At 46.9% G+C, this 132,729-nt stretch overlaps 1 protein-coding gene and 1 long non-coding RNA gene across 3 annotated transcripts; one reads left to right on the top strand and one right to left on the bottom strand.

The window, feature by feature from the left end:
- The first annotated feature begins 13,720 nt into the window (after positions 1-13,720).
- LOC149352220 (uncharacterized) lies at positions 13,721-60,120 on the top strand. Its single transcript, XR_016290712.1, has 2 exons — positions 13,721-13,804; positions 59,963-60,120. It is a non-coding gene; the product is annotated as an uncharacterized LOC149352220 (long non-coding RNA).
- On the bottom strand, positions 17,215-120,928 carry LOC149352219 (uncharacterized). 2 transcript variants are annotated; one of them, XM_089581389.1, is made up of 49 exons: positions 120,827-120,928; positions 120,658-120,711; positions 118,038-118,082; positions 116,725-116,778; positions 116,599-116,643; positions 115,328-115,381; positions 114,425-114,469; positions 111,574-111,627; positions 110,791-110,835; positions 105,301-105,354; positions 74,881-74,925; positions 74,535-74,642; positions 73,479-73,532; positions 70,263-70,316; positions 68,775-68,828; positions 67,346-67,390; positions 66,532-66,585; positions 64,578-64,676; positions 62,542-62,595; positions 62,393-62,446; positions 61,623-61,676; positions 60,706-60,759; positions 59,934-60,023; positions 58,922-58,975; positions 57,391-57,444; positions 55,184-55,237; positions 54,680-54,733; positions 53,741-53,794; positions 52,027-52,080; positions 51,330-51,383; positions 49,682-49,789; positions 46,858-46,965; positions 46,221-46,328; positions 41,198-41,305; positions 36,284-36,337; positions 36,051-36,104; positions 35,933-35,986; positions 35,647-35,754; positions 35,495-35,548; positions 34,345-34,398; positions 33,742-33,795; positions 32,588-32,695; positions 28,629-28,682; positions 27,375-27,410; positions 27,241-27,276; positions 27,130-27,147; positions 22,493-22,971; positions 20,684-20,975; positions 17,215-17,373 (listed from the first exon to the last, which is right to left on the bottom strand). In XM_089581389.1, the coding sequence occupies exons 1-49, from the start codon at positions 120,905-120,907 to the stop codon at positions 17,236-17,238; spliced, it is 3,753 nt and encodes a 1,250-aa protein (XP_089437515.1). In that variant the 5' UTR covers positions 120,908-120,928; the 3' UTR covers positions 17,215-17,235. The 2 variants fall into 2 exon arrangements, with proteins under 2 accessions (XP_089437515.1, XP_089437516.1); XM_089581390.1 differs by having other exon boundaries at positions 120,819-120,868.
- Between the last annotated feature and the right edge of the window lie 11,801 nt (positions 120,929-132,729).

Below are 132,729 nucleotides of genomic sequence, written 5' to 3'. Positions count from 1 at the left end.
CCATACTTTTACCTCAAAAAACCTATTTCTGATAGTTACTTAGTCTTCCCTGAAACACCTGGTATACCTGCTGATGCATTTCGATGGCAGCTATTCAGAAACTTTTTTTCATTGCAGCAAAAGGGGGCTCTTCTCTCATGCCTTTGTTTCTTTTTTTAGAGTTATTCATAAGTATAGAGCGCTGATTTTCTAAGAGCCCAAGAAACAGCCTTGTTGAACTTCATTCCTATTCGGGTTGCAGAAAAATGCGCGAAACTTTTGTTCGAAACAGCCAACACGACCGACTTCCTCTAAGGTCTATGATAGCATTCCTCCCTAAACGATTACTCGAAAAACGCAATTTTGAAATTAGCTCCGAACATGACCACAAAAACGCTATGAAACAGCTAATACCACTTCTTTCAAAAATATTTTTCCCATTTTCCTCTCACAGCCAAGGTTATCAATGACCGGGGATGACACATGAGAAAGACGAGGATTTCGTTCATGCTGCACCACTAGATAACAGGCGTGCGAACTTCCTCATGCCCTCTTCCGCTCATTTCTTGCTCTAAATGCTGATGGACAATTGACGCCTCTTATTTGATTTATTCAGGACTTTCAGAGACGAGCGATAGGCTTAACTGTGCCACAGACCCACAGACGTAAACATGCTTCTCCATGGGGGTCGGGGGGAAAGGGTGGGGGGGGGGGGGGTGGGGGCTGCAGTGCTTATGGTAGCACCTGTTCACGCCTTCCTGGTAGCAGAGAACAATGGGAAACAAATTTTGTGCCCCCTCACCTATGCACTTTACCACTCGCCCCCCCCCCCCCCCCACCCCCCCCCACCCCCCCCCCCCCCCCCGTCCTTCGCACGTATATGCGCATAGACACTTTACACTTCGTGTATGCAGTACGGGGAGTGCAATAGACCATAAAGAAAACCACGCCATCGCGAGGAGACGGATGCCGCCAGTGTTCTCGCTTCGTTGCGCGTATGCTTCAGACCGAAGCTGGGACGCTCTGCGCCCTTGTTATGGCCGACTTGTCGTTGCGAGCGGATGTGACCGAAGCGTATGCGGGCACGTCGAGGTCGAATACCTTGGCATCGCAGTCGTTTTTCACGCTACACGTTTTGGAGCCACCCGAGAAAGCTCACGTGTGCGTATAGAGCGTAGTATGCATACGGATTTGCTGAACTCCGACGGTGCGAGCGATTTTCTCGGTGTACGACGAGCCTCGTCACATGCGCACAACCTCCTTCACCAATGACAACAGACGACGAATGGACGTAAACACGGTCGTTGTTTTCCAGTTCGACCCAACTACGTCATCTTAAGAGACCGACTACGTTGTCGTACATGTCTCTATATTTTGCGCTGCCCCATATTAGTTATTAATGCAGGTAATTGCATATTGCTGTTGCCGATTGCAAGCCCTATATGAGCTGACTTTTTTACATGTTAGCTTTCTTATTATTTCGTGGTCTTTCTATGCGCGTGCGTGCGTGCGTGCGTGCGTGCGTGCGACTTGTCTTCGTCCGGGCGCGGTTGGGCGGGTGGCTAGTGCTTAAGTGTGCACGACGAAACGCCGTAAAATGCATTAAATACAGAGGAGCCGCGTAAGTGACCGCCTCACGACCGCAACAGCAGGGGTTTCGGCAGTGACATAATACAGTAAAAAGCAAAGAAAACAGCGGGAAAAAAGAGTTCCGTCTGGAAATACCCAGTAAACGCAGTCACCTCTATATGTTCATTTTTATGGCACTTTTGAAAGGCGAGGTCATTTCACAAGCGCCGAAACGAAGGGAAATACCATAGTTGCGTGTAAGAATGGAATTATGATCTATACGTTGCCTGGCGACGCGATTATCTTTTTTCAGCCTGACAACAGAATTGCCTTATTTAGACTAAATGATGCAAGCGATACTTATTGTCCTTCCAGGATTTGCCCACAAACACGCCAGCCCACATGCCGTTCTTTTTTTTATCCAGTTTTGGTACAGCCGCCGGTGCTGCGCGCAATTGATCAAACGCACACTTAGCTCATTGGGGTTTCCCAGTTGTAAAAAAAAAGGAACATATATGCAAAGATTTATTGGTCCATTTCTTTTGCCGTAAAGGTAAAGGCATGGCTAGCATTTCATACCTCAATGCGATGCTTGCGAGCACGAGAGAAACCGGCTGTAAACGTGGCGACAAAAGGCAAGCCCCGGGCAAGCTCTGACAGACGTAAAAGCCACACATTTTGCAGTGTTTGCATTCAACGATAGCCTGGGTCAGCGCGCTATCCTATTTACCGATCTTTCTTTCTTCCTGTAGACTATTCCAACCTGCCATAACTTCTCTCTTTTTTTTCATGTCCGTCAGTCAGAGGATACACTTGTTCTATGGCGCTATAGTTGGTGGGGAAGGTACAAAACATTCCTGCCATGAATAATTCAAAAAGAGTGGAAAAAAACAGCTTACCTGTGGTAAAGAAAGGAGGCAGAATCCAATGTAAGTGTGAATGAGCATGGCTAACTTTCAAGAATAAAAAATAAATGAAAAATAAGTCAGGTAGGTATGTTCCCATCACCGACGTGATATAGCGTCTCCAGTGCCTACAAAACCAAACCAAACCAACCAAGCCTACAAAGTAAGAATTATACAAAAAGAAAAAAAGCTTCATCCCACCTTGCTTCACTTACTGTGAAGTACCTAGAAAGTTCTGGCGCAGGAGGTACTTTTGCGCAACGGGTACGCAGATTAACGTTGAGCTAGGTCAGCGTGGTAACCAGCTAGGCCAAAGCTAGAACTTGAAGCCTTTCATAAACATAGTGAAAAAAGAAAAAAATGAATGCTTAATTCATTGGCGCAGACTTTTTGTCGCGTTTCTACAAATTTTTATGAATGACAGATTCGTCACATTATGTTTTGCAAGGTTTCAAATGCTACTTTTGTTTCGACTGCAATCGAAAATGGTGTGGCTTTTGCTAAAAAATATTCTGACCATATGTTTTAAAGCTGTGTTATTTTTCGTCTCCATGACTAGTAATGCCCGTGCTAAATTGTAGTGTTCTCCAACCAAACCCTGTTCAATGGGCTTATTTTAGACAGATGAATAATTGCGCGGGAAAGCACGCTTGAACTTAGTGTCGCAGGCGGATCATACGATGCTCTGGGCATGTTTTGCGAGCTCTACGCACTTTCTGGTAGTGCGTGTACCACGACAGAAATCTTTTTTACAAGCCGACTGATGATCTCGTGCTCTTGACGCATCACAGTGGTTTAGTTTATCTGTGACACAAATAGCTTTTAGAGCCTGTCAGTTGAGATTCCCTCTGGTGGATCTCGTAGAGGGAAATTGGATTGATGATGATTGTCGAAGGATGCTTGACGTCTTGCAGATTCGAATTGCTCAATCACATTGCAAGAGGACGCTTCTAGAGAGGTTAACTTTTTATAACAATTAAAAGCACAAAGGAAAATACAAGGAAGGAGAAAACATATTTACACTTGGCTTGCTCGTAGTTCTACGTGACGAAACCAGCCCTCTGTCCTGCCGAAACAGCTGGTTTTAAACCCTATGTCCCCGCCCTCGGTGGGGAGAATAACCAATAAGTTAACTGCGCAAACATCCACCCAATAGATCATTGGGGAAAGGAAAACATCACCAATCAACAATTCGGAAAGGATAACACAACCAATCAATGATTGGGGAAAGAAGGTTACTCATCGCAACACCGTACACATATGTACACTTTCTACCAACACGATTTCGGATAATTACGCTTTCCTGCTGCGAGCTTCGCGGACACTCACTTTCCCAACGTCCGGTTGACCCAAGTTCAAGGAAAGTCACTTCAACCCATCTGTTCCGCGTCGTCGCTCCTCATGCCTGCAGCTAGCGTGTCAATATCCTGTTGACCACGCTTCAAGCTGTCAACGCACACCGCTGCAGACATGGGACAAAAGCCACGCACTGTGACGTGGGTCCGCCTCGCCGCAAGCACGGGCACACAGGATGCGACCTAATTAATCTGTCCCTGAAGGGAGTTTGACCTTTCCCGCAATCCTCCGCTATCCGGCGCCCCCCGTATCCCGCTGGGTTGACTCACCCCCTTTCTCTGCAGTTGTGCGGAAGGCCCAAGAGAAAGAACGTAATTGGCATTCCACTAACGCGAACCGGATGCGGCAAAACAAAGTACAGCACCGCGAACTTCACTCTGTCCAAGAAATTCCCTTTTTTTGCACTTACTAACAATGGAAAATAGCAGTTCTTCTTAAATGAGCCGCTTTATTATTTTCCACCCAATGTTTTTGAGGAAAAAGGACAAGATGTGTACTTTCGAAAAGATTTGAGGAGTTTTTTCTCACTCTTTTTAGTCGGTATAGCTCCAAATTTACTCCGCAATTTTATTTCAGCCTTTTGCACTGCTTCCATAAAATAGCAGCGGTACAGCTCCCGTACTTTCTTTTTTCACTGCGGCCTTTAAAAAACTGATGTTTACGGCATAGTCGCTGTTGCCTAAGGCTAGCTACTTTTACGCACTTTGTTTGCCGCTATGCGTGTCTCCACATAATTTCAGGCACTGTTATAAGTGGGACGACTTCCTACAAAACCTCGCTTTTTTGTTTCTTTTTTTAATGGTAATTTACATCTTATTCATCTATAGTGTTGCTGTAGTAAACTCTAAGTTTAAGGAGCTAAGGTCGCGAAGAGACACATGGCCCGAGGGACGCGATAGTGGAGCGCTCCAGATTAATTTAGACCACCATCTAGTGTTCTTTACCGTGCGATGAGATCGCACATCACACGTGCGCTTTTGTATTTGGCCTGCATATAAATACGGCCGCTGCGGCCGGGATCTCACCTGCGACCTTGAGATCAGCTGCTGAAGACCAAAGCCACTGAGCCACCACGGAAGTTTAGAGTACTATTGTATCTCTACATGTCATGCTTTTCTCCGAAATTGTCCTTGCGTCACAAAAACGTGATGTATGTGCATTAGAGCTGTCTGAGGCTTTCGCGCCCTCCATGAATTACCGGTTCTCATACAAAGTCCGAAGACATGTGCTAGATCCTGGAGAGCTGGAATGTGTGCCCGCGATCCTAGACTGTTCTCATTAGTCAATATTGTCGAACAGCTGCACGCAGTTAGAGCTTCTAAAGTTACAACTGCGAAGAGCAAGAAGGCTAGAGTTGAGAGAGCTTCAAGTTTTTGTTTCAGTTATTGCTTCCTATAGCCATTTCTTCTGAGAGCCTCTTAATTTCAAATACATCAGTCCCAACTATTCTTTCTTGTAGCCTTTTAAGCAATAGCGCCTTTGTCAGAGGCTGTAAGCAGCCTCGTTAGGAAATTAGGCAAAAACATTATCCAGGAGTATTCCGGGCGATAATGGGTTTTTACGCCTGCTTATAGTTTTTGGGTACCTTCCCTTGGATGCTATCTTCGTTTTTTACTTTTTCGTGGCTACTTCCTCGGTTGTCTCCACCCCTTGCATTGATAGCAGAGAAAGATTACAAGGCAGCTTACAGCCACGTTATCTGCATCGTGAAAGCTATATCCGCACCGGATATTTGCATGGTCTCGCGTGAGGAGAGTAATCACCGGAAAGGGTGCAGCAGGTTTTGAATACACAGTTTGGACGTAGGACAGCTATCAGGAGCGGAAATGTGTGTTTATAGCAGATCAGCAGGGTTTCCTACAGATAAAAGCGTTCTCCTGAACTCAGAATATTAGCAGAAAGAAGCGCACAAGTGCAATGAATCAGGCTGTTTGCTTGGGAATGGAAAGCAGCGGATTCATGGTTAATGCGCTTACCCGCTAGCGGGACAAAGCAGAAATATTTTTTTTCCTCGTGTTCGTATACCGCTAACTTTTGGCCATAACTGTACATAGTACGCAATATGTAATGTTTAATGTTCCGGGTATAGCTGTTCGGGACGCGGTAGAAGTAGCTTGCCAGCGAAAAATGTTTTCCTGGTTCAGTTCGTGCACTTCGACGTGTATGTTTGCTAGTCGATTCAGCATATCTCCCCCAAGTGTGAACTTAAAACAATAGCGGAAGTGCACCTGCGTTAAAGCAAGAGAAAGCGAAAGTTCGTTTTCTGAGCAGTCTCTGAGCCAACCTGGTCGAAAATTTGTCGAGTTTTGAAGAAAAGCGTTTGCCTTTAAAATCGTTTAACAAATGCTTATTAATGATGTAAGTTTCTACAAATGCAGTTTGAAAACTTTGCACATTTTTACAACTCGGTAACTCCGTAACAGAAGAAGATATTAAACACCTACACCACCTGTCACGTGATTGCCGAAGCTAAGAATTTCGGTGCAAATGACACCCTAAATTTGGCTCCAATTGTATCACCACATTATAAATAAGACGATTGCATGATTTCTGTAACCGATGTAGCAATTCCATGCCCCGTGTAATTTAAGATTCCCGTGTTCAATAAAAGCGCTTCAACATTTATAGCTTTCTTTTTCTGATATTTGTAAGTATTAGGAAGCGACATAGTTGTAAAAATGTTTCTGCAACAATTAAATATTTTTCGCATAAAACTGGAGTATAATTCAAAATGCGGCTTCGATCAATTAATATACTCTGCCTCATAATTTCTGGCCCATAGGTGGAAGATACACAGGTAGTGCTTGAGCCGCAGGTATCAGGATCGAATTCTGGCCGCGGCGCCGGCATTTCGATGGCGGCGCCGTTGGAACGCTAAAGGCGCCTGCGTAGCTCCAGGTGGTTCTAACAATTTCGGTGTCCTCCACTATACGGCGTCCATTATGACCCACGTGCTGCTTCGGGACGTTAAACGCCGCATACCACCACCATAGCTGCCTCCAGAAACTCCGAAGCCGAATCAAGCATTCGGCACGTGAGAACGGTTCGTAACAGGCCCGCACCCGTCATTTTGTCAGTCGTAACACAACGGCAATTCAAGCCCCGTTGTAACGCGTAAACAGTGTAGCAGATTTTGGGCCCTTGCTTTGCTAGCGCCAGCTGTATCTTCAACATTAGTGCCAGCTAATTGTGAGAAACGCATAGATTTCTTTAAATGCAGAAACCCTTTTTGTCTACAGCGGTCGAGCGGTTGAAAAATCGGAATGTTTCAGCGCTCTCCACCAATTTGAATTGCAGACCAGCAGCTTGGTTCCTTGTTGGCGGTAACTTGCAGCAACGAACGAGCCTTAGTGAGTTTCCTTCAGCGGGCAGTGTGTGTTAGCTGCTGTGATCTCCGTGACTCAACACTGTCATTCGAAATACAGGCGCTGTTCCGATGAAAAAAATATTGCGTAAATTCGCTTGGCTACTATGTTATTACGGTGCTGTGTACAACACTGCCTGAACGAGATAAAAAGCAACTAAAAAGTCCATACCTTCTTTGCATTTGTCAACTTGAAAAAATTTAATTTAAACCTGATTTAATAGCTGCCCAGACTCTCTCGAATTTCCGTCCGTGAACATGTCAGCAAAAAATTTCCCCCCTATTGCGCGCTACGTCTACACCCGATTGTAGGAATGCATGCCTACTGCGGGGAGTTTAGTTGCCATGTAAATACACCGAGCATTGTCAGTAGACAAGCTTTAATGAGCCCATTTCATTGCTCTTATTTATTTACCCATTTCGCTGACCAAGCGATAAACATAAATTTCCAGCGAAAGCTCGCGTCTATGAATAAAGCTTTCTCCGCCGCCGGGTATCCGGGCATCGTGAAGGTCTGGTTGCCCGCCGCGCTGGAGACAGATGTTTTTCGTTTCGCCTTTCTGGGCCGCTGCTTGCGAAGGCGATCATGCGTTTCTCGTTTCTGAGCTCTGCTTTTCTACCATGCTTTTCCATCAACAATCTGAGCTCTCCTTTTCCATCAACTGACCGCACGTCTGTGCGGTCAGTTTAGCTTGATTGTACACAGTGGCGTAGACAGAAATATTTTTCAGGGGATGACATACACCGCCACTAAAAACAATAGAAACAAAGAAAGAAAGCCTGCAACCAAATGACATCTTAGTCATTTTTCTGGTTTCGTTCACTGTAATATCTGCATAAAGATATGAGTGCACGCAGGACGCCGACGACTTCATTCGTAAAGAACATTTATTTTCTCACAGAAAACATCCCGCACAAAAAACCGCGGCTATTTAGAATCTTTTCACATAATATGCAAGGACCCAAAAGCTTCTGCTCTACAACAAAGTCAGCAACTGCGACAGAACGGCATTTGTCAAAACTTCTACGCCATGCATGTTTACCTGCGCGCGGTCGCAGAGGCGCTTTAGAAAAAAAAAACGCTTTTTATCTTTGCGGTAGTTTATGATCATTTGAGGACTATGCAAAGGTTGCAAAAGCAGGCTGACGAGAAAAGGTATATTTAATTGGGTGAACTGTGCCTACAATTAAAAGGGGTGTCATACTACGCCGTGCGATGGCGAAGAGGAGTGACACTTTTCTGCAATAACTTACGCTTCCTATTACAGAGCCGCGACAACGTACGTCAGTCTTTTCTAGAATAAAGTGACACTCTTCTTATTTTCGTTTCTTTACATTTTAGTACATTGATGTGGTGTGTAGATAGCTTGGGAGAAAAAAAAGGTCGAAAGGAGGGGGATGCAGTGCTCAGAAAATTACCAGGGGTGTTCTGACACCGAAGCACCCCTCCTGGCTACTCCCCTGATTGTACAGCAAGGCGGGCGTTATGTGCCTCATATGGATCAACAAATAAACGATTAATTAACTAAAAGTAAGGAATAAACTTGTTATTCCTATATTACGGGCAAGGTTATATAGCGAAATTAACGGCCGTCAACATCGAAGGACAGCTGTGTTTTTAAATTTTCTTAATCGCGATGTGGTTCGAAATACTAAACGTCGAAAATACGCATTTGAAAGCTCATTCGGTTGGCTGCTCTCGCAATGCATATTTATAAAATTGCGTCTCTCGCACTTCTCATGCATCATATACAGGCACATTTACTCTATTTGGTGACGAAGAAGTTAACTTGATTTTGGTGACGGTCCCACGCGCAGCGGCGCCATTTTATAATTTGGTGTTGCGGGAAAGCCAACTCAACAAGCTTTAAAATGAGTTTTTTTGACGCTCGAATATCTGAACCACACTGCCCATTAATAATATTTAAAAACAGGGCAGAGTAATATTTTACGAAACGTTCTGTATTTTATGATCCTTATCGTGTTCGCGAGTTTTGTAGATAGGGCGAGGTTAAAGCAGTACATTAGTGCCGGACGTGCCTAATCACTATAACTTACGATGTACCGTGCGGACTCGATGTATAGACAGCAAGGCTCAATTTTTCCTGAAAAAAAAAATTGTTCGCTAGATTGTCCGCGCCCGCAGGAGAAACGTGTGCAACGAGCGCATAAAAATGCACGTGCACGCACAGTGGAAAAGCGCTTATTCCGAAAAGCGCAAAATTCCAGCTTTTAAACATGTGCAGCCCGCGGAATGTATACTGACAACTACTTTAAATGGGAGTCATTTAGTTAGCCATGCATGTTAAAAAACTTTCATCGCAAAGTAGTAGAACAGAGGAACGAAAGAGAGGCGCATGGAAGTGTTTGCTTCGTCTCCTCCCTTCATTTGCGTTTTATGGTCTCAAGCGGTTAGTGGATGACATGGCTGGCATTTAAAGATGCCTCATCCTCTATGAAGAGCACCTCTGGGTTTCTTAAGCAAGCGACAAAATCTCTTCGAAAGACACCACAGGGCCGGGAGCTGCGGGATCCTTCAAGAGCACGCTTGCGTGGCACCTCTAACACCGCTACGTTCTCCATGACGACGATGCCGTCGCGCCACCTATAGGCGCTGAAAAGTGCGAAAAGCGATAAAACACCGCAAATGTTAAGATTGCTTCAGGATTTGGGCAACAGCTATGCTTAACGAATACGGCTTGTTTAGTCGAAACGAAAAATACATAAGAAAGCATGGGGTGCTCAAAAAAGTTGCCGCTGCTCACTTAAAAAAAAAAAAAGAAACTTTTTATGCTCGCGTAAATTGAAGGGTACATAAAGATAAATTTGTAAGCTTTACAATTTAGCACTTCACTTTTCAGCTGAAATGGCGCTGCAACAGGCTAACTTAATCCAGATGCAGCCGTTCTAAAACCCTCGCGAGTAAACACCGCAAGTCCGCCGTACGCAGCGCGAACAGGGGACCCCCAGCTTGGGTCAGCTATTCAAAAACTCTTTATTCATGAAGTGACTGTGCCGATGTGTTCTTTATGCAGCAGCTTTTATATAATCACGCGATATGCATTCGTATCCATCGTCCTCGCTTGCCTCCGTTAACGAGATGACATGCACTTCCGTCAGCCGCGTCTTCTGGCGGTATAATGTTCCTCGCTCAAGCAGCCATAAAAGCAGTAAGGCGCAAGCAAACAGAAGCAGGGACTTGCAGTCACTCCCCTTCCAGTGCGCTCTGGTGCGCGCACACACACACATACACACACACATGCGCGTGTGCACTGGCGCAATCTCACGAAAAAGGCTTCGCGGAAAAGCTCGAGCTCATTTTTGTCTGTTCGACACAAACGCAACGCGACCACGCGCAACGGACTCGTGACGCGCGTACGTGAGACGCCCTCGTGAAAGCGTTGTCCCAAGAACTTGCCGGTTTCCTGGGATTCGTTGCCAGGCGTTTTGTCCCACCAGCCAAGCGCTGCGAGAGATCCCTCGTCCCTGCGGTTCTTCCATTTGCAATGACCCTGAGGCTCCCGAAAACACTTCTTGCCGTTCTTACGACCTCCGTAGTCCGACGTGCCCGTGACAGCGTCATTGTACACCACGTGGAAAATTTTCAGCGACTCGCTAAATTGACGCACTGCCTCGGCGTACTAGCGAAAACGATCCTCGCTATTAAACCCTCGCGCGCGCAATAGGCGCGTGCTTCTATGGGTCATTTTCCCTGCTTTGGCGCTTTTGAAACGTTTCAAACTTTTTCGCAAATCGAGAACGACAGTCTCAAGTTTTCACGCCACACATATCCCCTAACTGTATAATGTCCTTGATAAAATGTCTAATAAAGCCACGGATCTAATCAGGTGCCCTAAGTGACTATCACCTTGAAAATTGCCCACGTGCCTCCAGATATTAAAGCGTACGCTCAAAACGACTGTTGTAAAGCGCTCCGTCGTTAATCAGTAGGAGAGGTTTCCACGTGCCCAGTAGTGCTCGAATAGGCTAGAGGTACACCGTGTATGTGACAGTCTCCGTTTTATCCTCCGCTTCTTTTGATCTCACGCTGAAAGCGTATACAGCGGCTAGTCAACTTCGGTTGATTCCCCAAGGCACACACATTCGACACGCGTTTCGCTATTTCGAAACCATAAAGACTCTTCAAAGGACGGCAAGGCAAGAGCCTTCATGCGTGGGTGATGCGAAAGCAACCTCCACTTGATAACCGCTCGTTTTCCCGTTTTCCTGCTGCGTGGACAAAATGCTTTACGTCTCCAAACACTGGCAGCTCTTCATGAAGGACAGAGGATTGGCTGAGAAGGATGAGAAATCAGCTTGCGTAGGCATATAAAGTAAAATAACGGTTAGGAAAGACGATGTGGTGTGATTTATAATTGGAGAGACATGGGAGAGGCCTTTGTCCTGGAGGAGGCGTAGTCAGGATGATGATGATGATGATATTTGCTGGTAAGATGACTACCATCCCACTACAAAGGGGCAGCTTCAAGGCATTCATCCATAGTAATTGTTGCTGCTGCGGACGAGGGCCAAATTTTGATAATTTCTTCTCAACAATGAATTATTGGAATACGTTTGGAATTTTTCTTTCAGTGTGGTTCTGCACTACGAACAACACCTTACTAATTACGTGCGACTGCCACTTGAAATTCCAGAGTAGCAAACTTCTTTTTTTAACCTAATGTTTACAGAATTAATGTAGGTTACAAAAACTGTCTCACAGTTTGCTTGCCCACAGCGCTCTTCTTTTGTTTTTGACAATGCTCACACGTGCATTGAAGTTTGGAAATGACGCGGAACAGTCTCTGAACTTAAAAGCAATTAAGCCCTCCTGCTTCGCTAAGCCGATTCAAAGGCCTATTTCAGCACAGTTCGCATGAGACTCCGTTCACGTTACGCCTTGCTTCCCACCGCGGGCTGTTCTTGGTTTTAAAGGTCTCCAACACCTTTCGCGCACGCTGGCCCTGTAAGTAAGCTGTATTCGTCGTCGTGGCTTACACTGTTGGGGTTGCATTGCATGAAAAGTGCAGAGTATACGTAGAGCTAAAAGGAACGTCAAAATTAACTTAAACTCAACTCAATTTTAACTTAGGAACAAAGTGTTTTGAGGAACAAAACATGTTGAGATGATCATGTGTTTAGAGCATGCTTCAAGGAAGACGATAAAATATATGATTATCGCTCATACCTAGATCGCAGAATGAGTGCTAATAAAGCGTTCCCTTTCATATCGCTTGTGCCTGTACATTTTGCCGCCTTCACTGCTATTTCTTTCTCTACACAAATAACGGTGCGCTATATCAAGATTTCTTGTGGGAAGGCACTGGCAGCGCAGGGATGTTGCTGGGTACGTAGCACGAGATAATAGAAGGAGGCAACGTTATGAGCAAAATCAAAAGCGTACTGTAGCAAGGCGTCTCAGGGAAGCTCAAATTTGCGTTGAACATTGCAAAAGTTCTTTTTTCACTATACGTCGGTTGTGTGGCTTATGGTACCCGACGTAAATGCAACCAAGCGTGAAACTTTCGCAACGTTCAAGTGCTGAGACTTGACCACTGGATGTAGTGGCTGCAGTCTCACGGGAATTTAACACGAGAGAGTGTCGCAAGGCTGCGCTGCTTGGCGAAAGATCACAGCCAACTTTTCTTATGCGCAGTTTGCCCAGCTGTATTTTTGCCATTTGTACATTTCTAGTTTTATTCCGGGCCTGTCAGGATTTTATTTCTGTTCAAAAACTTTGTCATTACGAAACATCAATTTTAACCCGTCTTGTGCACGTAACAGGGCTCGTCGAGTAGGGTATAATGGAGCGTAGAAACAAAATTTTCAAGACATCTCCAGGCAGCGACAACTGGGCGCCATGATCCACACCCTGAGATTACTTACTCCCACGCCCAGTTGAATAACGCGGCCACAGGTGTCGCCTTCTAGAGCTCACATGACTCACGTTGACATTTGGCAGCCAGTGAGAGCGGGGAGTTTTCGGTCACAACACGCCACGCAGGCACCGACATAACACCGGAGTGCGCTTTGCACGCAACTGTCGCATTTAAAATAAAATGAAATGCAGACACTAATCGCCTTATTCTGCGCATGAGATGGAAATGCAATAGTTTATTCCTTCCCTTCCTTTGATCAGTTGTTTCGCACGTTTCCTTTTGGAATTCTTCATAACACTGCGTAACTTTTTTTCATCACCTGCTCTGCAACGTTGTTTTAAATCGTATATCGGCGGTAGCGACGATGCGCGCGTAATGTCGTTCGAGTGAACGGACAGCATTTAGCTTTCAGTTCTAGGCATCACGCGCAAACTATCGCTTCTGAAAATCGCTGCCATCGAAAAGGAAGCCGTGAGAGCGTGTTCACCAGAGTGGTATAAAGTGCACTAATGCTCCGATGATGCAACTCTGCAATTATTGCTTTCAGGAAATAATTGTCCGCACCCACGCCAGGCTATTTTTACCTCCACCAATTTGCTGCCTTTTCTGAAGCAACTGCGCATTTAGCATGCTGCATTCGCAAGACGCCGCCCCACGGCAAAAGTGGTTTGAGGGACACGCAATAGAAACGACTGCGGCATAAGTAAAGGCTTTCACTGGCCGCTCACGTAGACTGGCCGAGACACCTACAGGTAAGTAACCGCTCACTTGTTCGTCTTTGCCTGCTCGCGCCCGCATATCTGTGCGCGTTCATGACAACCTTCGCGAAGGCAGCTGACAAGTCGTGCCGCTTTTCCTCTTAAAGTTGGTTCCCGCGCATAATGTAAGCGCCTCATTATGGCTCCGTCGGTACTTCTCTAAATGTGCACCCCCGGATAGTGTTCACAGAGGCTCCTCATTACCATTTCTAGTTTCGTGCTATTAAAGAAACGAGATTCAAGGGCATCACATGTAATGTTTGCAGATGGTTTGCGTTTCGTCCATTTCTCAGGCCGATGTTTTAAGTGTAGCCAAGTTTAGTTATTGTTCGCTCTGGGTTGCGCCCCGCTGCTCATGGCATCAAGACCACTTCATTATTTGCTATTAAAATCGCACGGATAAATTGTTTTAGCGCAAGAACCAAATTATGCAGAACATGCATATATAACCACTCTGCTTACTGAAAAATAAATTATGTCACATATGAGCGCAAATTAAACGGATAATTAAACGCCTTTTAATTCAGTGGTGATGCCCCACGACGCCGAGAAGGCTAAACTATATTATTGTTTAAATTTCACCAAAACCGCTTCCAAAGGCGTCAAATTATGACGCTCATAAAAGTGTTCATCAGTGGCGCTTTCATCGGCATCATAAAGCATCTAGCCGCTTCAAAGTGACGATGAGAGTGTTGTTAAGTGGCAAGTGCCAAAATTGGTTAGTTATATTCTGGCCTCAGGGAAATCTTTTCACACGAACATGAGAAGGAGGAAAAAACCGCTATATTCACGTAGATGTTTCATCTTTCCGTGAAGCGTACGGAATAGTTTGTCTGGGAAACCAACAGGAGACATACGAACATGTTTTAAGCGTCGCTACTGAAATCACAACTACAAGCGTCTGTTTTCTTCTTTTATTTTGATTTTGCGCGAGCAGTGGGCACTCGTGAACATTTAGTCGTGGGCCCTGATGAGGATCATTCTATTTTTACATCATGCTTGAAAGTTCAACCCTAAGAACACAAACAAAAGTCCAGAAGAGTGGTAAAAGATTGCATATTCGAACTGCTAATGCACACAGTCCAGCAAAAGAATAACCAGAGTGTGAAAAAGCATGCTAATCACCCGACTCTAGCCATAAGCCAGCGGCAACTGTCAGCTTAAATATAAGCCCCACATTAAGAACTCTCCTCGTTGTGCTGAGGGTAAGCAGCATGTCGCGCATGCAAATCGTGCAAATTTAATTCCATGATTTGTAGTGTGTGTCGGTAAAGACAGAAAGAAACAACAACTTTTCGCCGATTACACAGTAATTATTTTCCTCTATAATGCGAAGCTTCGCGCAGTAAGCAAGATCAGCCGGTGTATGCAGCGATCAGCGTTTATTGCTCGCCGAGAGGGATGGAGTAGCCGTTTATATTAATTATAATTTGAACGCAAATAAGTAACAACGACCAATACGCGTTAATTGATGCGCTGTAACCGATTTACATTAAATTTATTTAAACTTGTCCGAGCGGGTAGAAATGCAAGAAGAATGATAACTGAACTTCGTAAAGTGTGACGTAATAAACCGCTTCTGTCATTTCAGCTTCGTTTGAAAACTTTCAGGGCATTTACAAAAATAAAAAAAAATTACACGCTTATGACCACACCGATTTTGAGAGAAGGCAATGATGATAATTTTTTATTTTTTTGCTGTATATGGTCGATTTCTTAACCAACGTGACACTACTCTGCAATCAGTATCTTTCCTGTCAGAAGACAGAAAAGGAAATTTGGATAAACTAGTATACAGTGAGGCACTGGTACAGGAAAACTGCCCTCGAATAATGTTCTAATATTTTCCTGTGACCCTTAGTGTCCATTGTTTCCACGATTTTTCTAAGCACTTGGGAAGTGTCAAATATAAAGAAAATTATGAAACTGACGGCGCAGAGGTACTATCGGGGACAAAAGTGGTATATATTCCACGCGGCGGGAGCTGGAGCAACGGAAGACTGCGTTGCAATGCCATCTACAGTCGGCATCTAGGATCGAGACAGCCAATGCGTAACCTTTATTATCAGCAGGCATGTCGCTTGGCTCGATTCAATGTTCCATGCTTTTGCTCGCCAAAATGCCGCAGCTTTCCGTTGCTCCGGCTCCCGCCGCGTGGAGTACACCATTTTTGTCCCCGATAGTACACAAGAGCTGAAATGCAGGCTTACGCATATTGTTTACACTATAATGGGTGTTAATAAGAGCTAAAAGGTGCTTTCTCGCCAGTTAAAATGCCAGTGCATCCACATGTTTTTTTTTATTTTTACCGCTACCGTAAAACGTTCTTGCACTGTCTTCCACCTTTGTGACGGCGGTAGCAGCACAGGTCTGAAATTAACTTAGAATGGGCTTCTTAAGTCACTAAGCCTCGTTCCAAGGCTGCAGCGCCTGTGATTGCGTTCCCCAAATTTGAGCACATTTTACAATCCAAGGTCTCAGGAGGATGTAAACACAGCAGTGTCCAAAAAAGAAAAGTTATAAATTTATTAGATTAGTACATAAAAAAAACGTGGAGCCGCTGTAGCACAATAGGCCTTGCAGAATGTTTGTACACCTTAGGAATGCACTGTGCATTTCTAATCCATTGATATGTTTGGACGTGATCACGGCATATTATGGTCGCGCTGAAACACCGAATATTTCTTTCGTCGTCAAAATAAAAATTGGCGCCAAGATACACGTCATGGCTCCGCCAAAATCTTTATTGTGTGTGTTTCGCTCGAAGAGCCGGAATCGCAAGCAATAAGTTGTTGAAAGGACAGTGCCGCCTCCCTAAATGGCGCTGGAATTGAGAGAATACTAATTTGTACAAGAAAAAAAAAGAACTTCTTTCTTGAGCTAGTAATATGAATGCAGTTAAGAGGCTTTGATTTAACTGCATGAAGTGAACACGAGACTTCAGAAAATTACCAAACATATCAACCATATTTCAAGAACTACGCAGGTTACCCTCAAATGAGGGATTAATTTTACTGAGACGCGCGCAACCTTTAGGACGTAGTCAAAAGTGCCTTTTCTAAAACTGTTTAGACGTGTACCTACCTGCTTTTCAGGTTTCTAAAGGTTGAAAAGTACGCCGACCACATCCGGGCGTTTTTCTTGTCTTGAGGAATTAAAGAAATACAGCGTCTTGCTATACTTCGAGAATTTAGAAGCAGAGAACGCGCATAATCAACAAGTGCATGTAAAAAACACAATAAGAATTCTATCCCCTTGAACATCTTGCTGCTGATAACACCAGCAAGCACTAGTCCGGAGTCATGTTCTTCAGCATGGTTTCTAATGATATATATTTATTTTCACGAGCATATGTCCTGTGCATATTAAGACCTAATTTATTTACGGAACACGTTAACAAAAGAAAAAAATAAACGAGGCTTTATTCATTGAAAACAAACAGGTCCAATCTCGAAACCAAAGGACTGGTGTTCGCCGCCGTAGTCGAATGGCTGGAAGTCTACTATTGGCAGTGTGGCTGTCTGCTTGGTCTTGAACACGAACACGGTCTTGCCGTCGCGAAACTGAAACAAATACAGCCAAAGCAAAGCAAAAGCAGGTATAAACCGAGGTGGGCAGAGCTGTTGCCGCATGAACCATCGCCGCCAACGTCTGAATTTCCACCAACTCGAAATATATTCCCCAGGCGGTAGCGCATTTCTCAACTCTAACATGTGACCTCAGACTGGACGCGCACATCACAAATGTCACTCTGCTACCTCGCAAAAACTTTTTTCCTATGACAATGCCTGCGGCCATATTTCTGCGTAACTCGTTAGAACTATTCGATTACTTGTAATCAATTACAATTTCTTGTAAATTCGTAAATAACCGATTACGTTTTCAAACGGTAACATTCCGGATAATTCCATTGCTTTTTTTCTGTGACTGATTACTGATAATCAGTTACTTTTTTTTATATAATGCTAGTAACCAATGGCGCAGCTTTGGGAACCTCAACCTGACAGTAAACTCCTGTGCTAGTGTGGATGTTTCCTTCGTGACAGAGCGAGAACAAACCGGCCGCGGAGAAGCGTCGGGCGCTATCATATCCCGACCACAACCGGGTCGCCGCCGTCTTTTACGGCAGTTCTCGCCTTGAGAAGCATCGCTTGAACGCTATGTAGCCACTCCTCGTCCTGTCACGTGGCACCACGTCTTATCTCCCACTACACCTAACTCGGCGGCTTCCATATAGAGAGCGGAAGCGGGTATATACCTCGAGACGGTGCGTAAAGCAAGGATTCTGTTGAAACCAGCACTACTGCTCGAATGGTTTGTATTATCAGAAGGAAAAGTATGCAGACCACTCGGGCTTCTATCGTCGAAAAAATAACAGTCCAGCAAAGACGAGTACGAAAAGACACAGACATGGTGCTGTGTATGACTTTTTGTTCTTGCCTTTCTTGCACTTTTTTTTCATTATTTACAGCTTACTAAATTAAAGTTTGACACTCGGTGCCTTTAAGGTTCCGTTGTAGAAGCATCTAGCAATGCAACAAAGAAATCAGGAGCACGGAAATGGCCGTCTGCCAAACAAGCATATGCATCTACCGACAGAGCGAACTTGCCCGGCGATGTCAAGTTGCAAGGACGACAAATTTTAAACTGCTTCCTCAGTGCACACTTTTCTTGTCGCTGGTATCCATAGATATGCAGAACCAGTGTCAATGGTAGTAATTTGAGAATGCTTTTAAAACTAATAATGCACAGGGTACTCACGGTCGTGCCGCCGTTCGACGGAGAGAGGTAACATTATTAGATTTTGCCGCTGAGTGTGGGTTGGCCTAAGACGCCTTTCCCAAGCATTTCGCCCCAGAATGGCCGAGCACCATGGCACGGAAAAGCTTGTACCCATTAGAAATCCTGTGGGTACCCGGCGGCACTGGTGATCAAACCCAGCTTCCTGAGTGCACAGCTTGGAAATGTAGCTTGCGCCTTCAAATACCGCCACTGTGAGCGACCACTGTGCGAGCTTCGTGCCTCATCCATGTTTCAGTTATTGGCTGTCTGTCTCCATCTGTATACAGGGTGTTTCACCTAAGACTTTTCACCATTTTTAAAAAAGGCTTTTGGAGTTAGAAGAGCGCTTTTTTCTGGCATGAAATTGTCAGAATAAAGCTAAAGAGTATTAACTGGCAAGCTGGTTAACTAATAATAAACAGTCAATTTTTTAACTGTTAATGCTAGGCTACTTAATTATTGGGAGGCCTGTAGCCCGCAGTAAGTAATGTCCATGTCAGTTTTTAGAATTTCGAAAACCCTGTTACCCTCGGCTCTGTGGCCCAACAAATTGGGGCTACATCGTGCCAAAATACAATGCATTTCGAGAAGCTTGCAGGCGAAGCCACCTCTCCAGTGCGCGTAACTCGTCGAAATAGGCAACATTTGCTGGGCCTCAGCACCGAGGTCAACCGCGTTTTTGAAATTCTAAAAAATGATATGGGTATCACTTGCAATGAGCTACACGCCGCTAAATAATTAAAGAACCTAGTAGTAATAGCTGAAAAGTTAACTTTTCAATAGTAGTTAACCAGCTTGCTAGCTAGCGCGCATTTGCTGTGTTCTGATGTACTACACCGCTGACAATGCTATGCCGCAAAATCCGCTGTTCTAACTCAACAAGTCTATTTTTAAAACTTATGAAGTTTAAGGTGAAGCACTCTGTATATCCTATTAAGCCGCTGGTTGGGCCCGACAACCAGAGGAAACTCGTGGAAAAAGTTCGCATTACTTTAAGGGCCTTCGGCTTGTAGAGTGGAACTAAGTAGCAAAAAATCGCGTTCCACGCGAATATTTTAAGAATATTGCTAACTTCTTCACTAGTTCAGAGCGTGCGACTTTATGCGACTTTCCGCACAGCTAGCAGAGCAATGGCCATCATCATGATGGACATGGTATATCTCCAGGATGACAGCACGCACCCCAGGTGTAGGGGGAACTCGCAACGTTACTCGTGTGGCTATATAATATAGACTCATCGAATCTATGAATTCGGGTGCAATGAGGCATCGTTCCTTGAATTTTCTCACTGATCACTAATAAGTAGCTCTAAAGAGTTCGTCTTCGTCATTTCTATCACTGCTTACTGCGACAAGAAAGCCTTGTTTTCGATCTCGTCTTGGTTATTCCCTAAGTGCCGTGTAGTCAAAACAGAGACGTCAAGCCGTCCTTGTAGCGGACGTAGCACAAGTCCTCAAAGTGTATGTGTCTCAATTCTTATATTCCGCGTCTTCCCATTCACCGGAGAAGGCTGTTCTGCCGGACATTCGAAATTCATGTCATTTACAAACTCCGCTGCGCATTATGGGAGCCGTAATGGCAGGAACTCCGCCTAACAACCCGGAAGAGATTGCATCGTACAAAGTATAGCTTGCATGCACCTTTGTAACGTAGCCCAAGATAGCGCTTCGCCTTGATGTTTCAGACGTATCATACGGCATTTTCGAAAGTGCGTTTGGGGCCTTTCTGGACGGTGCTAACTCATAACAGTGCATCTATATCTATCAGTGCGGGTCCCCACTATAGTAAGCAGGCATACACCGAACTCTATCGATGCAAGCAGACAGAGTACAAGTTGAAAATTAGAGACTCTGCAGTACCTAATACCTTTAAAATGTCCAGAAAAGAAAATAAGAACCTTCCTCATGCCTTTCGCTGACTTCTTTCGGAGCCCGACCAAACGCTCACCGAAAGCCCCAGCCACCGCTGATGTTCACGCGTACTTACTGCCGCGTTTCGTTCAGCTTCGTAGCATGTTCGGAATAAAATAGCACCCTGATGAGGCATGCAAAGAAGCAGCATCTTATTAAAGTCCGCGGCAAGCGTTCCCACCTGGCAATCGTCCACGGGTACCGTGGGACTGTCCTTCTCGAAGCTCATCTGCGCCTCGTTGCGGCCCCGGAAGCGTAGTGCACGTGCGTGGTCTTTGGTCCGCTGGCTGTACCAGGCGTTCACGTTGTTGCACACGAAGGTAAAGTTCTGGTACGCGCTGGTGCTGAGGAGACCGAGGAAGCGCAGTTGCACGTCTCCCACGGTTCGGTAGCGCAGCCTGAAGCCGCCTTTCAGGTTGCTGAACCACGAGGACGAGTTCCTGGCAGCGGGGCCAGAGGCAGGCTTCTCCCACCTGTGCGCCATGATTACATGAAGGAGGCATTTTAAAGGAAAACTGCAGCACTCTTTACATGATTTCGCAATATTGAAGGATTCAAATCTATGTGGGCTGTAAGTAAAGCATGCGAAGTGTTTTTGCACTAGCATTTAAAATAGTGACGTAATCAACTATTGATTTTGCGCTTCTCTTCAATGCAACGGAGGAGTGCAGGGAAATTCAGTGTGACGTCACGGAAGGTATCAGTTCAAATTACCGCTGTCATCAGCCACACGCTGCCCTGGCTCGTTAGACGCTGAAAAACAACTATAGGCAGGGTTTGCCTTCAATGACGTTGTTTTTTTTTCGTCAAAGCAGGCGTTTGTGCGTTGGAAATATACCGATACCTTCGATGACGTCATCATGCGCCCCCCACTTTGCGTTGTGCGCTGTGGAAAAGCTTGAAGAGCGTCCGGATTTTAATATGCGATTACTTCACTATTTCAAGTGCTAGCTCAAAAAGACTTCGCATGCTTTACTTGCAAGTTTCACACATCCGATCCTCTTAAGCTCGTTGTTTCTAAAACCTATGCACTTTCTCTTTAAGTATCCGCGCTGCCCCTAGGGGCACTCATAAGTTGTCGCGTGCAAAGTTAGTCGCTGAAGTATTGTCGTCTATTTCACAAACTTTCAGCATTTAGCTGCAAACACTCAGGCTTCGGATCCCTCTACACATACAGGGGGATTTTTTTTAACTTTTGGAGATTTTTTTTATTTTAAAAACTGTGAGAGATACATCGGTGCGGCCTGTTGAGCTGGATTATACAGAAGGCCAACATTGTGTATCTGATATGGATCAATATTTACACGAATAATTAACTTAAGTTAACTAGCAATTTTGGGGGGGTTTCGGGGGCCACAATTTTATTACGAAACTGATGCCCGTCAGCATCGAAGGTGAGCCCTGTTTTTAAATCTTCTTAATCAGCAATGCGGTTCGAAATACACATTTCAAAGTCTGCTCAATTGGCATTCGCGCATTTCCTAATTATAAAATGGCGTGAAGTTTTCTTTTACGTTATCAAATATACCGAATACGCCTGTGTTTGATGCATAGGAAGTGCGAGAGAAGCAATTTTATAAATATGCGATGAGAAAAAGCCAACTCAACGAGTTTCTAAATGACTGCCTTTTCTGCTTCTTGCTTTTTCCTGACATAGTTTTCTTCGGACTTTCTTGGTTACCGCTACCAAACAAAAGTGCCCATGATGTCACCATTGCATCTATGTGAACTTAGTGTGCGTATGAAGGCCATCTTGAAAAACCACAACATTCGATCCGGTATCTGATGCATATTCGTCAACCTCACACATCTAAACAACTTCGCAGCACATATAATGCAGCAGAAGGAAAGTAAACAAACTGTCCATCATTCTGAAAACAAAAAGGGCCTCAGAGGAGAAGGCGAAACAAGAATTAAACTTATTTAACTAATCCAAGAAAGACGAGAATTATGAGCTCCACTGGCCAACAATTTTCTCCGGCGGACCCACCTGGACAAGCGGGCCGAGACCGTGTCTCCGTCGGCGAACACGCAGGTCTCTCCGCCGGCGCGCATGCCGCAGTAGACGCGCACTGCGTCGTCTGGCACACCCAAGTTGGGGTCCACCCAGTACCACCCATCAGGGGAGTCCGGATGCGCAAGCCGCAGGTCGCGGCATGATCGAGACGGGTTGGGCCGGGAGCCTACAGGGCGCCGGACTTGCTCTATCTCGCGCCGCAAGATGTACACGTTAGCGAAGATGTGCGTCAACGTTCGATTGATTTTTTCGTACGCCGCTTCGTCCACTGGCTCCGCGGTGGCCGTAGAGTTCTTGTCATCGTCGTCGTTGCCGTCGTCGCCGGTGATGACCGCGTAGTCTTCTTCCGTGCTGGTGTTGTCTAGTTTTTCGAGGCTACGTTTGAACCTGTTGTGCCGGTCCCTCTGGAACAGCATCTCTGGTGGAATCTGAGGCCCTTCGCCCGGCGGACCCTGGGAATCACGCATGCAAAGCGAGTTACGAAGGAATTACGGTACCTGCTTTGACTACCCTGCTCTTTGCACTGAGGTTCGTACAGAGGTCCTGTCTAGGGCTCTTTGTACGTTCTTCCAAACTTCTCCCTATGCTTGAAGACTAGTTTGATTCGATAGGATTTGCATCGTGCATGCTACAACGTGCGTGAAGAAAGAGGCATACTTATTACACACTCACCGTATTCACTGGCCCGCAGCGCTCATTTCTGAACTATTCGTGATGATGGGCTTAGGTTTGAACAACCCTGAGACCAGGTCGATTATCTTCAGCTCTGAAAAAACGCAGTTCCTGGGCACATATTCCCGCAGTGTTGCATGCTCCACCGGGGCGTTTGTGCGGTGTTGTGGTCTCCCCGCTCTACCAGAAAGCGTGCTCATTTCAAGGTAATATGTATTGGTGAACTTCATGAAGTTTAGTTTCAGAATTATATTTTATGGTTTGTCGACACAGGCGTCAGCAGTATGCGGCTGCATCCTTAATTTCATCGTACAGGTGACAATATGCGTCTCATCAGAGTGGAATAATCATCAAGATAAGATATAAAGCGGATACCGCCTGAAGCGATGTTCCTGGCGAAGCGACATACGATGGCCATGGCCGTCGCCTACCGTGACCGCTGGTACACCCACTCGAAGTGACCAAACTTGGCGATAGCGCGGCGCACTATCAGTGTTGCTCTGTTGCCGCCTCCACACCGTTCAGTCATCTCATGTCATCAGGGTAGTATCACTGTGCTAGTACGCCATTTTCAAGGCTAAACAGTACAATACACTGATGAGAATTCTTCTGGTAACACATTGCATTTCTAAGAGACATGGCGCTGTGGGGCCAAACTACATTCTGCGGTGCTGAGACTTGCAAGAAGTGACGTTTCCCTCCCATACTTTTCAATAATAATTAACAATACATACGGCACAACAGGGTTGCTTCTCCTATTTCTACCAATCATTCACTGAACTATTTCGATGCATGGCTGAAACGTATCGAGCGTCAGCAGCTCCTTCGCTGAAGCCATGCTAGGAAAACAAACTTTGCTCTCAAAATAGAGCTATATTTGAAGTTACGTACTCTCAAAGCCTTCTGCTATTGGCTAGTCTCGCGAGCTACTTCCGGGCGATGAGCGAAATTTCCTGCAAACCCAGAAACTGAGCAATGCGGTGAGCGACAGTGGCTCTGCGGCCCTCAGCACATCGCGCATGGCGTGTTGCCGCGAATAATTGCAACACACGGTAGTGCTTTAAAGCTCTCCCGATTTTATTCCGGTTCCCACACTGCGCAACGTTTCTTGAAGAGAAAGCGCGGTAAACGCTCAGCTTAACACACATACAAAGTTCAAGCTAGACAGTCAAACCACGCTATAACGAAACGGTTTATAACGAAGTAATGGATATAACAAAGGAATACCTGTCCCCTTTGAAACTCCTATAGAATACCATGTACTTAATACCTAGTTTTTAAGAAGCAGAACTTCCTACGACATGATATAATGCATAAAAAATAAACAGTACTGGCAATTTCTCGCTGAGTATATCGATTTGTAACGATGCGCCACAGATAATTCCGTAGCCATTCAATGCAGAAAATCGAAATGGCCGCGCATAACCGGTTCGTTCAAATGCCGCACACACATGCGCAAAAGATTTCGCGCCTTAAGCAGGGATCGCGTGAGTGTTACTCCGGTCTGTCTGTCGGCTTCGGCACGAGATACCCGCGCACCCATTTTTACCGAAACTAGAGTCCGCGGCCCGCTGAACAGTGTCCCTTGACGCGGTACGCATTGCATGCTGCGCCTCGACAGAGTCGCCAAGGTCATTAGCGTTCCCTCGCTCTCCAACCTACTCGATGTGCATGGCTGGCTGGGAGCGCGCTGTTCATCTGAGGTGCCGTGTGCAGATTAGTTTCGGTGTTCGCGGCCTGACGGTATCGACACGCCACTTGTTTCACAAGGTCAAGATTAGTGACAGTGGCGGAAAACAAAACGTCTAAGATGATTTCCGTTTACCAGAAAGCAGGCACAGTCAAAGCGGTTGCATCGGGTATGAAGAGCCAGGCAGCGAAAGGCTTTGACGTCGCTGCGCGCAAGATGTCTGCAATCTTCGGCAAAAAAGAAGCAATCACTAGCGCCGTCGCCCACAGTGTGAAAGGAGAGGGAAAGAAGCTAAGAGACACATGTCTTCGAAGTAATTAAGGCAGCTTTTGTGACGTTATTAAATGGTTTTGCGGTAACTTCCGTCTAGCCTACTCATCCTCCACTATACATGTCTGCCATGCAGTGAAGTATTATAGCCAGCGTGCTCACGCGTCATGCAGAGAAGAAAACCAAATTGGGCACTAGCTACGGAATCGTCGCCGCGCCCTCTTTCACCAGGGTCCGTATCGGCTTCAGAACCGAGAAAGTTGGGCTAAATATTCTGGATGAGTTTCATCCCGTCCTCTATGACAATATTCGTCGAAGACTCATTTGCTAGGCGCCGCGGAAAATAAAGAAAAACGCGCCTGCGATGTCGAGGGTGACAGGTTTGATTGGTGTACCAAAATTCAGCCGCGTCGGGAGCGTTTCATGGGAGTGTTGAAGTTTTCCTTAACACAGATCGGCGGCAGAATAAACGCCACATGTGTTGTCCTCGATCTAAACGGTCCCAGAATGCCCGCTGTCATGTCGCAGCTGCGGCCAATGTAACCTACGGCTGTAACGAAGTAGAGGCCATAACGAAATGATCTCTGATCCGCTTTGACTCATAACGAGGTTCCGCTGTATACTAAAAAAGTGGGCGTCTCCCCTGAAAAAGGCTGACATCATTAATAAAGGTGTCAGCGATTATTGCCCTTACACAAGATGTTTTCATTTCCACCGCCGTGGCTCAGTGGTTTTGCCGTTCTAGTGCTGAGCCTACGATCGCGGAATATAATCCCGGCCCCTGCGGCCGTAATTTGGCGGAGGGTATATGCAAAAGTATTATTGCGTAGTATATGAAGTTTAACGCCTCAAACTTGCACATGGGCTCTGCAGGGACGCCGAAGTGGAGGGCCCAGGATTAATTTCGGCCACCTGGGTTTGTTTAACGCACACTCGTCGCACAGCACACGGGCACTGTTGCATTTTGGCTCCATCGAAATGCGTCCGCCGCGGCCGGGATTCCATCCCGCGACTTCGGGCACAGCAGCCGAACACCATAGCCACTGAGCCACCGTGGCGGGTCGAAATGCAAAAAATACTGGTTACCTTTGCGATTTCATGTCTGGCTAAAAGCTTCGGGATGTTAAAGGAATACTGAGTAGGTGCTTTCCTTGGCCGCTTTCAGCTACTGTAACTCTCTAACCTTTCAAAGAGCAAAAGTGATTAGTTATGAAAAACCGCTTTCATTACGGCCGTCTACAAACCACATCGTGATGTTTGTCCCGTTATACCGCAAATGCAACCAGAATACATCTGCCCTGTGCACGCTTCCACTTTCACGTCATGTCAGAAGCTTCAGGCGCCAACAGTTTCCAACGCGAAGACACCAGCTTCAAAAAGTGCTGCCTTTCGACTAACAGTTTAATTTTGTTATAATATGGCTTGCATTTTGTAATGATATGGCCTAATATTTGAGCAAGCTTTAGGAGTCTAGACTTAATAGCCACTTAGGAATCTTTAGTGCGTTAACTTCGGTGAGTTGGCCAAATGAAATTGGTCCTGCAATGGGCAAAACAGTTTGCAGTGCTATTGCGTGTTTTTTTGCGCTTGTATGTGTCTGCTATGAACCAACTAGCCCAAAGGTCTGTGCTCCTATTGCGCTTCTTTGACTGCACTGTTCGCTGTCATATGCGTACTACGACGTTACGTTAGTAAAATCTCTAAGAAACTATTTGCGTCAGTGTTCTCCCATCCGAGATACGTTTTTGTCAGGGGATATAATACCAGTGTGCCTAAATAATACATTTTGCCTTTCGAGCATTGTCAGCATCATGTTAAAGTTTTGAGCGAACTCCATCATTGGTGGAAATGACCATCCAGACATGAAGAAAAAAAAAGTAGAGGAAAGCAAAAAAAATGTAATTCATTTTTGCCACGAGTCAGATATGACATCACGCATAGCTAACATGCAAATAGAGATTTCAAAAACAATACTCACAGGAGGACCTGCGGGTCCCTGTAACAGATAAAAAGGCACAAAGTTCAAATTACCAGTTATGGTCAGAGAAAAGATGCGGTATTTCTCGCTAAAGATATTTTACGTGCTTACCGGAGGTCCAGTTTCACCTTTCATTCCGGCTGGTCCCTGCATCAAAAAAAGAGAAAGAGAGAGAAGGCGATAATTTAATAATTTTGTGCCGCAGTGCTAGGAATGGCCTTCTGTAGAAAACGGAATTTATTTACCTGAACACCTTTAGGTCCCGGAATTCCTTCAGGTCCCTGCAGTCACATGCCCCAAGAAATAAATATATAATTCCTGCTCGAAAAACTAACGGTATTTGCACACGAAAAAAAAATAAGCCCCAACGAAAATCTGCGTTTGAGTAACGGAAATTCACCGCGACAAATTAACTCAGATATGCATACGTATACTGCACAAATTTGTTCAAAGAAATAATTTTTTTTTGCTTTTATTATTTGTCGTGTCGTTCGAAAACAGAATGACGCTCGCTACAACTCCCTAGAAACAATGTCTATTTAAGCTTCTTTCCGCAGTCTCATGAAATGTTGCGCGATTTCAAACGGAGCCACAGATGAAGTCATCATGCTTTGTTCTTTTTTTTTTTTACTTGGATCCGTAGCGAGTAATTCTATACCGAGCTCGCGAATACTTCCACCTCTTACGGCCACAATATCTGAAAAAAAAAACGTACATCGTCCTGCTCCTTCGATTTTTTTTTAATGAACCAACATAACTGGTGACTTAAAAAGGAGGTGAAAGTACACAACGAAGCTGTGTGAACATGAGCATTCGTCGACTGCGCCAACCAAACACCTCTCCCCTGAAGTATGGCACTTCGCTTTGGAAGCGATGATATAGCCTGCAGAAAGCATGCAGCGGGCAATGCTGTCTTGATTCCAAATTTACCAGCAAAAACGAGGAAGCGCGAAACCCTTTATATGGCTTCATGGCTTCATATTGTACAGTCAAGATTTCACAAGGAAATTTTCGCACCTATATTTTTGAGAAGAAATGAGCTTTCTCTTTTGATGATACGTTTGCGCAAGTCAGCAAGTTTAACAGCCACATCGTGGTTTGTTAAGTCGGGCTCTTTCTGCCAGAATGTTTATGAACTCTGATATTTCTATTAATTTCTGTTGTATAAACCATATTTGCAATTGCGATGATCTACCGTAAAGTTCAGCTGTTGTAGTTGCATTTATTTTAAGAAAACTGTGTCTGACATGCAGTGAATTCAAACAATCTAAAAACGTTTCAACAACAGCTCATACTGACAGCGAAAGCTATTCAACAGGACAACCCATAGTACTAGGCAGACGCTTAGGTATGTTGGTTAGACATTATCGGTGCAGCGCATATGAGAAGGACGAGATGAGGCACAAACACAACGCTGATCAGCGTTGTGTCTGCGTCTCATCTCGTCCTCGTCGTATGCGCTGCACCGATAACCACAGTACTATCTTCTCGATACATACCGGCTCTCCCTGTGGTCCATCCGAGCCTTTGGGTCCTTCCATCCCGATAGGACCCTGTAAAAGCAAGTTGGATTGAACTGAAACCTTTCCGCGCCTACCCACGATGACAGTCCCACTTTCAACCATGGTAGCAGCAAAAAAAAAAAGAATAAGTGTTCCTACTCATTCAAAGTGAGGGCACGTCTGCGAGCAATGTATAATGTACATATCATTTATCAAAAATAAATGTACTTTTGGAAACGTACTACTAAAGAAAGAAAGAGTTCTGCTTAAATGGTGAATGCGAAAAATTCTCAATCATGACTCGAAAATCGCCCAAAAGCACAATCTGGCCGGTCCTGTGAGTGCCCTGTTTGTCGACGTTAAAGCTGCTTTAAATGCTCCCCGATTTCTCCGAGTACCCGGCGCGAAGAAGCGGCAGTGAAATATCTGCACCATACAACCCCGTCCCGTCACTCGCTCCCTAGCGCACCTAGATCTCGTGAGCGAAGCCGGCGCGTTCCCAAGAGCACCCTCTCCGCGCTCACAAGTCCCTGTGGCCCGAGTCTACCGGGACAATATGGTCTTTCGGAGAACTCCAGTTATTGGTTGCGGCATACTATGACGCGAACGCCGCACCTGTTCGCCCCGGAGTAAGTGCCGCACACAGCTTCCGCTAAAAATATAGAGAATAAGATTTTTCATTCATTTTGTTACCCTAAGTGCCCATTATAACAATATACGGGGGGCATGCATCATCAAAAACTCGTCAAAGCATTGTATCGTGTCATCACAAGCTAAGAAAACCAGTTTATCAAAAAACAAATGAAAAAGTATTAGCTTTTTTTAAAAACACTGAAGAAAAAATACGGTGAGTGCGGTATACACAAGCAGTATACAGCGGTGCGCGCCCAGTTGGGTGACGATAAACACAAAAAAATAAGTGAAGTATTTAGAGCACAAATAGAAAGAAAGTAAAGATAAAAATAACGAGAGAGAGATAGAAATAAAGTGAGAGAGAAAATTCTTTCATTCAAGTCCGTAATCCTGCCTAAACCACGTTCTCGTAGTAGCGTGACTACAGTGTCTCCAATTTTTTCTTTTCTCGAGATGCAAACAATGTCTTTATTAAGGTCGCTCTATTCATTTATCCCCAGGTAAAGGAATGAAGACCGTAATAAATTCGCTCGTGCAAATGCAGGCTCCACTTCATGACCATGGTCGAGCACAAGAAAAATGAGTGGCAGGTTTAATTTTATCAGCAGTGTAGTCAGAATGGTTGTAGTAAAGTTCGTGAAAAAACAGACGATGAGCTTCGCCCTAGTTTCCGACAGCTCGAGATTTAAGGGACGCTTAATCATTGATATCCTGGAATAGGAGGAATAGTTACGTGAAATAAAACGAGCAGCTTTGTTTTAAAGAGATTGTAGTGTGTACATATTAGAGATGATGGATGAGGGCTCCCGATAAGCGAGGCATATTCGGGTTTCAGGCGTATAAACAAGGAGTTTTGTTTCCTTGCTACCAAGACGCAATGACCGTCGCATAAAACTCAGAATTTTGTGAGTATTGGCTAGTACGTAATCAATGTGCGCTTTCCAAGGAAGGTTAAGGGTGAAGGACGCACGAAGGCACTTATTACTGTTTGAGCTCTCACCAGGATAACTGATAAGATAGTAGTACGACTCTTGGTTACACGTTGTAAAACACACCGGCTTTGTTTGTTTTTTTAATGTTTGCAGTCATATGCCGGTCATAACACCGATTAGGTCATTTTCGATTTGCGAACTGTCACTAAAGTTAGTTATAGGACGATAAATGGCACAGTCGTCGCCAGACAATCTTAGGGAAGAGGTAATATTAAGGGAGGCATTGTTAATAAATGCACCGAAGCTAGCTCCTGATTATAAAAGCAGATATTCTGTGCTTCGTTTCTACCACTCCAAGGGGTGTGATTTTAAAGGGCCACTGACCAGGGTCCGGACATTTTTGAAAAACAAGCCCACTGCATAGATGAGGCATCAAAGATAACCTCTGCAAAATACTAGAGCCATGCGCGCCCCGAAAAGCTGCGAAAATTCAAATCAAAGCCCGTTCGTTCTTTCCTTCCTTCAAAAACGGGCCCGGCCCACTACTCTGCACCCCGCTGACGTCAAGGGGGGCTACTTTCGCTAAAGGCACTCCATTGGTGCATCGTTCTGACTGACGGGAGAAGGTTGGGCGTAGCCTTGGCGTCGCGTCGTCTGCACAACGCTTTCCGCAGCGCCTTCTGTTCTGGCTCATGCCTACAAACCCGCATGAAGGAACACAAAAAAACAAAAAAACTGCGGAGGGAGCGTGCGGCGACAGCCTTGAACCCTAGCCATAAAAAGTAAAAAAACAGTAAAACTGAGCCCCCCCCCCCCCCCCCCCCCCCCCGCCGTGATCCCGTCACGAGACGCTCTGCGTGCGCGCTCCCTTCTCAGTTTCTTTTCTTCTACGCGAGCCCCCCAAAACAAGGTTTTAATTAGTAGTGCAGCCGAGCCTTTCCCTCGCTCGCCCACTTTACCGCTCCGCACACATACCGCTTATCTTTCGTGCATCTTGCGTACGCCTTGACTCCAATGAATGACTTATGCTTTGGAGCGGAGAAAAGACACAAACACACAGAACACAAACACGCATGGAGAAAAGCAAACGGGCGGTTGCCGGGTCCGCGCTTCGCCGTGTGTTTCGAACACAACCGACTTCCGCCCCTCCGCTCGTGAAACGGTGGGGAGGCCTAAAAGAAAATGAAAAGGTGGCTCGTTAACTGGGAATGACAAACAGATGTATGAAAGGATGCGCTCGCTAACAAGTCTAGGTGGTCGAGCCGATCGCGCCTCTCGATCGTTCAGTGTGCGGAGAAAATGCAAAAACCAAGAAAAGAATTCTATTGAAGGCGGGGCCATGACGTCGCCCTGTGACGCACTCCACAGACACCACGCCTCCGGCTTACACCGGAGAAGGAAGGGGTGATTTTGCCTTGCCGAGCCTACTCGACGAGGAGCGGGAGAGAAAAATTTCGAGGAGGGAATGGAAGGAGAGGAGGCTCGCTCAAAGTGAGGTAGAGAGTGTCTGCTGGCCGCGGGTGGGCAGGGGGCCTTTAAGAAGCGGAAAATTTTCTTCAGACGTGCGTGGGCCCCCTTCATACTACCCGCCCTCTTCATTTGACTGCATATGACTGCTCGCTTTCATGTTTTCGCAGACGTTGTCACAGGAGGGAATCTTCACTACCTGAAAAGCTGCTGGCATACGCATTCCGGCTTGATTACATGTGCCCACTCCCATGCGTCACTTAAGACGGCAAACACCGGAGAAAAGAATAACTGGAATAAAATACAGCAAATATTGAAATGTTAAGTTCAAAACTGCGTTAGTGCAGTAAAATCTAAATATATATACTCAAAAAAGCAAAAAAAAATTGGCTGTGGCTTAGCTCTGGTTAAACCTGAAGGATTGCGAAAGCAGCATCTGCGCGTAGCCATATATTGTTGCGTGAGCTACATTGCCCACAGTCTCGCCGTTTTGCGTGCTCTTGCACGACCATACTGCGCATGCGCGAGGAGCAAGTGACGTCACTACGCATGTGCAAATGGCGAGCGCGGCGGCGGCACCTCAGAGTCACTCGCCCAGCGACGGCGGCGGCGCGCCAGTTGTGCGCCGTGTGACGTCACTGCTCCTCGCGCATGCGCAGTATGGCCTTTCCTCGGCTCCGCGAAATGGCTCGGTGACTAGCGTAGTGTTGCTTTCGCAACAAAACATCAAAGAAGTTAGGCGGATTCATTAATCTCAAACAAATGGGTTCGATAACTTTATGGTTCTTCCCTTGTGCTAGGCCAGCGAAAGAGCGTGAACTCAGAAATAAATAAATAAATAAAGGAACAAAAAAAAGAAAGGAAAAGAAAGCAAGTGAAAGGGAAGAAAAGAAATGATAATGCAAGTAAGAACTAAGGCAGAACCTGCGCTCCTGGAGGTCCAGGAGGTCCGGTGTCACCACGCTGTCCTTTTTCTCCTTTTTCGCCGGTGTCTCCCTTGGCGCCTGTCCTACCCAACAGGCCGCTGTGACCCTGAGCATTACAGCTGTAGGTTAGTCACGTAAGCAGAGCGCACATTGTTCAATGGGCGCGATATCCTCACTAGTGAAAGACCTGTACGCTTGGACTGAAAGTATTAAGACTGGCGCTAAGAAACGGCTTGATTCCAGGCTTATACATCGAATTTACAGTTCCTGCGTTCAACGCCCGAGAGTTTATGTGAAAAGCTGTCGCAACAGCAACCCTTGCGTGAGCAACGTAGTTTTGTCACTGATAGTTCACCGCGCTTCGACATCCAAAATTCTTCGCGAGCGCCATTGAGAAATTTGGACGCTAACTGGGGCGATTACGGAAACCAAGGTCCTGAGACTATGGTTTTCGCATTTCGTTGAAGCAGTAAACCGCTGAAGAAATTCGCTGTTTCGTGACGTACTTTATATGGGCGCTGCGCAGCAATTTTTTAGCTATTTTTTAGCTTTCCCTGCGTTTATCTGCCGTGCCCATACGTACGACAGATCAGATAACAGGAGAGGCGCCCATTTAACCTTCCTAATTCTTCTTGTTTCTTTCTCGAATTGGTTTATTGTGAACGAGATTTCTTTGGTTACCTGAGTCGGGTATCACTGCGCATTTGACATGACTCTGTGCCTCGAATTCAGTTTCGGCAAACTAATGCATCCCCTATTTGTGGAAGAATAATTTCAATCAACAAAAAACCCTGAGGCAGTTATAAAGGTTGTAATGCACGATAACTGCGTGGTAGTTTGTCTTTCTGCTTTGTTCCTCAGCCATGTATGCTGTATTAAAATGAACAACGTGAAACACGCCTACGAGGAGACAAAAAAGGGCTGCAGCGTCTGTGTCTCATCTCACACGAGCCCATGGGCGGCATTTGGTTGTTTTTTCTTCTAATTTATCATCAATTAATTTTCAGCCACAAAGCGATTACACTACTAATTTTTTAATCAACGTCACAAATATATAATACATAAATAAACATTTGATTAAGAATTCCTTGATTTCGATGATTATTGGCTTCCTTAATTTAGCATGCAAGCAAGGTAAGGTGCCACGTATACCTTGAGTCCTCGCTTGCCTCGGTCACCTTTCATTCCCTTGTCGCCTGGTGTGCCCTAAAAAAAGTGAATAAAACATTCCAGGTGGGCCATTAAGTGTCAACCCAATCGAGCCCAGTACACACAAGATGTATAATGATACCAGAGTCGCAAAGTAGCTCATACGCCAGAGCGCTTTTGTGAAAGAGGGAAGTATTAGGTATAGTTCGTTGTTCATGGCGCCACTTATTTTACGCGAGCGTTGATCAGCCCCAGCCATTCATACGGTTTCTGATAGGATCCACGCAGCGCAGCTCTGCTTATGGGCTCACGCTTTCCAGCTGCTGCTCGTAATTGAAAGTTTCGTACAAAGCATAAGCATGCAAATACCACTCTCACTACACTACACTACACTACACTACCACTACTACCACTACCACTACTACCACTACTACCACTACTACCACTACCACTACCACTACCACTACCACTACTACCACTACCACTACCACTACCACTACCACTACACTACACTACACTACACTACACTACACTACACTACACTACACTACACTACACTACACTACACTCTACATATTGAACAAGAAACGTGTTAGCGTCACATACCACGCTTCCAGGCTGGCCCGGCGCTCCCACTAAGCCCGGGGGTCCAACGTCACCCTGCGAGAATGTGTGTATTGAAGAATGCACTATCGATTTATTTTTCACTCCACGCATATGCGTCATTGAAACGCTTTTCGCCATGCATACGGTAAATGCGTGTGGTAAATGTCTGTTGAGTCGTCCAATACATGTATTCAAAGCTTGCTAGAAGCCCGAATGCTTGTTATCTAGACAGGGCGATACGGCATCACAGATTGCCTCGCCACGATAGGCCAACAAGAACCTTGTTTTCAACCCACACGCAGCTATTACGGGCAACTTCCGACTGCCGTAGTCTGGGCTTCACAGTAGCGATCCCCGTCTTAATGATACTAGTAATGGCTACACGCCAAGAGAAAGGAATGCTTTTCCAGCTGAATGTTTTCAAAAAATATGCAGCACATGCCTTTAGTCAATCAGCAGATGGCACCAGGTAGCGTTTCGGCCCCGCTTCAATGTTTTCTTTTTTTGTTTTTGTTTTTTTTTTTTTTGCTGCCGCAAGCAGTTTATCCTAGAAGCACAAAAAATCGGGCACGAACTAACTTACGGCATAGATTCAGGAGCGCTACTCCAATTTTATTTATTCCTTGAAGCCAATAGGCTCTTTATACACGGGTTTCAGGAAATAAATCGGTTTTAAGTAGTACTCTTTCGTGTTTGGTGTCCCTTTGTCCGTGTCCTAGTTTCTGCGCTCCCGTTCAAGCCGATCAACCATGCTGATCAACTTCTTCCTTCATTGCTGACATAGAGAACCTGCGCTGCCCAGGTGGCACTGCCGTTATTCCACTAGGTGCCTAAAAACTGTTGCCGTCAGTCGCTTGGGCCGCTACAAATGCGAGAGTACATTCTGAACGATTAGAAGCCCGCGTTTGGTTGATAGCACTATTTGCCTCGCTTGTGTAGACATAACCCAGATAACTGACACGCACCACGTGTGGCTTCGACAGAGCGCAGAAGCTCACGCCAATAAGCTCAGGAAGGTGGCGTGAAATAGCACTACGAGTGCACCAAAAACTGCTTGCTCCTGTCGCTATGCTGTGTGTTACGGCGCTGCAATAGGCATGGCAAACTTCAGCTTGGGTTCCCTATACGATATACGCGTCATTGCACTCACTGCGGGACCAGGTGACCCTCTCAGTCCTGCTGGTCCCGTTGGTCCTGGTGGGCCCTGTGAAATGACAGCATAGCGCATGTTCAATCTTACACAGCGCATTCAACGTACATGAAAAGTAGCGCAGAACAAAGGCGTGACAAAAAGGCCCTAACCGGTGGTCCCGTGGGGCCCTGCAGTCCTTCTGGTCCGACCTGACCTTTGTCGCCTTTCTCTCCTGGAAGACCGACGTCCCCTTGGAGGCCTGCTGGACCCATCGGACCCTTCGTGACGGTGGGAAGAGGCGGTCATGAAAAAAGAACGAACAAACGCACTCAATGGAATTTCTCATCTGAACAGCAAAAGGGAGAGTCTTCAAATCTTTAAGAAGGCTGCACGAAGTTCAAGTGAAAAAAATAAAGCTGCAAAAGAAGGTTTCATATGCCTATATGGCAGTCTCACGGGTTTTCCGGGGGCTCCAGGTATGCCCATTTTTCCCATTTCGCCTTTCGGGCCCTGTAAAGTGAGCGGTCGCGCATTAATTTCTTTTGCATGACAGGCAAAAATGGCCAGATCATACCATTGGACCGGGTTCTCCTGGCTGACCGTCTACTCCATCAGCCCCTCTCTCCCCCTTCGAAGACAAAGGCGAAAAATAAGAACAAGTATATCAAGAGTTTTAAAAAAAAGAGTGCATGCGCAGGCAAGGCACAACTCCTAAAAACTTCAAAATATGCGGTGTGATAGGCAGTAACACTTGCACTGCTTTTGCATGCGTAAACTTGGAACAATGCATTTGATTTTTGTGCTTGCCTTTATTCCTGGCAGTCCGGCTTCACCCGATGGCCCAGGAAAACCTGGTGGACCCTGCAATTTTCGATTCGATAAGAAACTGTCCCGTAAATCAAGATAGCCACTTATGCGTCGGAATTGTACTTCTCGGTTTAAACGGAGAGATAAAACGATACCCGAATTCATTTCTGGAAATTCGGTTCTAACCGAAAAAGGTCAGTATCCGTGACATGCACGCCACAGCTAGCTGTCTATTGAGTAGAAATTCCTCTAATTAAAAGGACAAAGTTAGTAAAAATATGAATCATGGGAAGTAACGGGGCCAGTTGGTTCATTTTTCTACTTAAAACAGTGCGCAGGGACAGGACAAAGTCTTTCAGTAACTCTTTCAGTAACTTGAAGCCAAGGCTGCAGATGAGGTCGTCCGAGAAACCAACTTCACGTAACAGTGTCAGCTGTGTCTGGACGCTCATTCATTGGCGCACTCGAAACTGGTAAAACTGGTAATTCATCGGATTCATCGGCGCACTCGAAACTGGTAAAAAGAGCTGTGGCCACAGGCGCATTGAGGAGTGCCGTGAATAGATCCTGCATTCACCGTCAGCAGCAAAGCGTCCAGACACAGCTGACACGGTTACGTGAAGCTGGTTTCCCGGACGACCTCATCTGCAGCCTTGGCTTCAAGTTACTGAAAGAGTTCCAGCGACCGGACCCCAAGAAGCCCCAAAAAATAGAGCGGAAGTTAGCCGTCATGCCATATGTCCACGGTGTCAGCCACGCACTAAAGAAAGTGGTGGGGCAAGCTGGTGTGGACTTAGTTTTCAATGCGCCCAGCAAATTATCCAAGTTGTGCAAAATGGTCAACCAAGGCGCTGAAAAAACAGCACGTTGTAAAACAAAGCACAAAGACAAATTCACCGAATGCGACAGTGATGTAGTTTATAAGATCCCCTTGTCATGCGGGGCGTCATATGTTGGGCAGTCAGGACGCTGCGTCAACATACGTCTCTTGGAACACGTCGGCAACATCGAAAAAGGATATGGCAGCAAGCTAGCGGGACACGTGTCGGACTGTGAATGCATTCCACACTTTCGACGCTGCAAGAGTCTGAGAAGATACCCCCGAAAGCTCATGCGAGAGATATACGAAGCGTTCATCATTCAGAAGAATCGTTCCACCTGCGTAAGCACACCATCACTAACGTTGACGAAAAAAGAAATGGGTTATCTGGACAAACAATGACGACAGAAGTGACAAAATTACGATTCCATGGCTTTCTTTGTATTTTTAGACGATACTTTCTGTATTTATTGCAAGCAAAGCAGTAAATTCCTCAGTTGTAAGTCAGTGCTGTGTCTGTGTGTTTCTCGACTTTGTCTTGTCCCTGCGCGCTGTTTTAAGTAGAAAATTATGAAAGCCGTGCTGTGGGGAGACTGTGGTATACCGCTGGATTAGGAGCGCGGTGGTGCCTTTGCAAGCGCTGCACCGCTACGTTGCATTACTCCTCACCAGATGACCTCTGCTACTGCTAAGTTAGCTCTGTTCACTGTCATCACCTGCTTAGGGCAGTTAAACAGGTTCCACGCCTGCATGCAAGGACGCTAACGCGAAACTATACACAGACGTCACTAAAAAGTGTCATGTTTTATCTACCACGACGGTTCGACGGCAATTCCATCGCCGCCGTCAACATGCAGACCACGAGATGCCCCGCCCTCTCGCTCAACCAGCTCGACCGAACGACAGCATGACAATCCAGTTTTTCCACATCCGTTTTTGTCCGAAAATTTCATCAATTACCTTGCAGTTTTTTGAACAGCGGCAGCATTTCCTTCTGCAAGCAGTGATTTGAACGCGATATATACAAAAATTAATTACTCGCACGGACAAAACGGCCAAAACGGCCAAGTTTACTCAGAAAAAACAAAACGGTAATTCCTCTGTAAAAATATTATTCGCCGGGAAAAAAAGAAACACTAGAATTGCGTTCTGAAATACACAGAGAAAAGCAGATAATGGGTGCCTGAAGCCTCAATACAGGTCGCCAATCAGAAAGGCTTGTGACCGTCTTGCGCTCGTAACTACAGCTGTAACGACAGCCTCTGCGTACTATTGTAAAGGCGCCAAAAACCACACACACACACACACAAACAAGGCAAGAGAACGGGACAGAGCGCCTGTCCGTTCTGGCGCGCTGTCCCGTTCTCTTGCCTTGTGTGTGTGGGCGGCTTTTGGCGCCTTTTACAATGAATTACCAACTAGCCCAGCAAGAAGTTCTCTGCGTAGTATAGCCACGGCAGTGATCAATCACGAGCCATTCCAACATGTGAACTGTTTTGGGAATTCGGCTTCTGGCTTGTTTCCTGACGACAGCTGTAGCTTCCACAAATCAGCCGGAATTTAATGAGACAGCATAAATCCACAGTTTGTAAAAAACTGCTATTAGCTACTTAAGCGCTCAAAGTAAGGCACAGCAGAAGACGTTCTCGAGCAGTATTTTCCAGTGTTTTTGCACTGTTCTCACGTCCGAACAGCGATAAACGATGCCCAGTACTCCCTCTGTACGCTCTTTGATTTACCCACTGCACCGCGCACCGCGCACACCAGTCCCAGCACAACGCGGGGCTTAAAGGAACTCTAAGAACAGACTGAAATTGGTCTGTATGGACACGGTACCGCGCTCTAATCACAAAGAGACCACTCACAGCGAAAACGGAGCATTTATATAGGCTAGAAAAGGCAAAAAAAAATTAATTCAGGTGTCCCCACTACCGGCCAGTGTCACAAATAACCTGGGTCGGCAAGGTTTTTAGAGCGACGATCCCAGACGCTAGGCTACACCGCCATTCACTTCAAAACAGTGCCTTCTTCGATGTGGATGTGCCGAGTTTGAATTGACTGGCAGGAAAAAATTTTAATGCAATATTAGCAGCAATAAATGCGTATTTTTCTGTCGGGAAAACAACAACATAGCCAGAAACAAACAATGAATTGATTTTGAAAACTAAGGAGAAAATGGGACGGAGGTGTCCCCAGCATTTGAAAAGGATTAATAGAAAAGTCAGGCACGAGATGAGACACGTACAAAAAAGAGACCTTTGTGAGTGTATCTCGTCCCCGATCGAGCCAAAAGCATGGACTGCTTTCAACGCAAGAGATAACCAAAAATGATGTAGTTATCTAGAATCACTGCAGTCGCGCCTTACGGACTTCCGGTAAGGACCACAATTCGTCGCACCTGGTGCGTACGAGGTATGGTAGTTCGTCACGAAAGGCGCCCCTGAAACGCACTTCTTTCTGCTCCTGTGCGTTTTGAATAGCAGCTCATCATCCTCCTCAGCTCTCATTGCCTCGAGAGTCCCACACTGCTACAGTTCAAATCAAATACTGTCGTTGGCCGTTTTCTCCTGCACGAAGGGAAAGCACGCCACCGGCACATTTCCAGAACCGAAAATATTTAGGATGCAACTGCCAGGTGCATGGTTCGCCAAGCGTTGCATCCGTTACCAGTAAGCAGCGAACGGCGTAGAAACGGCTTCGTCAAAGTAGAGTGTTTCGGAACACCTTAAGTGGTTGCTGACAGGGACCATAGGCCAGAGGGGGGGAAGGGGGGGGAGGGGGGGGGGGTCAAGGGGCGTTGCTTCCTCTCCTCCTCAGTATTCCTCCAGAGGGAGCCCGCAGCTCCCTCCAGCACTCCAAACAAATTTCTGACATAAGCTTCAATTCAAGCACGTTATTTATTGGAAGCACAACGGGTCTGAGCTAGTTGGCTTAGTAGCCAGTTGTAAAACATTTCGTTTCAGTAACTTAAAACAGTCGTGTTCGAAAGAACTCGTTTATTGTCTGACACCTGTCCACTAGCATGATTAGCAGAACTGAGACAGATTATGCGCAAACTATTTTCAATCCAGCTAGTCATTTGTCGTTTGTAGATCTTTATAAAACCGTCCATTACAGTTCAAGCATTCTATGCATGGACAAATACACCTTTTAACAGTGCAAAATAAGAGAGAATATAAACAAGAAATGTGAAATTTATTATGTCAATAGAACATCGAAAAGATCCGTAAGCAGCAAAATCGACTGGAAGTCTTGCCCCCCCACCCCCCTCAAAAAAAAAGTTTCGGAATCCCTGGTTTCTGACATCCGCGTCCGACACCACCACGGGAAAAAAGCGACCTAGCACGAGCGCACCCATTCGTGCTCCCCATAATGGCCGCATTTTTTGCCGCCACTGTGTTCCGACAACGATTAGCGTAGCGTACCTCACGCCGTTTCTTTGTCACGCTAAGCCAGCTGAGCGCCAAGATTGCCTGAACTTAGTGTAAAAGTACAAAATAAACAGCTTCCTCTATCTACCCTTTCTTTTTTCTTATGACCAGTTTCAGCGCTTGTGGTTAAAAATAACAGCTTTTTGCTACTCTATTGCCCGCACCTCTTCAACTGGAATTCCAAGCAAAACTTCATTTCTGATGCTCGGTTTAGCCTCCTCACTTAATTGCATAATTCCAGGTGTTCCCTGCTTGGAATTGGCACAATTGTCAAAAAGTTTTTACCCAGCGGCGTCCCTATGAGAGAGATCTCACCCAATAAGAAGCAGACATACTTTTTTTCCCGGAATTTTTTAGCCCGCCCTTGGTTTCTTTAAACTCGATTATAGGTGCCTCCTGGCTTGGGCGCGACTAGCTAGAACGCATTTCATAGTGCGATAAGCCTGCGCGGTGGAGAATGTGGTGTCGCTGTCTGCGTACACGGCTCAAAGATAGTTCCTGTGTGGCTTACTGCATGGGGTGGATTAACGTGATAAGACTTGTTTAAGTCGGATTTAATCGTTAGGCCATGGTAAAAAGCCACTTTTTTTTCCTTTCCTTAGCAAAGCGTGGTGCCATATGGGGTCACAGGTGCTGCAGGTCAGCGTAATCGGAGAAACTCACGGGCGATCCTTTTGGGCCTTCCAGCCCTGGCGGTCCTTTGACACCCGGCACTCCCTGAAGGCCAGGCTTCCCTTCCTCACCTTTCGGTCCCGGGGGGCCCCTCGGTCCCTGAAAACGAAGCGCCGTTAGATGCAGCAGAATGAAAACTCTTCAAAGTGTACCTTGCATTAGTTGTCGAAGAGAGTAGGGAAACCCGCGACATAAACTAGCAAATCATTGCCATATATTTATAACGAGGGTCCCGGTGCACTCTTGGACTTTGGGACCCTCGTCTGTACATTTATGATCTTGTGTATACTTTTTTGGGACTAATAAACCATTATTTCACCAAAATATAAAACTCATAGATATCAACAAACAAACGTTCCCAAATTAATTGATATCTTCCAGGTATTATGCTCATCGAAAAAGAAAAGACTAACTGAAGAGGAACACCGTAGAATTTAATTTTAAAACCTTCAAATGTGTATCTTGCACCAGCCGGGCGGGTAAAAATGCGACATTGCATGGGAAAAATGAGACGCCCTTGTAAAACTTCCAGATTACACAGTTTTGCAGCCAATGCGCACGATTCTGGTTCCTAGGGCATCAACACAATCCTGGCGAGCTTATCCGCATTTAAAAAAAAATACTGCATCTAGACAGAACCCAGAACTATTTCTTTCTATGACCCGTTACGACTAGGCCCTTCTACAACCACTTTTTGCGTATAGCCTGACTTGGCAATTCTTTTCGAATTTACAACCTGCTCCGGATTTTTTTTTTCTGTGTTAATGTCACGATTGTTTCTCCGTCGCCTGCTCCTTGTCTAAGGGACATAGGATTTGTATCGATTCCCTGTATGTGAACACGAGGTACGGGACGGGATTTTAGGTAAAAACCAACAGAACTCGTTCCACCGCCAGTGTGCTCTAATGCAGCTGTCCTTCCTCGCCGGAAAAAGCACGGGGCTAATTTTCAAGAAAGTTTGTGCCTTTTCTTGCCCTCCTAATTCCTCACTTTTTTTTTTTACTTTTCTATGGAGGGCGTCCCCAGGAAGACCAAAGCACTTGGCGGCATTGACACTGCTAGATGCTCTCCATAGCTTTCTTCAAGTTGCCTTCGTTCCACTCGTCTATCAATGTTTTCTTCTAAATGTTCAGACCATCCTGAAGAGCAATAAAAAAAAAGGCAGAACTTTAGATCAAGAAATAAAACCTTTATCTTTACCTTAGGTACTGCAGAACATCACATTGTATCATTTCGTCTCAAGTGCAGCCTGCAGCTGGTACAATTCGTTCTCAAAAACATGAAGTGCAAACATTCCTAAACTTGCATGAGACAAGACTAAGGACCAACTGTAATAAGAAATCCGGGACGCTTGGTCGGTTGAGCTACACAATTTTCAAAAACGTGACGCGCAGAATTATTTGCTTTTTTTAATGCTTTTTGTTCGCAAAGGCTCATTTCGTATTTTTTTTTTTTTCGTGCTTAGAAGAGGCTGGAACGGTCAGCCTTAAGTTGAGTAGCAGATGTGGGGGGCCGTATGTCCGTGGTCCGCGCCGACCGGCTGTGTCCCAGCCTGCCGGACCCGAACCGACCTCGCCGTTGCTTCCCCGCCCCGTCCCCCGTCCAGACCACCTGACCCGACGAACTGCAGCCGACGCAACGACCCGGCCTTCCAACCCCATCGACCCATTTTATGCGTGCGCATGTTTAAAAGTTAGGCGCGCTAAGTAACAAAATGCCACATTTTGCAAAAGCCTCTCTTACGTATACTAGTTGTTTCACCTAAGACTTTACACAATTCTCAAATACAGGGTTTTTGAGTTAGAAGAGCACTTTTTTCGTGATAGAATTGTCAGCGGCGTAGTACATCAGAATACAGCTAAGATATTCTAACTGGCGGGCTGGTTAGATAATATTGAATAGCTAAATTTCTAGCTATTACTCTTAGGCTCTTTAATTATTATGTAACCCACCGTAAGTAATATCCATATCAGTTTTTACAATCTCGAAAACGCGGCTACCCTCGGCGCACTGGTACAACAAATTTTTGATATTTCGACTAGCTACGTGCACTGGAGAGGTTACGTTGCCTGCAAACTTCTCGAAAGCGCATGTATTTTGGCGCGATGTAGCCAAATTTTTGGGGGGCCATAGTGCCGAGGGTAACCGTGTTCTGTATTTTGATGTATTGCACCGCTGAAAATGCTATGCAGAAAAAAGCACTCTTCTAACTACAAAAAAAAAATGATGCGGCGCAGCTACTGCTGAACCTGGTTAGAGAGCGAAAGCTACGGCGTATCGGGCATCTATAAGCGGTTTGGCGTCTGTAACGTTGAGTCTGTTCCGGACACTGGATAGTCAGTTCACCCACTCTGCTGCCCTGGCAGGTGGCAGTTAGTGATTGATAGCGAGAGTTTGCTCACCCAGTGAACGCTACGGCCTATTGCTGCAGTGCCGCTTGTCTGCCACAACGTTGTCAGCGCTAGCGCATGCAGCCTACATCTCTCTCTCATCACCCCACGTGCCTATAAGCACGATGCAGGCGTCCACTGACCCAGGGAGCCCGTTATATGCCCTTCCTTTCCTTAAAATCATCGCAGTGTAAAACGTTGTCAACGCCAATGCCAATGAACACAATGAACGCCGAAGGCCTATGGCTTCAGTGCCGCGTTTCTGCCACAACATTGTCAATGCCAACGCATGCAGCGTACATCTGTCACTACCGCCACGCAGCTTAAAGCACGACTGAGGAGTAAACTGTTCCAAGAGGGCAGTTATGCGCCTTTCCTTTTTTTTCTAAGCTCCCGCTTCATTGCTTTCGTAGGTTAAAGCGCGACTAAGGTGTCCACTGTCCCAGGTGCCCAGGGGCCAGTTATGCGCCTTTGCTTTCGAAGCTCAAGGTCAAATGAAGGTGAAAACCGCAAGCGCCGCTAAGAAAGCCCGAGGTCCCGTAGTGAAGCTTTTGCGTCAAAAGCTTATTGTTAAAATTTATGGAAATTCTTAGGTGAAACACCCTGTATATTGTCAAGACGAAGCTGGCAGTGGCGCGGGACGGAGCGCTAGCGACAGGCTGACCGCCATTAGAAATCATCTCATTGCTATCTTTCACCACGTCTCCTTCTTCGGCTGGCCACCACGTAACATTTGGTGGAGGTGCTGAGTATCATCGCCATCCTGGTATTGCATCTTCGCCGTCTTGTATCAGCCGTGGTCCGCGCCACCCGGTTGCGCCCCAGCCTGCCAGACTCGAACTGACCTCGCCCGTTGCTCCCCCGCCCCGACCCCATAGACCCGAGACGCTGCCCACATGTGAGGACACCTGCCCCCTGCCCATGCCAATCGGTAAGTCCAAGGAACTCGACCGTAGGATCCTGGCGACCTGTGGGCCGGAAGCTTCGTGGACCAGGAATCATTCACTCAACTCTTTCATCGTGGCGGCCAGCACTACACCACTTTGTCATTTCTGTCCTACTGTCCTCTCAAGCCCATCACCATTTCGCGCGTCTCTTCATCAGTGTATTTTATTCATGATCGCAGCTATCATTGGGTGGCCCCCATGGTGTCACAAAGAACCGGCAGTGACGCGGGACGAAGCGCTCGAGCTAAGCCGGCCGCCCTAAAAAATCGTCTCACTGCCATCGGTTATAACGTCTCATTCTTCAGCTGTCCACCACGTAATAACACTTTAAAAACAAAGTCATATTCATCATAATCCGCGTGCTTCCTTAACCATTTTTACAAGTTGTATTGTATAGAACTTTCATAATTGACAGAGTTTCCACACTGGTCAGGGCAAAAATCCTCACATGAACCCAAACGGTGCGTGTTCGAGAGAACACGCACCGAGAGAAACACGTGTTTCTAAGAAACACGACGCGATGACAAAAGCTTGGGTACGGGCTACAGAAGTTGACCGCTAAGCTTCAACCTGTGTGTTGGGAGGGAGAAATGGAATGAATCTGGGTTCTACAAAAGTATGGGAAGATGACAGTGGCGGATTACTTCTGATAAATCACTTTCTTGACGACCAGCCATTAAAGGTGCACTGAAGAGGAATCTGAACTTGTCTTTTTGCCGCGGGAAGTCGATCTACACGTTCCGAGCATTCTTAGGAACTTCGACTTATTGCCCCGTGTGTCCGATTTCCCTAATTAAATCGAATTAACGTCCGGCTCCCGCCCTTTTTTTTTTTGAATTCTGCCTCGTATGGTGGGCGGAGTCGACCAACGCGTGGAGTGCCTTTCACCCAGTCCCGTGGCGGCTTGCCGCTCTGCCATCGGCGGAGTAATACGTAGTAGTCCGTAGTAGCAAATAGTCCGCGCGTATTTTTATTTCTGCGGGCTTATTTTGCGGCTATATTATCTGCGAATGAAACTATTTATTCATGGAAACCTAAAAAACAAAATAAAGTGAAAGCAAATCCTCCACGGAGCTGGCTGAAAGGAACTTCACGCGTTGGTCGACTCCGCCCATCGTACGAGGCAGAATTCAAAAAAAAAGGGCGGGAGCCGGGCGTTAATTCGATTTAATTAGGGAAATCGGCCATACAGGGCAATAAGTTGCAGTTTCTAAGAATGCTAGGAACGTGTAGATCGAGTTCCCGCGGCAAAAAGACAAGTTCAGAATCCTCTTCAGTGCACCTTTAATGTACCAACCATTCGTTCCAGAAATGGAACTGGTTGGTACAGTAATGGCTGCCGCAATAGTTCCCTCTTCTCAAGCCAATCCGACAGTGAGAGTAGTGTAGCCACCAGTTTATGTTAGTTAAACATCTCGAATAATTTGTTCCCGCGAGAACGTGAACGATAGCATGATTTCCCCTTGCCAGGCACGTATCCAAGGGGAGTCCCGAGGCTGGCTAAATGCCTGCGCCTCGTGATTTGTAAACAAATGGCAAACCTAAGCAGTGGCAGTAATATCTGCGCCGATGTACGACCACGCGATCACTCTGGTCACGGGCGACTTGGCTCGCAGTTTTTAGAATATATATGGCACACAACGTGGCTGAAGTAAGCCGTCTTATACGCATACGTACTGGTTCACCGTCTTTACCCGTTGGTCCAGGAAGGCCCGGCGGACCGTCGTCGCCTTTCTGACCCTGAGGGCCTTCGGGCCCTGGAGAACCGGGGATACCTTCGCCACCCTGTTGAACGATTAAGGTGTGCGGGTTTCACAAACAGCAGTCTTGAGAATTTATGTTGCAGCTTCAACAGCAAGGCCTAGGTAACGTGAAATGAAAATGTCATCATTAAATTACGTGACAAGAAGGTCACTGCGACTATTAATGCTCTAGGATATTTTAAGCACAGAAGGACGACCATCCGAGAGCAGATCTCACTGAAAACCACTTATATCAACTTAAGTATGCACGAGAAGATATCTCTGTCTTTAGCTCAGCTCATTTGATTGCAAGCATTCAGTAAATAAGATATTCATACACTTTCGCCTTGTCTTCGTTGTCTCGAATTAAAAATAGTACTTACATGTCACGCGGCATTGCGATGAAGGCAAAACTTTCCAAACGCTCAAAATAACTAAGTTTTGAAGCTCTTTTTCATAACAAATGCCAACATTAATTCTGGCATTCTCGAACATTATGGTTTATATGAAGTCAGGCATCTAGAAATCATACATTAGGCATAAAGCGAAGTTTATGCAAGCTTATGCCTCACCTTGGCTCCTACAGGGCCTGGCTCACCGGTCATTCCTGGAAGCCCTGGCGGCCCTTTTTTGCCAATATCTCCTTTGTCACCTTTCACTCCGCGGGGGCCAGGAAGACCCTGAAAAGGCAAGCCAAAATTCAGCTATATGAGCAAGTGTGATAATAATGGGGTTACGCCGACACATTCAACAGCTGTTATGATCATGCATTTAGCGCTAGTTTCACTTCGCAGCCCACTCAAACACACCCATCTGCTTCCGTTTTTAAAACATGCAGTGCCATTTAACTCTACTCTTAGCGATTCACGCATACTCTATCGAAATCGGCATTGCGAGAACGTGACTGGTGTCGACGCGCGAAACGCTCGGTGGTGCTGAAGGCTCTTATGACGTTGTAGAGAAGACGGGGATATATTGTAGCGGGTAACCTTTCTAGCGGAGGTCTAAGAGTTTGAAAGTATCTGTTGGAGACAAATATGCCTTTGACACTTATTGTACACCATTTATCTGAGAGTGGGCTGCACCTCGCAGTGATTTATTTGTTCCACGTAAATTTCGCATCCTTCATATCGCAAATAACCTGTTTATTTTTTAGATATAGCGAACGAAGTAAATATTATTTCACGAAATAGTGAGCGGAATAACACGCCGTCCGCCATTTCTGACCATACATATTTTGCAACCAGTAGTAACATCATTTTTTTTTCGTGATTTCAAGCATAATGTGCACCCTCGAAATAGAAATTATTTCCACGATCCTTCGGGTGTAAACTTGATAAGACGCGGCATTTCAATGATGTAGCTTTTTTATCAATTATGACACTTTGTAAGAAATTTTGCACATCCCTGCGAAAAATCAGGCGGAAGTATTTCGCCCTGGAAAAACGTTTGCTTTCAATGGCAAGAAAAAATAACGTGTCAAAGGTATATTGCAATGATATGTATATACGAGATAGCGCAGAATATCAAAACTCAAAAAGAGACTACGATGTTCCTTAATGCGACATCTGAGCGCAGCTCAGTAGGTGTCCCGGGCTCTGTAGGCTCAATGTTATGCATTGTTGGGCCGTCGGCACGTCTGGCGGCAGTATTAGTTCGATAGTAGCATTAGTTGATGAAGACGACGTGCTCAGCGTGCAGAATGTATAGATAAGTTCGATAGCAGTATTAGTAGAATACGACGATGTTCAATGCACAGCGCGAGAGTGTGTTGCAGTTTACGTACCCAACAATTCTGGACAAGAACATTTTTGAACACGAAAAAGTTTATGAGGGCAGTTTTTTTTATATTTTGTAACATTTCACTATAACAATCAATATACCGGCAGACCTCCCTTCGGCAGGCTTGAATTTTTTTGCTATTAACGCCTTTGCTACCGTCAAAAGCGTTGCCCATTGTTTTTCTATGGCAGTCTTAATTGTTCAATGCGAGTGATGGAAACACTACAAAAGAAAGATTTTGCTACATATCGGAAGAATGGACCATTAACTTAAATATTTCTATACCAGTACCATGCAGTTTTTCAATATTCAAAATTTTTTCCCAAGAATGTTGGACATTAACACAAGGCGTGATCGGCGGCCGCGATAGCCTAGTGCTCTCAGGCTATGTAGACTCATTGTTTTGCTTTGCTCGGTCGTCAGCAGGTCTGGCGACGATATTAGTTCGATAGAAGTATTAGTGCAAGAAGAATACGTTGTGTAATACACAGTGCGAGAGTGTGCTGCAGTTCAAAACGAGACGTGGTCGGCTGCGGCAATAACCTAGTGCTCTCGTGCAGCGGCCAGCGAAGCGGATCTGTTCTCGGCGCCGCGGGTTCGAATCCCAGTCGCGGCAATATTCATTTTTTATTTATTCATTCACTTATGGTTCGGCTCGGTCACACCGACGGCGGCAACGCAGCTCAACCACGAACGGTCGCATAAGAGTGCGCTCTGAAAGTTACTGCGCGTTGCGGGAGCTTCATTCCTACACCTGACTGCAAACATCAGACAGGATCTCTGGTGAATTTTGTCGATACGCTTGGCCCTTGAATGTTTCTGCGGTTTTGAGGCGTAATGGGCATTTTGAAATTGGAATTTTCCAATGGCAGAGGTTGTTTCAAGGCGATGATGGTTCATGTTTACGAAGGTTTAACCTCCCCAAGCGACTCCGGATAGAAAGGACACCGTAGTGAAAGGCTCCAGAAATTTCGACCAAATGGGGTTCTTTAACGTGAACTGACATCGCACAGTACACAGGCCTGTCGAATGTCGCCTCCATCGAAATTCGACTGCCGCGGCTGGGATATAACCCGCGTCTTTCGTGTCCGCAGCCGAGTGCCATGACCACTGAGCCACCGCGACGGCCTCAAGGGGATGATGAGCTCACAACTACTTCAGGGAGGAAATCAGCCAGTTTCGAGCCTTACTTACCGTTAGGTACCTAGTTCCTATCTAGATTCTCAACAAGAGTACAGGTTAGCAAATGCGTCAGGGAAATACTGGCTGGAAGTGCGGTGAGCGACATGCCAGCATGCGCATTTGCGGTGGTGTAACTGAATGAACCCGTTCCCGTGTGTGCATTGCCGCATGTTGAAGAGTCTGTACGTGAAGGTCTATGACAGCGGTAACATCGTAATTCTTGTTTAATCTAACCTTTTGCACTTTTAGTCATATCATCGGCGCGCTGCGACCTATGGAAGTGACCAAGAGGGCAGGCCACATTCGAGTGATATCAGCTGCGTGGAACTGTTTTGGTTCGGAGGATTACTGCACATACGCAGGGCAATTCAAGGCAGAGACTCCGTCTATGGCACTTGCGGCTAACCGATCGTGAAGTGCAGCCGCTCTTACCTGTGGTCCCGGGGCCCCGGCCGAGCCTACGGCGCCGATGGGGCCGTCCTCCCCTTTAGTTCCTCGTGGTCCTGCGGGCCCCGGAGGACCTGACTCGCCGTCTGCGCCCTGCAGCGGAATAGTATAGTTGCATTCAGTTAAAGGAAGATCCACACATACTTTATGGTTGGTGCAACACGGCAGTGTCTAAAAAGGCTTGTATCCTGACGCTCTTAAAAGAACACTGCTGAGAGCTCCATCCAACATTGTTATTGGCAAAATCAATTCTCTGGCTTTATATGGCTATAGAGATGTTTGTCTGACAGCAAAAGACGCATATTGGTGGAAAAGCTAGATTTCGCAATTAAACACTATTTTTCTTGGTAGTCGATTAAAACGCGTGAAGTCAAGACCGGAAAAGACTCCGTGATCACTGCTTGGACGTGCACGGCGGTGCAGCCAAGCGTCAGGTATCTGCACGACAAAAACTCTCCTCAAGTCACTGTAGTTTGCTTGCAAAAACTAGTGGTGGTGGCGGTGCCTGCATTTGATTTTTGACCTTTTCTAACTTATGAACACCCTGTGTTCAGTTAAAGTAGCCCCTTTGTCGATATAACGTAGTAACCAATCGATACAGACGAAGTTCAATTTTTCCTCAGTGCCCTTTTAAAGATTTCCAGGCAAAAACTGATACAGAGCCTTCCGCAGCCGGCATCTCATGTGCATTAGGTGACACACAACCTTGAAAACTTTGTGAGGCGTACTGCACTCATGTGTCGCCGTTTCAGTGCCAAATTTTTGAGCGAACATACTAAGGCACTGAAACTCGAATACCTTGGACGCCAGCTCAGTTAGCTCAGGGTATCATGTTTTGTTCACTTTTCCGGGACTGGTACATGCGGAGCTTCACACGGTTGCGTTTTATACATATGTGATTAAAGAATTTTCAGCCAATTTCCAGATGTAAAAGTGCATTAATAGTTTTGCGATGGCCTGACGGCGTCACCTAATGCTTGATATCTTTCTGTTCCAGTGGACGGCTAAATTTCGAACATTTCGCTGAAAGCACAAAGAATGTCACTGAGCTCTTGTTTTCCGAAAATTTGAAGGCGCGTCCACTGAATTTAGGACTACGCATCAAAATTAACTAAGTCAGAATTAAGTTTCTTCGCTCTGATTAAAAACACAGAGGTGGTACATTTACGCTTTACTGCGTCCCTCGCCTGTCTGTCTTCTCTTTGTACCAACGAAAATGCGCCTCCCGTCTCCTTTAGAGTACGTTTGGAAATATAAAACCAGCATTTGCACAATAAAAACAAACAAGAATCATGAACAAGTCTATTATTTAACCAAAGGCCACAACTGTGAGGTCACAACTGCAGAAAAAAGAAGACTAGTGTAAAAGGGTTTACGCAATAAAATTAAAATTTGTTCACCTCGCGGGGCTCTAAAATCCTGTGCATTTATTTCCAAGCCTGGTCAAACTATTCCTTAAGGTTAAATCCAAAGCCGCAACTTAAGAACGCTGAAGTTCGCATGTAGAAATAAGACTGTACATTACTACAGCAAGAAATTGAAGTAAGCTCCTTAGAGTAAACAATATCTGCGGTTTCGTGCCGTGCTTCCAAAGACACAATAGAAGCGTACTAAAAGTACGCCATGAACTCACAGGTACACCAGGCTCTCCTCTCAGACCTTGAGGTCCAGGTGGACCTAGGAGACCCTGAAAAGATTGCAACAGCAGTATAACCAATTAAGCGGTTGCTGTACGGGCCACTGTCAAGGAACACATATAGTGCATAATAACCATGCAGCTTCTTCCAGTGGTGAAACATTCGGTTCTGTTATACTAACCACGGCTGCAGCTGGCAAAGGACACGATTAATTGAAGCGACATATATAGAGAGGCCTTTGCCCTGCAGTGGGTGTAGTCAGGCTGATGATGATGATGATGATGATGATGATATTGACCACAACGTCGACGGTGGCTCTTCACACGCGCAGTTCTCAACCGATGTCGCTTAGACATTTTATTTTCGTGTCTAAACACTGGTGCTTTCAGTGCCTGGTGTTACACAGTAGCATAAATAGGACCAATGTGCTTGTATAAAGTACGCTATATATAAAGTATAATTTCATGTGATCCAGCTTAATGAAGGCGTTCCCCACGTAGTTATACACATGGCAAAACAATTATAAAAGAAAGATTTGTGCATTACTGCGGAGATTACATTCCACGCTACTGCTTAAAATCGCCGAATATACACAGTTTAACATTGGCAACAACGGAATAAACAATGAGAAATAAAGTCTGCTCGGTTTAAGCAGCATGCTGCAGCAAACAATTAGGAAACAAAACAACTTGCCGTATCTCCTTTGCCTCCTTTCAGTCCTTTCTGTCCAGGAAGGCCAGAGTCTCCCTGTATAAATAAAAGACAGCAAACACTTGTACGACCATTGCCAACATGTTTGTCGCAAAATTGTCAAGCGCTACATCAGCTCAGTGACCAACACCCAAACCTAAAGACAACCAACCTCGAATGTTGCCTTTCTTACATAGCCGCAAGAAACTCAACAATTATTAATGTCGAGATACATTTGAGCGTTACTTCACAATAGAGCAGTAAAAAACACGTTTTGAGAGAAATTAGATTCGAGAACACGCGTTTTATGATGATGATGTTGAGAATTTTATTTTCACGGCGACATGGCTACTTCATCAAAGATCGATATGCCTAAAGTATTTAGACTGCGCGGTGAGGGGTCAGAGAACCATTTTCTTGAGTATTTCATCACATAGAAGTCGAGCACTGGGCCAAGAGTACGCTGGTAAACAGTGAGAAAAGGATGGGTACCCGACTCACTGGAGATAGAACCCTGCACTGCGCGCATACGAGGCGCATGGTCAAACCAAAAGGCCACCGCTGCGGCGAGTGCGTTATGTACAGAGCGTTCCAAGAAGCTTGGACCAGAGTTGTTGCCTTCTTTAAAAAGAACCAGCGCTGGATTTCGCAAGAATAACGCTACAACAGTGTCGCTGACGGTCGGCTGGCTAACTTTAAATAAACATTTTCTACTTGACCAGGCGGTCAGTAGGCAATAATAAATAACATTTATAAGCGTTCAAAAAACATGAAAATCTTAACACTGAAATTATATACAGCGCAATTAGAGATTTCAGTGGCGTTATTTTTGTATTGGCACTTTATTCCAGGCGCAAATAAAATAAGTACTTATAGCAATGTGTGCGAAAATAAACTATAGATGGCTCGCGCAGGAAGTCACAGGCGTCATGATGGTGGACCAAGAATAGCACCCAATAATGTTCATCGAAACAAGTAGCGATAAGCGCGTTGAAAAGCGCGCAAACTTTCACCATGATCCTGGTACAACATCACGGCGGCTGCTCTGACGTCGATGCAAGCCGTTCGTGCCAGCATGAGCGCCAGCTTTAAGACCCCTACAACTGGGGCACCAATTTACTGTCGATTCCGAGGCGCACACTAGACGACGCAGCGTCACTCGCTACCAATAGTTACGAGCAGCTAAAAGCTAAAATACCGGCAGCATGCGGGGTTCCCGACGTATGTCCTCTTGCGGGCAAACGTTCATAATAATGATAATTTTCTGAAAACTCAGCATTTAGTGTTTGTCTGAAGGAGCCTTTCTTCTAAGTTGCTGACTGAAACATCACTGTCAATCGTTACAATTCACAGGTATCACTACGAATTCACATGAAGATAAAAAGACGCCAGCGCACATCAAGAGGGAACCGAGAATACCATGTGAATTGCAATCTAATTAAATAAACCGGCATACATTTAAATGTTACTTAAAACCCGTTAAAACGTCATGCATAAAAAATTCTTCCGGGGCAACTGTCCCGCAAACATAAATATATCAGGAGCATTTGTTTGTTTTTTTTTTCTATAGATTAAACACTTGCATGCGAAATAATTTACTTAACGCTAACAAACAGCCAAGGGTTAAGGGATTCAGGGGAGTGGAGTTCGCCATTAAGGTTTTCTTCAAAAGTTCCGCCCTTGCGCAAAAGGAGCTGGAGCTCCTTTCTTCACTCACTTTGTCGCCGTCCTCTCCTGGCGGTCCGACAGGTCCCGGTGGACCCGGTAGCCCCTGGGAGCGAACGAAAAGGACGCTAAACCTATACAGCCGTGACAACCGACTCACTGCGTCCGATCAAATTAAGCTCAAAGAGCAATTCTGCTTTTTGTCGTAATAACCCATCATTGTGCTTGCGCTCAACTTCAACACAAGGCATCAGCAGGCCTACTTAAAAACTAAGATAATATCATAAACCTACTCGACCTCACTTCCCAAGCCATTATTTTTGCCTTTCGTCATTTATTGCAGTACCGTTACATTAGTGTTGCGGCCACGGTAGGCCTGTGGGGTGCACGGCTAACAAGCTGGAACCCAGAAATTGTTGTGAGTCTTAAAGCACGATAAGAAATTCGGGTTGCATTGGATGCTTTTGCTGATTTTTTGAAAGACATCGCAACAAAAAAAGAAAAAAAAGTGGCAGTAACACACAAACCGAGTTGATAAATCTTTCAGACACTCGCTTTCAACGGGTCAGCAAAGAATCTGCAGCTGCGATCAATAGTGATTCTTAGCAATACGCATGGCACTGACCGCCTTCAAGACAAGGGACCAAGCTTCCCTTTTACATACCACGTCCTTAAACTTATTGCCAATAACAATGCCAAGCATCGTTACTTTTTTATTTAAGCGCTTGACAGGAACGATACGCAGCACAATTTTCCAAGAACAGGCCCTGTGTTTCACTCTGTTGTGTTGCTGCCACTATCCACTAAGTATATCACAGACCGACAAAATATCGATTTACGCACTAGAAATACCTACTGAAGGTCCCCACTTATCAAAATAAAGCTCGTGATTCAGATACTAACACTAATACGAATATATTATTAATGTAGCGCAGATCACTCCAGAAGCAGTCGATCAATGATAAGACAAGACGTAGTCATGAGGTCTCACCCTTGCCCCTGGAAGCCCGTCACGGCCAAGAGGACCAGGACCACCGATGTCACCCTTTCATGTAATGGAATAGAAAAAAAAAAATGGTTGTCATACCACCCGGACAATGCGGCGTTAATAAAACGACTCTCTGCCAGCAGTCTAAATGCGCAAGCAGCCCCTAAAAGTTGCCTGAGAACGTAAGTCAAATCCTTAAATGCGGGTGATTTTCAACAGATGTCCTCCTGCGCACATACTATCGTACTAGCCTGACACCCGCAAAGCAGGGATCTTAGATAAAATGCTGCGTGCAAGACCAAGGATTAAACATTTATTATTTTTTTCCAAATTAAGTTTGCTTTTAGTGGTCCTATACAAATATTGAGAGGCTATAAGGTATCTAGTGTAGGCACTTGGCGATATTCGTGCCGGTTTAACGGAAACACCGCCACGATGAGAAAGTGCACGCTGCTACGTGTACGTATTACCAAGCAGTTCAACAGCGCCATCAACACGCCCGCTCACCTTATCTCCCTTGGGACCTATAGGCCCGGCTGGACCGACAGGGCCGCTGTGCCCCTGGAGAAGGAAAAAGGGAATATAAACATGTCGTCAGAGATTCACTATCTTAGCTCAAAAAGTCAAGAGCAAGGTGTACAACGCTGAATATATATCAGTGTTATGCACCCCCATCAAAGATACAGCAGCAGTGAAACATCATAGGGCAAAAACTTGGCACTTCAGCAAGTAAGTAAAAAGCGAATACTCGACGCCTGCGTTAACTAGCCTAGTTGAATTCAAAAGGAACAAGCAATGTAGATGAAAGAAAAGAAAAAAAAGAAAAGCCTACCGAATGATTTATTGCGAGGCACAATAACTGAAAACTAGTAATAAAGCTCTGAGCTAGCACCGCACCAAGCGGCTATAAAACGCTCATGGAACCCCTCTCTCATGAAACATACTAACTTAGCGAGAGGTCAAAAACGAGACTGACAACGACAGAAGTAGTGCAGTCCCCAGACAGGAACAATCTCCGCACTGCTGTGATGGAAGCCTACGAGAGGGTGTTATAGCGTTGCTGGAAAGTCTTTAAATAATAGTGTTTGGGCCGACAATGTGATCGTGAGAATTTCACACAGAAGAAGCTGAAGTAAAGGGAGATCCAGGGGAAAGCAGAGTAGAACGTCCGTGATAAATTCTTAAGCGCAACGTTGTGATCCTATCGATGCGTCTTATCTTATGAGTGGCTTTCGGAAGGGCCGCTCTGGAAGGTACAGACTGAGAAAATAAATGTTATGTGTAACCACGGAAACATAAAAATGCCATAGACAGTAAAAGATGGAGTATAACCAATAGCCTGTCAATAGGGATGCTGCGCGGGAAAGTAGCATAAGGGGAGAATATTAGTCTAGTTCCTCCGGTCATAGGAGAATATATTACGTAAAGATAATGTCAGATAGTGTACGATTAAAGTTCTCAGTGGTACCATTTGTTCCGGAATAGTAGGTAAAAGTTGTGTGACAGACATACTTGTAGCAGACACCTCAAATGAGCTGAGCTCAGATACCTCAGATAAGCCTCAGCTGAGGTCCTGGGGCAACCGGGGACATTCTGTTCAAGGTGTACGTAACGATCCCTCATGAGATACAACGCTCTGAACGCCAAAGACACTGAGCCATTGCGGCGGGTTCTTGAACATACAAAACACAGCAATTGAAATGTGTGCCGACGTGGAGTCGGTATATATATAATCGTGACAGCCAAGATCATGGCTATTGTCAGCCCTAAAGGTTGGCCAGATATATTTCTTTGCTACCTGGGGACGTCGTCTTGCGGCGGATAGAAGTCGAAAAAGGGCTGCTCGTTTCTCGACTCATTCATTTTCTTACTTCCTCCTTCTTTACCCCATCTCATTTATTTTATCTTTTCTTCCCTTTAGGCAGACCTCTCCATTATCCATTAAAGTCTCTTTCCTTCCTTTCTTCCCTTTCTCCTAGTACACAGTAGGCAAATGGAACCTTCCTCTTAATAACCCTTCGCCATTATTTTCCTTTCTTCTTTCTGGTGCCTTTCAACCAACATCTCGCTGACGCTGACGTTATCGTTAGTCCGAGCCATCGTGGTCAGAGGATATACCCGGATGACGCTAATGCAATGTAATATCAAACATTTTATCACAATAACAGCTCATATAATACTCTAAAAGGTACGATCGGAGTTTGAAGAACTAATGTGGCTTATTTATACGCTTGTGAGCATACGACCAGACTTCGAAGCATTAGTACACAATCAACCGTGACAGACACTCACGTACAGTGCTGTTTGCAGGAGTTTCAGAAAAACAGAAGCTATCCTGAAAACCCAACGAATCGCTATCCGCCGTAAACCGTTCAAAGCACCTATATTTGAAGAAACTATACATTTGGTACCAACCCGACTTTGTATTTTTTCGATGAAAGCCTAAAAAACAATTCCTGAAAACAACATGTAAGATCAAATTCGAGATTATTCAGAAGCTGTCTTCGCTTACTGCGTTTCGTAATTGATCAGTTCTTGCCCCGTTTTTTTTTTTTTCCTTTCCATTACCTCACTGGAAGCAACAAAAATGTTGCTATCTTTGCGTTTTCGTTCGCACCGACTCGTCAGTGCTGTTCGTTTTGTTCGTCTGTGATATTAAACTGGTGACCCTGAGTTTCAAGCGTGGCTTTGAGTGTGTCAGTCCAAATACTCACCTTTTCGCCGGCAGGTCCTGGATCCCCGGGCAAGCCGATGTCTCCTTTATCGCCCTGCAAGGAGGCGGGCGCACCTTTTCTTTATCGTTTCAGTTCCACACATTTGCCGATGAGCCCTGCCTGCCTAAAAGATATTATGTTTAAAATATTTGTCACAACATTGGATCGCAGGAAATGGCTAAGCGACGAGATGTGATACACAGCGCCAGTCCTGTCCACTTCTTCGTTCGTCCTTGTCTTTTCGCGCTGCATTCTTTAACCATGATCACTGACTAACAAGCCCAAACAGCCACTTTAGTTCATGAGATATGAAAGACCGTCATCACTTCGCAGTGTACCAGACAAATGGTTACAGCAAATGTGTTGCATCTCCTTCGTCTCCATGAACTCCTTAGCGTGAATAATTATTAGAATTAAAAGCTGTTGTTACAGAAAAACGTTTGAGGCTTAAGTTAGACTCCACCACGCAGCATAGTACTGTATAAAGTGCGTACACTCCCTTGTGACTATTACGCCAACTAGCTATTACAGGTTCTTGCTACGATGAGAAAGGTGGCCTAAGCGTTGTGACATACACCTGTATGCATCCCTCGGTTCAGTCGCCACTACAGCTGGTATCGCGTGCAGCCTTCATTCCGGTTCTGAGTACTATTTTAAAAAGTTTGAGCTTCTGTTCATGGGCTCTAACACTTTGAAGGCTGGGCCTGTTTAGATGGTATTAATTTCACTGCTGAATTAGTCTTACTGAAGAGTGTCCGTAAAGCTGTTTGGAATTTCACGAATTCGTCGCGAACGTTGCGTGTTCGATGGTATAATGAGAACATTACCACCCTTGTTAACGTCCGAGCGTTCAACAAGCTGGCCCCTGACGAGCTTGCGATCAGAATGTTAATGAGCTAGCGTACTTTCTCAAAAGCAATTCCATCATTTAAGTGCATTCTGGCAACCTGGCTTGTATTGTCACGCCATGTAGTTATATACTTCATAATTGCAAATAATAATCTATTTGTTACAAAAAAACTAGCACTTTAATGAACGCGTCACGCATACGACATCGAATGAAGAATGCATGTACAGCCCAAGAAAATTTTTGGATCTTTAGGCTGCTAGGTAAATGTTTTTTGCATGCGTGCGGGGACAACCTCAAGCTTTTTGCAAACAGAGTCTCGCTCTAGCACCTTCTGACCTTTTTCAATTCAGAATGACGCATAGAAGTTGCTCATATGTCTGCATTACCAATAACACTGCAAGGACACCGGCAGCAAGTTACGAGCGCTTTAGTGACAATCGACATGGAGATGGTACAGTGCACTTTAGTCAAACAACAGTACCATGTGAGACGAGAAAATGCACAGAACATTTATAATACCATAAACTTGTACTTAAGAAATTTCCGCTTTGTTTGGTGCAGCTTACATTGCATTATGAGTATAATGTAAAGAGCACAATTTATTAAACTCGGTGGATCTTTGTAAACAATGACGCATGGTTTTAGGTTCTGCATCGCAGAATATAAAAAACTATAACTCACAGGTGGTCCAAGCGCTCCAGGTAGCCCTATTTCACCCTTAGGTCCTGGAAAACCCTGTGCGCGCACAAATGAGACATGACAACTTTTAAAGATATTTCAAATTATTGTAAAAGCGTGAAAACTATTCACGAAATTTTTCGTAATGTTGCTGCAGAAAAGCAGAAATAGTGCATCAACGTAATAGGAAGACATACATGATCGTAAAATATGAAACCTGTAAAAAGTAAAGAATAATTAAGTTATTGGGTTAAAGGAAGTGCGCCTTCGTCCTACACGATAAGACATATAAATCAAAGCAGTCGGAGGAAGACAAACCAAAAAGAGCGTGACACGCTTCTCGCTACATTATGGCAGCGCCTTCGAGTTAGGTTTGTAACTGAAATTACTGTCCCACCCTAATGGCTCATCCCAGTGATATCCAGTGATTCACATCAAAAAGAAGTGAGAACGCCTGAGATGACGGCAGTGGCAAGATATGCAGAAGCGTGGACACCAAAATTCTAAATACAAACGAATGGCATCGTGCGATCCCGGCTTGAGATGCCGTTGCGCCCTATTAAGGTAACTCCAAGTTATTCGTCACTGCCATGGAATAGCTAATGAGAAATTAATTTCAAACGCACCTGCAAATCTGTGTTGTGTTCTTTATTTCTACAGTGGTTATTCGAACCAATTATGGCTGGCTTCCCATTGAGAATTCTGGCTACTAATGAGCTGCACAGCTCCATTAGAGGCCCACCTACCCTCGCCCCACCACTCTGACCCGTTTTGCGGCGTCCATTATTGGGTGTTATACCCGTAACAAACGCTATCGCGTACACACATTGGCGCAGTAGCGCAAGTAACCAGTATAATTTTTTTCCTCTTTTTCTTTAAATATAACTTCGAAAAGAATGGTGGTCGTGGCGATCAGATTTTTTTATTAATTCGAATCAGCGGCCTGTGTCAAATATGTCGAATTAAACAGCGGAGCACACGCATTCCTTGTCGAATTCATTGGCTGTGCGCTCACCGGTGGCCCCATGTTGCCTCTATCCCCAGGAAAACCAGGAGGACCAGGGGGACCGGAAGGACCTTTGCTGCCTGCAGGACCCGGTGGCCCCTGGAGTTGAAAAGAATAAGAAGAAAGAAGCAACAAGCGCCGTGCAATAATCATGCAGACATTGCTCGTCTCATACTGAAATACAGCGTTAACGGTAGTTCGCCTTGATTTGATACTGTTTCACGCAATATTATATTTGTCCTATCACAAGCACAGAGGCAATTATAGAAAGAACGAAACATAATAACGGCATATGTGCGGAAAAAAAAAGAGTAGGCTAATAGCATTTCACAACAAAATCTACGAATAAACAGACGCTCGTTCTGTGAATCAAAGGCATGTTTCCTCGCGTTGCATTGTTTGATACGCATCACCGGTAAACATAGCCTCCAGTGCAGAAAGAAAAATTTGTCTCCACAGCAGTAGTTTCACATATTTCTTTCAGCGCAATACAGTTTTATTGGAATGTAAGCCAATTACAGCAAAAGCAACTGAATTAAATTAGGACCTCATCATAGTACGTTGCTATTCAAATAATAAATTAAGAGCGAAAATCAAATCAATCGGTGCTGAGAGAAAAAATGTTGCGAACAAAAATCATGACTAATACCACCTGTCCCATTAAATTTCATAAATGGCCCACTGGTAAACTATAAAATGGTAAACTAGGGTACGGTGAAAGTAGGTTTGGGACACGTGTTTAACACAATGGTTACGGAAAGCACACGTGTCGATAACATACGGGTAAGCCCTCTTTGCCAGACGGTCCAGGCAAGCCTGTCTCGCCCGGGACACCCTGGTGACGAAAGAACAAAAGAAAAGGCACGGTTATCAAATATTCGCGGTATCAGGATTAAATTTATTTAACGAGAAGTCACGAGGCGTTAAAGAGGACAGGAGAAGTGCTAGAACAGATAAAACAGTGTGGCGGCTTTCATATAAGGATATTAACACAGCAGCATAGCTTGGTATTCGAAAAACTTTAATCACCTTTGCGTTATGGGCATATATGTACATTGTAAAAGACGTTTAAAGGACTATAAGAACTTATTGCCAGAAGTGTTTTATGCACTGCACGTTTTACAGATTGTCGTACAAGCTTCTTTACCCAATTTTTTTCATTCAAACATTCGCTTGCAACATGGTTGGGTGATTAAGATTGATCGACTTCTCTTCTCTGTCACCCTTGTCTATGCAACCATCATGCTCGTCCATCAGATACGCGCAGGGCTATGGGAAGAAGATGCTTTTTATTTTGTGCATGGCGAAAGCCGCGTGCTTGCCAATTTAAATTCCTTCGGGACGACGACATCGCCCCTTGCCTTTTCCGGTGCCTCTCTTTTTTTGATTCTCCGGCTTGCTCTTCGCATACAGTTCTTGCAACTGCTCCCCTCAGAATCAGGTGTGTACAACGTGACGGAAGGTGGCGATATTTCCGTTATTTGATGGTGGCATTTTCATAGTATGTTGGTGGCTGCGCTTATGCTAACAGTCAGCATTTGGCGTCAGGTTCAACGATGCAAATTCTATCACAAGCACAGGACAAGCAACTGTAATGAACAGAGATATGAGACATTCCCGTTATCGATTCCTGTTCTAGACATCGAGGACGGCGGCCACAAGATAGCAAGAAAACGAGAGAACTCATCGTGTACGCACAGGACGACCGGGAGGTCCGATGTCTCCGGAAGCTCCCGTTTCACCTGGAGGACCCTGCAAGAAAATAATATTGCCTCGTTGCCATGTAGAACACAGAGGCCAAACGAAAAGTTATGATCTGTCAAGTTAGCGTACACTGGTCTACAATTTCGAAAATAAGGGAAGCAGACTGTTTCTTGTTTAACTCCGTCATTTTGAATGCGGAAGCCTAAATCGCTAACAAAAGTCCCGCCCACAGCAACAGTTAGTAACACAACTACAGCATCCAGCTTTTCTAAGGAGAATTTATCTGTTACACGAAACTTATGAACTTAATACAAGGAGACCAAAGAAATTGATCAGGACAATTAGACAAGGAAACCGCTAAAGCTGTTGCTGCTGCCTGCGGATTTCTATAAATTTCTACATGCAAAACTGAGACTTTATTAGTTTGATTACAGTAATTAATATAAGGCTGGTATAGCAAGAAACTCACGGTTAAGGGCCGAGCAAGACAGCAAGACTGACCATCTACGTCCTCAGGGCAGTAAATAAGAGGGCAGTGACCAATACTTGTTTCGTAGATGTTCTTGCGATAAATGTTGCTACAGAGCCTCTGTCATACAGTACTGAGGAGGCCAGCCCTTTCCTCTTTCTATCTTTAAATCATTTGCCACAATGTACACAGGAGAGGCAGAGGAGCTACCATCGGGCCGCGGAGTACTAGAAACATTTTTTTGGAAATATTCTAATACAGAGAATTAACAGCGTAGGTATTTAAAATAGTATACCGCAGGCCCGATGACACCGGGTGGTCCAGGCGGTCCTACAGTGCCTGTTTCTCCCTGAAATTAGTAAAATAAATATGATCAGCACCAGCCCAAAAACAACAATTGACAAAATAATAGCTACACCTAAGTTGAGGACACCGACAACTTACAGGAGGTCCTCGTTCTCCTGGAGGTCCCGGTGGCCCGTCCTTTCCTGGAGTACCCTGCGCAGATGTCGCGACAGTAGCCGCTGTCTACAGGGGCCGCTGCACTGCTATCTCCACAATTGACAGATTTTACCGCTATCTGCCTGATGCTGAGCTACAGCCAGTCAAACAAGGCATGCAGGTGGTGTGAAGTTAAAGGCAAAAAAAGAAAGAAAAGCGAGTGATTCCCTGTACAATCTCAGCAATCAAATGTAGGGAAGGCCTTTTTCGAGAATTTCATACACTCTTCCACAGTTTACCAACCTCCGGGTATATGTGAATGTGGAGTCTCTCTCCCGCGCTGTATCTATTCGCTATGTGACACCAGCTAGCCCAAAATGCAGTCAGTGAACAGTCACACTGCTTTGGAGGGCAAAGCCCCAGAATCCCTGTTTTTCCACCAAGCCGCGACACGTAGCAAGTAGCACACTCACTCATATCTCGGTCGCCCGCCAGGTTTCCGAGCAGCATGGGCATACATTTCAGCGACATATTTGTCATGTCTGGCCGTAACCATAGCCTCACGCAGGCATCATGAGTATAAGTCCCAGCTAAATGCCCTCTCCTACGGTGTTTGTCTTCGCTGCTTTCATTTCCGCTGCGAATGCTCGCCGAGGTCGCCACGATCGCATTGTTTAAGCCTGATGCCGAATGGACAGACCCGATGCATTTTTTTTTTCATTGTTCCACGGAACAGGATCTCTCTAAACTCGCCTGTTTGCATCCTGCGTCGATGTGTCGCTTCGTTCCAGGAACTGTCGCCTTCTGCCCCTCGTCTAGATTACTGCGTCGAGGTCACTGAGCTTTCCAAACCACGGCCATTTACGTCTCAACTTGTCGCCCAATCGTCGCAGACAATCTTTTCACCCTGTTTCAGCTCCCAGCCCGCAAAGGGCAGCTTCTTCTTCTTCTTCTTCGGCAGTTAGAGCCCGTTTTGGTGGCACCGACACTGTTTTGCTATGACACAACACGTACCACTTATTCAGCATGCGTGCATTTCTGTCTCGCATTCCTTTAAAGCATGCCTCGGTAATAACTCCATGGTACGCATAGTCACGCCGTTGTCCTGCACATGGTCGAGATCCGCTCAGGGCGTCAGTCATGCTGTTAAGAAAGCGTCTTTATTGTTGTTCTTTATGATGCTGACGATGGTGATGATGATGATGCTTACGATAATAATATAAGCCAGAAATAGCGAATACGCACATCGGGGAGGCGCGTTTGCTCAAAACGCTGGCGCTCAGATTATTTGTTGTCACAAAAACAACATTTCGGTGCCGTTTTTAAGGATTGCAGTGAGCGGCAGTGCTGTCTTGCGATGACCTGGAAGATCAACGTAGACTGTTCAACCGGGACTGTATCGCCGCAGCAGCCGTACGGGCTCTAGACTAGGGCCTCTAGCCACCAGGCTCGCCATGACCTCTGTTGAGCAATACAAGTTTTTTCATTCATTCATTCATTCATTCATTCATTCATTCATTCATTCATTCATTTTAGGATGGCGACACCCGCTTGAAACAGAGCGGGAATTATGACTATCCTGACCAGCCCGATGAAATGCGGAACATTCACGACTGAATCAAATTTTAAAACGCAGATCAATCTGAAAGGGCACGGAGCGACTCTACACGTTATTTTAAACCGCGACGGACTCCGATCCTCCTCGACTCAATCACCTTTCTTCGACTGATATCGATATTATCAAGCGCAGTCGAAGGTGGCTGACGTCGGCTCCCTCGAACTCACTTAGTAAGCAAATAGACCAAGCGTGAATGAGAAACCGGAAAATTGACCTTGAATGATTTTGATAGACTCATATCACAGTAATGTTCGTTTTTAATTTTACGGTGGAACGCGCTGTTCAGCCAAGGAACAGCACTAATGCATACTGCTTACTATTATTCTAGCTAACACGGAAACAAAGTGTGAGCCAGCGACACTTTTCCACATCGTTTTCTCTTTTTTTGCATCAATGAAGGCGACAGAATGCTGAGACTCACAGGTGATCCAGGCACTCCCATGAATCCCCTTGCACCTTCGGGACCCTGGGGGCCTCTCTCGCCCGGGATTCCGGGGGGTCCCGGCTCCCCGGAGCTACCCTGGAATTGCGCAAAACAAACCTGGTCCGTACGCGGCAACTCTACAACATTTTTAAATATGCGAACCATGACAGTGAATCGAAACAAGGCCGTGTACAGTGGGTAATAATACACAAAAAGCATGAAAAAAATACAAGCAAAAGAGCAAAAAAATCAGGACGAGTTTCTGCACTTAAAAAAAAAATCGGCGTAGGCGGAAGAGCAGACACAACTTCAGTCCTCAAAACCCCTGTTAGACCCTAAGTTTTCACACTGTGCGCAAACTCAACCGACTAGCCGGGGCCCGCTTGCACGCATTCCATCAAAACCAGAACTGCGAGGAACTGGCTCTCAGTTTACCGAGCTGAGTTGCGCTATGTAGCCTCCTGCCGAGGTATCTATACTCCATACCACTTTGCCACCAACCGCAACCATTGCTTCGTATGTCATTTTGCATGGTAACATACGTTTCAACTTTTTGTCGTTTGTCCCCTGCGGTACGCGCAGACGAGAAAGACAACAAAAGCTCCTTTAACAAAATGAGACGTATTCCCACTTCTGTGACACTCCACACCTGCACACCATCGCATTTGCATTTTTGGCAAACAAAAGGAGCACGGCTTTCAGCATACGCTGTCCTCATATGCAGGACTCTTCATTTTAGGACGTAACCGAATTTTCCGAATAGTGTATTTATCTTATACAAAAACCGCTGGGCCGAAATGTAATTTTCCACTGCAAACGCACGAACTAGGGTATTGATTAAAAACTAATGCTACCTTTTGACCAAGGTTGCACAACCCGGCAGATCTGTGAAATGCTTACAAATACTATGAATGCCAACAATACTGAAAGCGGAGGAAAATTATTGAAAGCAAAAGAAGCGGAGAGTGTGTGACCAGGCTAATACTTCGTTGGTGCAAGCCAGCCTTCGTAGCTTCTTTGTTTAATCACTGCGTTTCATGTCCTGCTAGAAAATGACTGTTGTTGTTTAATTTTATTCATTCTTAAAAACACCTGAAGAAACTGAAATTACGGAAGCTGTAAAAAATAAAGATGTCTACTTGATTTCGAACTCAGATGCTCAGCTATACCCTGACGTCGACTGAAATGCGAGATTTTTCTTCCCGAATTTTGGGCGACAAAAAACCCCGAAAAAGAAGGCATCTGCACAAATGTTTACGTTCTACCGGTTTTTGATCAAACCATCAAAAAACATCTCGAGTTTATTTGTTTTAAAACTTGGAAAGCGCAGTTTCATGAAGTATTTCTGGCACTGTTTTCACAGCTTGAATTAGATGAGACATCATCGCTAAAAAGAACATAAGACGCATACATGACCCCGACTCTATTTTGGCTTCATGTTAATTTGTTGCGGATTCTGTTATAGTTAAAGTCTCTTTCTCACCTTTTTTAGTTTCACTGTCTCTTTCTTTCTTTTTTTGAGGCCTGAAAGATACTGTCGCAATAATAACGTCACGACCATCATAACTTTACGCAGTGCGTGCATACAATATATTCGCAAAAACCATGTGACCTGTAAGCTTTATATCCTACGTTGCACTGAGTTTGAGCGGCAAGCAGAAGCAACGCTTTGCAGCATGCACCGTTCGCGCACGTGTGCGTGTGTGTGTGTGTGTGTGTGTGCGTGTGCGTGTGCGTGTGTGTGTGTGTGTGTGTGTGTGTGTGTGTGTGTGTGTGTGTGTGTGTGTGTGTGTGTGTGTGTGTGTGTGTGTGTGTGTGTGTGTGTGTGTGTGTGTGTGTGCGTGTGTGTGTGTGTGTGTGTGTGTGCGCGCGCACACACACACACACACGCACACGAACACGCACACGCGAACGTATGCGAAGTGAGAGGGATCCCTCGTCTTCATCTTACCTTCTCTCCAGGCGCCCCTCTTTTGCCGACTCTTCCTCTCTGTCCCCTGTTGCCCTGAAAAGGAGAAACAGCACATTCGATGAAGAACAAGCGCTATCTATGCGATCTGTGAATGTAAACAGTAACTTCAGGTAATATACCGTAGGTATTATTGCTCAGCTCTCATAGTGCTCGATACAATAATCGAAAACACCAATGGACCATTTACCGTGACAATTTTAGTGAAGGGTGAAGTTTACTTCAGGGCAAAAGGTGGCGAACCATGTCCACAAGCGCACCAAGTTGCCGCTGTCCATTTCTAGGAATAGTTAAAAGCATGGATGGAGAACGAGGAACAGATGGACTCCTTTACTGACGACACTTTGCCCTTTTTACCCTGTGATAAATTGTACCTTGAAGTAAAATCGTTCCAGCCTGCGTTCTTAGGTCCGTTTAGAAAACAACTGGTTATCTGCTACCAACTCGCGTAAGCTTCAACACTGGTAAAGCTGGGCAAGGAGACAAGTGAACACGAGTCACAAGAAGCAGCGTGCGTGTTCATTGGGACGTCAAAAGATGCGACGCTCAAGAAGGAAATCCAACAAAAATCGCTGGTTAGGCATGATATCCTATGTCCACTAATGAGTAACAGTTGTCAATACAAGTAAGAAAGCAAACAATTTACTTTTTCAGCTGGCCTTCTTGCCGCCTACGTAACGGACACATATAAAACATGAAAAGCACGCGCTGAACGTATGAAACAAAACACGTCCTGAATATCATGTTCAGACACTGCTGCTATGCAGCGAAGAGATATCGCTGGTTTGTTCTTTACCCGTGGCCCGATCTGGCCTCTCTCCCCTTGTGGGCCGGTGGGTCCCTAAAAGAAAAAAACAAACATGCTTATCAGGTGCATGCACTTATATTTGACAGTAGCTGTATACCAAAGCAGCCGAGCGCGAACCCTCGTCAAGGTTTCCAAACTCAGCTGCCACGTAATTGTAAACATACGCCTACTGTGACTTCTGACTTCCCATCTGTCCAAAAAAATACTTCAAAGTTCAGAACTGGTGATCGTGCACATCATGCAGCAGTTAATTTGCGTGCTCTCCGCATACGTTCCTCTGCCATCAAATCTGTAAGGATTCTTTTTCTCTACCGCTGACATACCAAACTGTTCGATCTAAGAATTCCTACTGCGAGCAAAAACCACGGGTGATGAGTCGCTAACGAATCAAAGCTGATTGATTTAATTACTCCAATGGTCCACTTCAGTTCTTTAGTATGAGAGGACGCTATAAAAGTCAGACACAGTATTAAGATACAAATCTTGCATGTTTAATCACTTTAACGCGTAAGTGCACTCCCAGTGAACAACACGTCAACGCCTCACAGTTAGCGGTTCTAGGGGTGAAACTAGAGCCAGAAGCGCAATGTTAAAGTCTAAGCGAAGTCCTTAAAGTGGAAAATTATTTACGAGAAAGCGACGGCTGAATCTATTATCTAAACGGGTTTCATTTATAAATACCCATTCCCTGGTTCGAAGGTCGGAAAGGGTGCTCAAGGGGACCCGAAAGACTCTAACAAAGTTGCGAAATTTGCTCTGTATGAAGGGGCAGTGGTTGTACAATCGCCTAACGCAAGAATGTTCGTAAGGCAGCTCGTATCAACGGAGTTATAAGCAATATAAAATTTCCTTCATCGCCTCCAATTTTTATTTAGTTACCACAACGCAAATCTTGCCGGGCTGGATATTGCGCGTCGCTGCAGGACTGCACAGCAGGATTTTCGCCATCGTCTGCCAAGTCACTGCTGTATGCGTATCCTTTTTTTCTCTCGCACGCTGTTCCTGTCCCGCGTTGGAAACCCGACTCCGGCTAGCCTGCGCGACCAGCTTTATCGCCTTTACTGCTCCGACTGGCGTCAGCAGTACGTGACACTGAAGGAAATCCGCTCATAATGGTCATCTGTCCCACGTGACGTGATAGGAATAAGAAAGAAGGAGGCGCTCTGAAAGCAATTTTCTGAGCGACATGGTAACTCCTGTTGTAAGTCTATAGTACCTATATTTGCCTCAAGTGTTCATCATCACAAAATCCATCCACGGGAAGGGCTAATTTATCATGTTCGATAAAAGTGTTGTAGATTCCCTTTAAATTTGCTCTAATGCTGTATTTTTTTCTTCGGCGTAACTGCGTACCAAGAAATTATGTTTGTCCTAACATTACTTCCAAGCTGCAAGTAGGTCAGTGGCGCATACTTACCCGGTCGCCTTTGTCTCCCTTCTCTCCTGGCTTTCCGTGAAATCCTTTTTCGCCCTGCAGCAAGAGTTTTTTTTTTCCATATTCGAATTATGGGCCAACAACGGCATGGCGCTCACGGCGTGTGGGTGCTGCTACCACTTGCAGGGCACCGACAGGCAACAGGCGGAATTCACGAAAATATTAATATTAATTTTTCTCGAAAAAAAAGAAAAACTGATGATGTGGCCTTTATCAGCATTCAGTTATTTACCAGTTTTTAATCGCTATGCGTGTATTTTACTTTGTCTCAAAAATGCACTTAAACCCACACTGTCTCGTAACACAATGATGGATTTGAAGAGGCGAAATAAAAATATCCACGTTCTGCCACGACATTTTTAAGGGACATATTCATTTCTTTGAAATGCGTCACGCCTTCCTCGCGTCCGCCTTTTCCCCATTGGGCGTTAACGAAGTGCGGGTAAAATCGCTGGTCATAATTAAAGCTTAGAAAGTATCATAAAAACGTTCGGGTTTCCAGTGCTGCTATGCTTAGGGCATCCACAGCTCACAGACACTTCCTCGCCCGCTGACAGGCTGATAAACATCTTTTGCAGAGGGTATTTTTCTTCGGATGAGAGATATCAACCAACGCCGTGCGGCTCTGACGACTGACACAAATGGCTTAACATGGCGTTTGTTGTTCCACTTGTGTTCGCAGGAGATTCCTGCGAAAAACTCGGGCGATGCAGCGGGTATGAGTACATTAATGCAGGAAAGATAATGCAGAAATATACTAAACAAAACGCCAGCGCAGCAACAACACGACGATGGGTTAAACAGCAACACAACGTCATCCTGACACCTACGCCTCTTTTTCAAAAACCGTTCAGCGTCGCCATTAATTACGCCCAAAATGGAACTTTTACGGCCAACTCTATTGGTTAGCCTAGGCAGGTCGAAAATTAATTTAGCGTACGAAGTATTCTTTTCTGTATCTAATATCACCAGTGCATCTTTTTCACTCTATTTTTTCAACGATGTTAACGTCCCAGGTCCTATCTAAGATAACTGGAAGTTTCCTCACGAGGTATATTAAGGTACGGTGCATCAGTATTGAAATATGAAACAAATTCTAACCGTCGATGCATAAAAGTGGCAACCATGCGTAAACAATGTAGCAACAGACCCTATCAACATTTATTTAGTAGTCAGGAGCTAGCACTGTCGCTGTGGTTAAAATACAAATGAAAAAGTGAGATCAGTGACTGAATCGCGTGCTGAAACTGTATTTACACAGCTACAAAACCAAAGGCGATAAGACTGAATCCAGATGCGCTCATCACACAGTATCTGTCATGTATGGTCGTAGAGTATGATTTAAGCAAGGAGTTTCGTGGCAACGGCCAAATCACCGCGTAGACTCCCGGAAAGATGCACACGCATTCAAGGTGTTACTACAATCAACAGCCAGTTTCTATTTAGTGAAAATAAATTCGGACAAAATACCTTCGGTCCAGTTGATCCCGGGTATCCTGGGAAGCCGGGAATCCCCATTTTACCCTTATGGAGAAAAAGACAAAAATGGCATTGAATTTTTAAGAACATCTAAATATACTGAAAAAAAATACATAAAACTTTGCGTAGATTGAAATTTCGCGTACATTATGTCGAAGGCATCTTCTCCAAAATTCACAAGTGCCTGCCGGAAGTGAAAGTGCGGATTGGAGACTGTATAGGTATTGATTTTTTTAAACATACATTCCAGCGTAATCAGAGCTGTGCTGCCGACATGGGCGTCCGAAAAAGGGGGAGGTGCAAAGAAGGTCGGCTGCCCTCCCTCGCGTGAGATCTCCTTCCAATGCCGATATAGTTTCTCTTTTTTTCAACGCTTTTCGCTCTTCTATGGGGTCCCTGTCACAATGTCCAGAACAGTGAGCGTTCTCGCGCACAATTTTTGCTTTGCCAGTTTGTGGAACATAGAGCGCAATAATAGCAATAATAACCATGAAGCGCAAAACTTGAGAAATATTACGCATTCGAACTGAAAATTTAAAATAATAAAGTGAAACATCTTAACGGCCCGATTTTGTCGGCACCTGCCTGTCACTTTGTGTTTTTGTAAAAGAAAAAAAAAAGCTAATGGCATTCGGAAAATACAAATTGATATATCGGCGTTGTATATTCTTTTAAGAGTGTGGGTGGGAAATTGGGAGAAATTGCTTGAAATCGCAAACAGAAGAACATGGATTTTAGATTTGGAAGCCACGAACTGCAACTGTCTGAAGCTTGGCCATGTTAATCGCAATTTTTAAAAACGGGCTTCTTTAATTAGAAGAGCTCTTCCTTCGGCACAGCACTGTTAGTGGTGTAGCACATCAGAAAACAGCGAATACATACTAACTAGTAGGATGGTTAGCTAATACGCAATAGCTAATTTTTCAACTATTACAGTTAGTCTCTTTACTTACTGAGAGGCGCGTAGCCCTCCGTGAGTAATATCCATATCAGTCCTTACAATTTCGAAAACGCGGTTACCGTCAGCGCTGTGGCCCAACAAATTTTGGCTATTTTGACGATTGGTGTGCACTGGAGAGGTTGCTTTGCCTGCAAGCTTCTCGAAAGCGCATGTGCTTTGGCGCGATGCTGCCAGAGTTTGTTAGGTCACAATTCTAAGGGTTACCGCGTTTTCGAAATTCTAAAAATTGGCATGGATATTACTTACGGTAATATCGTGATGTAGTCATCTAGCAAATTCTGCTTACATCATGCCAAAATACATGCGTTTTCGAAAATCGTTGGAGGAAAAGCAACCCCTCCAGTGCGCCTAACTCGTTGGAATGGCTCAAATTTGCCGGGCCACAGCACCGAGGGTAAAAGACTTTTCGAAATTCTAATTCTCATATGAATATTACTTACGGTTGGCTACATGCCTCTCTATAAATAAGGCGACTAGCAGTAATGCTTAAAGTTTAACTGCACAGTATTAGTTAACCAGCCTACTAGTTAGCACGTATAGCTGTATTCTGATACGCTGCACTGCTGACAACGCAATGCGGAAAAAAGCGCTCTTCTAGCTCAAAAAGCACATTTTCAAAAATTGCAGAGCATCTTAGGTGCAACATCCGGTGTGCATTATCTTTACTGTAGTGTCCTCTCTTGCTAAAGCATGGTATGCGTGCAGTATTGCCTAAATAAATGCATAAAAGCAGAGCCTGTGGCCTGGGGTCTTGTGACAAACCTTGTTCGCAGCCCCTCTGCTTTGCATGCTTTTAAAATAATTGACTTAATCTCATATGCAAGGGGAGCCGTATAATGGTGGCATAGTCGTTAAGTAGGCTGTTAATTTGGCCGATTGTGAGGCAGGTTTAAATCTTTGACGGAATAACTACGGTTCTATTCAGCGACTGAACAAATTTGCGAAACATGGCTTTCCCCGCAACACATTTTGGGATACAAGGATCCCCAGATAAGTGTATAACTTCTTTTACTGTGGTTACTAAGGTAGGTCCAAGTACACAGTCGAAATCACAGCCGCAGAACCACCGTTTTTTCCTAGTTTACCTGCACTTTCCAATATCCGTCGATTCCGGAGCATCCTGAGTCTGTTAGCGCATGCACCTAGCAGCAACAAGGCTGTCTGAGCGTCACTCGCACTGATCAGCACCAGATGAGCAGCCTTCGTCAGGAATTGTTTGCCTGGTGGCGTAATGCGGGCGTGCCGGATAAACCAGCACGCTTGTATTTTCCCTACTAACCCCATCATTACGGAGCAGCCATGTGGCATGTTGCACTTGGGGCAGAACACAAGTGATCGCGCAACGCCCAGTGGACTATACGCACGACACATATGCCGCAGCTGCGGCTCATAAACAGCCTTTCGGAAGCAGGCTTGTATACATTTTAAAAAGTACACGTGCGGACAAGCGTAAAAGAAGCACGCTATTGCCTTCCGACATTTTTCACGCAATCCCTAATAGAAATTGATAGCTATTGCACGTACATGCAGGTACTGGACGTTAGTGCGCTTTCACATGGACAAACAATATTTCTTCATCTCCGATAGGAAATGCGTGATTGCATTTAGAACGGAATAGAGTGGTCCCTTTACTTAGGTCCGTATCAGTACCTTTCTGTAGCTGTTGCATTTGTGCCAGTTGTGCCTACTTTGGTTGCAGAGCCGCGCTTTAACCAAGTGACTGCGAGCGCAGGTAGTGCAGTCAAGCCAAACGGCACAAGCGCACGGGTATCTCACATAATCCCTCACTTCCCTGAGCCACAGAGAGTCAGTCTGGCGTATTTCGCGTCCCTCAATTGCGGAACAAAATAAAACATTCAACAATTAAAATGCGGTCAATCGAAATAAAGGAACAAAGATTTCGAAAGAAAACCGCATCGAGCTACATTCCTCGTTAATCTGCAAGGAGGGAGAAACCTGCATTTTTTGGTTAAAACTAGCCCCCTTGGGTAACGTTTGCTTCCAAAACCATGTACAAGCGTAATTACTTCCTCGCCACATGATTTCAGAAGACCACTGGCCCACAGCATGTTTCAACAACATCCATGCGCGGATTCGAAAAAGGTACAATGTGTGGTTTAGGTCACTCCAAAATTAGCTTCCGCTCGTTCACCGCCCATGCGTAGCCCAATCATTTTCAGACCTTACACATGAAAAGCCTTGTGAACCTCTTTCCCGGCGCTTAATTACACACAAAAGTGTCCAACCTTTTCTCCTGGTGCTCCCGGTGGCCCTTTTTCTCCTCGTGGTCCTTCGAACCCCTGCGAGAGTTTCAACAAAAATATTGGGTACAAAGACGGAGAGAGAGTAAAAGGCGAAAAATACTCTGCTCCAGAAGCGAGGCAAAAACGTCATAGCGCAGTCCTTAGCGAAGCCCTCGGATGGGGGCTCGGTCTGACAGCTGGCCGGGTATCTGCCCGGGACTCGGTTCTGGGCCGCCCAGCGTCCACTGGTATATTTAATAGCTACAAGTTCGATCCACTAAGCCTTCGCGTTCGGCCTTTCCAGGGACGAGACTTTTGGAGAATATGCCATATGATCCTCGCAAATGTTTCAAAAAAAACTTTTGCATGCCCAAAAATTCTGGACATGCGCAGATTTCAACAGGAAATAGTTTATGAACGCAATTTTTTCATGTATCGTAAAATGTCATTATAACAATCAATATATCCGCCGATCGCCCCTCGACAGGCTTGTATTTTCTTCCTATTACCGTATTTGCTATTGCCAAAAACGTTCTCCATTGGTTTTCTATGGCAGCCTCAAGTATTCGATGCGAGCAATGGACAAAGGTTAAAAGAAAAATTTTGCTACGCATCTGAAGAGAGAACCATTACCTTCAATATTTCTGTAATAGTAGCTTACGATACTCCCACAATTGAAAAATGATGTCCAAGAATCCGGGACTTCGGAAAATGTGCCACATGATCCCCGCAAACGTAGTTTTCCCACGTGACTTGGGAAATTTCGTGAGTGTGCGAAATTGATTCGAGCAGACATCAAAATGGTTTCCTGGGCTCGTTGGCGTTTCAGTAGGCAGCCGTGCCAGCGAGTTTTCCGACTACAATCGCCATTTACTTTGTTCCTTGTTGCAAGATGTCAGTCGATATCATAGGCGACGAAAGCAGGACGTCATCAATAAAATACTGAATATTTTCGAAGCATAAAGATAAGTACTGCGAATAGTACTTGATGACTTGTGCAGCACGGCAGCGTAACGAGGCTGGGGCTACAAAAGAGCTACGCAGCAGATATATACTTGCCTTGGGACCCTCAGGGCCTTCTATCCCGTGGACGCCTTCGATGCCCTGAGGACCCGCGTCACCTTGCAGCCCATGGTCGCCCTTCTGGCCGTCGGCACCGGGGGAGCCCTGTGAAAACGTGTAGTGCGTGTCAGAACAAACTTTTCACCACTTGCGGGTGTCACCGAGATAGGTAAGGCAGGAAATGCATTGAGCTCCTAAAAAAAGCACGAAGCTCATAAAGATAAGTATCCTGCCTCTATTTATTACTGTCACTAGGCTGTGCATGCGTAAGCCAGAATAAAGAACGACAAAAGCTCTTCATCAACGAGAACACTTGCCTCTGTAACGCCAGAAAGACACTCACTTTGTCACCTTTGTCGCCAGGCGGTCCACGCGGACCCTCGTCACCCTGCATTTAAGAGGGATAAAAATGCTGTATAACCAGGAGCCCTAATTCATGACTATAGCACGGCAATCATTCAGAGTCGTTGTGGCTCAAGACAGTTGTTGAATCTCTCGTGTCACAGGCGATTTCTGATGCTGTTTCGTGTTAAAGGTACACTGAGGACTAACTGACGCTGGACTGCATCTATAGCTTACCGCATTATGACGACGAGGGCGCTACTATGACTGAAAATAGACTTTATAAGCTTTAAACGTTTAAGAAATTAAACACAGGTGCCGCTACCATCGGTCGATTTCGCAATCAAACTACGGTGCGATAAGAATTTTTCTCTCGGATCGCTGAGGCTTGCCAATATCACCAAGCACTTCCAGTCTATGATTCCGGAGTCCTTTTCGGTCTTGACGCCACAAGTTTGAATCGGGTGGCCGGAAACTTCTTTACCCGGATCACCCAGGCAATAATTGCGTCTTTTTCCTGTCAGACAAAGACCACCATTGCCTGAAAAAGACACAGAATCGATTTTTGCTCCGAAGAAATGTTGTATGTCGTTAACGTCAGTGTCACTTCTAGACGCGTACGCCACTTCGTGTGCGCAGAGCAGCAAACGCACACACACAATTTCCATTCACACAATACACGTGCCACACTGTGCACATTCGCTACACTAGCACGAAAACGAAGAAAAGCACACACTCAAGGAAGGGCAGGCCCTCAGCAGAAGAGAACATCCACCAACTGGTGTGGGTCTGGCCTGCACTGACAACATACATCCAGCACCCGGAAGATCCGGTTCTCTCGGTGGGCTTTGAAAAGTGAGTTATGGGGACACAATGATGCGATCATCGAAATTTTATTCATCTCGAAAAGCTGTTCCCGCATGTATAAGTCATTACTGTTGTGACATGAGAAAAAACTGTGAACGTAAGAAGAATATCGCCAGCAATACGACGACCCCATTCTAAATCGCTAAATAATAAAAAAGACCCATGTACTAATTAGGAAATGGGTGGCAGTTTTCGCCGCTCTAAAACCGTTTCGTGTATTGCAGGACACCAGTTACAGGTGCGCATAAAAAAAAAGAAGGTGCTCTGAGGTTCGCTGCGCGCGCCCTTAAAGATGAAGTGAGCGAGAGCAGCGTTTGCACAGGACAAGCAACAAAAATTATTTATTTTACCCTCACCTCTTTGTTTGCTTGATTGTCATTCCAATCTCCTCAAAATCTTTCAAAATTCTTCATTCGCTTTCCAAGATTCCTCAATTTTTATTTATGAACCGTTTGAGATAAGTCTGCATAGATTTTTCTCCTCTTTGGATCTGCACCAAACTCTGGCCAATCCCCACCATGGGTATGTGGCTATTGCTTCAGAGGCAACAAAAACAAGAACAAATATCTTTGGATCTTATTCCGCACGTCTAATAGCGTCCAACATAAAAATATGAGGAGCGTGCGTGGTATCGGGCATGGAGAATGGTACTGGTCGTCGCCGTTAGTGCTCGGTAAGGGGGAGCATCGGGAGACCAGAAAGGGGTGGGGGTTAATACCTACTAAATATAACAGTGAAAGGCGGGCTAGTTAGTGATTCATACTTTAATGCATATTGTAACCGCGCGAACGCCAAAGGACGAAGAAAGAAACAGACAGCACGAAGCGCGGAACTTCAATGAGTTTTACTCCAGAGACACGCCACATTTATACATTCGTCGTAATCACACATGAAAACTAATAAACAACCATCACAAGACACTGGCATGATGAAGTGTGTGGCACAGATGTCCATCTAGATATGAGAACTCTTTTTTTGGTTAGCGAGACAAATGTTTTGCTGACGCACAAACCACATTCTTCCTTTGTCAAGTAAGCTTCGTAAATGTCTCTGCTAAGTTGGGACGCGAACTTTTTCAGAAATCTCGTATCGCAGAGGCAAGGCGTACAATTACGGCAGTGGCGAAGATGGTCGGCAAGTTGGCCACCCCCGCCTATGTGCCTACTCGTGCATGGTGCTCCTGTAGTCTATAACATTTACGCAACTTCCGATTTGTACTATTAGTATTTGTATGTAGTGTGTAGCACCGACTAAAAAGAGGGGAGCACAAGGTATGATAATAATTAATGATAAATAATGAATTGTTGCGTACAAAGGCCGAGGGAGCGGATATCACTAATGGAAGGCTTCGGATGACTGTGACCATCTTGTGTTTTTGACATACACCGAAATGACAACGTGTGAACAGAACGGCCGCGACAATGGGAAATAGATTCAGTTGCAGGCTCTCTTTCAGTAACTATAGCAGACATCTCAGTCACCTTGGAATTATTTCCTTCAGTTTCCTTCAGATTCGTGTATCATTTCAAAGCTGCACTTCTTGAAGCCTTCAGCAGCACCGAATGTATCCCCTTGCGAAGGAATAGCCTAGGGATTATGCGCAATAAAACCAGAATCAAACATAGACACGTACTATGAACGGAACATCATTTCCTTCCATTCTTCATAAAGATGCAGCGAGAAACCTGCGCGATTCACGTTTCGCATAACTGGCCATCAAGAGTGTTCATTCAAAACCAGGTTACTTATCGATGTTGGGTTACAGATGCGAAGATTAACGCTGAGAAGTGCTCGCGTTTCAACCTCTTCCTGAAAGAACGCCCCATCGTTGTGGAACGAGGGGCTTGCGACAAAAATTACTAAAAAAAACACAAATAGTTCTGCTCCATAACTAAAATTTATGTCCATTACTTTATGTCACAAAATTCGGCGCATTTTAGAAGCAAACAAAGAAAAATCGCCGCGCCCACGGCGTCTCGACGGCGCGAGCCGAACGGGGGAGAAGGAAAACCCCCGATGAGCGCGTGGCTACCTCTCCCCTCCACCACCGCTCACCGACACGGCGTGCGCCGAGGGAATGAGTCATCCATGCCGAAGAGTTCTCTGGAACATCCGAGTGGCTTCTACAGCTGACGGGGGGAAAAGGGCGTACGTAGCCTTGCTTGCACTAAGACACGTCCCCCTCGCCCGTCGGCGACGGCGCACGCCAGAACACGCTGGAATCTTCGAGGTGCGACCCCCGACCTCTGACCAATGGGGACGCGCGGCCGGTGAGAAGAGGGAAGGGAGACAGCACTGCCGATGCTGCGTGTATGTGCGCGCTTACTTTGGCGCGTAGAACGAACAGACGTGAGAGCGAGCCTATAAAAGAAGGACGCTGACCGCTATCAGTCAGCCCGGACCGCCGTTTAAGCTTCATCGAAGCGCGCCCGTTCGACTCCCGGGAAAACACCACTCGGCCAGCATCGGACCAACGTGGCAACGTTCGCCAGTCTGCGGGACGGCATCGTCGTGGAACTCTGGTCGTCGGGCTGCCGCAGTGCCCGGTGAACAAAATTGTGTTTTGTTTGTTTACCTCTCTCTTGTGTTAGTGCACTTTAGGTGCAATATTGCCTCTGTATTGTATTCTCTCTCTCGAGTTTAACTTTGCAGGAGTTGCATTGTTTTGTTAATCACTGTGTATGTGTTTGTACTAGTGATTGTGAAATCCTCTGTATCGTCTCTTTGCTGTATAAACTTTGTTTTGTTTGTGAACCTTTGGCGCCGACCCATTCTCTGGCTTGCGACCGGCGAAAGCTGGGCACCAAACGACCAAAAACCTCTTGTCACTTGGTAGCTGGTCTCCGCTGAGCTTGCCACGCTGAGTCGAGGGCATCTCCTTTGAGTCCGAGACCGCTACCCCCACACGCTCTAAGGGTGTCTGGGAGCTTCCCACGTAAAAGTGCGCGAAGTGTGGGTGACACTTTATGCGTTCTTCACGAGCTCACCCTCAATAAGCAGTTCGGGTTTTCACAATTTGTTTGTTGTTGTTGTTGTTGTTGTTGCGAAAGCAACACTACTGGAACCCAGCTCGGCTCATCGCGTATGCTCGTGGCGGCGCGGCTACCAAACGGCCTTGAGTCGCCGTTGCCTAGCAACGTACGATCTTGTGTCGTTACCTAGCAATACGAGCTACAACCCGAGCTTACCCGAGTAACTCGTGTAAGCGCGGGTAGTAGCTCGTGTAAGTTCGGACGAGCGTCGTGCCATCTGCGGGAGAGGTTGCTCGGGAAGAGCAACATGGGTCGCAAAATCCCGAAGAGTGGCTGCGATAGAAAGAGCCACCTACCAGTGCAGCGGCACATCGCTTAACCGCTGCGCCACTGCGCTGGTAGTGGTATATGAGGACTCGCCGCAATCTATGAATCATAAGTAGGAATTACCAGTTCAGCATACATGGGCATTAACCCACTAAAGATATCATGCCACAGCCCTAAGGCGGAGTTTAAGTGCCCCCTCCAATTGAAGAATGAACACCTGCTTTCGCAGGTCTACTCACTTTAACTACGTTAAGCCCCTATCATTTTTCTACCTTGCTTAGACGCAGCACATTAACTTCGTAGTTCTGAATTTCAATCGCGCGACTGCTGCAAAATTCCGTGCAGAGCATCCCTGTGTTCCCTACTGAAAATACAGGCTAATCGTATAGGGACACTCGTAGTGTAATTATTGACCCTGAAGTAACAGTGACGGTGCAGGCGGCAGTCGGTGACGACACCGCCGGCGCGACTGGCGCCGTCTTTGGCTGCTGCCTCAAACAGCAGACTTCAGTCGAACGAGAAAAGTTGCTGCAAAAAATTAGGCAGCCTTGAAGAAATACCCTGGTCTTGGCATGGAATCTCGCTTATCACATAGTGCTGATGTGGTAACTCAGACGCTAGTCAGCCGCGCAGTGATAACCGCGCAGCTTCGCTCGCTCAATAACGAAAATGCTGCGATTTCTCTTGACCATAACAATCTAAGGACCTTATTTTCGAATAGAGAGCTTTTATCTGAATTTTATGGTACTTAAAAAAAACTGTGATCTAATCTGCGTTACGCCTGGAATATCCCACAGCAAAAATACATGTGTGGCGTGCAGTTATGTTGTCAAGTTTAGACACCGAGCATTGTCACTAAACGAACCCTTATGGGCTCGTTTCGTTACGTAAGTAGTAAGCAGTCGCGTGGCAACAATAGTGAGGTAGTTTCTACGCCATGTCTACCTCACGTCAACCGCAGAAGAAATGGCATATCAGCCTTTTTTTTCTACCCGGGGATGTCACCCGTTCCATGCGAGGTCAGCCAGGCGTATGTAAGGAACGAGTACGCTAGGCTGCGAACATTCATTGTACGCGGCGTGACAACCAAACACGCAACAAGCCATCACTGAAGACAAAAAATACCAACACTGCAAGCCTGTGCGAGCGCCTGTGCGAGCGCCTGTGCGCCTGTGCAAGGGTAAGCTTCCGGTCATTTTTATTGGGGACCGTCCTATGTAGCGCACCGAGCAGAAGAGTAAGTGGTGGCTTATGTTTTCAGCCAGCTAGTTGCATGTCTAAACACCACGAAATCACAGAACGTAAGCAAGCCCTTTTTCTTTAACCCTAAACTCCTAGGCGCCCCTATAACCACCACCCCTGGTGAATCCTTAGTGATAAACCTCTACGCTGCATTAATGTGCACGTGCGCCTGGTCCATATTTCCATATCTGACACATATGGCGCCAGATGCGAATGCTGCCGGAAATACGTTTCTGAAATTATTCGACTAAGTGCTTTTCAGTAAAGAACGACAAATTAAATATACTTCAGCGCAGAAGCAAACTGCCTTCCATCGGCTTCTCTTCAGCCTGCAGCAGCAAAGCCCAGCCCGATTTCCTGCTTTCCGCGTCCACGCTGAAATATTACGTGAACAGCACCGTTATACGTATTTGCACTGGTGCAGCTCGTGGAACGATAGATTTGTGACACATGTGGTAAGACATGCGACAGCATTATCGATCATTTCCTGCTGATTAGATTGCCAAGCGGCTGCGTACATTGCTGCATTCTCATCTCGTCGCCGAGGCACGGATGGGAAAAATCAGGAATGAAGATGAAGAGGCCATAGCTACTAGAAAAGAAGAAACAGAAACGTCAGAAAATGCCGGAGTAAGATGGCGTCAGGCGGCGATGGTATATGTCCAAAGAAGAGAGGGCTCGCATACTGGAAGAGTTCTATGAAAGAGCGACAGAGGCAGATATAGAATACAACTTCGACGGATAATTTCGACCATCTGAAGTTCTTTAGTCTGCACTGACATCGCCCAGAACACGGGCCTCGAGCATTTCGCCTCATCGAAATGCGATCGCCATGACCGGGATCGAACCCGCATCTTTCGGGTCAGCAGCACAGCACCATAACCACTGAGCCATCTGGTGCGCTTATAGCTACACAAGAAGGTTTTTGACATTTCTGTGATGCTTGCCAGCTACTAGATGTGCACTGAAAAACGAACCATGCGGTTTTAATAACGCACCTTCATCAACGTCCACATTGTAAGGGAGGTAATCACATTTTGCAGCGATTCCCCACTGGTGTGGTTCTGCGAGATCGTGTCGTTTTCTGCGCTGTCCGTGCAATCACAAATCTATTTTAAGGAGTGGATGAGTGTCCATGCACCACGCCGCGCACGACGACCCCTACCTTGCACCCGTGTACCCCTAAGCACCCCTTCCCCCTCCTCTACTCATACCCGCACCCCAGGACTTGTTACTGTAGCCGGTCACCCCAGCACTCTCAGCAAAACGCGCTCATTAAATCTTATCCGTATACGAAAGCAGCGATATAAATGCAACATACATCTCACATGCACAGTTAAAACCCTCATACCACAGCCTCCGAGTTTCGCAACACCCTGGTTATCTCGGGAATCCTCATTGCCACAAGCAAAAATTTCCGGTCATTTTTGTTTTCAAGTTTTCAGGAAGAGCCATAAACCGCCAAGTACTTATGATCAGTGAGCTGGCTGACCGTGAGGGCGAGGTGCGCAGCCAGCCAGCAAGAGATCTTGCAGTTTGCGATCCGCAGTCTGCACTCTGACGGATAGCAGTCCGTTGTGTTAGTTCTCCAAATTGAGGACCGTTCCATGTACCGCGCCGAGAAGAAAAGGAAGTAGTGGCTGTTGTTTTCGGCCAGCTAGCTGCATGTCTAAATACCACGAAGTCACAGAACGTAAGCAAGCCCTTTTTCTTTAACCCTGAACTCCTAGGCGCCCCTATAATCACCACCGCTTGTGAATCCTTAGTGTTAAACGTGTACGCTTGAGGCATTAGTGTGCACGTGCGCCTGGCCCATATTTTGATATCTAACACAGATGGCTCCAGATGCGAATTCTGGCGGAATTCAGCTAAGTGCTTTTCAGTGAAGAAAGATAAATTAAATATACTTCAGCGCAGTAGTAAACTCCCTTCCATCGGCCTCTCTTTAGCCTACAGCAGCAACGCCCAGCTCAATTTCCTGCTTTCCGCGCCAGCGCTGAAATATTATGTGAACAGCGCCGTTACATTTGCTCCGGTGCGGCTCGTGTAAGGATGGTTTCGTGAGACATCAAGTAAGACATGAGATAGCGTTGTCGATCCTTCGCTGCTGAATAGATTGCCAAGCGGCTGCGTATAGCGGTGAGGTAGCAACTTGTCGCCGAGACATGGATTTGAACAACCTGGAATGAAGATGAAGAGCCCACAACTACTGCAAAAGAAGAAACAGAAACGTCAGAAACGGCCGTGATAAGATGGCGTCCGGAGCCGATGGCTACATAACGGATGAAGAAAGGTACAAAATACTCGAAGAGTTTTACGAAAGAGCAACCGAAGCAGACATTCAAGACAATTATGAGGAGTTACGTCGCTTGGTAACCGCCAGGTCTCCTTACAAACGTCGACAGTCACCGCCCGAGTCACCCGAGCCACCGGTTCTGGTCGGGCAGGTCCAGCCGGGAGCAGTAGTGGACGCCATGGCCTGCGAGACTTATGAAGGTGAGGGCGAGGGCTTGTTCCACGTTCCCGCTCTTCCCCGCTGCGTGACCCCAACGCGTGGTGAGAACACTGCAGACGATGACCTCCTAGAGGGGACTCTGCCGATGCTATTCGCATCACCCACGCCTGGCAGCTGGCCGTGGCGGCGATTCGGCGAACCAAGCCCCCGCGCACTGCCGCCGAGGGGCGTGAGGCGCCGACGCCGAATGCCGCCAACACGAAATGAAGGCGGCCCCGACAGCCTCACTCGCGAAACTCCCGAAGAAGGCATGAAAGTCGCTGGAATCTCACTGGAAGAGCGTCGGGACCCCAAGGTTCACTTCTAGAACTGAGGCGGCTGACGTGAGAGGGCTCGCCCCCGTTGGAGGTGCGCTACTACGAGGATAGCAAACGGCAACTTGACGGGAGGTTCAGAAAGATCGAGGGCAGCTTCGAACTGCAAAAGACTGCGGCACGACCTCCAAGCGGACCCACTGACTGATTGACTGATTCGTCTGAACAGTGATAAATGATGAACCCAAACTGGAGCCAAAACGGCGTGAATTAGACTTTTAAAGTTCCATGTTGTGTTAGTGAATTGCCTCGTAGTCAGAAGAGCACTAACTCTCCACCTCCCAGCGTCGCCCCTACGTGAGAGGCTCTTTCAGCGTTCATGATTAAAAATAAATGTGCCTCCGCCCGGCAAGCCAACATGAGCCAGACCACCTGGATCACACGTTCCTTTCCCAGCAAGCGAACGTGGAAGTTTTCCATTACGTTATTCGATGATGCCGTTGACAGCACTATAGATCGCTGCTTAACAAAGCTATCGCTGCAAAGCTATTTCAGTCTCTGAATAGCCCTTTAAGGGATGCAATAAACAATATTCGTAGCGTGAGACTGTAGCAACCAACAGTCCATGCTGCATCCAGGCCTCCCCCTGCTTAGTAGAGAAAGACGCCACAGCGCTACTAAGAATATAAATGCCATTGCTGTGAAGCCAACCGGAAAGGCGAAGTACAAGTTCGCAGGACGTTCGTGCGGGCTAGATTTTCGAGGACGTTTAGAAACTGTGCAAAAGGACGAGGACAGGAGGTAAGAAAACGACAATGACACCACGGGCGCAGATTTCGCCCAGCCTGCACCCGTGGTGTCGTGGTTGATCGTTTCTTTACCTCCTGTCCTGGTCCGTTTACACATTTTCGAACCTGACTAGTACAAGTGAAATGCTTTGCGCCAATCGGTGCAAGAAGAAGCACGTGCGATCAGAACGAATTATTCAGATTTTCAGTTTATATAACCCGCAAGCCGTGACATTTGCCCAAAAGTGAAGGAAGGGAATGATGAACCACATTCCTCCGATTGTCTTTAAAAATATAATTACCGCAGCGGTGGCCCAGTGGTTCGAGCTTCATCCTCGCATGCGGGAGGGGGTTTCTAGGTTCTATCTTCAGTGCCACCGGGTACCAATCGGTGATGCAATGAGTACAAGCTTTCCCCTGGTCTGGTGCTCGGCTTATTTAGGGTGAAATGCTTGGAAACGGGTCTCTCAGCCCACCTTGAGTATACGAAAACACCTTGCGCCATGGCGCTCTTTGGCCGCGGACGCCCTTGCACCATAAAAATTTATCGTCATCATCCTTTAAAAATATAATTACATAATACCATGTCGCCCCAAACAGCCGGCCAAAAGTTGGAGGGGACACTTATAAGCTCCGTATGAAGTCTATGACACGTAAGCTAATGGGTTAATGCCAATATATGCAGCATTGGTCTTCCCCTACTTAACACTCATAGATCCCTATAAGTTCTCGTACCAATCCTGGCGCAGTGGTGCAGTGGTTATGCGATGTGCCACCGCCATCCCCGGGGGCTGCCACCGGTGGGACTTCTGCGATCCAGGTTGGCCTTCCCGAGCAACCTCGCGTGACCAATCATTGATTCAACCGCCACCTGTCATGGCGCCCAGTTTGTTCACAATCCGGTGTGCAGGTTGGGATGGTGCCACAAGGTCACGTGACCTTGGAGGCCCAACTGCCCCCTGCATTGCTTCTCTGGAGGTTTTTCGCAGATATTTCGCTCACGGTCAATAACGCCGACGACGACGACAAAGCCAGAATTTCTGCGTCAATAGCTCTTTAACGCTGTCGAGTAATATCACATTAATATCGCCTACAGAGCATTCGCTACCATAAAATAAGGACGCGAAATGAGTGCAAGATGCTCACTACGCTAAACCGGCACCGTCTGCCACTACGCAGAATATATTTTCCGCTAATGAAATCCCAAGGTATAGTCTACTTGTCCTATTTTGGTTGTTGCTGGCGTCTGTTGGAACGGCACATATCCACGGTGAGGGACTGGCCAGGGGCTTTAACACAAACAGTAGATCCACGTTTATTGAGCTTAGTTGTGCAGACATTACTTATAATTTGACTTAAAAATAAATAATTTTGGAAATGTAAAACTACCAAATCGTCTCCCTGACGCTATGATAATTACAACGAGAGATTCGTACACTGGTTTCTGGGCATATACCGCGACGATTGCACTAAAGGAGAGGAAAACCGTAAAAGAAAGAGTAATCTCGATTTGAGCGAGGGAGCTCTCTAAGTAAGTTCTCAGGGAAGCGAAGCACCGGCAGGAAAAGAGAAAGCGATCAGGTAATTCAGTTTGACCAGATGACTCAAAAAGTTCGACTGGGAGCACCCCGATCGGCATAAAAATTTAATCTTCGTATTATTCAGCGCGACAGAGTCATAGACACCACGGATTCTCCTGAACTGCAGAAATGGACAGTCCAAGGCAATACCAAATGCTGACAATCCGCTGCAGCAAACAAAGGCTCATGGATCAAAGAGCGGATTTGAATCGCTGAAAACGTGCGATTGCCAAGTTTACATTGCTTGGAATAAACAGGACAACGGGTGCACAAAGGGCGGACTTCCCTAAAAAAACTGCTATATTGCGCTAGACGCAGTGCCACAATGTCCAGGTACCCAATATAATCGCACCTCTTTAACATCCGGTGGTCCGAACAAACGAAGGAAACTGCTCTGAAAATTGTCTATACATTCATCCTTCAAGCGTTGTCAACATAGAAAGGATGTCAGCAAGTGTACTGACCTCAAAAAAAAATTGCCGACGATTACGTTACTTCCTAATGCGAAATTTGAGCGCAGCTCATCAGCTGTTTCAGCATTTCGATAGACTGAGGCAAAGAATTGCAGCAAAACATGTATGTACAACTACAGACAACTTGTTCTTTTTCACACATAGTCCTTCTTCAAGAAGCACTCCACTAGCAGTTCTTTATTGTCATGAAGGAAGCTTTGTGGATGGAGAAATAGATGGATATATGCTCGACTTGCTGCACCAAAGCCTGGTTCTCAAAGGCGAGGTCTGCGCAAGTATTTCGCGAGTTTGTCACAGCAGTGGGAGCCGTTACGAGCGAGACGAACGGGATGTTCTCCCGCATAAGCGGTAAGAAATTCCCGCTTGTCTTTATATCTACATTGAAGTCCCCACCCATCCTGCCCCCCTGGCAGGTGGCAGCGTTTCTGGCACAACGTTGTCAATGCCAAAGCATGCAGCGCACATCTGTCACTACCGCCACGTAGCTTAAAGCACGATTGAGGTGCCCACTGTTCAGAGAGGGCAGTTATGCGCCTTCCCTCTAGTTCAGATCTCCACCGAGATTTGTGAGACAGATACTGCGCATTTCCTTTCCTGAAATAACCAATTTACAAATTTTACCCTTTACTTTCCAAGCCCCCCCCCCCCCCCCCCCCTCTATTTATTTCGCAGCTCTGGGAGACAGATACTGCGCATTTCCTTTAATCACAAAAATATCGAAGACCCCTTGGAAATTCTAAACTGTGCATGGCGAAAGCCTTGAGGTCAACCCACTGCCGCTTCCCCGAACCGCTTGGCGCGGAATCACTGGGCCGCTTCGGAGCTATGCGCCTCACTCACTCGACTGCAACGAGACGTCTGGCGAAGGAGCGGCGGTGTAGCTGCCACCGCCGACGCGCGCGCGCTTGTTCTGCCGCTGCTGTGTGACGTCACGGTTGCTATGCACAGCTGCGCCCCCATTGGCGCGCTGGTTGCTAGGGGGGGGGGGGGGGTTGCGCTTTTACTATTTTCTTTCCAAGCTCCCGCTCCATTGCTTTCGCAGCTTAAAGGGTGTCCACTGCTGGTTACAACGGACAACGGCGACGGCGACGCCGCGAAACGCAGAAACGGACGCCTACGAGCTGCGCTCCAAAATATTGCTAGGAATCATTAAAAAAGCCAACTCAAGGGCAAGCAACTAAGCACCCCAGAGCAGAAATTTGAACGACGAAGCGAGCGAGGGCAGCATGTGCACAGGAGAGGCAACAGAAAAGCTTCAGTGCTTGTTCCTCGCGTCCTGCACTGTCCGGCAAAAAATGTGACGAGGGTGCTTGGTATCGGGCATTGAACTGCGCCTGCCTCGCCACCGTCAGTGCTCGGTAAGAGGCAGCGTGGGGAACCAAGAAGGGGACGGGAGGGGGAAGGGGGGGGGGGGAGGGCAATACCACATTTCCGACTGGATATAGCGCAGCACAAGGGATGTTAATAATGGTAATTAAGAAATTGTTAAGTACCAAGGCCGAGGAAGTGCATATGGAGGACGCCTTACTGGAGGGCTTCGGATGAGTCACCATCAGGGGCTATTTGACGTACACCGAAGCAACTAGGTGCCAACATATCGCCCGCCGCCGTGCGAAGAATACCGAGTGGAAGACTCTTTTTCGGCAACATTAACTGACATCTCAGTAACCTCAATATTCTTTAATTTATTTTCCTCTGGATTAGAGTAGCCTTTCAAACCTCCCCTTTTCGATGCCTTCGGAAGTACGGATGCATCATTTTAGGAATGTACAATCGATCGACTATATGCCAGAATAAAGCATAAACGCTGCCTATGAATGGAACATCACAGTCCTGCATTCTTCATCAGGATGTAGCGAGCAACCGGCGGGATTTACGTTTCATGGAACTGGTAGTCAGGAGTGTTTATTCACAAACAGGTTACTGAACGATGTTGGGTTAAAGACTCAACGAATAGCGCTCAGGTCTGCTCGCGTTTGAACCTGTCCCTGTCCCTTAAAGAACTTCCCATCGCCGTAGAACGAGTAGCTTGCGACTAGAAACACTAAGAAACAAAAGTAGTTCTGCACCATATCTTAAATTTCTACCCACTGTTTTACGTGTTCTCCACGAGCTCACCCTCTAGAGCGCTCACCCTCTCACACATTTTTTTTTACCTTTCTAAGACGCAGCACATTAACCTTGCAGCTGTCAGCTTCAATTACACGATTACTGCAAAATTTCATGCAAAGCATCCCTGTGCTGCCAACAGAGAACAGACTCAAAACGTAGAACGGCACTCGAAGTATGATTATCTGCCCTGTGGTAACAATGGTAGCGCAGGCGGAGGTCGGTGGCGACACCACTGGCACTACTAGTCCCATTTTTGGTTGCTGCCTCAAACAGCAGTTAGTCGAACTAAAACAGCTGTTCAGCGAAAAAATAGGCAGCCACGAAGAAATACCCTGCCCCTGAAAGGAACTCTCGCTTATCCCATGGTGCTGACATTCAAGCTGCACAGTCATGTCAGCAACGCTTTGACTACCGCGCAGCTTCACTTGCTAAGTGACGAAAGCGCTGCGATGGCTCTTAACTCCAACAATCGAACAGCGAATTTTCGGATAGAGGAGTTTTATCTCCATTTTATGGAAGTTAGAAAAAAATTGCGAGCTGATCGGTGCTACGCCTGGATTACCCCACTGCTGGAATGCATGCGTTGCGCGCTTTTTCTTTTGTCATGTGTACACAGCGAACACTGTCTGTAAACCAACCATCGTGCACTCGTTTCGTTGCATCAGTCTCTTTACAACAACAGCGACGGAGCGTATACGCCTTGTCTACGTAGAGCCCTCGCTTATTCTCGACGTCTCAGCTTTTTCTTCTACCCGGTGGTGTCACAAGTTTAATTTAATTCCGGCGAGGCGTATAGAATGAACGAGGACGCTAGGGCGCGCACAGGTCACGACATTTATTGCACGCGACGAGACGACCAGCACGCAACAATCCATCACAGAAGAGAAGAAAATGCGGAAACTGTAAGCACATGCGAGCGAGGACTAGAGCACACTCAACTGTGTACTCTCACCGAAGTGGTGGCCTAGTGATTAGCGCATTTGTCTCACAATCAGATTGGTGCCGGGTTCGATCCCCAGTGCCGCTGGATACCGACCGGTCGGGAAGAGGGTCTTCTTTTCAATAGATAGCCAGATCACAGATTTTGTGCGTCACAGGAACCTTCGTGCTTATGATTTTATAGTTTTACGGGATTTCACGTCCCAAAGCAAGTCACGCTATAAGGGATTCCGTACTGGAGGGTTCCGCATAATTTTGACCATCTGAAGTTCTTTAGTCTGCACTGACATCGCCCAGAACACGAGCCTCGAGCATTTCGCTTCACCGAAATACGGCCGCCATGGCCCGGGTCGAACCCTCATCTTTCTGGTCAGCAGCACAGCACCATAACTAGTGAGCCATCGGGTGTGCTTATATCTACACAAGAAGGTTTTTGACGTTGCTGTGATGCTTGCCAGCTACTAGAGGTGTACTGAAAAACGCACCATGCGGCTTTAATAACGCACCTTCATCAACGTCCACATTGTAAGGGAGGTAATCACATTTTGCAGCGATAGCCCTACTGGTGTGGTTCTGCGAGATCGTGTCGTTTTCTGCGCTGTCCGTGCAATCACAAATCTATTTAAAGGAATGGATGAGTGTCCGTGCACCACGCCGCGCACGGGGACGCCTACCTTGCACCCGTGCACCCCTAAGCTCCCCTTCCCCCTCCTCTACTCATACCCACACCCCACGACTTGTTACTTTAGCCGGTCACCCCAGCACTATCAGCAAAGCGCGCTCATTAAATCTTATTCGTATACGAAAGCAGCGATATAAACGCAACATACATCTCACATACACAGTTAAAACCCTCATACTACAGCATCCGAGTTTCGCAACACCCTAGTAATCTCGGGAATCTCCATTGCCACAAGGAAAAATTTCCGGTCATTTTTGGTTTCAAGTTTTGAGGAAGAGCCATAAACCGCCAAGTACTTATGATCAGTGAGCTGGCTGACCGTGAGTGCGAGGTGCGCAGCCAGCCAGCAGGAGATCTTGAAGTTTGCGATCCGCAGACTGCACTCTGACGGGTAGCAGTCCGTTATGTTAGTTCTCCAAACTGGGGACCGTCCTATGTAGCGCACCGAGCAGAAGAGTAAGTGGTGGCTTATGTTTTCAGTCAGCTAGTTGCATGTCTAAACACCACGAAATCACAGAACGTAAGCAAGCCCTTTTTCTTTAACCCTAAACTCCTGGGCGCCCCTATAACCACCACCCCTGGTGAATCCTTTGTGCTAAACGTGTACGCTTGAGGCATTAATGTGCACGTGCGCCTGACCTGTATTTTCATATCTGACACTGATGGCGCCAGAAGCGAATGCTGGCGGAAATGCGTTTCTGAAATTATTCGGCTAAGTGTTTTTCAGTAAAGAATAATAAATTAAATATACATCAGCGCAGAAGCAAACTGCCTTCTATCGGCTTCTCTTTCGCCTGAGCAGCAAAGCCCAGTCCGATTCCTGCTTTCCGCGTCCGCGCTAAAATATTACGTGAGCAGCACCGTTATACGTATTTGCGCTGGTGCAGCTCGTGGAACGATAGATTTGTGAGACATGAGGTAAGACATGAGACAGCGTTGTTGATCCTTTGTTGCTGAATAGATTGCCAAGTGGCTGCATACATCGGCGCATTGGCACCTCGTCGCTGAGGCAAGGATGTGAACAACCAGGAATGAAGATGAAGAGCCCACTACTGCTGTAAAAGAAGAAACAGAAAGGTCAGAAGCGGCCGTGATAAGATGGCATCGGGTGGCGATGGATACATATCGGAAGATGAAAGGACCCGAATACTCGACGAGTTTTACTCAAGGGCGACAGAGGCCGAGATCGAAGAAAACTACGAGGAAATAAGGCGCTTGGTGACAGCCAGGTCGCCTTACAAGCGACGACAGCCACGGCCCGAGTCGGCCGAGTCATCCATTTCAGCCGGGGAGGTCAAGCCGGGGCCACTAGTCGACGCTAAGGGCTGCGAGGAGTACGAAGGTGAAGGCGAGGGCCTGTGGCATGTCCCTGCTCTTCCCCGCTGCGTGACCCCCACGCGTGGTGAGAGCACCGCAGACGATGACCTCCTAGAGGGGACCCTGCCTATGCTCTTCGCATCACCCACGCCTGGCAGCTGGCCCTGGCGGCGATTTGGCGGACCGAGCCCCCGCGCACTGCCGCCGAGGGGCGTGAGGCGCCGACGCCGAATGCCGCCCACACGGAACGAAGGCGGCCCCGAAGGCCTCCCTCGTGAAAACCCGGACGACGGCGTGGAACAAGCCGGAATGTCAATGGAAGAGCGTCTGGACCCTACGGTTCTCTTCGAACGCTGACACCGCTGACGTGAAAGGGCTCGCCCGCGTTGGGGTCAGCCACTACGAGGATGGCAACCTACAACTTCGAGAGCTTCTGGAAGATCAAGGGCACCTTCGAGCGGCGAAAGACTGGGGCACGGCCTTCAAGGGGGCCCACTGACGGCTTCCGCTGAACCGTGATACACGCTTAACCGAGACTGGTGCCAAAATCGCCTTAATTAGACTAGAAACTAGATAACTAGAAAAAATAAATGTGCCTCCACCCCCAGACCACTTTTTCTCTTTCACCTTTCACTTCCAGCTTCCCCCCTTCCCTTACAGTGTGGTCCAGGTGTCCACCGAGACGTGAGATACTGCGCCATTTCCCTTTCTCAAAAAAAAAAATTTTTCTCCACTTCAAGGCCAATATGAGGCAGCCCACCTGGGTCACAAGTTCCAATGCTAGAAAGCGAACGTGGAAGCTTTCCGTTACGCAGTGCCCAGTGCCGTCGGGTGCCCACCGGTGGTACAATGGGTACGAGCTTTCCTTGGTCTGTGCTCGGCTTCCTTAGGGTGAAATGCTTTGAATTGGGTCTCTCAGCCCACCTTGAGTATACGAAATTACTTTGCACCAAATCGCCCTTTGGCCGCGGACGCTCTTGCACCATAAATATTTATCGTCATCATCCTTTAAAAATATAATTACTGAATATCATGTCGCCACAAACAGCCGCCCAAAAGTTGGAGGGGACACTTAAGCTCCGCCTTAAGTGTATCACGCGTGAGTTAATGGGTTAATGCTAATATATGCTGCATTGGTCTTCCCCTACTTAACACTCATAGATCCCTATAAGTTCTCGTACCAATCCTGGCGCAGTGGTGCAGCGGTTATGCGATGTGCCACCGCCATCCCCAGGGGCTGCCACCGGTGGGACTTCTGCGATCCAGGTTGCCCTTCCCGAGCAACCTCGCGTGACCAATCATTGATTTAACCGCCACCTGTCATGGCGCACAGTTTGTTCACAATCCGGTGTGCAGGTTGGGATGATGCCACAAGGTCACGTGACCTTGGAGGCCCAACTGCCCCCTATATTGCTTCTCTGGAGGTTTTTCGCAGATTTTTCGCTCACTGTCAACGACGCCGGCGACGACAACACCGGATTTTCTGCGACAAGACCTCTTTAACGTTGTCGAGTAATATAACTTTAATATCGCCTGCAGAGCATTCGCTACAGCTAAATAAAGCCGCGAAATGAGTATAAGATGCTCACTACACGAAACCGGCACCGTCTGTCCCTACGCATCATATATTTGTCACTATTGAAGTCCCAGGAAGTCTACTTGTCCTATCTTTGTTGTTGTTGGCGTCTGTTGGAACGGTACATATCCACGGTGAGGGATTGCCAGGGTGCTTTAACACAAACAGTAGATCCACGTTTACATAGCTGAGTAGTGCAGACATTGATTCTCTTTTGACTTAAAAATAAATAATTTTAGAAATTTATAACTAACACAAGAATCTCCCTTACGCTATGATAATTTCATGGAGAGATTCGTACACTGGTTTCTGGGCATATACCTGGACGATTGCACTAAAGGAGAGGAAAGCCGTAATGGAAAGAGCAATCTATAATTTGAGCGAGGGAGCTCTCTAATCTAAGTAAGTTGTCAGGGGGAGCGAATCACCAGCTCGAAAAGAGAAAGTCATCAAGTGATTCAATTTGACCACATGACTAAAAATGCTTGATTGGGAGTACCCCGATCGGCATAGAAATTTAATGTTCGTATTCTTGATCGCAACAGAGTCATGGACATCACGCATTTCCCTGAACTGCATAAATGGGCAGCGCAAGGCAATGCCAAATGCTGAAAATCTACTCCAGCAAACACAGGCTCATGGCTCAAGGAGCAAATTTGCTCGAATCGTTTAAAACGTGTGATTTCCAAGTTTACATTGCTTGGAATAGACACGACAACATGTTCACAAAGGGCGGACTTCCCAAAAAAAATCAGCTATATTGCGCTAGACGCAGTGCCACAATGTCCAGGTACCCAGTATAATGGCACATCTTTAACATGTCGTGGAATGAAAAATCGAAGGAAGCTGCTCTGAAAAGTATCGATGCCTTCACCCTTCCGGCGTTGTCAACAAAGAAAGGCTGTCAGCAAGTGTACTGAACTCAGAAATATTGCTAGGAATCTTTTGCAAGGCCAACTCCAGCGCAAGCAACTAAGCACCGCAGAGCAGAAATTCAAATGACCAAGCGAGCGAGGGCAGCATGTGCACAGGAGAGGCAACAGAAAAAGCTTTAGATCTTGTTCCTGCGCGTCCTTCATTGTCCGGCGAAAAAATGTGACGAGGGTGCTCGCTTTTGTGCATTGAGAATGCTCCTGCCTCATCACCGTCCGTGCTCGGTAAGGTGCAGCGTGGAGAACCATGAGGAGGGGGGGGGGGGGGGGGGGGGGGGGGTTCAATACTCTTGTACCGACTGGATATAGCGCAGCACAAGGGATGTTAATAATGATAATTAAAGAATTGTTACGTACCAAGGCCAAGGAAGGGCGTATAAAGGACACCTTACTGGAGGGCTTGGGATGAGTTTCAGCATCGGGGGCTATTTGACGTACACCGAAAGAACTAGGTGCGAACATAACGCCCGCCGCCGTGGGGAAAATACACAGCCGCAGACTCTCTTTAAGCAACATTAACTGACATCTCAGTAACCTCAATATTCTTTAATTTATTTTCCTCTGGATTAGAGTATCCTTCCAAACCTCCACTTTTTGATGTATTCGAAAGTACGGATGCATCATTTTAGGAATGTACAATCGACCGACTATAGGCCAGAATCAAGCATAAACGCTGCCTATGAACGGAACATCATAGTCCTGCATTCTTCATCAGGTTGTAACGAGCAACCGGCGTGATTATGGTTCATGGAACTGGTACTGTTTATTTACAAACAGGTTACTGATCGATGTCGGGTTAAAGACTAAACGAGTAGCGCTCAGGAATGCTCGCGTATGAACCTGTCCCTGTCCCTTAAAGAACATCCCATCGCCGTGGAACGAGTGGCTTGCGACTAGAAACACTAAGAAACACAAGTAGTTCTGCTCCATATCTTAAATTCCTATCCACTGTTTTACGTGTTCTCCACGCGCTCGCCCTCTGGAATCTACCCATCAAGAAGCAGCCGGGGTTCACACATTTATTTTTTACCTTTCTAAGACGCAGCACATTAACCTTGCACCGTCAGCTTCAATTACACGATTACTGCAAAATTCCATGCAGAGCATCCCTGTGCTGCCACCAGAGAATAGACTCAAATCGTAGAACGACGCTCGAAGTATGATTATCTGCCCTGTGGTAACGACGGTAACGCAGGCGGCGGTCGGTGGCGACACCACTGGCACGACTAGTGTCATTCTTGGTTGCTGCCTCAAACAGCAGTCAGTCGAAAGACAACAGCTGCGCAGCGAAAAAATGCGCTTCCTTCCCCTAGAAGTAACTCTCTCTTATCACATGGTGCTGACGTGAAGGCTGCAAGTTCATGTCAGAAACGCTGTGATAACCGAGCAGCTTCGCTCGCTCAGTGACGAAAACGCTACGATGGCTCTTGACCCCAACAATCGAACAGCGCATATTCGGATACAGCAGTTTTATCTCCATTTTATGGAAGTTAAAAGATTAGCGAGCTGCTCTGCGCCTGAATTACCCAACTGCTGGAATGCATGCGTTGAGCGGTTTTTCTTTTGTCATGTGTACACAGCCAACACTGTCAGTAAAAAAAACATAATGTGCTCGTTTCGTTACATCAGACTTTTTGCAACAACATTGACGGAGCGTCTACGCCATGTCTACATAGAGCACTCGCCTATTCTCGACATCTCAGCTTTTTCTTCTACAGTTTAATTTAAGGCCGGGGAGGCGTATATAAGGAACCAGAACGTTAGGGCAGGCACAGGTAAAGATATTTACTGCGCGCGACGAGACGACGAAACACGCAACGATCTATCAAAGAAGAGAAAAGAAGGCGCAATCTGTAAGCACGTGTAAGCGAGCACTAGAACCCACTCAACTGTGTACTCTCACCGAAGTGGTGGCCTAGCAATTTGCGCAACCGTCTCGCAATCAGGTGGGTGTCGGGTTCGATCCCCAGTGCCGCTGGATACCGACCGGTTTTCTATTGACCACAGAATTGCCCCTGGCCTTGAGCTCGTCTCTTGTTGGGTGAAATGCTTGGGAAAAGGGTCTTCTTTTCAATAGATTGCCAGAGCACAGATTTCGTGCGCCATAGGAACCTCCGTGCTTATGAGTCAATAGTTTTATGGGGTTTCATGTCCCAAAGCAAGTCACGCTATAGGAGATGCCGTATTGGGGGGTTCCGAATAATTTCGACCATCTGAAGTTCTTTAGTCTGCACTGACATCGCCCAGAACACGAGCTTCGAGCATTTCGCCTCACCGAAATGCGATCGCCATGACCTGGATCGCACACGCATCTTTCGGGGTCAGCAGCACAGCACCATAACCACTGAGCCATCTGGTGCGCTTATAGCTACACAAGAAGGTTTTTGACATTTCTGTGATGCTTGCCAGCTACTAGATGTGCACTGAAAAACGAACCATGCGGTTTTAATAACGCACCTTCATCAACGTCCACATTGTAAGGGAGGTAACCACATTTTGCAGCGATAGCCCTACTGGTGTGGTTCTGCGAGATCGTGTCGTTTTCTGCGCTGTCCGTGCAATCACAAATCTATTTTAAGTAATGGATGAGTGTCCGTGCACCACGCCGCGCACGAGGACGCCTACCTTGCACCCGTGTACCCCTAAGCTCCCCTTCCCCCTCCTCTACTCATACCCACACCCCACGACTTGTTACTTTAGCCGGTCACCCCAGCACTATCAGCAAAGCGCGCTCATTAAATCTTATTCGTATACGAAAGCAGCGATATAAACGCAACATACATCTCACATGCACAGTTAAAACCCTCATACTACAGCATCCGAGTTTCGCAACACCCTAGTTATCTCGGGAATCTCCATTGCCACAAGAAAAAATTTCCGGTCATTTTTGTTTTCAAGTTTTGAGGAAGAGCCATAAACCGCCAAGTACTTATGATCAGTGAGCTGGCTGACCGTGAGTTCGAGGTGCGCAGCCAGCCAGCAAGAGATCTTGAAGTTTGCGATCCGCAGACTGCACTCTGACGGGTAGCAGTCCGTTATGTTAGTTCTCCAAAATGGGGACCGTCCTATGTAGCGCACCGAGCAGAAGAGTAAGTGGTGGCTTATGTTTTCAGTCAGCTAGTTGCATGTCTAAACACCACGAAATCACAGAACGTAAGCAAGCCCTTTTTCTTTAACCCTAAACTCCTAGGCGCCCCTATAACCACCACCCCTGGTGAATCCTTAGTGATAAACCTGTACGCTGCATTAATGTGCACGTGCGCCTGGCCCATATTTCCATATCTGACACATATGGCGCCAGATGCGAATGCTGCCAGAAATACGTTTCTGAAATTATTCGATTAAGTGCTTTTCAGTAAAGAACGACAAATTAAATATACTTCAGCGCAGAATCAAACTGCCTTCCATCGGCTTCTCTTCAGCCTACAGCAGCAAAGCCCAGCCCGATTTCCTGCTTTCCGCGTCCACACTGAAATATTGCGTGAACAGCACCGTTATACTTATTTGCACTGGTGCAGCTCGTGGAACGACAGATTTGTGACACAAGGGGTAAGACATGCGACAGCATTATCGATCCTTTCCTGCTGATTAGATTGCCAAGCGGCTGCGTACATTGCTGCATTTTCATTTCGTCACCGAGGCACGGATGGGAAAAATCAGGAATGAAGATGAAGAGGCCCTAGCTACTAGAAAAGAAGAAACAGAAACGTCAGAAAATGCCGGAGTAAGATGGCGTCAGGCGGCGATGGTTATATGTCCAAAGAGGAGAGGGCTCGCATACTGGAAGAGTTCTATGAAAGAGCGACAGAGGCAGATATAGAATACAACTTCGACGAGATCCAGCGCTTGGTGACCGGTAGGTCACGTTACAGACGATGCAAGCCACCCCTCGAGTCCCGCCGACGCCGGGGCCAGTAGTGGACGCTGACGGCTGCGAGCACTACGAGGTGAGGGCGCGGCTTGTGGCACGTCCCCGCTCTGCACCGCTTTGCGACCCCCACGCGTGATGGGGACACCGCGGACGGCTCCATCGAATAAGTGACGCTGCCGATGCCCTTCGCGTCACCCAATGAAAGAGCGACAGCGGCAGATATAGAAGACAACTTCGACGAGATCCAGCGCGTTGTGACCGGTAGGTCACCTTACAGACGATGCAAGCCACCCCCCAGTCCCGCCGACGCCGGGGCCAGTAGTGGACGCTGACGGCTGCGAGCACTACGAAGGTGAGGGCGGGGCTTGTGGCACGTCCCCGCTCTGCACCACTTTGTGACCTCCACGCGTTATGGGGACACCGCAGACGGCTCCATCGAAGAAGTGACGCTGCCGATCCTCTTCGTGTCACCCTATGAAAGAGCGACAGCGGCAGATATAGAAGACAATCTCGACGAGATCCAGCGCTTGGTGATCGGTAGGTCACCTTACAGACGATGCAAGCCACCCCCGAGTCCCGCCGACGCCGGGGCCAGTAGTGGACGCTGACGGCTGCGAGCACTACGAAGGTGAGGGCGGGGCTTGTGGCACGTCCCTGTTCTGCACCGCTGCGTGACCCCCATGATGGTGGGGACACCGCAGACGGCTCCATCGAAGAAGTGACGCTACCGATCCTCTTCGTGTCACCCTATGAAAGAGCGACAGCGGTAGATATAGAAGACAATTTCGACGAGATCCAGCGCTTGGTGATCGGTAGGTCGCCTTACAGACGATGCAAGCCACCCCTCGAGTCCTCCGACGCCGGGGCCACTAGTGGACGCTGACGGCTGCAAGCACTACGAAGGTGAGGGGGGGGGGGGCATGTGGCACGTCCCCGATCTGCACCGCTGCGGGACCTCCACGCGTGGTGGGGACACCGCAGACTCCATCGAAGAAGGGACACTGCCGATGCTCTTCGCGTCACCCTATGGAAGAGCGGCAGCGGCATATATAGAAGATAACTTCGACGAGATCCAGCGCGTTGTGACCGGTAGGTTACCTTACAGACGATGCAAGCCACCCCCGAGTCCCCCGACGCCGGGGCCAGTAGTGGACGCTGACGGCTGCGAGCACTACGAAGGTGAGGGCGGGGCCATGTGGTACGTCCCCGCTCTGCACCGCTGCGCGACCCCCATGCATAGTGGGGACACCGCAGACGGCTCCATCGAAGAAGTGACGCTGCCGATGCTCTTCGCGTCACCCTATGAAAGAGCGACAGCGGCAGATGCAGAAGACAACTTCGACGAGATACAACGCTTGGTGACCGGTAGGTCACCTACAGACGATGCAAGCCACCCTCAGAGTCCTCCGACTCCTCCGTTACAGCCGGGGAGGTCAAGCTGGGGCCAGTAGTGGACGCTGACGGCTGCTAGCACTACAAAGGTGAGGGTGGGGGCTTGTGGCACGTCCGCGCCCTGCCTCGCTGTGCGACCCCCACGCGTGGTGGGGACACCGCAGACGACTCCATCGAAGGGACGCTGCCGATGCTCTTCGCATCGCCCTTGCCTGGTAGCGGGCCCTGGCGTAGGTTCGGCGAACCAAGCACCCGCGCCGACGCCGAATGCCGCCCACACGAACGGAAGGTAGCCCCTGTTGCCTCCCTCGTGAAATTCCGGACGAAGGCATGGAAATCGCCGGAATGACACTGAAAGAGTATCTGGATCCTAAGGGTCCCTTCGAACGCTGATGCGACTGACGTGAAAGGGCTCGCCCGCGTTGGGGGTCCACTACTCCGAGAAATGGCAACCTACAACTTCAAGAGAGCTTCCGGAAGATCAAGGGCACCTTCGAGCGGCGAAAGACTGCGGCACGGCTTTCAAGGAGGCCCACTGAAGGCTTACGCTGAACCGTGATACATGCTTAACCCAGACTGGGGCTAGAATGGCCTGAGCTAGACTAAAACCAGAGAACTAAAAAAAATAAAAGTGCCTCCATCCCCTCGGCCTCTTCCTCTCTTTCTCCTTTCACTCCCACCTTCCTCTCTTCCCTTACGGCGCGGTTCAGGTGTCCACCGAGACGTGAGACAGATGCTGCGCCATTTCGTTTCCTCGGGAAACCAATTTTTTCTTTAACCCAAGTCCAATATGAGGCAACCCACCTGGATCACACGTTCCAAGGCTAGAAGGCGAACATGGAAGCTTTCTGCTACGCAATTCTATGATGCTGTTGTTGACAGCACTAAAGACCCCTCCTTACAGAGCTATCGCTGTAAAACTTTTTTTTGTCCCTCAATGGCCGTTTAAGGGATGCAACAACGAGCGTTCGTATAGTGGCACTGCAGCAGGCGGCACTCCATGCCGCATCCGGGCCTGCCCCTCCTGACTGGATAAAGACGCCGCACTGCTACTAAGAATAGATTGCCATAGCTGTGAAACCAACCGGGAAGGTGAAGTACTAGTACCATTTAGCAGGACTTATCTTGCGGGCTAGTTGTTTCCTTTTCGTAGACGGTTGGTTAGAACTGCGCAAAAGGACTAGGACAGGAGGTAAAGAAATGACCATGACACCACGGGTGCAGACTGGGCGCACTCTGCACCCGTGGTGTCATGGTCGTTTCTTTACCGCCTCTCCTGGTCCGTTTGCGCAGTTTCCAACCTTATTGGCATAAGTGGAATGTTTTTCTCCACTCGATGCAAGAAGAAATGCGCTCACCAGAGCCAATTAATCCAGATTCCAGGTTTATGCAACTTGCAAGCCGCGATATTTGTCCAAAACTGAAGGAAGGCTGGGATGAACCATATTTCTCCGATTGTCTTTACGAAATGGAGGGGACACTTAAGCTCCGCCTTAAGGGCATGACGCGATAGCGTATTTGGGTAATTCCCATATGCAGAAGGCCATTCACTATTTTATACATTCATGGATGCCTGGGAGTCCTCATACTCTTCCTAACGCAGTGGTGCAGCGGTTAAGCGATGCGTCACTGTCCTGGGATGGCAGGCGCTTTTTTTTTATTCGAGAAGTCTGCCGTGAGGCATAAGTTGAGAAAGGCGGAGTGGGATGTAGGTTACAGAAAGTTAAAAGAAGGAGTGGAGACCAGTTTCGGCGAGGTAGTCGCATAGGCTGCTGGTTAACTCATTGTCCATAGTCCACTTCACATAGTCTCCTTCGCGGTTCCACCGCCGGCCGACCTCCGTGAGGAACCGTTTTCTAATAGGGGCCGTCGCTGAGCAAGTCCACAACAGATGCCGCACATCACAAATGTCCGGTGCAGCGCCGCAGTGAGGGCACCTGTCAGTTGCTGGCAGATCTTTATCACGCCACCGATGATGGACAGATGGGGTCAGAGCTGCCCCTGCCCGAGTCCGGCGCACTGATACCTCCTCCTACCGAGTAAGACTACGGGGGAGAGGGTGCGAACACGGAGGAATTAGAGCGCGTGTTCGCTGGCGCAGAGCTATACATGGGACAGGAACGGATCTGGGGGAAGAGGGAAGTACCCATGTCCTGTACGCATACACTGGATTCGCGGCCATGCTCACGATCCACATAACATTCAAGCAGATGCTATGACTCACATTGACACATCAGACGACCCGCCACCTTAAGGTGGTGCGCAGAGCAGATGAATTGATTGTGTAATCTGGAATGTGCGTCGAACAGCCTTTAGCTGTTTAAAGGCGGCGAGCGAGTCGGTGTAAAGATGAGCTGCATTGAATGTGAGAACGAGCGGAAGGGAAGCAAAGGCATTGTAAATGGCTTGAAGTTCCAATGCCAGGGAGGTGCATGTATCCGCGGTGTACGTCGCACGAGAGTTGAGATGCGGGTTGGAGGGACTATATACAGCAGTAACTCCCCGCTCTGCAGTATGCGATGCATCGGTGTACAATATGCACCCTTCAAGCAGATACGCGGCTGATACCGACGGGGAAACAGTGGGGCGATTGTCTGTGAGCTGACAATACGACCACTGAGGGAGCATTCCGTAAGCCGGCTTTGTTTCTAATGCAAATGAAACATGATCTAGTAGGCGGGAAGGCTAGACCCATAGGTGGGAGGCGAGAAGTCAAGACATCCAGCGCGTGCTGGAGGACCGACCGATGGATAGACTCATCTGGGTGACAGCACCACAAGGTTATGTCGTCGGCGTACGCAAGCACACGGATAGAAGGGATGGTCTCTAGGGCTCGAACAAGAGGAATAAAAGCCACATTGAATAATGTGGGGGCGAGAACGGAGCCCTGGGGCACTCCTCGATTGGAAATGAAGTTACCAAAGGGCTTTCCGTGAACACATACACTGAAGGTTCTATTTGTTAAAAAGGAGTGAATGGAGAGGAGAAACCGGTGAGGGAGACCAAGAGTTTGAAGGGAGGCAAGAATGGCAGAGTGAAGGATGTTATCATATGCCTTTGTTATGTCTGTAGCGATCACCGGTCGAACAAGGTGACTCTGCGGAGAGTGGTGAAGCACGTCAGCAGACAAAGTAGCAAAACTTTCCTCCGTTCCAGTTTGTGGACGGAAACCGATTTGGGAATCTGGGTAACAATCGTGTGATTCTGGCCACCACGACAAGCATGCGGCAAGAATGTTTTCGTAAAGCTTGCAGATGGTAGGCGTGAGAGAAATTGGACGAAGGGCCGAGAAAGATACTGGAGGCTGACCTGACTTGGGTATTGGGACCACAATAGAATGCTTCCACTTTCCAGAGATGACACCAGAATGCCACACTTGGTTGAAAGTATCTAGTAAGGTTTGTAAAGCAGACCCTTCCAAGCTACGGAATAAAGAGTTTGGTATGCCGTCGTGCCCTGGAGAAGTCGTAGTTTTGAGGCGTTCAATGGAGGCTAGCAATTCTGTCATGGTTAGGTCAGAAGTAACCTCATCGGAGGGCTCTGTAACCGATAAGTCTGGAGGAGATGTAGAGGTGCAGTCATGGTGTGGAAAAAACTGACGGGCCGCTTGTTGTGCAAATGTATCCTCGCCCACATTCAACGCGAGGCGAATGCTTTCTGTGCAATCTGCAACCTAAGAAGATCGCTCCATGGCGTGAAATACTCTCCAAAATGTCGATTGCCCTGCGTAGAGGACAGGTGGGCACACCATGCAGCCCAGCGCTTCCTGCCTAGTCGCTTTGCATAACGCCGCGCACGTGCGGTAGCTCGGTGAAGAGAGGGAAGAGCCGAGGGGTCCTCAGGGTGGCGAGAAGCATAATGATCGGCCTGGCGACGAAGAGCCCACAGATTCAGGAAGTGTATGTCCGGGTTTGGGTCGCCTTCATTTACAGTACTGGTAATAGTATGAGTTGCGAGAACATCAGAGAGAGTAGAAAGTCCTGAAGACGGTTTGAATGTAGATAAACGGTTGTCAGCGCGTGCAGGCGCTTATAGCGGTGTGCTTTGTCTGGCCCATGTTACTCTTCCCGGGAGATCAACCATTAATTCAATGGTTACCTACCACGGTGGGCAGTTTGCTCACTATCCGATGGGCAGGTTTCGATGGCGCTGCAAGGTCACGTGACCCAGGTGGCCAACCTGCCTCTTGGCGCCACCTGCCAGTCATGCTCGTGATGTTGCACACACGTCGATACCCGGCTTTACCCAGCAGAGTGAAGCTATCGCTTTAAAATACAATGATATACTATCATGTCGTCCCATGCAGCCGAACAAAAATTGCAAGGGACACTTAAGATGCGCCCTAAGGGTATGACGCGATAGCTAATAGGTTAATGCCCATAAATACGGAGTTGGTCTTTCTCTACTTAACACTCATAGATACCTAGGAGTCTTCGTACCGCTCCTGGCACTTAGGTGCAGAGATTAAGCGGTGCGACACTGCCCTGCGACGGCAGGTGCTGCCACCGGTGGGACTTGTGCTATCCAGGTTGCTTAATTTACCCGCCACCTGTCACGGTGCCCAGTTTGTTGACAATCCGGTGGGAAGGTTGTGATGACGCCACAAGTTTGCGTGACCTATGTAACCCAGCTGCCTCCTAGCGTCTTACAAAATGCGCCTACTCGTCACATCGCTGACTGCGTACAGAAGTGTTTGGAATCGCAGGCATCTTCGCTGCATTTGCAAGCCCAAGCTCAGCTGTTGATCGTTTTAGGGAACACTGTGTTGTTGGTAACATTTTCTTGGCCGCACTCAAACCACTGTGGTAAAAAAGCGCTTACCTTAGAAGAACAAAAGCGAGGAGTGCATTCTCTGCTGTCGCCCCTGCTGATTATGTGGACGCCCGCATCTTTTTCTCTCCTTCGTCCTTGTGCCATTTCGCTGTTCCACCTTCATGTCCGACCAACTCGCCCTTTAGTTCGCATTGTGTAAGAATAGGCTCGTTGTCAGTAAGTTCAATTTTCGCGAAGCAAAAGTGCGCACAAGTCTAATTTTAAAGACAGAAGAAACAGAGAAACGGTATTAGTTTATGTTCTGTGCACATAAACAGTATGCAGACTTTGACAAAAGAAAGAGGCCGCACAACCGTCACCTGTGCCGCAGCTGCGCTCCCATCTCCGACAGTCTCTCATGGCGAGGAGGCATTCTATGCTGTCGCTCTCACTGACTATGTCGACGTAAGCGCACGATGGTATCTACGGCGTGGCACATCTCGACCCGCGCGGGGCCCTGTGGCTCTCGGAGAAAAAGGTTGGAACGAGAATAGCACCTCGCGAAATCAACGTCATTGCACGCCGAGCCGAGGAGCCAAGTGTGCACCACAGATTGCCACGTCCTTGCACGATCGCACAGCGAATTGAGGAGTGCGTTACACGCCATGTGTTCCCCTTAGTCTTGTCATACGCTATACACCCTCCAGAATTCACTACTGTAAGTGGGCTGGTGACCGCCGCGGTGGCTCAGTGGTTATGGCGCTCGGCTGCTGACCCGAAAGACGCGGGTTCGATCCCGGCCGCGGAGGTCGAATTTCGATGGAGGCGAAATTCTAGAGGTCCGTGTACTGTGCGATGTCAGTGCACGTTAAAGAACCTCAGGTGGTCGAAATTTCCGGAGCCCTTCACTACGGGGTCCCTCATAGCCCGAGTTGCTTTGGGACGTTAAAACCCATAAACCATAAACCAGGTAAGTGGGCTGGGGCTTAATACAAAATCGAAACGCTTCGGTATACGGCGATTCAGCTGATAACAAGTTTCGTGTCCTTTTTTTTTTTTCGTTCGGCGGCGCTTGTCATACTGTTGAGCTTCTGGCTCCCTACGTTGGCAACAAAATCTGAACGTTGTTTTCGAAACTATCAAGAGAAAAATATATTCTTCGAATTAAAACATTCATTTCCAGATAACTTTTTCGTTTCATACTGAGTCTCTAGCCACACACTTCTGTTGCTTCGGCAACGAATCTCGGCAATAAATGTCATGAACCTAAGGATTGACCGCCCATTCCGACAACGTCACATTCAGATGAGTAGTCTCACGACATCTTCTTATGTTTTCCGCGTCGTTTCTGCTGACATTTCGACATCAGTAAATTCTGAAGAAGGAAGTGGCTTTTGGTATATTTATCCAATTTCGCTTATCATCATGCTGCTCCTAGCATGTGTTCAAGAAAGAAGGCAGCTTGAGCGGTCATTTGGAAAATAAGGGGGGCTTAGTAGTGACGGCTCACTAGTCGTGCAACGAGAGCTCTTTCATCACACAAGTTGCGAAAACTCCCCTCCCGAAACAGGCTGTTCCCTGTGGCTACTACAGGCAGGTTAACAGTCGGTGGCGCCGCCTATGAGCTGGGATGTCAGCTATCGGTAGCGCACAGCAACGCTCGTGTTTTGAGCGCCGCTGAGCTTTTGGTCTGAATGCCGCAGGTGACGTAACAGTCTGCTAACCTCTGAAATATGGCCCAATCTGTGCGTTGTATTTCCACGCTCGTGTGCTATGGGTACTCCAGCTACTGGTATAATCAGTCAATGTCTGTCATTCAATAAGTCATACCTTCACACCGCGAGGACCTGGAAATCCCGTGGGTCCCTGCTGGCCAGAATGTCCCTGAAAAAAGAACAGGAGTATAAGGGAAAAGCATGCAGTGATTACAGCATTGCACTTTCTTATGTAGCCCCTGTATTGCGTGCATCAATAAAGTCGAGGCCGGTAAACCTCAGTGTGCCGTATGGCAACGCCGTAACCAAATAGAATCATCAAAATGCTTGAACAGGCGCCACTTTCTCATATATTTCTTCCTACGGTGGCAATTATAACAACGTGTTCGCCTCATTTCGTCCGCGAAAATTCTTTAATGGTAGCGAAACTGCTGGCAACATCTTTTTGTCCTTTGTTCTGCAGGCATACCGCAAAATGACGAGGTATCAAAATGTCGCCTAAAAATTCCCGGTGTTACAGCACTGAACACAGCTCTTCATCGCCCTCGAACGCGCAAGAAAGACCTCCGTGTCTTCCAAGTCGGCAGCTCAGACGAATGAACGCAACTTGAGTAACTACATGCACAAGCATAGAGAAAGAATTTGACTGAACAGTGTTCCATACTTAAGCTGCCTCTGCGTGTCGCACTGGGCATGGAACAGTCTCACGTGACAACATGGTCTACTATATTTACATGTTTAAAACTGCGCCTGCACTTCAGAAGAAAAACACCGTTGCACTGTACATCATTTTACGGCCAGTCATTACGACCAAGTAGTTGCACCGGTTCAGTACTGCACCGATGTAGGTAGTGTTCTGAATATACACGGTTTTTCACGTAACTTGAACCAAGGATTTAAAAAAAGCGGTGAACCGCAGCCCGCTGAAACCAACGATACATTGTTTGCCATCATGCGGCGCTCCTCAGAATATTTTTATTGCGCTTATTTAGTTAATTACCTAAGATGAATTATGCAAATTCTCAAATATTCATTTTAGTGCCAAGACCGTTACGTTAGGTTGTAGAGCAGGTTTAAAAACAACCGATCTAGTTTATTGTAGCATCGTATCTCCTACGGCGTCCAATTTTTTCCGGCATCTAAAGAAAGCCCACGAAATATGAAAAAAATTCGCTGTGGCTTAGCTTGGTTAAGCCCGGTAATTGCGAAAGCAATATCCGTACCTACGCCATGGATCAGCTGGTAGTGTAGCTGGTGGTGGTGCTTGTGGTTAGACCTGTGGCGATGCATCTGTTATACAATCCAATCCAATGCAATCCAATCCAATGTAATCTAATCTAATCTATTCTAATCCAATTCAATCCAATCCAGTTCAGTCAGGCCGCCGTTCATGTGCACCGCCGTCGCACACGGACGGCGCGAGATCGCGAAGCAATGTTAAGCCGCTGGTGGTTGGCACAGCTACTGCTTTCTAGCGACGTGAGTCGAGCCTAATCTCTTCAGCGTAACTAAAGCCCCTGAAAAAACTAAAGTAGCGACAAGTCGCCCTCCCTCTTCGCTCCTCCTCCCCCGCGCGCCGGGCGAACGACTTTTGTTTTCTTTGTGATTTCATCTGACTGCGGTGGCGACCTCTAGCCCGCTCCGAAGGAACTAACGCCCCTTTTGAATTGGTTGCGCTGGATTCCCGTACTTGCCGAGTTCTTCTCTATGCCGCCGCATTAGCCGTGCGTTCCGCTGCATAAATACATCGGTGACTTAGGAGAAAGATTTGCATGCTTCACTGAATCGTCTAAAGGCAAAAATGAGCACGCATAGATGGATTGTTTTGGTAGAGCCGCACGCGCACCGTGTCCGGGTGCGCCGGGCTTTATGCGGCGTGCCAAGTTTGATATCGAGAGTGGGGCGTGCATTGAACGTGACCGTGAATCACGAGACCGTACAATGAATTGGCGGTGATCTGTTTTGGTGAAAAGGAGTATGCAAACAGAACGACCGTCCCCGCCGAAACGCTGGACGTGCTACAACGGATGCACAGGTTTGACATTGGAAAAGACACCTGCAAGTGAAGCCATTAAAATGCCTGTAGTTCATCCGCTCTTCTAGTGGCTTACGGTTTTGGTCTGCTGCAGTGTATCGCGGACCAGGTTAGACGCTTGAGGGAGTACTCGAAATACGGTATGAAGGCCACGCTACGTCTGTACTTATCTGTGCCTCCCCTAATGTTCTCTCGCGTGCATGAACTGTAACGATATAGACTCCGGCATTAAAATTTTCTTTGGAATAGTGACTTAGTAAAGAGAGAACCTACCTCGCAAATATCCTTCGCCTGCCAGAAATGGGATAATGAAGTTCTTTGTAAATGTTTCATCGGCATCAGTCATTTAGTGAGAAGCAAAATCTATCTCGTTTTTAACACATCTGTCCGATAATCTTCCATATTCGTATAGTCGCTATTAGAGCACTGCACGCGCCTTTATTATTCACGCGTCCCGAGCCCGTCAACCTTTTTCGTTACCTGCCCCAGCCCGGCCCGATTTTTTCGATATAGGCCCAAACCCGGCCCGCGAGGTAGACGTGACCGGCTCAGGCTCGGAAACAGCCCGAGTGCTAAATGCACACCGGTAAAGCCAAAGCCTTTTGTTATACGGATCTCGTTTAAAAAAAAGCGGCTACAAAACTTTTAAAAATGGAGATAATGGGGGCCTCACTGTGGGCAACGTTAACAAAAAAAAAACGCTTTAGCATTAATAAAAGAGGTCGGCACAGACTTTCTCGCATTCGTAGCCTCCTTCTAACTAGTTAGGCGTCAAGGGTAAGCGAGAATGCGGAAGTGCTGTTAGAAAGTATGTGACAGGAAACGCGCGACGCACTTACGATGGCACTATCACGCATACCCACAGCTACTGGTCATATTTCGAGAGTAAACGCAAGCCAGCGCGTGCTAGCTGGTATTTCCACCAGCGGTGACTACGGTGCCTTGGTGCATAACGGCGCGATAATTCTCTTTTTGCCTTTTTCTGTAATATATATATATAACATACACGCACGCATGCGCGTTACTGCAGAATGTAACGCGTGCGCTTCACCATATCAGAGCGCAGTTTGATCTGCGCTTATAGTACGCATGTATGTCTAACTGCGGCATGCGCTCAAATTTAAGGAACGTCACTCTATAGTTAGACGTATGCCTCGCGTTTTAAGCGCCGCGAATTTACCCCGTTTCTCCCTGCCGATTTGGCGGTCTTTGGCGCGGCCCTGCCGCCCCGGTAGACGCGGTCGCTGTTCGGACTTAGCCGATCGGGAGCCTTCGCCCCGGTAGACGCTTACACGGTTGCGTGCGTACAATCACGATGCGCTCAACGCAAGCGCCCTCATGTCGAGCTTACTGCGGCCATACGCTCGATCGCGAACAAACCACTGCACAGCATAGCTTGAAAAAAAAAAAGGAAAACTCAGCAGCTATTGAAAGCACGTCACTTACATCGCAAAGTCTGGTCGATGGCGTTGCGTTAAAATTCGCCCGGCCAATTTTGTGTAACCGAACCTTCCTCCGGCCCGCGTCGGTTTTCGATGATGGGATCGCGAAGAACCGCTTTCCACCGTCGTGACGGTTCTTGCACCCGAAGGCGCAGCAGCCCGTCATGCCGCACAGATAGACGGCTTGAAGTTAGGTGACTGACACACGTTCCGAACAAAACAAAAGCCGCTGTTCTTCACAGCAAGCAAAAGCGCAGTGTCGGCAACGACGCCTGCCCAACCTACGGTGCGCGGTTGGAGCGGACAATATGGCGTCCGCGGCGGCGAAAAGAGCAGGTTTAAAGGGCCTTTGCGCGCGAAACCATCGACCAATGGGAAGAGGCGACGGGCGCAGGAGAGGGAGAGGCGGCGCTCTGCAAAGGTTGTCGCTACTTTAAAAATTTCCAGGGGCTTTAAGCGTAACGCCACAATCGCGCTCCTAGCGGAGAGCGCAGGAGTTAGGCGCCGGTGGTGGCACCGCCGCGGCTTGCGACGGCGCGAGTCGGTCGCCCTTCTCTTCGGCGTGACGTCACAAAGCACCTGTTGCGCTCCTAGCGGAGAGCGCAGGAGTTAGGCGCCGGTGGTGGCACCGCCGCGGCTTGCGACGGCGAGAGTCGGTCGCCCCTCTCTTCGGCGTGATGTCACACATGACGTCACACAGAGGTCAATGGTGGCACCGCCGCGCCACGACAAAGGCTGAAAGTGCAAGTAGTAAAGCTTTCACTTTAAAAATACCACGTGACTACGCTCGCGCGCTACCAAATTGCAGCGCTCTCAACGGCATTTCGAGCAAACGGAGTGTGCCCGCTGACCGTGGCGAAGTGAACGGCCGCCGCTCTTAGCAGCGGCTTGATAGTGCACCGCCGCGGCGCGGCAGCCGTTCACGATGCTACAATAAAATGGATCAGTTGTTTTTAAACCTGCTCTACAACCTAACGTAACGGTCTTGGCACTAAAATGAATATTTGAGAATTTGCATGATTCATCTTAGCTAATTCACTAAATAAGCGCAATAAAAAATATTTTGAGGAGCACCACATAATGGCGAACAATGTATCGTTGGTTTCAGCGGGCTGCGGTTTACCGCTTTTTTTTAAATCCTTGGTTCAAGTTACGTGAAACACCCTGTATAAGTACGGAAGTAGACCCAGTTTGGAAATTTACAGTTAGGTCATTTCACTGGAGTACTCCACAGAAACCTAGCATGCTCAGAGCTGTACCTTGGAAACGAAGTTTGCGGCAGCCATGGATGAGTGTTTTCAAAGCCCCCTATGTTCGCACTGTGAAGCAATGAAGTGCTAGCCCCTTACGTTTCAGTTAAATTATGTTTGAACAATTTCCACAATGACAAACTCACGTGCGCCACAGGCATTTAGTAGTAGTAGTAGTATGTTCAATAAACTCAGCCGCCCATTTTGGTGCCTTGTTCGCCAGGCGAATACAAGGCGCCTCAGCCGCTGCTTCTTCTGTTTTGGGAATGACCTGCAGTATTGCAGTCCGCTTTTCCTCCAGATATAAAATTTATCATTCAAAAACTTCTTATAAGTGCTATTGTTCTGTCCTCGTAAGCCGTCCTGCTCAGCTGCGACCCCTTCTCTCCATGACGGCAAGTTGCACTATCTTCTGCTGTCACCGAGGCGACGCACTTATGAGGCACGACGACGATCCTGTAACATCTTTCCATTTTGGGAATGACCTGCAGTATTGCAGTCCGCTTTTCCTCCAGATATAAAATTTATCATTCAAAAACTTCTTATAAGTGCTATTGTTCTGTCCTCGTAAGCCGTCCTGCTCAGCTGCGACCCCTTCTCTCCATGACGGCAAGTTGCACTATCTTCTGCTGTCGCCGAGGCGACGCACTTATGAGGCACGACGACGATCCTGTAACATCGATCAGCTTTGAATACACACCGAACACGTTCACCGGCATGGAGCGCAGCATTCATTCTCTCTGGGAAGCATCATTTCGATATTTTGGAAGTTGTACTCCGGAAATCGCAGCCCGGAAGTATAGTAGCCTGCTGCTAGATCGCACACCGCATGGTACACAGTCTCGTTCCGTTGCGCATGCGTAGTGTATACACCTTACCATGTCTCCTTTGCTTCCTGGTGGTCCAGAACTTCCGGGCGGTCCCTGCAATGAGGAAGAAATGCCCATGCAGTTAATCAGGCGAGCGCCTTATTGGATTCGTGCCCTCTGCTCACTGTTTGTCTCGGGTATGAGCTCAGCTATCTAACTTATTTTAAGTCACTGCAGTAACATGCCGCCTCATATTATGATTTGGAAGGTACCTTGAAGGCGCAGTCATCTAAATATGTGCTCAGAAGGTGAAACCTGTTCTCGCCGCTATGACACTTACGTGATAAAAAGCTCAATTTCGCGTTTTTTTTTTTACTGTCGTATTCCTTGCACAAAGAATTGGTACGGTAAATCATGCAGCCTTCATTATCATATCGTTGAGGAGGCCTGTCACTCGAGACATTAGAGGTAGATATAGAATTCCCCATTCTTGTCTTCTATCTGGGAGCATCAAGTAAAGAAGGAGCCGTGAATAAAAACACAAAGACAATAGTTCACGACATACTTGTGGAGGCTGTATTGCGGTTCTTCGTCCTGCTTGGATAATGCAATGTGAAAAAGTAGGGCTGGCAACAAGAAAAACATACACACACTTTGTTTTTTCAGAAGCGCAAAGAGGTGTTCTTTACTGCAACTGCAACGTTTCTGGAACGGCTGTTGCCCAAAAACTGCGCCTCGTGCATTGTGCTCGAAGAAGTTTTTGCAAATGCAGCCTTCAAAAAGAAAGAAAGGAATTCCCCACCATGTGGACTCATCGCAGTGTTCACTTTTTACAGTTGGCTCTCTACTCACGGGCATTCCGTCGGCTCCTGGAAGACCTGGAAGTCCGGGTTTTCCTCTCGGCCCCTAAGAAGTCCGCAAAAATAATTATTGCGTGGCGCCACGCTAACAATTCTCGAATTCTCAGAATTTTTCTGAGGCTCCCTAAGAGCGACAAGTGACTGACATGCACCAATTACTCAATCAAAAACACTGACACCAAGCGAAAAATATCGAAACAACTTGACAGTGCAAATGGAAACGATTGTTTCATTTGAAGGGCGCATTAGAGAGGATCGATTATTTCTGCAAGCAGCACCACTTGCAGCAATGCATTGTATTCAAGAAGAGTTTTCTGCGCATCTAAGCAGCTTATTTGCACGCTATAAATGACAGATGTAATGTGTACCAGTGCTTCTTATCGTAAGAAGTACGTGAAGAATAAAATGCCAACAAATATGTGCACGATGCAACACGTACGGCAAGATTGTTTCAACCCTACTTCCCGATACCTAGGCTCTGCCATATTTTTTTCCTGCCGTCCTTGCATTTTATGCTTTGTTTCATTTTAAACGCGTCTTGTAATTTAAACCATCGTCACTTCTCTCGCTCAAACTTTCGTCTCGGGGCTCCGGAGCAACCTTGTGAGTTTGTCTCGAAATTACATTTTTCAACATTCCGGCCAACATGGTAATAAAGTTCTCACGATGTTTGCAACATAACGCGAAGTTAATTGCATGACCTGCTAAGCGCCGACGATGGATTTGTTGTGGTTGTCTCTTTGCAGCAAATGAAGCACTGTGATAACCAGCACTAAGCATGCTGTGACACCTAGGCACGCTTTGACTGGCAAGCTGAACGAGAAACTTTTCAGCGCCGTAAAGATCACATGGCGTCAAGGAAGCTGCGCGACCGCATACCGTTTGTCGCACGTCATACTGTTCAGTCCTGTTGTCAAGCATACATAACTATCGCCATAAGTTATAGTTTCTTTGACCGTAACAGATGAACGCTGTGAGTACTTCAGGCTATCAACAGTCTGTTTCGAAAGCGTTGCTTCGAAGAGCAATCGCCGATTCGCTTGCAGCGCATCAATGACGCAGGGGCTTTACGTAACGCTTTTGCTGCACAGCCACGGTGTTCTCGAACGAAACATCGTTCCCTACCTGACATATTCGAGATCAAAAAAAGGAAAAGAAATAAAGGAAGAGGTTCCAGGAACCGGAATGCTCTAAAGGCAAAAAGAACAAGAAATGAGGAGGAGGAGGAGGAGGAGGAGGAGGAGGAGGAGGAGGAGGAAAGGCCCGATTGCGGTTGCTTGATCGAAAATTGTTGAGAATCTAGTAATAGATATAAAATATAAGTTCATATGTAGCAAGGCACTGAACCGTTTTCACACGTTCAGTGTAAACATATTAAACGCGTTCTGTGCAAAAAAGAAAAAAAAATCTATTCCCCTAGGCTTTAAAGGCTCTAAAATGTGCAAATTCAAACAAAAATTTCATCAATATGCAGTCAGTTAGCATGCATCCAAGCTTACTTTATGTGTGTGCTTCATTTTTTATTTGCCTACTATTTTGCTTTGCTACCGTATGGGTCAATTTTGTATGCTTAATATATTTACGTGTGGTTGATTTGCTTGAATATTTGGATTTGTTTCTCGTTGCCGCTCAGTTTTAATTTGTTTTCCCTACACATTGATGATAAGATGACAAGAAGTCCCATTACAGTATTTTCTTTGGTACCTCTTGTATAACACTTGACCATATGCTGTAAACTAACCCAGAAATAATAATAGTAAACTTTCAACTAACTGCTTACGCAGTAAAAAGAAAAACACTATAATTTTTTTTATAGCGTTTTTTGTTTTTCTTCCCTAATTTGTGATCCTTTGTAAAAATGGGACAAAGCACTACTTTTATCTGTTGCATTATCATAATCATCATCAGCTGAATTAAGCCCCCCACCAATCCAAGGACTTCTTCCAATGCCCCTACTATGCGCCAAGAGTAACAAGCACATCTCAGCGAATTTCCTCGCCTAATCGCGCTGTATTATTCTCTGCCGACCCCAGCTATGTTTCTTTCCCTTTGGTATTCTCACTCTCGCAGACAGACCTGTGTGGAGCACCTTATATGTATACACGTATATGCGCAGAGGCAGTGTCGCATTCCATGAAGTCTCGCATTACCAGTCCTGCCTAAGTACTGTTCTTACTTTAAGCTACAATATCACCCGACCGCATTTGTTTTCCACTCCATCGGTGCTAATAAGGGAGTAATTACTCATTGACGTCCACCCGAGCGCAGCCATACGGCCACAAAGGAAAGATATACAGCTTTCACACTTCGAGTTATAGATCAATTCGCTCTCGCCCTACCATAAGCTTGCCGTCCCGGTTAGCTCAATTGGTAGAGCGACTGCTCCGGTGTGGCGGTGGTCCCGGGTTCGAACAACGGACCAGGACGAATTTTTCTTTAACTACGAAGTTTCTGTGAAAGCTGTATAGCTTTCCTTTGTGGCCGTATGGCTGCGCTCGGGTGGACGTCAATGAGTAATTACTCCCTTATTACAAATCTACTCCACCTCGGGGGATTCCCCTAAAATATTTGGTCTCCATCGGTGCTACTGTCTTTCCATTTCTTAACGTAACCTTTAGCAGAGTCCTTTATTTCGCTCTATGGGGCTGCCCTCGATTTTCCATCAAGCTCTTTCTTTAGTTTGCGAATCACTTTTAGAATTATCGGTCCTTTCAGTTATATGCTACAATTGAAGCTACCTCGAACCACCTCATATGCTTGCGGAACACGTTACTTCAAGCCAAGTATTAACGCCAAAGGCAAGTTGTTTTTTTATTCAATTTTTCTAGCAGAAGTAAACATACCGGAGGCCCTAGTGGTCCCGGCACACCCTGAGGACCTGGGGAGCCCTGAAATAAGAAATGACAAAAACTATGCAAAAGAAGTCGACATTTTTTTTTTTTTTTCAATTTGTAACAACGCTTCGCCTATAACTGCAGACCAAATATAGCGCCCTGCAAGGTGAAAACCTTGCAGGTCGTCATGTCAAACCTTTCGGTTCAGTAGTTTCAAGAGCAAGCTAGGCGCATGCAGTACAAATCCCGCATAGCACGCAACTCTGACCAAGTCCGTGAGCGTTATAATCCAATGTGTGTTCTACTGCATTGTAACGAATAGCTCTCAAGCGTCACTGACCGAAGTAAAAAAGAAAACAGCTTGACGTTTGGGGTTCCGAACTTGTTCACACTGAAGCATTCCCCATTAGCGCTATTAAAACAGTTTCTTACGAACAACTAACTTAAATTGTGTTAGTCTCCATCGGATGTTTCACAGTTCTCTAATTAATTTTTTAAAACTCGGGCGTGGTGCAATTCATACACTGTCCCGCATTTTACACGAATGCTGCTGCCGCTGGCAGAACGTTTCCAATACTTCGCGACACTGCCCAATTTTCGACACTTGGCGCACAACAACCTCGCCTTTAGCTATGCGCCCCCACGCCTTCCTTCCACTGACGAAACCGTCGAGCACTGCAAGACTTTGTTCAACTTCTCTAAAGTAAGGAAACATTACCGTCAGCTGTCCGACGTCTGTAAAGATAAATGCAGTGGCACACGCCTTTACTGCGCCTCTCTAGCACTGCTTAGTAGATTCAACACTGGTATATCTTACTGACTGCCTGTTTAGCACAGCAGATGCTGATTTCTGTGCACACGCGGTTCAGCACGGATAAGCGAACGCAAGAGCAAAAAAGGATGAGTGCTCACCACAGGGCCCTGCATCCCCTGCCGTCCCGGCTGGCCAGCTATGCCCGGAGGACCCTGGGCAAAGTACAAGAGGACACCGTATGTCATTGTTCGGCATGCCCAAGTTAATGTCGTGAAATATAATTGATTGAAAGAAATTCCTCTCTAATCATAGCTTCATATGTTCACTTGTGCTGTCTGTCACAAACCATGACATGAGGCAGCAAACACACAGAGAAGACCATTTGGAGTGCCTTGACATGTGCAAGCAACACACAAAGTTGGGGGCCAACTGCGCCTATGAAGAGATAATGCAGAGCTGGGCATGTCCGCGAATCTGGTATTAAATTATGGAATTATACATGGACAACTGTCCAATGAAACGAAATATTAAGTTAATAAGAATGAGCGCACGTATAAAGTACAATAACAAGGGGAGCACCGCACGCGACATGCGGAGTTCATGGGTTCAGATCCCACCTGCGGCATGGTTTTTTTTTCTATTTTCTAATAAATTATCGTTCAAATAAAAAATGGTCGCGCAACTGATTTCTCTTTGGTCAACATCGCAAATTAATAAAAAATAATAGAAGCCTTCCCCTATGCTTTCCTCGGTTTCATTGAATGTTGACTTTCTTCATATGTGTGCCCTCACAAGAACCTAAATTTCCTCTCCTTAGTCTTCTAGCATGTAATACTAATGATAGTAAACAAGACACATCGCTCAAAAACGACCAGCGAGCTACAATTCAGAAGACAGCACGGGTGGATACCATAAACCGACTTGGCATACGCGGCGATTTTAGCACGGTGGCGTCTGCCCTGACAGTGCACCGCCTGAGCAGCCACAAATCCAACCATCGACTCAGGATACACAAAACCACGTCTTTTCTGCTGCTTCAACGCTGAAGGTCGCAGTCAGCTCCAAGTGCCTCCTGGATTCTGAACACGAGACTCAGCATTTAAACAACAACGGTTTCTCTCCGAGTCCCCCAATATTAAGGCGCAGATTTTACCCGGCAGTATCAAAGAAATAAAACCAGAAAAAAAAAGAAGAAGAAAAACAACTGTTATTTCGCAAGTTATTCCACGTGCCAGTTTCTGGAGATTCCAAAGTCGAAAGTTGTTTCTTGCGCCCGTAAACAAGTGTTCATTCGCCTAGATGGCTCCCTCTCTGACCTGTCACAACGTTATCAATAAACGAGAAAACAGCTGAAAGCTTCGCTTTGTTACCAAATTCAAACATGCAATATACAGGGCGTAAGTTAACAAGGGCAGTCCTCCTAACGTACCGGACTGCCTTTCGGCCCCACTGGTCCTTCGGATCCCGGTATGCCCTGCAATACAACAGTTTCAACGAGGACATCCTGCGCGAATAATTTGACATGATTAAGATAAAAAGGTAGATCAGTAATCACAGGCGGTCCAGGAAGTCCAACGAAGCCTCGGGGGCCAGGAAAGCCTCTTGGACCCTAGATAAGAAACAGGAAAGGCACAAGTGACCGCCTTGTTAAAGAATGCGAAACAAACTTAATTTAGAACAACTCCAAGAGTGTACCCGAGTAGTGTAGTTATTGCTAAGGGCGTTACTTTCTTCTAGCGTGCTGCCACAAATTTTGTTTGTTTATTGCACTTATGACAAAGAAAGTGCTCGACCCAGACCAAAGCGTGCGTAAAAATGAACTGACAATGTCATTTTTTAAAAAGCCCTTTGATGTCGCCAAATTTGAACCCTGAAAAATTTTTAAAACTTGCTACAAAGATTGGTGCGCTTACAAAGCATTAATAAAGTGAGCTTTTTTCAGCACTCTATTTTGTTTGCAGCCGAATTAAGGGCTCCTTCACATCTGCTTACAAAATATGCGCAAGGAATCTTTCCAGTGCCCCTGCTGAACCCTCCCAAGATTTAGTTCTTGTCAAGCGGCATGCAGCGAGCTTTCAAGCAAGTAACTTACATAAGCGCCATTTGTACTAGCAGCCTCATTTATTCTTTCACATCGCTCCTTTCTCTGTGCTACTGTACAAGCAGCGAAACTTGCATCTCAAGAAATTTTGTGCTGTTTAAGTCTTGTTTACGCAACGCACAAAACCCACTGAGGTGGCTGAGGGGCTATGGCGTTCGGCTGCCGAACCACAAGTCCCGGGATCGAATCCCGGCCGCGACAATCGCTACACCCAATAGTTCTTGACAAAAGCATTTTGAGCGGGAAACCGTTCATGAACGCAATTTTTTACCATATTATGTAAGATCTCACTATAACAATCAATATATCCGCAGATCACCCGGCGGCATCTTTTTTTTTCTTATAAACGTTTTTGCTATCATCAAAAGCTTTCCCCCGGTTTGCTATGACAGTCTTAACAGTTCTATGCGATCGATGGAAGCACTTTAAAACAAAGATTTTGCTACGTATCAGAAGAACGGAGCATTACTTTCAATATTTCCATAACAGTGCCTTACAATTTTCCAACTTACAAAATTTCTGTCCGAGAATGTTGGACATGTCCATGGAGGCGTAATCCAAAAACGCCAGGGAACTGTGCTACGTCAGCGCAGCGTTAAAGAAACCGTGGCCGTTCAAATGAATCCATATCCCTCCATTAACGAGGGACGTTAAGCACCGCATGTCATATCATACATACTGCACAACGAGAAGTTCGTGCAAGTTATTTTTCGCACTCCTTCTGAAACTAGGAAAACCGATAAATAAAAATTCAACTCCTCGTTTACCATTTCGCCTGGAAGTCCCGGAAGTCCTTGAGGCCCGTCGTCGCCCTGGGTATTTGGAGACATAATAAAAGTACATTAACCGTTGATAAAACGCGTAAATGGAGTTCCTTGACCGGGGCTCGGCGCGTTGTCAATTTCGCCTCGCTCCGCATTTGTACAGCGTTACGACATTCTAAAGAAGATGACTTCGTTGTGTTCGCATGCGCTCGTGCGTTGTTAGCTGTTAGAGAGAGACAGAAAACCTTATTTCGTAACCCAGTTCCGCGCCGCTGTTTCCAGTTGAACGCGAAATACTTTGAGGTAGCATTAATTTTACCGCGTGTGTTATATTGCGTTTCGAATTCATGTGTGCCCATGACTGCTTGTTAATATATGCGCGTAAATGTACGTAACAGCACTTATAACGCAATCAAGCCATGCTGAAATTCCCAGTGCCTTTGTAGATAGGCACTCTCACGCAGCGCCGTCAAATGCCCTGAACAGGAGGAGAGACATTTTCAGTCAAAGCCGTACAAAGCGCTCGCTCATTCCATGAGTCTATCACGCTCAGCAGTCGCCTTGGGTAACATGATATGAACGATACAAATCAAATCACGTCTGTCATGATTGAAAGTGGTTGGTATCTGCTAGGGGTGTGCGAATATTCCAGATTTTCTAATAGTTTGAATCGAATATCTATCTATTCGATTCGCTGTATGCATCAAATAGAGCATGTGCAAAATTATTCGAAAAGAATGGAATCCTCTCTTAAGTTTTCGAGTAATTGGCGCGAAGTCAGAATAGGGCGCAGCGTAGTCTTTTTTATTTATTTTTTTTTACGACTGTTTGAAAAACAGGACCCGCTCCTGCACCACACAGCGTGCTGCCGTGTTCGGTATGTAGTACAGGAAAGGAGGGTCCAGGCCGCGACGCGTCCTTTAGTTTTGCGGCGTTCATAATGTTCGTACATATGACTTCCAAGATCAAGTGACGCGAGAAGGTTCTGCCAGGTATAGCAAACCCTGCCTTTATATCCGAAATTGGAGATCATGGCTCAAACTCTCGTCCTCCTCCTCAGCCGAGGCTTGGCGCTACAGTTTGCTGTCGTCACAGCAGCAAAATGTTATTTTCTTACGGTCATACAGTTTATATTGCTGACATAATGTAACCTGTCTCATAGTGGAAATAAGTGTTGCATCTTTTGACAGGTAAACTTTCACTCCATCACTTACGGTACCACCGCTAGCGTTCGCTGCTTCCCATGAATATTAGTTTGGCCCGAATATTCGCACAACTAGCAAATATTCTCACACGTATTCGATTCGTATGCAATTTGGTTTGGTTTATAATTGCGCTATTCGTGTTAGATTTCGCAGCAAAGATACACTAGAAGAACTCCTTGCTGGGCTAGATGGTGCATGTTGCAACAAAAGAATTATAGCGCAACCAAGACGAACACAGGAAAAGACCACACAGGGCTTATAGTCCTGTGTGTTCCTTTCTTGTGTTCGTCTTGATTGCGCTATAGTTCTTTTTGTTACAAAGCTACACTATTCGAATTCAATTCAGTTATGAAAAGGTACTATTAGCACATCATTAGTATCTGCGTACATTAAACCAGACTCCATGCCAATGTTGCCGACGAAAACTCAATCGCCGCAATTTCTTCTTAGCACGTGAAGCGACGTACGATCGTTGAGCGCACTCGGCCGAGCAGACAACAGTCATCGTTGCCTTCAAATGCTCGCGGTCACAGAGAGCTACTAATTGAATGTCCAGGCTTACTTCTCGTTGCCGCGTTTTTCTGCTCCTTAATTATACTCGCTGACCCCATGAAAACAAAGGAAGCAAGAACAGAAACTGGAAGGGACAGTTAAGCTCCGCCCTAAGGGTATGACACGATAACGTTAATGGGTTGATGCCCATATATGCAGAACTGGTGATTTTTTGCTTAACATACACAGGTCACTAGGAGTCCTCATACCACTCAGTTGGCGCAGTGGTGCAGCGGTTAAGCGATACGGCACTGCCCCGGAAGGCGGTCGTTTCAAACGCAGCCACCGGTGAGGTTTGTGAGACCCAGGTTACTCGACCCAGGCAAGCTCTCGCGACCAATCATTAACTTAACTGCCACCTGTCACGGTGGGTTGCTTCTCTGGGGGGTTTGCATGGATTTTTCGCTTACGATCTACGATGACACCGACTTTTTGTGCCACACGAGCTTTGAAATGATTCTACTTTTGAATAATATGGTATTTTCACTTACCTCGCATCGATTGGAAGCTGGCGGCCAAGCTCTCACATTGCCGTTCGGCCGTTATTGGCCGTTTCTTAATTATTTAACTGTATTCATAAGTAAGCCATGATGACCTAGTGCACCGTGCTCTTCTCGCTGCAGAGTCAAACCGTGGCGCTTCGCTTGCTAAGCAGCCGCGCAAGATGCCAAGCGGGAAGCCACGCGCGGAAGCTCCGAAACTGCACCGCGTTTTGAATGCTAAGCTTAACATCAGTAAAAATCATCGCTACAACAGCGTTCCGCCCTGTGTTTCTCGTCATCCGTGACACAATTTCAAATCCGCGCCCTTGGCATGAGTACATGCATGTCGTAGGCACTGCATGAACAAATGCATTTTCAACGTACCGGATGTCCTTCGTGTCCGACCAGTCCCTGATCACCCGGAGCTCCGACATAACCCTGCGACGATTAGGATGAGCCTGAATACCTCGTTTGCATATTTGGGTCACTTGGTCACATCGTAAGTAAACGAACGTTTCACTAAATAGGCTTGATTGAATGCTGACCCTTTCACCTTTCTCTCCCGGCAGGCCCGGGAGACCTGGCAGGCCGACGTCGCCCTGCGTCGAAAACATAAACAATGAAGCAAACACATGGCCACAAAAAATATTCGGGGAATCAATTTCTTGTGTTTTTCATTTCTCATCAATTTCCAACTAAGTGTCCATACTTATTTTCCAGCGTTCAGTTGCGTCTACTCAGTTTTCTCTCTCGATTTTATTGCAATTCTTGTCGTTCCACTCTTCTTCCAGCCTCTGAAAATGTTGCGAAAGTAACAGCTTCGAATTGCGATCGACCACCAAAATACAGAGCACACTTCGGCAGTCTGGCTCATCTGGTGCGTTAACCAAGAATAACCAAGCGGTGTTTTATGCTTATGCAAGTATCTTGCTCGCATAATTAGTGCGCTTGCGCATAAACGCAACAAATTCTCCAATTTCCTCTACCAAACGCGATGGAAAAGTCGGAACGTCAGAGCGTGCTTCGTATTACTCTAGCCGCGGCTGAACCTGTATACGTACACTGAAAGACCCTCGTGTACATTGCAGGCATTTTTCAGGGTTAGGCCAGGGAACATGCTCGGATACGCATGGTGGCTTAGGCTGACTTTACTCAGATGCTCGGTCAGTTGGAATGACCTTGCGGTAGGCACAGGCCATCTAATAGCACTTCATAAAAAACGTGACTTTTGTTATAAGCATTCAATTCCTAGTCCAAAATTTTCAACTGGTCAAAGGGTAGAAACACTGGCCTTTGGTCCTGGAGGCCCGGGCTTTCCTCGCTCCCCGTCTTTGCCGCCCCGTCCCTGCAAACAAGGTAGAGTCAAAAATGGTTCACGAATGCACGACGTGTGCCTGTTCCAAGCGCCTTTCTGGTGGTCTTACCGAACAGTTTGGCATAAGCAGCGACTGCCAAGAAAGAGAAGCCCCTTTTTTCTATTCCTCTGTGTTTACAGTGTTAACTAATCCCGCGTTCCTTGGCCCAAAGGTACGGTCAACACTTTCTTGCATGTTAAAGACAGCTTGCACTGACGCTGTCATCACGATGTTAACAAAACAAAAGCCAAGTGAAAAACCGCATGCGCTACCTGTCGTCGTGAAGATTTATTAAATTGCACTGCTTTTGAAAACAAAAGATAAGGCAATATTACCGGCTGTCAAGTGCAATTTCGAAATGCGAGTGCTTACCCGCCTTCCCGGTTTTCCAGCTGTTCCTTGCTGGCCTCGCATTCCCCTTGGTCCCTGTAAGTGAGTCGCGCCACAGTTATTCTGCTGTTATGTCGAGGTAAAAATGTCGCTGTTGGACTGCGGGATCATTTTATCCAGAACAACCTAAAGAGTAAAGTGTTCGTTATTCTTTCGGACGACCATCTTATCAGATTTATTCCGCAGAATTCTTTTTCCAAAACTCATACCCAACGAAACCTATCAGTTAGCTCGACTCGTTCTTAACAAGCTAGACAGCGGTATTTTTCTCATTATCTCGCTCACAATTTTTGCCGGCCGTTACGTACACCAAGGCTGATACCGCAAATAGGTTATAAATATCAAAGCAAATACATAAAAGGAAGGAGTCAACTATCCATGCATTATTCCAATTCGTGCATCCATAATTCTAGCGGGGAACAACGTGTATACGTGTGCTCTCAAATATCGAGATGCTCCTAACAGGTTTTGTGTATTGTTATGTTCCTACAAGGTCGGGATGGAACGAGAGTCGATAAGTAGGATGCTATCACTATAAAACAGTTTCTGTGCCCACTGAGCGCCCTGGAAAGCGTCACAAAACGATATGCAATCGGAGCGCTCACTTACCACAGCCCCTGCCTCTCCGCGCTCTCCTTTTTCTCCTGGTAGTCCCATAGGGCCCTGAACACAATAAACGCATGTTATCACGAAAGTAAAAGAGTCGGTTGTCCTCTTGTGCATGCTGCCGATACTGGCATTTATAATATAGTGGCATTAGTCTTTGTCTGTCCATTTGCACAGAAGTCAGCACAGCACATTAATGTATGTTGGCTATTGTCGTTTCAGTTTTCTTACTTGCGTCCAAGTGAACTGGAAATAAACAGTGGTAGCAGCAAGCATATCTGAGTGTTTTAGCTAGATCTGTCTTTGCATCACAACATTTTAAAAATAGACCAGCTACGAAATTCGAGCTTCGCCATAGTGGTGCATTTTATCTGTGAAGAAGCCCTGATGTACAGCACACACTTATTTACTTTGTTTCACCGTGTTCTAATTCTAAATGTACTAGATCAGAAATCATGTCTTTGGGCTAAATATGTACGCTTGTGTAAAAGAATCCGAGACCGAAGCATAGTCTCTAAGCTTTCAAGTCTCGCAATCTCTCCAACTACAGTTGCAAGAGGGACAGCACGGATCGTGCAACACACACACATGTGCGTGTGTGTAGTTCGCAGTAACGAAAACACACAAAGTTTTTCGCGCATATTTTGTTGTGCTATTCGCGCTGTTGTTTCGCACCTCCACAAACCCAAATTCTAATGCCAGCCACACCTACCACAGGCCCATGCAGTCCGGTTAACCCCATTGGACCGGGAGCCCCCCGCATGGCCAGCTGAAAAAAACGAGCGTCATGAGAAGGCGTAAAAAACAGCACGTCAAGGCGACTAACAGGCGCAAGGATAAGATACCGACCATGTGCTGGCTTAGCATTTGTCGCAGAGATTCGGTGTTGTCAGGGCCTTTGGTACTTCCAGCTGTCTGGTACTGAAACGAGACACAAAGCACAAAGACGTCTTACAGTGATACCTGCATCTGGCACACTCCAAAGGAACGCGTAAAAAAAATAGTGTTTTTTTTTTTAGGAAAAGGTTGGTTGGTTTATGGGGTTTAACGTCCCAAAGCGACTAAGGCTATGAGGGATGCTGTAGTGAAGGGCTCCGGAAATTTCGACCACCTGGGGTTCTTTAACGTGCACTGGCATCGCACAGTACACGGGCTTTAGGAAAAGGAATGGCGCAGTAACTGTCTCACTCCTCAGTGGACACGTCAACGACGCCGAGAGGGAAGAGAGGAAGGTGAGAGTGAAGGAAGCAAAAGAGAAACAGGTGCCGTAGAGGAGGGCTGCGGAATAATTTCGACCACCTGGGGATATTTACGCGCACTGACATCGCACAGCACACGGGCGCCTTGCGCAGACGGGAGTCGACGCCGCCTTACGGTGCCTAAGGTGGGTGAGGAGGATTACTTCCAGCCGTACGAGTGAGGAGAGGAGAAGCGGGACTAAGGCGAAGCACAGGTGAGGGGGAGTACAGCCGAAGGTGCGGAAGGGAGTACAAGGGCACGCACACGTGCCTTGCGGCCTCGTGCAGTCTTCGTGCAAAAAGCTTAAAGCTGGCATACATTGTATGTACTATTCTGCTCACTAGTCATTTTGAGGTGATATTAAAGCACTTGCGAGCATTGTTAAAATTTAATCATACGTGCGCTTTATTCTTGCAACTGATGCTTGTGTTACACAGCACATTTCGGACAGGATTTCTATCTTTTGAGTTTCACTTCGCTGGCGCTCTTCGCACAGATTAGGCTTAACATCTGAATCCTCACGCTGTAGAATTTCGATGGAGGTGCAATTCTAGAGGCCTGTGTACTGTGCGATGTCAGTGCACGTAAAAGAACCCAAGGTGGTAGAAATTTCCTGAGCCCTTCACTGCAGCGTTCTTCATAGCCTGAGTTGCTTTGGGACGTTAAACTCCCATAAACCAAACCAAACCTCATGCTGTGCTCATCAGTGACCTACCGGTATCATGAAAATATGCCCAGGGGCACCGGGCTGTCCCGCCGTGCCGGCGAGTCCGTCCCTTCCGGGGTCACCCTGAAAATAACACACGCAAGGAATGATGCAAACGGACGCATCCACCATAGACACGGACAGACGCTCATCGGCTATAACAAGTACGTGAAAATCTAACTAAGCTGGATAATTGCTCGCTGTAAAACGACGTATGCGTGCTGTTACTTCATATGCGCCTGCAGCACGACTGCCAAATGCCAACCGTTCGCAATAAACCAGAAACTGCGTGCACATCCCTCACCTTGTCCCCTTTGGATCCAGGCAGTCCGGGAGATCCGGGAAATCCCTGAGGCCCCGGCGGTCCCTGTGGAAAATAGCACCGAGAAAAAAGGACGCTTGGGAATGCGTCAGGACCTAATGCCCTATACATTCATCGCTGCATAAACGTTCGGATGCCTCTCCTAAAATTACCCTTTGATTCATATCATTAAAAAGCGTGCTGTGGGCCATTTTCTTGCGAAACGCCCTCACAGCCACATGCACTGATGTATGCAGACGTGCCTATAGTGCATCTGCAAAGAACCTGGGCCCCTTTGGTTGACACCGAAACTGTCGCCATTCAGTATGCTAAGACTCTTGTCGCGCTCCTGATGCTCTATAGAAAGAGTAAAGGACCGGCCCCAATGCAAGGAGCGCGCAGCCGCAACGCATGGCTTGGCAACTGATCCCATTTAAATTTCCTTGCTTCAAAATGCGATGTCTTAGCAAAGCGCAGTCAACGCGATATAGGCGTTACAATTTAAATGCACAGCGTTATGAACCTGGACCTCACTTTAGATTGATAACGTCAAGCAAATTATTGAGAAACGCCATTCGAGCTTGCTCTTCTTGCATTAGCATTCGCAGTGACTGTAGCGAGAGTGTACTGGGCTTTGGTCACGCTCATCCAAGTCGACAAAGTAAGGAAATGTCACTCTCGATATTGCCGCAAGGTTAGAAACTGGCCTTCAGTGCGAGTTCTCAGTATTTCGCAACACTCCTTCGTTTTTTTTTTAATACCACTCAGTCGGTGTCTGCAAAAAGACGCTTTAAGATACGTTGAGTTGACCGAAAGCAAGCTGATGCGTTCTCAAGCGATTTAGAAGTATTCAACGTACCTCGACAGGGTAGGCGATCCCAGGATGATAAGGAGGAACTGGTGTTACTTCTCCTACCGGGTAATATGGGTATGGCGTCTGCAAACAAATTTAAAAACGGAAGTTTGGCTTAAGTTCCTTTTAGAAGGAGCGAATATGGGTGCTAAACACATCGAGAAACTTGTGTGTTCAGAATAATTGTTTAGTGTGGTAGCACTGCTAGGCACGGCAGCACTGCTAGGTAGCACTGCTAGGTGGCCCACCTGCCCACCGGGTTGTGGGCAACCTGCCAAGTGTGTACACCTGGCAAGCCTTCACCTGGGTGAAGAGAACACCTGGATTAATGCTTTAAACGTAAATGCCTCAGGGCAAAGGCCTTTGTGGTAAAGGCCTGTAGGTCAAATGCCTTTAGCACGTAAGGACCTTAAGTGTCCACTGTAACTAGTGCTACTGCACAATATTCCGCGCTTAGCCATGCTAAACCGACAATGACGCCAACACCTTTCCTCCGAGGTAAACACAACTCCCGAAAACTAGCAGCATAGATACAGCACGCAACACATCCCATATTTCAAACTCAGCATGCCAGTGCTGTTACCAAGAAGTATTAAATGGGAGACCCAGACCCCAAGACAGCAAAGCAAATACGAGCTGGGTAAAGGCAAAAACGGGAAGAGGAGGGACCTAGTAGAACAAGTTGTTGGGCTAGTTGGTGCATAACGTTGATGGAAAAACACCAGCCAAAACACAGACGAACACAGGAACACGAGAAGAAGTTAGGAAAGAGACTGGTTCCTAACTTTTTCTTTTCTCTTTCCTAACTTCTCGTTTTCCTGTGTTCGTCTGTGTTTTGGCTGGTGTTTTTCCATCAACGTTAAAGAGACGGGAGCCTATATACTCCAGCATTAGCAATAGTAATGAGACAGCACGCAACAAAAATGTCAATAATACAGTATCGTAATGAACACATTTATCCTGTGTTGTTCCGGTATCGCTGAAAGCTGCACATGTTACGACCAAGGCGTGCAGCCCATCACTTAAGCAGAAAAGCAGCGATCTTGCTGAAGCGTGCCCATTGGGGTACCGAAAACACACAGTTCTTATAAACGCCTTCGCTTTAATTGAATAATTAATGACTACAAACACCCCTGCTTCTTAGTTATCTACTCTGAAAACTTCGCAAAAGCCAGGCAAGTTAAAAGAAAAACATAGACGCAAACTATTTGGTGATCTCTCCTTTCCTCAAAGTAGTACGGGAGAAGATTGAATGTGAGGTACATGGAGAGTTCGCCCAGAGGAGCATCTTAAAGTTCTGCTGCACTACACCCGGCTTAAGAAAGGGTAGTAGATAGACAGAGAAAGAAAGAGCGCGAAGTTGGGAGTACGATGACTAGGCGCAGACGTAACCGGCCCGCTCCGATAGACCGGATGATTAGACAAGCAGACGATCGGTAAGGCAACAAATCAGTCAGCCGACAGACGAATCACTTAGCGGTTAACGAAAGAGCTGAATAAAGCAGCGACTAGTCTGCGATTCTGTCATCGGTACAATAAAAAAAAAATTGGAAGACACCTAATTGCCATTAACTGTGACAATGCGATACCATAAAAATCTTGTTGACATCTGCCACGCACAAATTTGTTACCTGCCAACCGTAGCAGGTTGCAACTGGTTCTTCCGTGTACCAACCTCTTACCACCCGCCAGGTGGCCAAGTGTGACACCGCCGGCAGGTGCGGGAGCATAAGGCCCTTATGCTCTCGCATAATAACAAGTCATCATCGAACGGACAAGTCACTACTAACAAGTGAACAGTGCCTAAACAAGATTAGTGAGAAGGACGAACGTTATCGAATGGGTTGTCAACGAACAGTCAGGCGGACAGTGCGTGGGTGATCAATAAGAAGCCAAACAACGAAAAAAAAAAATAGCAATTTATTAATAAAACAGTGAGTGCAACACTAGAGAGTAGTGAGAAAGTGAGCGAGCATAGCCGACCGTTTCGTTGTAGAAGCCTCCGGTAGGATGAGGATGCGGCTCCTTCTCAACCGGATCGGTCCGGTTGAAGAGCGGGTCCCCGTAGTCGCTGTCGAGAGGCGGCAGCGGAATGGCACAACCGGGCACATAGCTACTGCATAGCTCGTACGCCGAGTCCGGTGCAGGGACCACCAGCAGCTGCTGCAGGTCTCCCTGCAGGTACGCACGAGAGTAGGGCGTGGCGGTTACGTCGTCAGAGCGTGCGTTCCCTGCATGCATGCGCGTGTGGAATCTGCACCTTTCGTTCTGCGTGTTGCAGCAACGCCTCGAAGCATTGAAGCTTGAAGTGCAAGCTTGAGTGCTCATGCGTCAAGCTTAAGATTGTTTCCATCTGCTTGCGGGACTAACCTTACTTTATACTACGGGCAATAGCTCCGCTGGAGCTACGCTTTAGATAAATTTTAAGTGAAAACTGACCATTCGTGCTAAACGTTCTCTCTCAGTGCTTGTAAAATAGTGCTTTAAATATAATAATCCTTGACACATCACATTGTACAAAACCATTTTCCAGCAAGGTTAGCTGGCTAGCTTCAATGCACAAGCTTCATTTTACTCAGGAATGTTGTGTCCTGGTGCGCAATAAGAGTAGTTTATAATGATGGCTATCATTGCAAATTACTAGTGCGAAAGTGTGAAGATTTGGGATCTATTTTAATTTGTAGTCTCTAGTTAAGTTTCGAATTGGCTAAACCTCGGCTTGGAGCACCCGCCTCAGCTTCGGGAGGTGGTGTGTTTGACTCCCGCTGCCAGCCGGTTACCCACCAGTTTTCTCAAAAGAGTACAAGCTATGGCCCGGCCTGGTGCTCGGGTTCCTAGGGCGCATGGCTTCGGAAAGGAGCCTTCGCCTTTAAATCCCGTCACTGTCGGCTCGAACATACGCTCTGAAAAAAGGGCCACAATGGGCTTTACCGCCCAAGGCGGATTTCGATTCCTCACGGACAGATTTTTCATCGCGGCAGGGCGAGGTGACCAAAGGCCCTATTCCAAGCATTTCATCGCAGGAGAGCCGAGCACCAGGCCGTGGGAAATGTCCCCCAAGCTCTCGAATGTGGGGAGGATGCTCTACCAGAACACTGGTGCTTGTTACGCGGCTCGTTTGCTCCAAGATGTAGAGATTTTCCATTCCTATGGCTCTACATAAATGATAAGCGCCTGTACAGACCTTATACAATTTTAAACCGAGAGCTGTATTTAGGCCAAAAGAACACTTTCATCATTAGCGAATCTTTTCTCTATTTTTTTTTTCTGTCGTTCATACTGTGCATCGTGATGAATAGTGCCAATTCGGCCACTCTTTATTTGCCTTTCTTTGTCATGTGCATGCGTGCCTGACGCACGAGGAATGTACCGTCTTTGCCAAAAGTAACCAGGAACAGGTGGCTTGTTTCTTAGTCGCGTAGCGAAGCACTTACTCTGGCAGCCCTTAAGCTCTGAATCTGTGTAAGGCGAGTGCTTGTCCTGACGTTCTGACACCTTTCGGTCTTTAGGGGTGCCGTAACGGCTCCGTTATACGGTTGAGAAGGAAAAACCTGTTTCTTGGTTACTTTTGGCAAAGGGGGTACGTGGGCTACATGCCACGCGCGGTATTTGGGACACCTTCGACTTCAATAAAATTAAAACAAGTTAAAACAAATTAAGGCCGCCTTTCCGGCAGAGGACCTGCTTCGATCAAGGTGGCGTTTATATGGGATAATATGGTAGCAAGCCGGTGCTTGCGTTTGTGTATGCGATCACACCTGGAAGAAGTCGACGGCGGCGTCCAGGGCCTGCCCGACCCAGGTGACGCCCGAGGTGTCGACGAGCGCGTCGTCAGAGCGCGCCATCTCCTCCGTCTCGCGCACTACGCAGTCTTTGACCAGGGTGACTGCATCCCCCTTCACGCTCAGAGCCATGCGATGCCACCTGGAACGACGAGACTCGTCAGGAAACCGCAGACCGGACCGGGAAGCCGCGCTACGTTGCTTAGACCGCTCCATGCATGACTCCTGTCAGCAGGACCGCTCTGCCGCGCGCGTGATCCACATGTGGAACACGGGCCCACCGATTGGCATCGTGTTTCCTTGCGCTAAGTCGGAGGGGAAAGCAGCACACGTAGCTCAAAAAGTTGGCAACTGGCAAATCGGCGGATACCACTGCTTTCTTTTATCGCTGGAACTCTGGCCAAAGTTAGCCTCGAGCACTAGTTTTGGGGCATCATGGCAACTATTCCCCCTCTAGCACTATGCAAAGCACACACAGCGGAAGCAGAGAGGGAAACCGGGCCAAAGGTTCTGGGGACAGGGCCTCTTCGACAGCCCGACCGTATAATATAACTACGAAACGCTCAGGTCCGTCCTCTAGTTTCGGCAATGTGGCGTACAGTGCTCCGTCGAAAGCTAAAAGGACGCATGAAATTCCAGACAAAAGCAAAGGACGATGCCAGTCTTATCAGTGATCATCCTTTTCCTTTCGCACCCTGCGGTTCTACTTTCTACACTGCGGTTTGTAATCGGGCAGCACTGGAACGCAAGATATCAGACAAAGAAAAACTCCACTCCCTAAACCGGTCAAAGCTGTCAGAGCACTTGCTTTCCGTCGTTGAAAGCCTCTGCGAAGACCGCCTCGGAGACGGCACTCCCGTTGCCGTTGGTGGAGCGTAGCGCGAACGTCAGGTTGTCGCCCACGTGCAGCGACAGCTGCTCCATGTCGTCCCAGTCGTACACGGCCAGCAGGTAGCCGCGTGTGTTTTGCTCCATGCGGAACGTGGCCAGCACCGAGAAGTCCCGCGGAAAGCCTCCTGCACAACGCGAGAGAAAACAAGCTGCATGAGTGCGAATGCGCGGCGCGCATCCGTGCTGCCACGCCCACGCTGTATAGCCAGTGTTTATGCCGCGAATCTTCCGTCGTTTAGAGATTATCATTCAAGTCACGGCTTTGGAAAACGTGCAGATCCCACCTTTTGTTAAACATGCCGCCACGGCTGAGAGTGTCATTGGTGAGCACCTTCACGATTTGGCTAACATAAGTTACCTACGCACGTATATGAGGAGACAGCCGTTGGTTTAGCCCAGTTGGCACAGCAGCGCACAAGATGACGAGGAGGTCGTGGATTCGGCTCGCATCGGCAGCATGTTATCTTTTCCCTTGAGTTGTCAGTTTTTCTCCTGTCTAAAGGGAGCACTCATTTATTTTCAGTTGGCAAGGCACTTAGCCAAAGGGCAGTAACACTCGCGTGGCAATGCGAACGCACCATGTGGAGAGGCGACAAGATTCGACTGACTGCCGCATCATGCCTTCCACTACGTAAACATCTAGAATGCACGCACGCGCGTGCGCGCACACACGCACACACACACACACACACACACACACACACACACACACACACACACACACACACACACACACACACACACACACACACACACACACACACACACACACACACACACACACACACACAAACACAATACCTTGGGTACTGCGGCCCACCCGCACTCACTGGAAAAGGCTTCGGCCGTGGGTACCGAGAGGTTGGCGGCGCGCGAGAGGCCGTACGCGGTGTCCGGCCCGAGGAACATGGGCGTACCGTCGGCGTCCAGCCAAGCGGGACGCTGCTCGCAAATGCCCGGCCGTACCTCGACGCCCGCAGGAAGCAGGCCCAGGTCCACGCGGCCCACCAGGTCTACTGTGTCTGCGCACGCGCCAGCCGCGACCCGGTCACACCACACGCTGCATATGAAACGGGTGAGCAACTAGCGTACGCGCAGGGCTACCCCACACTTTTTTATTAATAAGGCACACATCTGAGACCCACAGAAGTGCGTACGTGCGCATCTCTTGCACTCGGGGTCTCTTGCACCTCAAAATAAGCGATAGTTCACCCTAGATGGCGTAAAGATGCGTCATAGATAAATATTTTTTTTTCTTTGTGTCTTTGTGTAAACAGAGAGGACAAAGACATAACCGATGCAACTCATATCAACCAAGTACCTCATCTTCTCAGAGTCGACCTCACCTTGTCCTGAGCAACCTCACTTCTCCAATGCCAACGTTTATTATGGAAATGATGGATGCCGGATTGTATAGCCCAAGAAGTGATTGGTTTGGTTTGGTTTATGGGGTTTAACGTCCCAAAGCGACTAAGGCTATGAGAGACGCCGTAGTGGAGGGCTCCGGAAATTTCGACCACCTGGGGTTCTTTAACGTGCACTGACATCGCACAGCACACGGGCCTCTAGAATTTCTCCTCCAAAGAAATTCTAGCCGCCGGGTTCGATCCCGGCCGCGGGATCGCGGCCATTTTGAACACTTATTCTGCATTTTCCACAAAGTGAACTCTCTCCCATTCCCTTCCTTTTATTTCTACGCGTCGAACGCTTTAATTGTTCCGCGCTAATTATGTCGTTCATGAACCGTTAGTACGCATTGTTCCTCTTGTCTTATCGTGGATAAGCGCAGACAAGCACACAAACACCCGCCCTAATTCACTACAAGAGTCACCCGACATTCGGTTTACGTGCCTGGCACAAGCTGGGCCGATGTCGTCCCGGCCGCGTGCAGACAGAGCAGGAGGCAGGCGAGGCCGGTCTCTCGGGCCCCGGGCGACCGATGCCGTCGTCTCCGCCGCCTCATCGGACCCGCCGCCTGCTGGGAGTCGTGACTGCAGGCTTCGCCGGCCATCCTCCCCGAAAAGATGCCAGGGGCCTGCGCTACGGCGAGAACTTGTTACAAGGTGAAAGTCCACCTCAAGGCGTGAAGCTGCTAGCATGAAGCTGCTAGCAGTTTTTGTAACCCTGTTTTCATTGAGTTCATGGAGAACTACAATGCACTCTACTGCAATTGCCCAAAAACATACAAGTGACACTCGCCACAGCGTTCGCATTCTGTCCATGGCTTCCATCAGATTAGACTGCTGTATTGACGCAAAATCAAGCGCCAGTACTTGTGCTAGCCAGTTACGATGGCCGACAAGAATATCGCGGCGGCCAGTTGTGCGTGCCTA

This window comes from Amblyomma mixtum, chromosome 3, assembly GCF_055824585.1.
Source record: "Amblyomma mixtum isolate Tamu chromosome 3, ASM5582458v1, whole genome shotgun sequence".
Lineage (NCBI taxonomy): Eukaryota > Metazoa > Arthropoda > Arachnida > Ixodida > Ixodidae > Amblyomma > Amblyomma mixtum.
The sequence above is the reverse complement of the archived record's forward strand: the minus strand, read 5'-3'. Positions and strand labels throughout refer to the sequence as shown.

Bases quoted from the DNA above. Each gene is read 5' to 3' on its own strand.
- LOC149352219 (XM_089581389.1), bottom strand. From the start codon at position 120,907: ATGTGTTTGCTTCATTGTTTATGTTTTCGACGCAGGGCGACGTCGGCC. The intron at 58,976-59,933 runs GTGAGCGCACAG...GTGCGCGCACAG, and splicing joins GAGGCAACATGGGGCCACCG to GGTTTTCCAGGACCTAAGGG. The intron at 17,374-20,683 runs GTGGGAACGCTT...TATTTGTTTCAG, and splicing joins TACCCGTGGACGATTGCCAG to TTTCGCGACGGCAAGACCGT.